The 144,179-nt window shown below is 33.5% G+C and overlaps 8 protein-coding genes across 12 annotated transcripts; 4 read left to right on the forward strand and 4 right to left on the reverse strand.

The window, feature by feature from the left end:
- The first annotated feature begins 3,041 nt into the window (after positions 1–3,041).
- LOC129809885 (uridine phosphorylase 1) lies at positions 3,042–20,488 on the forward strand. 3 transcript variants are annotated; one of them, XM_055860028.1, is made up of 6 exons: positions 3,042–3,440; positions 4,001–4,166; positions 9,544–9,667; positions 15,321–15,668; positions 19,279–19,611; positions 19,675–20,488. In XM_055860028.1, exons 2-6 carry the CDS (start codon positions 4,120–4,122, stop codon positions 19,855–19,857), a joined length of 1,035 nt encoding a protein of 344 aa, XP_055716003.1. In that variant the 5' UTR covers positions 3,042–3,440; positions 4,001–4,119; the 3' UTR covers positions 19,858–20,488. The 3 variants fall into 3 exon arrangements, with proteins under 3 accessions (XP_055716003.1, XP_055716004.1, XP_055716002.1); XM_055860029.1 differs by having other exon boundaries at positions 3,283–3,344; XM_055860027.1 differs by lacking the exons at positions 3,042–3,440; positions 4,001–4,166 and adding an exon at positions 8,936–9,403.
- Positions 20,489–24,871: 4,383 nt separating this feature from the next.
- Positions 24,872–34,461, reverse strand: LOC129809886 (alkaline phosphatase 4). Its single transcript, XM_055860030.1, has 4 exons — positions 33,606–34,461; positions 32,981–33,210; positions 30,255–31,118; positions 24,872–26,014 (listed from the first exon to the last, which is right to left on the reverse strand). The coding sequence occupies exons 1-4, from the start codon at positions 33,709–33,711 to the stop codon at positions 25,517–25,519; spliced, it is 1,698 nt and encodes a 565-aa protein (XP_055716005.1). The 5' UTR covers positions 33,712–34,461; the 3' UTR covers positions 24,872–25,516.
- A 3,952-nt stretch (positions 34,462–38,413) lies between these two features.
- On the reverse strand, positions 38,414–39,953 carry LOC129809887 (sperm-associated antigen 1). Its single transcript, XM_055860031.1, has 2 exons — positions 39,212–39,953; positions 38,414–39,147 (listed from the first exon to the last, which is right to left on the reverse strand). The coding sequence occupies exons 1-2, from the start codon at positions 39,951–39,953 to the stop codon at positions 38,654–38,656; spliced, it is 1,236 nt and encodes a 411-aa protein (XP_055716006.1). The 3' UTR covers positions 38,414–38,653.
- Positions 39,954–41,397: 1,444 nt separating this feature from the next.
- LOC129809889 (aminopeptidase N) lies at positions 41,398–95,243 on the reverse strand. Of its 2 annotated transcripts, XM_055860032.1 has the most exons (13): positions 94,921–95,207; positions 91,043–91,266; positions 90,483–90,512; positions 72,348–72,504; positions 71,500–71,715; positions 62,366–62,713; positions 62,124–62,276; positions 61,737–62,054; positions 47,808–48,873; positions 46,311–46,501; positions 42,584–42,751; positions 42,350–42,493; positions 41,398–42,288 (listed from the first exon to the last, which is right to left on the reverse strand). In XM_055860032.1, the coding sequence occupies exons 2-13, from the start codon at positions 91,080–91,082 to the stop codon at positions 42,036–42,038; spliced, it is 3,084 nt and encodes a 1,027-aa protein (XP_055716007.1). In that variant the 5' UTR covers positions 91,083–91,266; positions 94,921–95,207; the 3' UTR covers positions 41,398–42,035. The 2 variants fall into 2 exon arrangements, with proteins under 2 accessions (XP_055716007.1, XP_055716008.1); XM_055860033.1 differs by lacking the exon at positions 90,483–90,512 and having other exon boundaries at positions 94,921–95,243.
- Positions 95,244–116,224: 20,981 nt separating this feature from the next.
- On the forward strand, positions 116,225–117,524 carry LOC129809890 (uncharacterized). Of its 2 annotated transcripts, none has more exons than XM_055860036.1 (2): positions 116,225–116,510; positions 116,549–117,524. In XM_055860036.1, the coding sequence occupies exon 2, from the start codon at positions 116,680–116,682 to the stop codon at positions 117,286–117,288; it is 609 nt and encodes a 202-aa protein (XP_055716011.1). In that variant the 5' UTR covers positions 116,225–116,510; positions 116,549–116,679; the 3' UTR covers positions 117,289–117,524. The 2 variants fall into 2 exon arrangements, with proteins under 2 accessions (XP_055716011.1, XP_055716009.1); XM_055860034.1 differs by having other exon boundaries at positions 116,570–117,524.
- Positions 117,525–121,744: 4,220 nt separating this feature from the next.
- LOC129809891 (homeobox protein Hox-A6-like) lies at positions 121,745–127,497 on the forward strand. Its single transcript, XM_055860037.1, has 3 exons — positions 121,745–122,808; positions 123,091–123,242; positions 127,307–127,497. The coding sequence occupies exons 1-3, from the start codon at positions 122,208–122,210 to the stop codon at positions 127,415–127,417; spliced, it is 864 nt and encodes a 287-aa protein (XP_055716012.1). The 5' UTR covers positions 121,745–122,207; the 3' UTR covers positions 127,418–127,497.
- Positions 127,415–130,336, reverse strand: LOC129809570 (meiosis-specific nuclear structural protein 1-like). The gene is made up of 4 exons (XM_055859505.1): positions 129,899–130,336; positions 128,829–129,838; positions 128,474–128,672; positions 127,415–128,406 (listed from the first exon to the last, which is right to left on the reverse strand). Exons 1-4 carry the CDS (start codon positions 130,301–130,303, stop codon positions 127,468–127,470), a joined length of 2,553 nt encoding a protein of 850 aa, XP_055715480.1. The 5' UTR covers positions 130,304–130,336; the 3' UTR covers positions 127,415–127,467.
- Positions 130,337–130,620: 284 nt separating this feature from the next.
- Positions 130,621–144,166, forward strand: LOC129809892 (inositol polyphosphate 1-phosphatase). The gene is made up of 3 exons (XM_055860038.1): positions 130,621–131,034; positions 131,304–131,426; positions 143,058–144,166. The coding sequence occupies exons 1-3, from the start codon at positions 130,822–130,824 to the stop codon at positions 143,814–143,816; spliced, it is 1,095 nt and encodes a 364-aa protein (XP_055716013.1). The 5' UTR covers positions 130,621–130,821; the 3' UTR covers positions 143,817–144,166.
- Positions 144,167–144,179: the final 13 nt, after the last annotated feature.

The following is a 144,179-nucleotide window of genomic DNA, read 5'->3' on the forward strand; positions in this document are numbered from 1 at the left end:
TATAGGAAAAATTGCCTAATATGGACATAAATTTCTCTAGTGTAGACAATTAGATAACATCCAAAACTTTTATTAATTTACCTAAAAAAATCTCAAAAATACGTTTTTGTACATGCACAGCACATGTGCAAAAACATTGATGGTACAATGCTAGTGGTTTACTTAAAAATGCTCTATTATGTACTCCACATACTAGAGAAATTTATGTCCATATTGAAACAAATTTCCTATACATGTATAGAGAAAACTCGTCAATATGGACATAAATTTCTCTAAAGTGTAGATGCCAGCAATTTGCTTCAATATACCAAATATTGATGAAAGCATTTTTAGTATGTAGCAGCCATAAATCGCGTCAAAATTCATCAAATACATTTGACAAAAATTCATCACAGTGTGTACAGGATCATAATGAAATACTTAATTCAATTTACTTCTCATGGGGCCTCTAAATCGCCAATTTCATGCAATTCATCCTTGGTTGACGGTGCATGGGGCCCTTATGGGTCTCCTGGAAACAAAAGACATTTAATGTATATTTTACACAAACATCACAAAGAAGCTTTTCTTTACTCATCGACATGCCCTCAATATTCATTCAAATAATACAGAGACCTCGTTCTGAAAAGCAGGTTTTTGTGTTGAGTGTGGCCATTACCGCGAGATAGAATATGCGGGTTTGATGTGTTTGCATGTTTTTTCGACACTCAATTAAAGCCTCAGAGAAGGAAAATAAGGATCAGTCCGATCAGTCAACTCCCGGAGATTGTCTAGGAGTATCGTTTTAGTTCCGATAAAAGCCCTAAATACACGTGGAGGTTCCTTCCTTACTCCTGTAAGTTGATACGTACATATCGCTCCTTGGAAATTACAAGGGGCCAACTCAATCTGAGCCATTTTTCAGGAGACAGCATGAAAGATTCAACTTTGTATAAATAATAATTATCTCAATTAAGTATGTTAATAAAAACAATTTAATTCTTTTCTAAATGTATGAGCATTATTATAAACATCGAAACATACATATTTTTACCTTTCAAAATATGTTTTGTAATGAGTTAGCTCTTTGGCATTCTAAATGATACGCAAGTTTTCATGAAATTAGAATGACACGGGATCAACTGGCTTGAGTTAGTTCCTTGTTTCACAAAAATTTGAGGGATAAATCTATTTTGTACCCCTTGACCTGAAACAAAACCGCGCAAGCAATCTTAAAGAGTAAAATTTTGAAAAACTTTTCTACACTGAGAAAAAAAGGGGGTGCGATTAACTTTTTTCCTCATAACTTTAACAGTTTTTGGGTGTAAAAATATATCAACATTTTTTAATGTTAATTTTACACCTTTTTAAGGGTAAAAATAACATGAAGAAGGATAACTTTAATCCCTAATACACCCAAAAAGCATAATTACACCGATTTCAGATCAATACTGTAGGGTAAAATAAACATTTCCGGAATGTTATTTTAACTTTTTTCGGATTTCTCTCAGTGATTTTCGATAGATGCGTATTTGAGGCGATTTTCCAAGCACATAGTTATTTTTTGGAAAATCTTTCTTAGCTCATGTTTTACCCATAGGTATAGGCAATACATCGAGGGTAATGCGGATATTGGAAAACAATTGAATTTTCCATAAAAATAAAATTTGTGTCACTGTGCATTTTTGTCTTTTCACAAAATACCTGGGGTAGAAATAAACACTTTCTGGGGAGGATGTAAACACCCTTTTTTCCACCCTTGAAATTAACTTTGCACCACTTTCAATTATTTTAATTACTTCAGAGATATATAAAGACTGTATATTTTCAAAAAATCACTACACTTTTTACAAAGAATATTTAAAATAGCAAAAAAAACTAAAACCATGCAAATCAAAGACATTTTTTAATGGATTTTCCCTATATTTTGACATCATGTGACTTTTTATTGAACACAGAGCCACCAATTTTTTCGTAGTCAATTAATTAGAAATTTCGCATGAAAACAAAAAATAATAACGAAATTTATTGACTCATATCATCTGAAATTTACTTAAATTCTCTGCCTGAGTGCATTAAAACCTCAAAATCGCCAAAAAGTGAGTTGGCCCCTTGTAATTTCCAAGGAGCGATATGCTCTTGCTCTATCAGTTTCCGTAGCAGGAAGGATACGTAGCTCAAGTATGGCGAGAGATCCGCGAAGCATGTTGACGTCGTTTGAAATAAGAATATATCTGTCTTTGCGTTGTCGAAGGGCAATAAGCGTATACCTGTAGTTCAATCCTAAACCATTTGGATACAAAACTTTTCTAGAATCGGCGTAATGTTACTAAGAAATACGGAAACGCTTTTAGAAATGTGAACAGCTAATAGGCTGGATATATCAGTCATCTTGAAAATAATCAATTCTTATTGGCTCAATTTTTCTTTTTGCAAAATTGTACTTCATTTTCACCTAAGTCGAATAAATCTTACGTTTTCCTTTCCAAAAGTCAATTTTTCAAAATTTTCAAAAATTGATAAACAAAAGGATTGCGGCGATATTTCTTGCACTCACCTGTGTCATATGTTTTGTAGCACAGTCACTTTTTTTTCTGTGGTAAATTGTATGTTTAAAATAGTAGGCTTAAAGTAGTAAATGAAAATCGATAAAGTGATGTTTAATTGATATGATTCTCGTAGATTTATTTCAACAATTTTATGTGTATTGTAGAAAATACCTTTTAAGATTACAATCCAATATAGCATTTATGTCAAAGTAATATTTTTGTAAATGGTCAAAAAGTAATGCTTCTCTGTATATTTTTGACGATGAATAAAGCGTTAATGTATTTCTTGTGGAAGGCTTCTCTACAGAATAAAGGGCATTTTATTTATTTCTGCTTTGGTCAGCATATTTTTCAAAAATATACTGATACTTTGGGGTGAATTTTTTTTTAGGGTCGTTTACCTTCAGCATGTCAAAATGTGAATGCCACGGTGGAGTGTTTCTGACCACCATCCTTGGGACGATATTTCCGCGTATATGAAATTGAGGGTTGTGCGCAGAGAGGGAGATTTTTAGGCCATGGTACCAGCTGCTAGAGTGTGAATAGTTTCATCATTTGGAAAATCATTTAGAATGGAGATTTTTTTTTGATCGGAAGACACCCTTGAGATTACTCGAAGAATTTTGGGATGATGGCAGGAAATTAAGGAAATGGATGATTTTTGGAAGTGTAATGTGTGAGAAAATTGCTCGATTGGCTCATCTATAGCACTTTGCATGTCCTGCTGAAGACACGCATGGCATTTGGGTTGCAAAGGGTGTGTTTTCTCTCGGCAGTCGGTCGAAAGGTCTCAGTCTCTTGTGTACAGTGAGAATGGTGAGAATTATATAATTCCTTTGTTGGTTTTCTTATCAATACAAGAGTTCTAGTGTACCAAGTTTTTTGGTTCTTCTTCAACACTCTACATCTTTGGTAAATCCTTGTCTTCTGATTGGATATAATTTTTTATGACTCCCCAGTCAATCAATTGTGTTTAGTGAATTTAAAAAAAAAATCATTCGAAATTCAATTTCACGATAGATTGTGTGGATTTTTTATATAGTACATAGATAAAGCGATTCTTCCAATATTTATGTACTCAATTGGCTATCATATCCTATGTACACATTGTTGGATTAAGGGCTCTAACTTCCAATAAGCAACAAGAAGTTTAAGCCAATCAATATAACAATTCTAATATAGGTTTGATTGCAAAAGAAATTAATTGGCTTCAGCTGTACCAAAAAAAAAGTTTTCGCAAAAAGACCCATCTTCACAAGTTTCTTCAGACTCAGATATATATCTCAATTTCCTACCAGACATCCTTAATATTTATGGGACGAAAATAAAACAATGAGAAGTTATATCTTTGACCTTGTATTGCACCTCAAACATTCGTGATTAATAAATTAACAGAAAGTGTGGGAGGGAACTTTTTCCGTTGGCAGTTTTTTTTGTTCCTAACAATTCACAAGGGTACTTTTCGTTCGCAGAACATTCTGCAGAAGACAGAGGCGAAGGATAGAATAATTCATTTTTCTTGATCATCAAAACTCGGGACAAGCTGGCTGAATTTGTGTGGGGAAGTGACGTGAAATTGGATACATACAGAATGTCATCCCTACAGAGTCCTTCGTTATCAGATGAAGAGAGAGACGAGTAAGTGAAAATTACGTAAAATTCTCCAAATTCATGTAGCAAAAATGTCTGAAGAGGATTACTCTCATTATCCTTTGCAAAGTCGTTATCCCTCAACTAATTAGCAAATATTCACACCAAAAGGACACTAAAAAAAAAAAAATTTAAAGCAAAAAATTATTATAAATATTATTGGAGGAAAAATTGCAAGTTAAAGAAATAGACTTTTAGAAGAAGAAAAATGATGGCCGTATTTTTTTTAATTAAAAATATTAATAACAGTGAGGTTATATTGGACTTAACCTAAAAGTTTGTCGTTCAATATATAAAGAAAATAATTAATACAATTAATTGAGTTCGTAAAATTATTCGAGTGCTGAAAATGAAATTTTGAATGGAATTATCTTGCTTTATTTAAAGTTATTCAGAAATAAGGCGACCGTTACATTAAATCTAACCTACAAAATCGTTCACCTTGTAATTTTGAAGTCTCTTGATAAAAAAAACAACAAAAAATGAACATCAAAATAATGGTCTGTGAATTACTTCAAATTTAAGAGTTTACTTGAAATAGGAAAAAATATTTTTGATAAGTAAATTAACAGATTGGTCAGTAACTAAATCAATTTTAGTCAGTAGCAAATGAAAATGTAATTACAAGCCTATTTACATCAATATAAAAATGTCAAAATAGTTCACAATTTCTTAATTTTTCTTTCACCAAAAATATATTATTATTTTTGCATTATTTTTATGAAATTTTTCTAATCTAAAAGGTCTGCCAGAGCCAATACCGACAAAATTTCATTTTTACTGCTCATTTTTATCAAAATTTCTGAGCAATTTCCTGCAGCCTTATTATATAAATAATATATATAAAGGATTAATATATAATTAATATATAAAGGATGAAAGCTAAAGTTGAAAATTATTAAACGTTTTACATGATTTGAACGATTTAGACCTTGAAGGACGAATGGGACAACAGTTGTCCTAAAAATAAAAACTGTTTTTTTCGCACTATTCAGAGAATTCAGAGGACAAAATAACTTTCTATAGTCAAAAAATGTTTTTGGTTTTGTGTCACCAGCGTCACATTCATCTTTAACGGGTTAAAGTGATTTCTATCAATTCCACAACAATGGAATATTCTTCGATGGTTATATTTTTTCATTAACAAAAATGATTTTACCGAACAAAATATCAATTTACTGCTTACAAAATTATAAAATACCCTTTTAACCAAATTTGAGCATTACACGCTTCGTATAAAATTTTTGAGGTAAGAATTTTATACGTTTTTGAAATTAAACTAATCTTTTAAATAAAATAGAAATATCAATAATCATCACAATCTGATTTATTGTCTTTAAAATAGTCAAATAAAAAATAAATTGAAACTATTAGTAGAATTTTAGTGTTTTAGATGACTTAACATAACTTACTGTGAGGTTAGGGCTACTATAACCTCACAATATAAATTTATAGGTTATAGAAATGAGAGAAATAATTTTGCTTATTTTTTTGTAATTTACAGATTTCCGTAAATTCACGACTAATCCCACTGTTCCTAAAATCTGTAAAAAGAGTTACTTAAAATTTTAATAATGTTATTTTGAGAATTTGATCTTGCATTTAAAAAAGAAAAACCTTAGAAATGTGCCAAGATTTCATTTGCTAATATTAGACTTAAATATAAATTTATTGAGGCACACTATTATTAGTCAGACAAATTTTCTTAGAAATCTTATCACCACATTAACACATGATTTAAAAACACTATTCCATTAAATCCCATAAATATTATATGACAAAAAGAACCAGCTGAGAATGCATATTTATTCTTTATGCGATTGCTCACTCTGTTATCACGGGTATATTTAATACACTCCTCTCGAGTTTTATTCATTTTGTTTGTGTTTTAGTTCCAATTAATTAACTTCGTAGAATTCATCTTATCAATGTTTTAAATCAAAATTCTGCTTTACTCTTAGCATTGAGAGTAATTATTACGATGCGACGTTGTGTTCAAAAAATTAGAAAAATGAATAGAATACATGATAAATAGGATCCACAGGGTCTCATTCAAAATGAAAAATAAGCGCTAAATTTTAAAAATTCAAAATTGAAAGAATCATTCCTAAAAATATACTATTTTGATATCGACCTCAATTGAGACACAAAAATGAAGATCAAATTATTAGGAAATATACAATACATATAAATTTTTTAGATTTTTGCATTATAAATTTGTCAAATTAAATTTTTTGTATCATTACCACAATAAATATTATATATTTAAAGATTTTAAATAATTAGAAGAAAAAAATAATATTTCAATTCAATTTTTTTTTTTTAATTTGACAAACAATGTTCTTAAATTTTCTTGCTAGATCATTGTTTAAGTTTTGCTGATCCAAAGTATCTTCAAACATTGCAAAGTTTTTTTTTTTAAGCTGAAAGTCTTTAATAATTCTGAAAGGTATCTACTTTTTGAATATTTTCTATACAATTTACACATTATGTTTTATATTTTTGTTCGACAAATAGTATAATTAGTCCAGTAAATCAACAAGTAAAAAATGCTAATTTTCAAAGGTATTTTCGTGTATTCTTCTAATTTTAGTATTTCAAAAATAGGTGAAAAAAGCTTCAGCAGAGATAGGAAGTATTTGTTAAAAATGAAGAGTAGTGGCTTCGGCACACCTTTTAGATCAGGAAAATTTCCAAAATTTCATAAAATTCCTTTCTTTCACAAAAGTTCTGCATATATGCAGTAGGATAGACATATATGTTTACCCTATTCTATCGCACTCTTCTTCTTAAATTAAAATTTGTTCAGTCCAAATTTGATACCGAAAGAGTGAGATAGACTTATGCAAATCTTTTGAGAAAGAAAAGGAAGCGAATTTTGATTTCATGAAATTATGCCCAGCTAAAAGGTGTATCGAAAGCATTATTACAAAATTTAAATCTGAATTAAGAAATTATAGTGGAAAATACTTACCCTTCGAACGTTCATGCCTTCAAATAATGTGAATTTTCTTCAATTTTTCGTAAGAGACTTACACATTTCTATTAAATATTAGTTAGATTATCATCAATTATTGATAAATTATGTAAAAATGATGTGTAAGTCTCTAAGAAAAATAAGAGAAATTCACATTATTCAAAGGCATTGACGTCGAAGGGAGAGTACTTTCCCCTAACAGACCTGAGGATGAACCAAGACGCGTTTTTAGAGTTATTTAATCGGAATAATGATTAACACTTTAAAGACCGTAACATATCCAGCGAGCCAATTTAACAGGTTTTTTTTTGATAAGAAGAGATGACAAAGCGTCCCAGCTTTGCAGAGTGCTCGAACTCACGACAAAGAGCTCTCTGTAAAATCTTTCCCATGGTTTTTGGGTGTATATAGGTTTACTACCGATTAAATTGGTTGATAAATTAAAAAAATAATGTCGGCACTTAACCGATTCAGTACCGACGAAGACCGATGCAGCCGGATTCGAAATTTCAATACCTTTCTAAAAACAGTAAAATAAAGTTTAACCAAAATCAAAGTTTCTTTACTTTTTTGTAGGCTTTGTATTGGGACCTCAGACTTGCACAAAATGTAATATACACTTTTTTATTTAATAAATCTAAATCTGAATTTAACCAAATCTGTTAAAAATGAGCCCTCCAAAGTAACTGACTACTGACATTCAATAAACTGGCGATTTTTCCGGTCATATGTATGTCTGGAGATTTTCGCCTAGGCTACCTCAAAAACATGTCCAAAAGTACCAGAAATCTATAGTGCCAAATTTTTGAAATACACAAAAAATATGGTTTTAGAGGGGATGGACGAGGGTTAGGAGAAAAATGGAAAACGTCTGGAGCTTATTTTTTTTACTGAAGGTCATCGTAAACCGGAAGTTGGTATCTGTTACGATTTAAGATCCAGAGCGGTGATAATTTGGAAAAAAGCGGATTATATATAGCTACTCTCTCTTTGAGTTCGAGCAGTAAAAATATCTTAGTTTAGGAATTACTTAAGCTCTTGCAAGGAGTATCCTAGCTTATGACATCTTTTAAGTTAGTAATCATCCTCAAGAATTGGATTTTTATCGACTTTAAAAAATCCAAAAAATTGTTTTTTCCAGAATACCCATATTTTCCTTTGGGTAAGAGTTTTAAAAGATACGAAAAAGTTAAAACTTTATCAATTTTTCACTCGTAAATATCAGTCGTGGATCTGTCTCTGGTTTTAAGCAATTTTTAGAGTAGAATTTTATACGAGTTTGAGAAAGTTTCACATAAAAACAATAAATATAGGAAAATAGATTGCTTTTAATATGAACATAATCCTAAAAACTACTCCATACGGATAAGAATAAATTTGAAATCTGAAGCAAGGTCCTTGCATATTACTTAAAAAGTTTATGCAATTAGTTGAAGTTTTATAAAATTTTTGATTTCTTTGAAATTCAAATCGATTTTAGTAAGCGAATTTTCTTGTTTTGTTTTTGAGAAAGAAAATCGATAGGATTGATGAAAAGTTCATGGTCAAAGTTAAAACTAACCGAATATTTGGAAAAATGTTTATCATTGGTTGAATATGGCCCTTTAATGAAGAAAAACAAGAAAAATGAAGGAATTTGGGAAAAGAAAAGGAGGTGTCAAAGTAAAAATTCAATAAATCTTAACAATATGATATGAAATGTAATGCTCTGGAGAAGCCTTATCGGGCGGGAAACAACACCACGGAAATCTATATTAATGGGGAAAGGGAAAAGGAGAGAGACTATGAGAATGTTTGTTATATCGCCAAATATAAAACCCTCGGTCGAATGTGTGATTATTTTAGTCTTTCGTCGAATGTCGCTGAATTAACTCTATTTTTCCTTTGAGAACGGAGGCGCAATTTAAACTTGGCGTTACTCAAACTGATTAGCACTTTGATTGATTAGTGTGGTGTTGCATTTTCCACCCGAGAGTGAGAGATTAAACTTTGGAACAGTTTCAGCGGAAAACTTTACTAGAAAAGTTCAATTGAAATTGTATTTTGTGGACAATCGATAAGTGGTATTGTGTGTGTCTTTTTTTTTGTATAGCCTAAATTTTCAAGGAGAAAATTAATCAATTCGAAGAATGGAGCGAAAAGATTTGGTCAAAAATGTCAATGAATACAAAAATGGGAGTGATTTTTGCAAAAATGGTACAAATAGGGACGAAAAGTGTGATGAAGAAGGAGATTCTGAGACTTTTAGGTAAAATAAATTGGCTCTTCTTTCTTGCAATTTTTCCCCCATTCCTCAGTAATAGGGCCTCTCTAATGTATAAGAATGTTTCTGTGGTATAGAGAATTTCATTAATGAATAATGTGAATGCCTGAAATTCCACCATATAGATACTCCGATGGATCTGTTCGCCTACGAAACCCTAATATTGAATTAATGGACCAAGACATCCTTTATCATTTGGCCCTGGGGAGTGGTAGTCATGATCTTCAGGAAATGTTTGGTGATGTCAAGGTGAGTGTTATATTTAAAAAAAAGAAGTGTTTTGTGTATTTTTCCGTATCAACTTCTCATTCCAATTGAATTTCCATAATCACGAACTTTTTGCGACTATAATTTGCATAATTGATTTCGCTTTTATCGCTAATCCAGTCATAATCGAATGCAATACCTCATTAATTGGAAAATAATTTGTAAATTCCTAGAAATGGTTATGTAAAAGGTGCTGGCTTATTGCAAAAAAAGAGCTTTATCAGAATTATTTGCTTTATTTACGAAACTGATGGGCAAAGCAGAAAAAAAATTACCAGTGTAATTAAATCATCACTTAATTAACAGATCTCTCACAATATTGTCGATTTTTTTTTTAATTCTAATCACTCCAATCCGTGTACATCACAATTTTCCATATCATTAGCAGAACACAGAAACACATAATAAAATTAATAAATAACATGGCAGAGTTTTGTTAATCTGTTGATTTATGTCACCAATAAGCTGCTCAATGTCGAGAAAAAGTATCAATGAAATTGCAGAGCAAATTGGATCGATAATTTCTGTTCTTTGATTAAACATTGTGGAAATCAACGTGGGTGTTTTGAGTACTTAATGGAATTATTTTGGAAGTTGTGAAAAAATAATGAACTTGATGTTTATTTTTAAAATTTCAGAAGATTAAACACTTTAATGTCCTTGATTCCCTTTTCAAACCAATATTCTTGTTTTTTAAATTAAAAGTTTTTAAACAGCTTAAATTCTTTAAGAATAATTTATAATATTTTGCCACAAATTTGTGTTTTCTGTTTTTAGTTTGCATATTCTTTGATTGCTGCTAAATGATCAAGATTTTATTGAATTTGGTCAGTAAAAAGTCCAGCTCGAACATTAGGAGAAGGTCGGGCAGATTCAAGCAGTTAAAGTTTTTGTCAAGACTAATTTGCCGAGCACTTGTGAATTATACCATCTAACTAAATTCATCTAGTTTGTCTTGAATATTCTCTATTTTGAAATACAGGAGAAGTCTTTCAGGTATCGCACACACTCTGGCTTCACTGAGAGAAATCCGAAAAAGTTAAAATAACATTCCGGAAATGTTTATTTTACCCTGAAGTATTGATCCAAAATCGGTGTAAATATTACCCTTTTTATGCGTATTGGGGGTTAAAGTTACCGTTTTTCATGTTAATTTTACCCTCAAAAAGGCGTAAAATTAACATTAAAAAATGTTGATATATTTTTACACCTAAAAAGTGTAAAAGTTATCAGGAAAAAAAGTTAATCGCACCCTCTTTTTTTTTCTCAGTGTTCAAACACTTCCTTTAATAAATCTGACCTGATTTTTCCCAGGAAATATGCGACTTAAGATTAGCTGATATATTGCCACTAGGTCATATTCATTTAAGGAATATGAGAAAAATATGAAGTGTTTGAAGCCAGAGTATGTGCGAATACCGAAAGACTTCCCCTACAGCAAATTTATCATTAATTTATTATTCCAAAATTGTATATTTATTTTGAAAATGCATACATGCGTGAAACTGCCCCATGCTTCATTATCCACAAGTAATTAAATATTCAGCCCCATAAAAAATTTTAAACCCCATTGCGTTCTCTGATTTATTGAAAATTATAGCGCTTTTAAATGCTTTTTAAAGCTCTAAAGCTCTAGCCAATCAAATAACACAGTGGCACTAAATTATTTTATGGGAATCAATATTTAGTAATAGTATGATGTTGTCTATTATTTAAAGAGTTTATAGACCGTCCATGTTCTTTTTATGAAGACTTAAATCGGTTCCGTTGAAACCCAATTATAATTATTTAAGTACCAATAAGCTATAAGGATATTTTGTCTATATTGCGGGGACAGAAGCAGATTTGTGGCCAATAAGAATTTAATTTCATCGTGTTTATTAATAGGTTAGATTTTAGTTAATGAGTAAATTATTTTATGGGATTAAAAAAAGTAATTACACGAGAATAATGGTACTATCAGGGGCCTCTAGACATTCCGTTTTTCCATACATTTCTGCACAAAGTCACTGAAGACTAATGGCAATTTTTGTTCTAAAGAGAATTGACTTATCAATATGATATATTTCGAAATTGTGCATTAAAAGCTATTTAGAAATACATATTTCATAATGCTCGCTGAAATAATACAAGAACTACAGGCAAATTTGTTTAAGTCGCGGTGCAATATCTGCAAAATTTTTACAAGAAAAAGTGAAAAATAGCTTCACTTTTTATAAAGCTCGATAGGCCCCTGGGTACTATTCTAATGAAAAGTGAAAAGGGAAAATCTCCCTCCTGAACATTTTTTAATACGTGACTGTTCTCAAGTGCTTCTGTATCATCGACTTTTCTTCGTGTTAATTTCCAGAGTTGTGGCAGGAACCAACACAAAAAGTCGAGAATGCAGAAGCACCTGAGAACAGTTAAGTTGTAAAAAGATGCGGATTTTTCAAAAAATAAAGAAAATCAAGTCAATTTAATTTTTTACTTATTAAAATATATTTACGGGCCAAAATTCATACTTTACTGACTGATATACTGCTGTCTCTTTTGAGTTCGAGCAGTAAAATACTTACTAAAGAATTTTACTGCCTGTCTGTTTAGTTTCAATAATTTTCAAATACTTTTATTTATTTGTTAATAATTTAATTTGTGCGTGTAGTATTAAGTAAAGTCATTTTCATTTAACTGCTAATACAGTGAGCAAAATTCAAATAGGGACGGACCTATATGTGGGTGGTCTGTAAGTCGGATCAAGCTTATATTTTTTTTGTATAATATAGGCCTATCCAACAATACTTTTTGTAGTAGTGACCCACGTGCACTTGCGTTCGTGAGTGCACGCCAGCCAAAATATGATTTTTTTTAGTGATTTAAAGCGAAATTCAAATTAGGGACGGTAATTATTTTACGTTGATGATGCTCGAGGTGGCACCACTGAATAAGGAAATTTAGTTAGTGAGTTTTGTGGCCTATGCTGGCAAAGTGTAATCATAGTAGTGAAGTTAAAAAACAAAGATCTTAGATATGGGAAGAGGCTGCAAACTCACGGAGAACGAAAAAGACCAAATTAGGGCCTACAAAGATCTTGGGCAATCTTTTGCTGCAATTGGGAAGAAGTTGGGACGATCTAAAAACTGTATTTGGCAATACCTAAAAGGTGAGAATACCTGCGGTTTGAATTATGGCCATTCGAAAGGCAATACGAAACTCACAAGAAAATTTACTCACAAGCGATTTTACTCAAATGACGAATTATTTGATGGGCAATTTTAGAATCTCTTCCAGAGACTTCTCTTTTTAAAAGTGATAAAAAAGTTGCATAATCGTTGATAACGCTACATCGACTTTTATCGGTGTTCTATTGATAAATAAAATTTAATTTGACTAAAGATATTTTTTATGACTTATTCTTCACACTTATTGAATGACTTGTTATTTACATATACTGAAATTTATTAAACCAATAAAAACGCTGAAATTTTAATTGGTAGAAATTAAGATAAATGTATCATGGGTATTATGTATTACTTAAATTATTTTGATACTATAAGCAATTGAAAGGAAAATCCAGCATTCAATTTTTATAGCAAACATATCGCTTGTTCGATATCACAGGTGCATAATTCTGGCTACAAGTTCAGTTTATGAGAAATAAATTTAAAGTTTATACCTTTCTTTAATGTAAAGAAAGAGACAGGAAAAATTAAAAGGAAAACATTGAAGGTGTACTGCTGAGGCAGGAGTTGATTCCTTATTTCAACTGTCCTCATATTATTAAATCACCGATGTGATATATTAGTTCTTGAGGTCTCGCTACATATAACAAAAACATTTATATTATTACTTGAAGAAATTTTTGTACAACATGTGTAATATATATTTAAAGCTTCAAGAAAATAAGTTCAGGGTTAAATTCGTCTGTTAATAGATGTAGAGGCCAAATAATAATGAAATTGTTATCTAGGACCATTCAGGGAGCCCCATAAATCAGTTATTATTCTTTTTTGCAAGGTAAATTCAATGGGTCAAATGGTAGAGGACTCGTTCTATTATGCAAGTGTTCCGGGTTCGAATCCTCTTTAGGTAACCAGGAATTTCTCTGGCGTTAAAGGTGTTCGAATTGCATCCAGTGAGTTTCACTGCGCTTGATTCCAATCTCAATCTTGATGACAATCTCATCCCGTATAAAAAAATAATAATGGATGTTCCGAACTCTCCTTGCGGGAAAACCTAAGTTCCTCTAGGGAACGTTGTGCCAACATTATTATTATTATTATTATATTATCTATATATATTTTATTTTATTCTTTTTTAATATTTACATTGGATTGAGGCACAAATCTCTTGAAAGTAGAGTGTAGTAGCATTCGGAAATAAAGAAAAGCCAATGGTGTCCACCGCCGTCTTACCATTGGTGACCCATATTAAGAGTCACAACGGCAGGAAAGCTTATTTGCAAGTTATATATACTAGGAGCAACACCTTAGTTGTGCAGTGTACGCGTTACAATTACGTCGTATTGAAAGTTAATGTTATGAAAAGAGTGAATAAAATAAATTAATACAAATGGTAATAAATCTTTTATTCATAACCTTTATGTAACGGGTATCAATAAAAATAAAATTAATTGCGATGTATTCTTTAGTTTATTAGACTTTATTGCATTCAAGAATTCCTACCTTTATTTAATTGTTTAAGGCTATTTTAAAGCTTTAATAGGTGCTCAGTTGCCTGAATATGGTGCCTTAGTATCTTGACATTAATAGTTTGAATATGCATTTAAAATAGTCAATAACTTTCCAGAATTATATGCTTAAAACATAGGAGTAAAATTGGGAAATTAGGTATACACTTATTACTGTATTCAGGAATACGTTATTAAATGTGTCAAGGATTTTGGAGTATACCTTATTTGTTCGCTTTGATTGACTGACAGTGGTATGATTTATAAATTAAATTTTGAGATAAGGCAATTGTTTATACTAATCAATGACGTATTTTCATTGAGCATTGCAATCAAATCAGTAAAATCCAACCAAACAAAGAAAACAAATGTTATTTTAAAATTTTGAAGAATCATACAGGATGTTTGGTTTGCAAAGTAGAAGAATGTTTGTGTTTGTTAAATAAAAGGAAACAATAATTTTTATTTTGAATTTTTAGTAGAAAAGAAATTTGTTTTTTTTTATTAAAATTAACGTGAAACGATAGGGGGGCATTTTTTACGAAAATAATTGTACTATCTAAAAAATTGTGTAAATTGTTTTTTTTTTAATTAAACCACGTTTTCTACCTTTGCTTCCTCAGAGCTTGCAGAACTTATCATTTGCCTGTGACGTAATAGTTCTTTCATTAACCCGGAGATTATCCTACCTTACGCAAAAGCTTTCAGTTTCTAATAAATTGAATTCTTTAGTGTGATGCATCAATAAATAATAATTATTTAATAAATACAGATGAAATAAATTGAAAATTATTAGTGAATGAAATTCTGATTGGCTGTCGTACACAGCAATTTCCGCTTTCAAACCACTTTTTTTTCTTTTTAAAAGTCTACAACACATTCTATTTCCGATGTTTTCCAATAAGATTCTGCAAATTGGATTCTTTAATACCTTGCTAACAAGTAATTTGCATTTTCTACTTGCAGTTTGTCTGCATGGGTGGTACACCGAAGCGAATGGAGAATTTTGCTCATTACATCATGTCTGAAATTGGTTACAAATTGCCACCGGGAACTCAATTGCAGGACATTAGTGCATTCTCTTATCGGTATTCCATGTACAAAGTGGGTCCTGTGCTGTCTGTGAGCCATGGAATGGGAGTACCATCGATTGGGATCCTGCTTCATGAGATTATCAAGCTCATGTACCATGCCAAGTGCAAGGATCCAATCTTTATCCGTATCGGAACTTGTGGTGGAATTGGAGTTGAGGGTGGAACTGTTGTAATCACCGATGATGCTGTTGATGGTTTGCTGAGGAGTACATATGAGATGGTAAGATATTTTGAAGGATGTTTGAATATAGTTGAACCTAAGTTATTGAGCTTTCTGGGGCCACGCCACGGCTCATTTTACGCCCTAAAAGATTTATGCAAAGCCATAACAGTATTACTATTGTTTTTTTATCGTATGTGTTTTTAGAATCAACATTTATTAATATTACTCAAATTAATATGATATCAAACCTCTTTACTCAGTTTATATAATATTCGTTCAATTAAATGAAAATTAGTGTAATGGTAGAAAAGCGAACTGGCGTTTCAAAAGCGTAATATCAAATGTCGGTTTCGGCAAAAAAGTTTTTTAAGCACTTCTATCCGTTTTATGATTTTTTTAGGTAAAAATTTATTGATCTTATTTTTTGCATTTTCTCTATTTTTTTTTTTTAATTAAGCTTTCTATTCTTTTCATACATTTTTTGATTGGATTTGTTTTTTATGAGATATAGTAACTAATTTAATATTTGAAAAGTAAATATTAAAGTTAATATTTATATTTGTGACCAGTTTTAAAAAAAGAAAAATTTTCTATTAATTTTAATAATTTATATTAGAACTATTTAATTTAATTTTGAGTCCTTTGTTATAGTATGATTTTGCTTTTAAAAATAACATCTCAAAATCTTTTAAACGAATAATATGTAATGAAAGGATAGAATGACGAGTTTATAAGACCGATTTAAGACACTTTGGCCTCTACACACTAGTAGAAATTCCTTTAAAAAATGCCTTTTTAAAGAAAATTTCCCTTATCCTTGTAGGCAGAAACGTCATAATTTTTTAAAAAAAGGCAATTTTTTACGAAAATTGCTTCTAGTGTGTAGACACCAATGACAACATCGTATTAATGTGCGACGAAAAGATTTTTCTTAAAGGAAAAACAATATAGAGATTTGATAGATCCGGGATTCGACATCAAACCTTTGGAATAGGACTATGATTCTCTACCTCTATTTCGTTCTTTAAATCTTGGAAGATTATTATTATTAATATTATTAGAGTATTATTTTTATTAGATTATTATCTCCTATACACAGTCAAGATACAAAAAAACAAAAAAAAAATAAAATTTCGTTGTGGAATAACCTTCTTAGTCCTCTCTCTCTAAATAAATGATTAAAGTCATAACCATAACTTATTTTATTTCAAGTCTTAAGATATGACCTTTCCAAGATAATTAGAATCGGTCAATAGTAGATCGTAATAAATTAAGGTTTTTGTATTTCTAACTCGACCATTTGTAGATTCATTTTCTTAAGGGATTGCGTGGGCCAAAAAGACTGGACAACACCATGTTCTCTCTAACTTATTTCAACATAATAAATTTTAATTTTAATTTAAGCTCTTAAACATATAAAATTACATTTAAACTATATTTTCTGAAATTTTCATTTAAAAATTTTAAAAGGTCTGCCGTTGGGACCTGATTTTTGGAGACCTTTTTAAAGATTTCGGAAAATATAGTAAAAATGTTATACTTTTATATGCCCTAAGAGCTTGAATTAATTTTTTTTTGCATTATGTTGAAAAAATATGTAAAGAAAATATGTTGCTTTTTTTTAGTCTGCATGACCCTCGCAACCCATTAAGAAGGTCAATAGAGTCTTAAAAAGATATTTTAAAATATTTTATGAAGAGTTGACTCTCGAGTTGATCTTCTTTGATTCTTTCTCTTAAACGGTCTTTAGACGTAAGGTTTTACCACTCAGATTATATTAGATTATAAAGGGAACATGGTACGATCTGTCAGCTTGCAGACACCTAGGCTCTATTTGAGCCTCTTATATCTACTCAACAAACCTTACTCCAATTCTTTTAAAAACTGGCTGAACTGCAGAACATCGTGAGTTACCGCTCTTTTGACATTTTCCAGTGTCAGCACTTCTCAAAGATTTGTGTTCTCTGACATGAGCATTTAGAACAATAACATAAAATGTGTTCTACTGTTTTCAGCCTCTCCACTCCACAACCCCTACAAGTTGAGGTGACGCCCACACCCAACTGTGCAAGATGTGAATTTAGCCAGTCTCCTGTGTAAATTTCTTTAATTACCCTTTAATTCCCCCTGTTAAGGAATTGAGATCTATTTAAATATAATCCATCTATTACGGATTTCACGATTTTTTTTCACGATATTTTTCTTTATTCCAAAGTGCTGTATGCTCTATTCCTGTCTTATATCCGAAGTAATCTTTCCGTAATTCTTTTTCAACTCTAAAGAAAAGTTAGGGCCTATAAAATCCTGATGTGTACCAATATTCGCGACCTTATCTGCCTAACCTATAATTTTATCTCTTTAATTAACTATAATTTATTAAAAGCGAAATTTTTAGGCGTCATACTTTTGTTTAAATTTTTTTATTAAGGACCTATTATTCTTTTTTTTAACTCGCGACAATGAGTCTTTAATAGAAATTCAGGACCTTTTGGAGACGGACTAAATTTCTAATTTGACGATTTTATTTTAGATCAAATAAAGGTTCAAGCTAAAGTTTAATCCCATTCTTTATGTTTCATATTTGTTTAACAGCATGGAGTTGTTCTGAATTTTAAGAGTTTTGAGGATTAATTGCTTTTAATTTAAGGGAAGGATTTGAACCTTCGGAAGAATGAAGAATGAAGCTTCGTATCACTCGATTTTTCCTTATGTTCTTTTGCTCTTTCTTAAAATTTTGCTATCGGTCAGGATCATTAGGAAAAAATTGCGTGGATTTAAAGCTTTTATTTATTATCATCATTATCATTTTTATCCGCGCTTATCCCTATTCGGGTCGCGGCCCATGACATCAAGGTGAACAGCCCACCCCTGTCGATCCTCCGCCACTTCAGAAAGATGTTCAGGTTCGATCCCAAGGCGCTCCCACTCAAGATCCTGAATTTGATTGAGCCACCTTTTCCTAGGTCTGCTCTGAGGTCGAGGTCTCCTAAAAATGGCTTGCATAGCTGTTCTGGGGAATCTTTCCTTCTCCTTTTATCTTTTGTCAAAATTTCTTCTAGATTATTGTCAGTTGTTAAATTATAAAGCAAAATAATGTGGCTGAACCTCAGGTCTGAGACTTTACTTGAATTTTTTGTTTGCCGCTTAATTTTTCCCATTTGATCTTTGTGCTTAATGCGAGCAGTGTCCCCTTATAGGGGAAGTGCCCATGCTTGATACCATTGGAAGCTTCGTAATGACTAAATTTTCTATGTTTCCACAATATATATGTGGAGCTCAGAATGAAAAATGAACATATCCTATAGTTAAAGCTTAGGATATGTTCATTTTTCATTTTGTGCTCCATATATGTGACTCATTGCAACCATTTCTTAAAAGTATATGAAAGTGGCCAGTTTTTAAAATATATTGCGGAGTCACGTTTATTGAGAAACATAGGAAAAATTTAGTCATTATAAAGCTTCCAATGGTATCAAGCATGGGCACTTTCCCCTACTTATCGCCGCTTGAATTAGAAATTGTCGTGACATCCTAATAAACAGTGTAAGGGAAAACCGTTGATTTAGATGAAGAGTAAATTTTGATAAATGTTGATCCAAGCGACACTATCTTTTGGGTTTGTAAAGATGCGTTTGCAATTAATGGGGGATGGTGTTGCTCTTTGCAGACAATTCTGGGAAAGATTGTGCAGCGACCAGCAAAATTAGATAAGAAATTGGTGCGCGACTTCAAGACTCTGGCTGATGTTGAGGATCCCTATGACACAGTCGTGGGCAAGACAATGTGCACAAATGACTTTTATGAGGGTCAGGGACGTCTCGATGGTGCATTCTGTGATTTTACCGAGAATGAGAAGATGGAGTATTTGGAGAAGTTGCGTGACTTTGGTGTGGTAAATATAGAAATGGAGTGCACAACATTTGCAGCATTGACTCACTACGCGGGCATTCGAGCGGCAATTGTCTGTGTCACACTGTTGGATAGGCTCAAGGGAGATCAAGTGAGTGCCCCTTTTTTCGTGCCATTGTCCGTCAGTTTGTGCTTCAATGGAATTTATTTTTAGGTGAATACGCCGAAGGAAGTGATGAACGAGTGGCAGGTCAGACCACAAATTCTCGTATCGCGTTTCATACGAAAACACTTGGCACAGCAGGGAAAATTGAAGTCCCTCATGCAGCAGCACGGATCAATACGGTCTCCGCGACGCTTTAAGCTGGTCCAGCAGGAGTCTGAGGCCCATGAGTAAAGAGAAATAGAACATACAACAATACCCGAAAGATCAGGGCCAACGTGAACCCAGCACAGGACGGAGAAAGTATGAAGAAAAGAATGTAGGTGAAGGGAATTGGAGCATTTTCATAATATTGATTTTCCTCCATGAAGCCTCCCCTCACATTTTGTATGGCGTCACGTAACGATTTTTTGGGGGGTAAGTTGCTGAAGGAATTTTTTGAATTTCATTTTCTCTACATCCCAACTCGCATCATTCCAAGAATATTGTTATATAATTTTATTGCCAAACAACAACCCTCTCAGCTGAAACGGGTTATTTGCTAACTGCCTAAGAATTTTCAAAGTTGCGAGAAAGTGGTGTGATTGATAGAGAGAAAGGATAATATGTTATTTAATATATACACCACAAACTATATTGGCCATAATATTCTGACAATATTTTCACACAATCTGTGGAATATATTTAAAAAAAAAATGAACAATCACGATGTGAAATGGCTCTAAAAAAAAGTATCTTAATATGCATTTTATATATTAATTTATTGAAAAGAATCCACTTGAAGATTGGCAAAGTATAAAAAGAGACAGTTAAAACACTCTAACAAACAACGATAAAGATGCTTTTACATAAAAAAAAAGAAAAAGAATATACTGATCGTAAATTTTTAACATACTGTTTAAATGTTGTTTGTTGTTGTCGTTATTAACTCGATTGAAAATATTGATTATTCTCTATGATAGTTGCATGATGTGTGCAAATGGTAACTATTATGCCCAACACGAGACAGAGAAACAATTGAATCGTGGTAGACACGTTAAATTATTGAAATGATGTTACAATGTTACAACCAAAACACTTAGTTAGAATTGACAACCGTTGGATCAAATATTTATTATGATAAAAGAACAAAACATAGATTAAAGTAATATTCAAGCCTTGGATATTGATTAAATAAAAGGAAACAAGGAAATGTTGATACAATTGCCTCAATTTTGAAACCAAGATTAGGATCTAGATTAGAAAATATCAAGTTCTTGATATTTGGAAGTCTAGAAATTTTTTAAAATGAATTATAATTTATTTAAAGTTTATAGAGCCTTTGTATAGCTTAGTGTTCCAGCTATTATTGAAATTTCTAATATTCGTTCTTAAATTTCAGGCTTATAAATATCGAATATCGATCCTAAAACAATTTTTTTATTTGGTTTTCTTGATTTTTAATTTGTATTCAACATGATTTTTTGTTTTTTGGAATTAGAATCAATACCTTCGATTCTAAGATCAAGATTAAAAGGATTTTAAGATTTCTTGAAGGAGCTACTGACGTAGGGGAAAGTGCTCTCCTTTTGAACGTTCATGCCTTCGAGTAATGTGAATTTCTTTTATTTTTCGTAAGAAGAAATGCGTAAGTCTATTAGGAAAACTAAAAGAAAATTCACATTATTCGGAGGCATGAACGTTCGAAGGGAGAGTACTTTCCCCTATAGCAATATATGGAATATAAAGATATATCTGGGATATTCTCCGAATGGCCCAGGTTCCGAGCAGAAATAATTTTGGAAATACACGACAGATTTAAAAAAAAAACCAATTTTCTTTGAAAAAAAATATTTCTTCGCGTTTTGAGAAGTAAAATTCATCTTTTTGACATATTATTTTTAAATTTTATATGCATAAAACTTTCAATTTTAAAAAATATTGTTTGCTTAACTGTGATTTTTGCATTCCTACTTTATTATACTTTAATACTTTATTATTTCATTATTCTAAAATAAACTATAAATATTTTGGATTTCAATCTTGAAAACTTTAAAAATTTACGTTCTTGTTTATTTTAGAAATTGAATAATAATAAAATTTGCTAGATTTATATAAATATAATATTATTTATGAATTCAGTCCAAATCAATAATGTTTTTTTTTCAATTTTGCATTAAGATTTTGTTTTAGAAAAAGTTCTTTCGAAATTTAAAAGTTTAAGAATTTTGGAATTATTAAATTTTTTTCCTAATATTTTAATTTTATTCAAGAAATTTAGACTATTTCAAAGTCTTGATATTCTAAAATTACAGAAAAATCACAAAAAGGTTTAATCTTTTAATTTTATAAAAAATACTCCCTCCGTTCCGAAATAAGTCGTACGTTTGGCGAAAAATTAGGGATTAAGGAATGGTTTCAGATAATGTTTTTGTTATTTGCAAATATCTTGTGTATGAACTATCCTCCATGTTCAGGGATAATATGGGGATCCTATCATGATGGTAAGTTAAGGAATCGATACGTTGAAGTTGTCCATTTTTCGCGTTTTTTTCAAAGAGCTCCGGTAGATAGTTAATTACTAAAAAATGGACTGTGATTACCATTACAGGATAGAATTTGTTCTAAATTTTTAGTATGCACAAGCAGAAATCAACAGTTATTACCGATATGACATTTTTTATATCTCAAATTTTGCAGAATGAGCAATAAAAAGAACATCATTTTTTATGTCTTCGAATATCTGGATACAAAATGGTGAGAGATAGGCACTTGGGACCTTCAGCGGACCCCCATAAGTTGACCCTGGGACCATTTATATGTTTTTTCTAAAACATATCCAGAATTGAAAAAAAAATCGAACGACGTGTTTTCGAGCAATCCTAAAAGAGATGATTTTGGAGGGGAAGGGGAGGGGTGGGGGCAAAATAAAGGACATATTAATGGTCGCAGGGTCAACTTATGGGGGGGTCCCCCGAAGGTCCCAAGTCTGTATCTCTCACCATTCTGCACCTATTTTAGATTGAAAATGAAATGCCAAAAATAAGACATTTTTAAGACATTCGTTCCTCAACATACCATCAAGACTGGACTCCAATTTTAGTACTGGACATTAGCAATAGTTCTGTACAAGAGATATTTGTTGATACACAAAACATTTACCAACAAACTTTCCCTTAATCCCAATTTTTCCCAAACGTATGACTTATTTCGGAACAAGAATTTTTCCCAAACGTACGACTTATTTCGGAACGGAGGGAGTATGAATTATATTGAATTTTTAACATTAAAAAATTAAGATTATTTTACTTCAAAATTTAAAAATATTAGATTTTTCTTGACAATTCTCATAACTGTAAACATAATAATTCAGCCTATTCAAAATTTTGATATTGTGAGATCGAAAAACTACGAAATTTAAGTCTAGTATCGTGATTCTAAAAACGTAATTCTATTCCAAATATTACACAATTTCTATACTTTTGAATATCAAAATTCGACAGTTTTCTATCTAGATCTTGACCTTGGTTTCAGACTTGAAGAATAAATTTTACACAAATTGTGTGTTATTTTTCGGGGGTAAATAAATTAGCAAAAAAAGACAGTGCTGCACTTTTGGTTTTCAGATACTCAGGACTCATTTTATTTGAGTTGATGAATGATGAATCATTTCGTGTACATATCAAAATTGACTTTATATTCAACATATTTATATCTATAAATTATTCTGAGACTTTTTGGAATAGTATATTTTGAAAACTGGATCATTAATTGTTAGTTAATTATACTACTTAACAATAAATTATTAATATTTTACATAGCCAAGCTTGTAAAATTATTGTCTTTTAGTATGACTATAATATGATTAATATTTTAGACTTTTCATTTATTTTTAATCAAAAAATAAATAAAATTTTCTATTAATTGCTTCTAAAAGATAATATTACAGCCAATAAGATGTAAAGTGACAGCCATATTAAAAATAAACGTTTCCTATTGGCATTGTTGATGTTTTTCTTTTGGGAAAAATTGCTTTCTTGCTCTATGTGAATGAGGCTTTAAAATATACCAAAAAGATGTTTGAAAATTTTATTTGAAGCATTCATATTACACTTGAGGTTTAACTTTATTTGCGAATGCTTTAATTTTTAAAAATTAAATAAATCTAATCGGTTTCAGGAGTTAAAAAAGTAAAAATAAGGAATTTTGGATGGTAGATTGACTCTATGAATAAATTTTAAAATAAGCATTTTTGCTGGATCTAATTAGCTATGCTGGATCTAGTTAGTAAAAACTTGTGATCCGATTTAGACAAATTATGGGACATTTTAAGATCGTTCTTTTTTACATTCAAAGCGTTAATTTACTAGTCTTTGTATTGCTTAAAAGGTGAGATTTTTTGTTTGAGTTTTTTTGATCCTGATCCTTATAAAATCCGCGCGTACTTTTCAAATATTTTTTGCATTTGCAAATCATTTCTTGAGCAATTACTAAGGTATTTTCCGTATCAAGATTTAAGATTTGTCTTTAGGTCGGCTCAAAACAATATCGGTTCCGCTGCATTCAGGCTATTTATTTAGGCCCACTATGCATTCCCTACTCCACTCCCTCCACTCTATCTTAAGGCAGTCCTCTAGCTCTAGAGTCTTAGAGACTCTCGAGACACTACTTTACCAACTGATCCACTGCTGAAGCTCTATATTTTCCGTATTGGTCAGCTCTTGGTTCATTTCACTTAGTTTCCAAGATCAAGTTCAAGTTATATATTTTACCCCATATAACATGCCTACCGTCGACTTAGCGTTGATGCCCAGTCTCCGAAGAAATCCACGAAAATGCTTTTTTTTTACCAAATTTTGTTTTTTTTTTACTTGGAACCTGAAAACGATAATAGTTACGAACACAAAATTTATGAAAATAATTGTGGTAACTTTGTAAAATTTTACTTTGAATAAAATAAAAAAAGGATGGAAAATATTATTTATATTTCAGTAATTAGAACTAGCAATTTTATTATTTTGTATATTTGTTCATTGGACTGGGCATTTAAAATATAAAAAAACTATAAAACATTAATAAATTTGAGATTCAACATGATTATTTGACATGCAAAATCTTGAACTTTATTAAATTAGAGACATTCGCAAATGTTGTTAAACCACACTAAGAGCCTACAACCATCTAGTTCAAACACTGTGTCAAATCGAAAGCAAATTCCCTGAAATAACAAATTATTAAATTGACTCAAAATGAATCAAACACAATCAACTTTTAATGAGTTTCAGTTTAATTTGCATTTTTTTATTCTACAAAGAAATATATAATTTTTACAAGCTTGTTGTTGATTGAAAAATTATTTTTGAATTTATTTTTGTGCTTTTTTTTCTTCCCAAATAAATACAATTGATAACGATTTATTGTCGAAATAATACTTGAGGGTAATAAATACTTAAAAAAAAGATATATTTAGGTAAGAGACATGAAGGCGATAGGTAAAACCTATAATATTGTAGGTAAATATATGCTAAATCCTATATAAATAGAGGAGACATTAAATTGAATTATGTAACTTATTTGATATTTGTAAGGCTTATATATAAATTTTCCCAAATTCTCGTGTCAATATTTAAACACTTTAAAGACGTTACATATATAGTTAAATTTGCAAAGAAAATAAACCTCTAATAGTAAATATACAAATTTAAATTTTGAGGTTCATAAATTAGGAATAATGGTTAATTTTATTGTTGGTATAACTTCTACATAACAACATTAAATTATAATATGTGTAAAAGGCATTATTGTAAACATTTTAATTTTTCATAAAAGGAATGGTTTTTTTTCGAAGAGAAAATCACCCATTTTCACTCACTGTTTGCTTCAATGGTTTTAGCAATTACCAGAACTGTTTATGTTACAACCAACGATAACTCAGCATTATGGCTAGAGATGTGAGACTCAGACTTAAGAACGTCGTGGTGGAAAAGCTCGGAGCTTTGCTGGGCTGGAAGAATAATTTGAATTTATGGCAATCCTCATTGAGATGTTTAGTTGGTCCCATGCATGTGGCAAATCCCACAACGTGGGCGATGTAATTTTGCTCAAAAACACCGTAGATTAGGTGACTTCCTGGACCTGTGGCATAGACAGGAACATCCTCGCCACCATGGGTGGCATCACCAAGTGGAAATGTAGACAAATGTCTGTAGAAAGCATCCTCCCTTTCAGTGCTCGAGATTGTTTCAACGCGCATCCAAGTGCTCGACTTCCCCTGGTCCTCTTCCGACTTGTTGAGCCGATGATAGAGAAAACCCGGACCATTGGCATAGGTCAGGGTTTCGTATGGCTCCACCTGAGCTTTATTGCCGAATTCCAGAATATCATTACCTCTTGTTGCGTAACCGTTGAAGACCTTCAAAGTGTAATTGAAAATTATGCTGAATATGCTGTGAATACTTAGGAAATTCTATGCTTTATTAAAATTAACTACACTTCTATTTTGGGAAACTTTTAATTACTAAAACGGCCAAGTTGAGGGGAACCTCTATTAATTTAATTTTCTGATGCTGATGAAACCCCAAAAGCGGATGTTGTAATTAGTTTTAGGAACTGTGCAATGCATGCATTTTAAATATTCTGTTCTATTCATTTTGTTGAATTATTGGGCATAATAACTAGTGACGAGTAGAGGATCAATATGAGCCCTTTTTGTTAGAGATAAAAATATTTTAAAAGAAAAACTGTTTTACATTTAATTATATTTCTTCAATTTAAGTAAATATATCATTAGATGAGTTGAATAAAATGAAAGGGAATCGATGAAGAATTTATTTTTAATCGATTTTTTTCATTCGCTTTCGAAAGCCAGTGATAAGCTTAGATCAGCTTATAGAGGCGCGATTCCTTCATTGCTAATTTCGATTGTGGCAAACTCGAACGATATTTATACACAAATAATGCAAATTTCGTTTTATAATTCTTAAACTGTATGTAACATATTATCGTTATTAATAAGGAAAATTTGATGAGAAACGCATAAAAGTATCTGGAAAACTTTAAAGTCAATTATCTCGGAAACTATGAGAGATAGAGCAGAGGGCCTTAACTTTACATCCGTTTAGAGCCTCTTTCAGCGACCCGTGAGAATCCGCGAAGATATTCATTGCCCACGAAAAATACGCGCCCCGCCAAATTCCGCAAAAAATCGCGCCCCGCGAAAATCGCGGGGCTATTTACAAATGTTCTTAAAATTGAAATCTTTAAAGTAAAATATCTCGAGAACTGCTCGACGAATGTCTGAGATTTTTTTTATTGGTCTAAATTTTCTGGGCTACAACATAAACATAAAATTTTCAAAATCGCATGCTCAGTTTTCTAGATAAACTACAAAACGTGATTTTTAAATGGTTTAGAACCGGTTTTTCAAAAATCTAATAGCACAGAAATCGTCGTAAAAAATTATGAAAATATCTCTTTTCAAACCAGAGATATTGCGTACTATGGACAGCCGGACCCGAAATTGCCGGCTTATGATTTTCGGCATCAGGGATGTTCAAAACATATACCCTGTGAATTTCAGCTCGATCTGAGTACTTTGAGAAAATCCGAGGATTACAATAGGTGTGATTATAAGGAATCACACATAAAAAATAGTGGTATTCTTGAAATCAGTTTGATGTTTCTTAATTCTTTTAGGACAAATAGATCATATCACATACATCAACAAGTTTCTTTTTTGTATTTCTAAAGTATAAAAATAATTCCATAAGCAGTGAAAAAAATCTATTAAAAAATTTGTCTAATTAGTCTAATCTAGTAAAAAATTTAAAGATTTCAAATTGAAAAATCTAATATTCAATCCATCGAATGAGTTCCTTATGTTCTGTCACATAAAAAGTAAAGATTTAGTTCCAACTTGAAGCTTCTACTTTACACCAGGCTACCAAGGGACGGCAGCATCGCCGGAGGAACTCAGCCATATCAAAGAGAGCATAATAGAAAAACTTCGAGGATTGGAAAATGCGTTGGCATAAGTACATTATATCTAAAGGTGTCTACACATTGGAGCTGATTTCATCAAGAATTATTTCAAGAATTTTTTAAAGAAAAATTCATATTTATGAAGGAATTCTTGAAGAAAAATGCCTCCACACTGGGTTTTTTATTTTTCATCAAAAATTTTTTGACAGATTGCCATCATTTCCAAGTCTCTTGCTCTTCTGTCTGTTTTTCACGAAAATTTGTTATTTTCTGCTGGAAAAAGTGAGAAAAACGTTTGGTGAAGTTCCTTGGGATAGTATTTAGTGAATTTCTGAAGAAAATCTTCTAAATATGCAAGGGAATAGTGTTTTTCTGGAGATGTCGTTCCTGGTGGAATCCAACCCAGCCTTTGAAGGAACATTTCCTGTGATTTTCCTCCAGAAATTGCCGGAAGTTAATCCATCTGTGTATTCTTGAGGTGTTCCACAGTACAGTAGCCTCGTACTCCATGGATTGCAAGATGGATGGAAAGGAGAAAATTTACGGGCACTTTCCACAATCTCTATATGCCTTGGTTACCAATTAAAACAAAAGCTAACCAGAGCCACCGAGGAGATCTCAATGCAAATGAGAGCTGTCCGGAGCTACCAGAAGCCATCACTTGAACCCCCAGAAGAACATCAGAATGATCTTTTATATCATTCACTTTCTCAACCATTAGGAATTATGTGAGATTGCTTCCTTTCGAGAACACCAGAACTGGATAGCCACAGGCCTTCGATTCCTCCGTGGGACTCCCAGTTTGAGTAGTAGTGCATGAAAAGGTGGTGAGAAATAAAAAAAATCTAAAGTAAAATCCTTAAAACCTTAAAACCTTAAAACCTTGGTAATCAAGGCATAATAGAGATTGGAAAGTGCCCGTAAATTTTCTCCTTTCGATCCGTCTTGCAATCCATGGATTACGAGGCCACTTTAATGTGGAACACCTCAAGAATACACAGATGGATTAACTTCCGGCAATTTCTGGAGGAAAATCACAGGAAATGTTCCTTCAAAGGCTGGGTTCGATTCCACCAGGAACGACATCTCCGGAAAATACTACTCCCTTGCATATTTAGAAGATTTTCTTCAGAAATTCACTAAATACTATCCCAAGGAACTTCAACAAACGTTTTTCTCACTTTTTCCAGCAGAAAATAACAAATTTTCGTGAAAAACAATCTTGAATCGTGATGGTTTCCTTCAAGAATTCTCTCAAGAATGACTTTGATGAATTTTATTCCAATGTGTAGCCGATAATTTCTTTCAAAAATTCTTGATGGAAATTTCCTTCAATTGGATATGATTTTTGAAGAAATTTGTCTACACATTAGACAAATTTTCTTCAAGAATCCATCTTTTTGTCAAAAATTCTCACCAATGTGTAGGCAATTTTCTTGAAGAACACTTCTTGAAGCTCATTTTTGATAGAAATTTCTTATAATGTGTAGACACCTTAAGGGGGATTACTTTAAAGGGGACAAAATAGAAATACCTCGTAAAGTGTAAGTCAACGAAGAGTATTGGCCATGGGCCTAAAAACCCTTAAAAAAGGGTTTATTTTTAAGCCTGTACTCATTTTTTTAATGATGTTTCAAAAACTTGTTTGAAATGGATAACAAAACTTTCGAATAAGTTTTTATGGTAGAGTAGTACTAGGGTGGAAGGAACATCTCTTCGACAGGGAACTCCTAGTAACATTTTTGTCAAAATATTGAAATTTATTTAAAGCATCCAATAAAATCTTAGTAGGGGAGACCGGGGCAGGATTAACCACGTATATAGTATTAGATAGTGGTATCTTATAGTTTGCCTGCGAAGGAATATTGAGGAAACCAGTCTTTATTCTAAATATATACTTCCCTTCCTATTCATTGAAATATTTATCAGCCTTATACAAACATTTTTTGTACAATTTATACTCAATGAAAAATTTCATTTGGTGGCTAATTCTACCCTGGTTTCCCTTAATACAACGTTTTTTCATTAATCTACTTTCTTCAATAAGGAATCATTCGAATTTCGTATTCCAAATGGTACAAAGTAGGATATCAGTAAGTCCCCTGACACGAGTTCTTAAAGTGTCAATAGGTGCTTCTTTTACCCTAAGTATTTTAGAAACTTTTTAACGGATTAGCTATAATTAGGAAATTTTCAACAACAGTGTATTTTTTTATTAATCTTCTTTACTCCGAACTTCAGTACTGGCCATAACTCATGGTACTACCCTAACATGTAATATTTGTATAATATTATCCAACTCTCCCTGCACAGTTATAAATTTAATTAATGCTTTATTTTCCAAAGAGGATTGTCACGTATTATCTCTCAGTTCATCTAATCAAAAACTCTTGAAAATAATTTATGGGAATTTAATCTAGGTTAATCTGACAATATTCAAAATAAATAATAATCATGCAAACAGCTAAAATGCAAAAGCTTTGTTTAATCAGTTGATTTGCAGATTCCATATTGATTAGTAATTGGATTTAATTGCATAAAAACATGCATGTTTATAGCCCTATTAGCACATATTGTAAAAATCATTATCCGCTATTTAAAAAAGTTGGAGAATTTTTTGCAAGCAAAATTATGCACATTATCGTGTTTTAGCACAAAAAATGTGTACTCACCATTGCGTGCGAATGATCTGCAGTCACAATTATAAGAGTATCTTTGGGATTTGTGAGATTTTTAGCTGTTTCAACGGCTTTTTCAAATTCGATAAATTCTTCCAGTGCTATATGGGCGTAGTTCTGATGATGTCCATGATCTATCCTTCCGCCCTCAACCATCAGGACAAATCCCGAATGTGGTCTCTGGAGAACCTTAATGGCTTGAGCAGTCATTTGTGCTAAGGATGGAGGTCCTGCTGCTCCCTTTTCTCGCACTAAATTGTAGGGAATGTGATTTTGGGCAAAGAGTCCCATGAGGTAGTCCACTTTCTCAGTGTCCACAGCGAGCAATTGTCCAGTATTTTGTACAAATTTTTGAGATTTCTTACTGTTATCCTTGAGCCATTCCTCGACTAAATTACGTCCGTCTGTTCTTGGACATAGTTGTTCAAAACTCCCATTCATCTTAATGTGGCTAACATCATACATCTTCTCCTTCATGCCCATCATCTCACGGCCACCACCCAGAATGACATTGAGTCTTCTTCCGGGAGAATCCTCAACGAGTTGCCGTGCAATGTCTTTGAAGGCGGCACTAGTGACTCCATCCGGAATGGCAGAATCACATTCCCAATCCCTGTTGGGGGAGTGGGCATAGAGGGCGGCAGGAGTGGCATGAGTTACTCTTGTGGTAGTCACAAAACCTGTTCTCTTCCCACTCGCCTGTGCCCAATCCATGATGGATGATAGCTTCCCGGAGAAAGGATTTGCATAGCTGGATGAACTATTAACTCCAATGTATCCATAGCGTGTCTTGATACCGGTGAAGAGTGATGTAGCTGTTCCAGCAGAGTCTGGGACTTGCTTATCTGTATTGTAAGTCTGAAATTATTAGATATTTGATGTTTACGTAGTATAATTAATTACTGATAGTTTTGGATTGGAGGTAAGTTTTTAACTGTAAGACGGCGACAGACGCAAGGTGAATTTTATTTTACTATAGGGTTTAAGGAAAACCTATTTGGCAGGTAACATTTATTTGCAATTTCGTCAAAATATTGAAATTAATTTAATATATCTAAAGAAATGCAAGTAATCGTTTCTTCATTAATCTACCTCTTCCCTTTTAACCCTGAATGATTTTATTTTATAGTCACATTTTTAAATACAACTTTTGAGTGTGAAATCACGTGCCCGATATAATTGTATAGTAGGTATAGTATGTCTGAGATTTTTATGACTGTTAAGCAAGTAAAATAATACTAAATCAAGTTTAAAGATTTATTAGTTTCTTTTTCTAAAGGCTATTAAAGCGTGACAACGGATTGTTAGGTATTTAAGAAAATAACTCAGTTAATAATATAATTGTCATAATTGTGCTTTTTTTAGTTGTAAAATGTATAACAATGAGCGGAGACACATAAATAATGCTATAAAAATTTGCACAAGAGTCATCGCGCAGGCAATAGGCATTTTGTGATCTTTTATTCTTGAAAACAAAAACCAAATTTTGCGACGTTTTTTTTTTAATTTACTTTAAGAAAAGTACTCAAGAAACTGCAGCATAAAGAAATTAATTATGAAAGATTCACAAACTAAATTAAAACTTTAAGCGAAGACACATAAAATGTGCTATAAAATTTGATGATAAATTAAATTAAATTTCTTTTAGAATTTTTGATCCTAAAATCTGAAAGGAAACTTTGTATAAAATTTTCCTAGTTTTCTTTAAGGAAAGTTCGGTACTTCTTGCTATAATTTGTATACCTTAAAAATGCTATAAAATATACGAAGCTTATGAATTGTTTTTCATATTTTGTACAATTTCAAGAACAATTCTTGCCTTAATTTTTTCACAAGAACTACAAAATATCTTGTAAGATTTAGCTTTGATTTTGGGGAACAAAAATAAAATATTCAATAGGGTAAAATGAGGTAATTTGGAACCATTTACAATTTGGGACATTTGCGATTTTCTCACTGTTTTAGAGATTCAAAAGGAATAGAAGCTGTTCCTTTTCCTCTTAATCGTCTTTTTCTTCTATTTCGCTGTCTTTGTTTAATTGTAAATGATTCCAAATTACCTCATTTTACCCTACATATTGTTTTTTTATAGCACAAGTTTTGAGTCTCGGCTAATTGTTCTTTTTCTCAATATCGACTTGTCAGAATATAAGTCGAATAAGTCGATTTTTTGCAACATTCGTTATTTTCTGGTGCTCCTTGACGCCTTTTACTTTACTTATTAATATTATACCAGAAATTTCTTGTCATGAAATGACGCAAATTGCTAACATGGGACAGCAAATCTGCAAGATTAGTAAATTTTGTAATTTGCCACCAAGATTGTTTATAAGAAATTTCCGATGTTACATGAGTTTAAACGAACACTAAATTTCATAAGAGTGAACTGGTATTTAAATCTGCCGATCTCATGTCTGTCTGTCGATCTCTGGCCAAATTGTGCCGATCTGTCAATCTCTTAGCAAAATTGTGCCGATCTGCCGATCTCTAGCTCCAGATTGGCACTATTTTGCCGATCGCGGCTCACGGCTCACTCTGTGAGAGCCAGTTATTCACCCCTTGGGAAAATTAATTATTCCCAAAGCTACAGAAATTTTAAATCTTATAAATCCTTTACTCAGCATACAAAATCTCAGCTTGAAATCGCTCTTCTGTAAAGTTTGCCTTTCGCGACTTATTCGTTTTATATTCTGAGTCGTCGATTCTTTCGCAATATTTACCTTTGCCAGTCCAACATTTGGGAACATATCAAATACTAGTTCAGTCTCTTCTCCAGAATACTGTGAGGTCCTCTGCCCCTTGTAAATTCTTCCTGCTGTTATTGTTGGCATTCCCATCCCATCTCCCACGAAGATTATCACATTTTTAGCTAGATTTTCATACTGATTACCACTACTGGACAATTTGCGACGCAAATGATTCTCGGACAGTCTCAACCAGTGATTACTATCTGCAACGACATCACGAAATTTATGCTAATTGTCTTATCTATATCCACGGCAATTGCTCCAAACTATGATATAACGAACATTTTATCAAGTGCTACGAAAAGAGTGGGAAATTGTGATAATTGGACAAGCAATTTTCCAGCCGTGATACGGTGGATTTGCCTTTTGTTAAGCAATTTCCATACGATAAAAAAGCATTGTATGCAGTTTTACTGAGCTAATTTGCATAACAATGATAATGACTTTCTTCATTCTAAAATAAATTTTCTTAAAGAACATCAAAGTATCTTTTGGCTTATCTTTGATTCAGAGTTCTTTGGCATTTTTGGATTACCATTCTTATCAATATAGAGTGAAAAATTGTTTGTGTTTTAATACAAATTGTGAAAGAATGTACCTTCTGTTGTGTCTGACGGTGTTGGGAAAACTCTCGCATCCGTTGTCGTGAACAATACCACAAGTAATAAATTAAAAACAGCACTATTTAACACTTGGGCAAACATTTTTGGGAGCTCCCTTTGCCTCGAGATGATAGAATAAATTTTGGAAAAGTTAAACACACGTTTATTTACCAATTTGGAAAAAATGGGGCACGGGGATTTTTTTTCATACGTTCAAAAAATTAAATAAATTCTTAAGTATTCTTAACACAAAGGTACGCATGATTATCTCAAGTGCTGGGATTCTCAGACCGATCACCCAATCACTCCCACAGCTGAGCACTGAATGAGGAATATTTAATGGAAGTCTGAACAATTGAACACCGTCTATAAAACTTTCTGTCTGATACTGAATAAATTCTCACAAAAACTTGTGTCTTTTAAACGTTCTTACGGCACCCAGTTAATCACTATTATACAGTTTTTAGTGTATGTAAATTTTATGGCTACTTTTCACTCGACAGTACACTACTAAAGTCTGACTTCAGCAACACATTTGATGGTCAAATTTTTATCACTCAGCCAATAGTGTCAGGTTGTGATAACAAATACTATGCGATATTGTTGGAAAAATGAAAAATACCGATAAGAGGTATTAGGTGCAATCAGGTGGAACTTTAGTGAAACTTTGATATGGAAAATCCGCAAAAAAGAAGAATGTCCAACAAAGTGTTTAAGTCTTCGGTGCTTCTGCAATATTGTTGTCATAAAATTAACAACCAGTAATTGCATCAGCAATAACTGAAATCTCGTGCAAAAGCCAAAAGTAATTAGAGACGAACGTGTCTCACCGTTGCACTGGTTAAACTGTACTAGTTGAAAATGGGAATCTTCTCTATTTAAAGGAGAAAAATTGTCGCTCATCTGCCTATATCATTTCATATTTCTTAATTTAGCATTTACCAGTCACGCATATGACAGTGCTTCAGCTCTTTTTATGAGTTGACAAAAGGAAAATTTATTCTAAAGACTGGATTTAAATGATTAGCCTTTGCAACTTACTTTACCACTCTCTGCCACCCAGACAAAAATCTCGTGTTTCTGATACTGGATCAGACTCTTTGACCGTGATTTCCCGGCAACATTGTGACAAAAACGCTGAGATTTTGTGGTGTCTGAAATACACTTTTTTTTACAACACCATAAAGGGTGGCACGAGATTTCGAGATGGTAATCATATGACTCTGGTGATTTCCCTAATTCCCACTTTTGTTAAAATATTTAATTGTACCTTATTTATTGTCCCGCGTAATTAATTTTTTAAATGTCGACAAATACAACATATTACCAAAGAAAATTAATTCGGGTTTAAGTATCGCACTCATTAATATTTTATTGCGGTGACCATAAGTGGTGGAAAAATGGCCAAATGTGGTGCTTTACTTTTATCATTTATTATTTTGATAAGAGTTTATTTAATGTAAATTATAATTCATTTGAATTAAAAAAAATAGTGGTAAAGCGTCCCATGATTTGCAAAATACTTGAACCTATGTAAAAGGGTTATTTTAAATAAATACAAGGACTTAGGGTAAATGTGCCAAATTCCGGCCAGCTTGCAATTCCGGCCACCTTTTTTGTTCCTCGGATTTCCATGATTTTTTTTCTTTTTACATACTCTGGAGATTATACAATACAAAAGAATAACAAAAAATGTAGCTTCGACAAATGAGATGACGTGAAAAAGACATTGGAAGAATTCCCTAAGGGCAAGGAACTATGAGAATGAAGGTGGCCGAAATAGGGCACCAAAGCTATGTCTACATTTTTATTCATTTTAAAATGTATTAAGAATAATTTTAAAGTAAATAAAGACGATAAACTGTCTACATCTACAAGGTTCTAAGTAACACTCGTTAAGTAGAAGGAATGAAAAAAATCAATTTCTATTAAAGATATTACATTTCAAACTTGAGACTTTGGCGCTTGCATGCAACTATGCCGAAATTTGGCACACTTACCCTAAGGTTAATAATATTCATGTTGAAAGTTTATTATATCAAAATTTAAGGTTCATTTTAAATAAATTTAAATACAAGAATTAAATTTATTTTTATAAAATTTCAGAAATGCTGCGTAGGGTTCAGAGGGACATTTAAATATAAATATTTTATATTAATAATTTAATATTAATATTTTTTTAAACCAAAAAATGGAGTGGTATGCATGTAAAATGCTCGAACCTTGCAAAAGGTATATTTTAAATACAGTGCCCGCTTCGTAATCCGGATGATTGGGAGACAATTTGACAGATGTCCGCTTCGTAATCCGGGTGGATTTTTTGAATTTGTTCAACGTCTTGAAAATATAATACAAGGTTTTTTTTTCGAGAATTAGAATAAAAGTTTTAAAGAAGTTTAAAAGGACAAAATTAGAGAATTCTATGCTATTATACTTCATTTATTGAACAAAAACTTCACAGGATAAGTCATTCTCATTGCTGAACACACATGCATACATAACCTCAAAATGATTTTAAAGGTAACCGTCGATAACTTGTCCGGATTACGGCGATCCGGATTAGAGAGCGGGCACTGTACATGAAATGACTTAAGGTTTCTAATATATAGGTTTAAGGTTTATTATTTAAAAAAAGGGTGGCAAAGCGTCCCAGGCTTTGCGAAATTATCGAACTCGTTACTATGAGATGCTATACTTCAAAAGTACTTTCGCATCATTTACCGGTTCTCAACTGATTTGAACCTATTCACAAATCATTCAAAAAGTTCTCTTAAATTGTTTTAAAAGTAATAGAATTGATATTCGGATAAAAGTTAGTTATCGGCTATGAACTGGTTCATTACAGATGCCGAACCGATTGGAACCTGTTCAGTTTTATAGGACATTCGAAGACCTTTCCAACAAGCCCAAATATGACTCCATTCGCTTGATAAATGTGCTCTCTAGTGTCTTTTAACCTTTGACCTTGAAAAACCGTTGTTGTTGAAAATCGACCTCTGTGGAGTTCGAGCAGAAAAATTAAGATTCATTTGTTGGCGACCGTTTTTCCAAAATAATTTTCACGGTTATTTTTTATAGGTTTTGTGTAATTTTTTTTTCCGCGAGAGGACGAGAGGTCAGTCAGTAGGAGTGGAAGTGAAGGTAGTCTAGAGAGAACGATGGAAGGGTAAGCATCAGGCTCCAAGTTGTGGGCCTCAGTGACTGGATTTAGTCGTCCTAGGACTTGGGACTATACATTTTAATAAATTTTAATAAAAATTCAAATACGAAAAATTTGTTTTATTCAAGGTCATTATTTAGGGTTTGAAGGTCTTTTCCAAATTTTTGCATTGTTTTCCGCCATTTCATTCAATTTATTTTCCAAAAGTTCCAGGAGCTCTGCGTTTTTTTTAGAGTACACTGACTGGTAAAAATGGAAGGATCAAATTAGATTATATTCCATCCTTTTCTAAAGGATGGATCATATTTGAATCTTTCAAAGGATCACTAGTGTCTCTTGACATTTTGTATGCAAATTTATCAGGTTAGATTATGTTTCATCACGAACATATTACTGATACCATATTTCTCTCATCTGAGCGAACACCAAAGATGATTTTATCACTATTTTTGTTCGTTTATTCCGGAGGATCAATTTGACCCTATTATTTTTACTAGTGCAGTGTAACTTTCAAGAGCTTGTCGTTTATTTGCTTTTCTTAGTCAAGTTTGGAAGATGATGATCTACTCATAGTTATCTTTCTGATTGTTGAAGCTTGACTAGATCCTGCAGAATTACCTTCTTTTGACCTGCGCAATAATGAAGTAGAAGTATAGATAGTGAAGGTCTTCTGATTTGTTGAGACAAAAGTTCTCTCAAACCATAACTGCAGTTTATGGAACCTTCCCCGCGCAGCATGGACCTCCCACGCGCAGTCATAGGTTTTCCCGGTTTTCCAGCTTTCTGTATTCACATTAGAACTAAAAACGAAACATGTTACTATAAGCTGCAGGATTTTGGAAACGATTAGAAATCGCGACTGGGAAGTTCTCAGTGGGAACCTTCGGGCCACCCCCTCCCGCCCTATAAGTTGAACCTGGGATCATTAACATGCCTCTCGTATATGGACATTTTGTCCATATACGAAAACCCCTACGGGCACTACGGGCCCTCTAAAACACTGAACACTGCACCGGGCCCTCCCTGAAAAATACTACGGGAACTCTGGTTAAAAAAAACGAATTCAAAAATAAATCAATTGAATTATCTCGGCTCCAGGATAACTGATAAGATCGAGTTCTTTGGCAAAATTATAGAGAACTTTTTGGTCTACATTTCACTCATATGTGATTTTTTTAGTCAGTTTATAAAAATGCTAGATTATTTTGATTTAAAAAAAAAATTTGCATTTCCAGAAAAATTGACTTTAAAAAACCGACTATTCCTGTTTCAACGGGATTTTTGTATATGGATGAAATGTCCAGATAGGCAACTTCTAATCTCTAATGGTTCCAGGGTCGACTTATGAGGGGTTCCCCCGAAGGTTCAAAGGCTCTATCTCTAACCGTTTGACCTCTAGGTGTGGTATGGCCGAACAGACAGACGGATGGATGCACAGACGGATAAAAAGCGTGACATCATTTCTCAGAAATTCTCTGAAACGTGGAGATATGTTGAGAACAGTTGTATCAGGGGGTCGAAGGTGGAAAAATTGAAGGAATATGCTGGTCTCTCTGTGAAGTTCGAGTAGTAAAAAATTATTGGAATTTTCCACGAAGAAATTGTATTTGAATATCTTGTGATAACAAGTCTCATATGATTAATTCATTCATTCTTTGAGTGCAATAATCTGAAAATTATCGCTAAATTTTCCATTAAAAACTGTCCAGAACATCTCACTCGACCCAAATACAGACACCATGAGGCGATTATCACGGCAATTACTCGTGCAACATTTTAATTTTTATTGCAATTTCAGAAATTATGCAGGTGAATCAAATAAATCTCCACATTTCAATGTTTAATTAACGGCTGTTTAAATAATATTCCTAATTAGTGTTGCATCTAATCAAAAATTTCTTCAATGAAAGCTTCACGTGATTCACACGCGTTTGCAGCTCGGAGTGGAGTTAGGACGATATCATCAATTTTCTTATCATGAGTTGTTTGACCTTCTTTCCGCTTTTCGGGGGCTCTCCCACAAATCTTTCCGATGTTCTGAGCTACTGTAGATATCTTACTCTTCACGATTTTGTTGGGAACTATCAATTTGGAGAGATCAACTTCAGATTCTTCGGGGATTTGTTCTATTTTCATTCTAAAAGCTCCCTTTGGTGGAAGGGGAATTTCTTGCTTGAGTTTTGCGATGGATTTAAGAGCTGACGAGTTTTCTGGATCAATCTCTAGAATTTCCTGAAGCACTTCATAAGCAGATCTTTTACAATCATCCAATTGCAGGGCTTGAGCTTTTCGCAAAAGTGCTTTAAGATTTTTGGGCTCCAATTTTAAGCATTCGTCGCAGTCTTCAATAGCTTCTTTGAAACGATTGAGTTTGATGTCTGGAAAGGATAAAGTTTTAAATTTATTGATATAACTGAGAAAAGTATAAAGTAATTTATTTACTTGCAATCGCTCTGTTGTTGAATCCAACAGCTGATGGGTTAATCTCAATGCATTTAGTGTATTCCCGATGTGCATCTTCGAAGTCATTTGTCTTAAAGTATTCATTCCCTTTGATTTTGTGTTTTAGAGCAAGTTCTTCTCTCTCCATCTTGGTTAATTTCCCCCAAATCGGACTTACAATTTCCTCAATAATGACCTTCTTCTTTTGAGATTGCTCCCTCTCAATCTGTTCCTTCTGGATCTCTTCCTGAAGGTCCAATTTAAGAACTTCGGCATCTGCATCGTATTTGTCCCACTTTTGATACTCAAAGGATTTAATGCGGTCTTCAGATTTCTTCCTGGAATTTCCTGCATTGGAAGTTTCTCTAGGTTGCCTTACGGGAGGATAGTCAATGTCTAAGCTGTTCCTGGACTTCTTAAGGTCATTTTCCTTCTGTTTAGCACTTTGAGTAAATTCAGCGAGATTTTGACGAATTTCTCGAGAGGTTTCTTGATCCAATTGTCCTTGTCTCAGCACGAGAGTATCGGTACGGAAGATTTTGCTATTCGGTTTTAGACACTTCAAACGGTCTTCTGTGCATTTAGTCAAATCTGGGTAGTATCCTTCCTCACCAGATCGCAAGATCAGACAAATCCTCTCTAATTCTTTAGAATCTGTGCACTGTTTAACGTAATCGAAATCCAGGTGGTTTATGGGAATCTCCCATTTCTCCAACAAAGTCTTTTTTCCTTTTCTTACCATTGTTTTGAGTAAGAATTTATACAAATTGAGAATCGATGAAATAAATTCTTCAGTTATTTCTATGGCAACGTTGACTTGAAATAAAACTGCGACCAAAATCTGCACATGTTGTACGCATAGTTTTGTCGGAATGGGCTAATTAAGTAATTTTTTTTTCAAAATGTTGGTTTTTGGTATTATAATGAATGTAGTTAAATTTTGAGATCTTTAGAAACTTTTTTTTAAAACTTTTTCTTATTGGAAGTATGGTGGAAATATGACCAAACCCAACACCTTGGCCCAAACCTTTCAAAAGGATCATTTATAAGAACAGAATTATTAATACTTAATTTCATAAAATATTTAAGTCAAAACTTTAGCCATAAATCAGAGAACTCAATGGGACTTAATTATTGAGTCAAGTAAAAAGTTCTGAGTTCTTTTAAGCTTTATTTTGGAGATGAAATTAAAATTGGTAGAATTATCCGTTTGAGATCTAATTTTCACCGTTTTGTTTAATAATTTTTGTTTATTTTGAAGGGAATTTCATAATTCCACAATTGAAGTTCTCATCTCTTTTGGTAAAAAACTCGAATTGTTCATTTTAAGAAGCTTCTCTTAGGAACAGTTTTACCTTATCAAGAAAATTTTGAAAATGCTAAAAAAGGTTGTTTTCGGTGGGTGCGCGATAGAACCTCCTATCGAAGCTCTCGGAGCTTTTGACGCGTCGTTAAAGATGTGTGCGGCCTGACATTGTGTTGATGGAACTTAAAATCCTTCTATTGGCCAATTTTGGGTGATTCTGGTCAGTCGCTTGCTTCAATCTGGGTAGGGATTTTTTAACTGTTGTAAATGATCCACCAGGAAAGTGAACGATTCACTACGTTGGCAAAATCAGGATGATGTACTCCTTCTGTTCTGTAAAAAGTCGTGCGTTTGGGGAAAAATTAGGGATTAAGGAACGGCTTCGTTGGGAATGTTTTTGTTATTGGTAAATATCTTATGTAAAAAATATCAATGGGTCAAGTGGTAGAGCTATCGTTCTATGATGCAAGTGTCCCGGGTTCGAATCCCCTTTAGGTCACCAAGATTTTTTCTGGCGTTAAAGGTATTCGGATTGCATCCAGTGAGCGTCACTGCACTAGATTCCACGGGCATGGGACTGATGGAATGTTGTGCTAGCATTATTATTATTATTATTATTAAAATATCCTCCATGTTAAAGGATAATATTTGGAATCCTGTCACGATTGTAAGTCGAGGAACAGATGTATTAAAGTTGCCTTCGTTTGCGTTTTTTTTTCAAAGAGACCCGGTGTATTACTAAAAATCGGATTACAATTAACGTTATTGCTAGCAATTGTTTTAATTTTTTAGTGTGCACAGGGAGAAATCAACAGTTATTACCGTTGTGTGACTAAATATTTCATAAAGATATGTAATGACCAATTAAAACAAAAAAAAAATTCTACAGAAAATTTATTCTTTATAATTTATTATATAGTGAAATACAATTTGTATATTCTATAAGCGTTATGACTTAATTAAAACCTAAGTAGTTATAGAAATTTTATCACTTAGCGTATCATTGACTTTCTCTTTATATTTTTTTATAGCAATCTATCGTTCATTTTAAATTCAAGTCTACATAGAAGTTATAGTTAGCCTTTTAGTTCTTTATAGGCAATGACTAATTTTATATTGATTTTCATCTTTCTCCGTCTTATCAGAAGATTTCACATTTACGCATTCAAATGACTATTTAGCACTTTTTCTTTCTAATTTTATACTTTCGTCTTATCACTAAATAGTGAAATACACATAATTGAGGAAAAATCACAATGACATAGATTTATACATAATTTTTTTTATGATTGACTTATTATCGCGAAAATTATATTTAAAAAAAAATATAAGTGAGTTAGAAAAATAATTTGGTGGCAGAATAAACCATTTTGTCTTGCCAAATGGTTTTGTCTCTTTGATAGAAAAATAAATATACAATTATTACAAATTGTTCGTTACTTTACATCTTACAATTACAGCTATACTAGAGACAGTAAGACTTTTTCTTCAATGAAATGCATCATCATTTCTGCTGAATTAGTAGTTCAAGTGGAAATCTGAAGCTAATTTCTCCAGGTACGATTGCAGTTGATAGTACGAACGTGATCTCCAGTAGATGTTATTTTTAACTTGCTCTATTGACAATTTAACACTGCTCTCAATTGATTTCAAGTTCAGCTTCCTGGCCTTGGCAATGAAACGTTCAAATTGCGCCAAATGATGGTCCTTATTCATGTAGGTGGTGGCAGCATTGACCATCTTGGAAATCACGGAGAATCCATCACCAAAACTGTATAAGAGAAAGACGGTCAAGACCATGTTTGATCACAAAGTTTATTATTAATACTCACTATTTCGATATTTGTTCAATATTGGATTGCAGGAAGTCAAAGGCAATCTCAAATCCAACACTATTGCTCGCGACAGCCGAGAAGGCACGTGCTCCGTCTTGTTTACGAATTCCATATTCAGGGTAGAGCGTCATATTGAGATATCTGAAATGGACAGAGTAAATTGAAACATGTCAGCATCATTCATCTCCAATGATAAACCATTGTGCTATTAATGGATCATTTCTCACGTACTTGGACAATAGTGAGGGATCCCTTGTGCAACCAAGAGCATTCAGCAGAACTTCCTTCTCTGACGCACTTGTTGTCTCTAGATACTGTTTGTAAGCAAATTTCCACTCTGCAACTCCTCCTTCGCGGAGAGCCACGCAGTAGACAGTACTCTTAAGGTTGGGTTTAATACTGAAAAAGAAATGACAACAAAATGATTTTCTTGTTTGAAACTAATTGCATTGTATAATTGCATCGTGGTTGCATTGCAGTTGCGTGAAACCACCCCATAGCAAAATTCCGCAAAAATTCCAATGGAAAACTTGCGTCCAAATGGCTAAATTCGCTGGAATTTGACGCTAAAATTCCACTAAGTTTTCCTATGGAATTTAAAGCCGGAAATTCCATGGAAATCATAGTGCTCCATGGAATTTACTAGTGCGACATGCTGGAATTCCAGCGTTAAATTCCGCGGTATTCCGCGGAAGATTTATATGGAAACTCACACGTGAAACGTCCGCGGGATAAGCTGGAAAAAACATATGGAAATTTCCACTATCTTTCCATAGTGTTTTATATGGATTTTTCCACTGTTTTCTGAAATGTCAAACAAATAAAATGGTGTTGCGACAACTTTTAGAATTTGTTTCCAAACCTTCCGCAAACATTTCTAGTGATTCATGTGGCAATTATAATATAATTAATTATGCGATACTGCGTTTCGTGTGGATAATAGTGAAGTGATTACATTAAATAGGTCGCCAACCTAAAATAATGGTGTTTTTTTGTTAATTAATATATATTTTAGGAAAAAATTTTTTTTTTAATAAAATATTTTTTTATTGCTCAAAGTGTCAATTCGTTATTGCTGGTTTATAAAAACATATTATAATCCTCGTAATCTTTGCCGTTTCTATAAAATTAGGAAGTAAAATCATGAGGTGCATGTGACAGCTTCATTTTTTCTCCATTTTATTTTGGTGGAAAAATCCACATAAATTCCATGAGCATTTCCATGGATGTTTTCTATAGAAAAAATCCAGCATAAATCCATTAAATATTCCTTGGAACCTATTATGGAAAATTCCTATGGAATTTTTTAAGGAAAAACAGTGGAAAATTCCAAGGAATTTTTCGCTTGTTATTCCTATTCCGCTTTCTTTTGCAATAGGGCAATATGCAACCATTAAGATTACTAGACACATTGGCGTCTTTATTAAATCAATATTTATTTAATAAAATTATGAAGAGAAAAAGAATTTGGAATTATGTTTTTTGTATTTTGTTCTTGTACTTTAGGAAAGCTTTTCAGCTTTCCTAAATTATGTACTCCCTCCGTCCCAAAAAAAGTCGTACGTTTGGGGAAAAATTAGGGATTAAGGAATTATTTTACGGAATGTTTTTGTTAATAGTAAATATCTTACGTATGAACTATTCTCCATTTTCAGTAGTAATATTGAGGTCCACCTACCACGGTAAGATAAGGAACTGGTGTCTTAAAGATTTATTTTTTTCGCTTTTTTTCGAAGAGCTCCGGTCGATATGTAACTTTTGAAAATTCTACTGCAATTAACATTTTTAACTAGAATTTCATTTAAAAATTTAGTGTACCAAAGAAGGGATTTATAGTTCTTTTCGTTATGCCATAACAATGGGTCTAAATTTACAAAAATGGCAATAAAACCAATCTTGCTCTTTTTTCTACGTTCTGTGATATAGATGCTGAATGGTTGGAGATAAAGATTTGATGTCTTTGGACGACCCCCACGCCCCGTAGGTCAACTTTTAGATTTTCAATATGTTCCCAGTTTCCCCCCGCCCCTCCTCTTCCTCAGAAAAAAATCGCACTATGTGTTTTTGAGCAATCCCAAAAAAACAATATGGTTTTTGGAGGGCAGGGAGGGGTGGGGGTAAATTAGGGGTAGGGTAATGATCTTAAGGTCGACTTACGGGGGCGCCGCCGAAGGTGCCAAGTTTCTATCTCCAACCTTTTGGTACTTAAATCTTACTAAAAAAAATTCAAAAGAAAGATGTTTTTAAGACATTGTTTTCTTATCTTACAATCGTAGGTCGACCTCCATATTACTCATTGAAGATGGAGGATAGTATGTACATAAGATATTTCCAATACACAGCATTTCTACTTTACACCGTCTCTTCCTAGCGATATTCTTCCAAACGTACGACTTTTTTTGGAACAAGAATTTTTCTCAAACGTACGACTTTTTTTGGGACGGAGGGAGTATTTTTTTAAGCTAGGGTTAATGGAACCTCTTCGACCGACAGGGTTAATTAATTTAACATAACTAAACAAAACAAGTAGGATAGCGTTTTTCTCTATTTGACCTGTTCCTATAAAAAAAGTGTTCAAATTTAGTAAAATAATTTTTAAAATAGTTCGAATATAATATAATTAACAACTAAGATGATAGCAGGAAAAATTGAAAAATCTTCATTTTTCCTTCTTTCTTGATTTCACTGTTTTAAATTCATAAATTGAGTACCAAAACTTGATTTTTTACTGTTCAATATTTTAGTGCTAACAAAATTCATTAATTCCATTATTCATTTTCAACATTTTAAACCGTTTTTCCCTAATGGGATCACGGAGATACAAACAAAGTATAAATAAACACAGAAATTCATAATTAAAAAAACGTAGCACAATGCTTTAGTAAGGTTTTATATAATGAAAAATGCATTTTATTTATTTATTTTTTATTTATCAAAAACTCCTTTTCCAGTTTATATTTCTAAATAATAAATAGGTTAATTTATAAATTAAAAAAAAATCGAACACCTATTTGTGAAACATAATAAGGGAAAAGTACACCGGATCGGAATGTTAAGAGACATGTTCGATTTTTATAGTTGAAAATATAAGCCTCAAAATACTATTTGGTATTTTTGTCTATGCTAATCGGTATATTAGTGATCCATTTAACTATATTTGTGCGTTTGAACTTTAAAATTTTGTGTACTCTGTACCTCGGATCGTTGCGAATTTAATCAGGCGTCTCATGGAAAATTGGTTTTATAAATTAAATCTACCCTAATACACTGTATTCTTGTGAGAATTAAATAGTAAAAAGTAGCCAATAATTTTTAAGTTCATTTTAATTGGTGCAATAATATGATAATAACTTGACGATCCGAGGAACACTGCCAATCGCTGGTGCTCTTCCCTTACATTTTTGCATTATTTTTTTTTATAAATAAAGCTGTGTGTTTTAAATTATTTTATAAAAAAAATATTTTGTATCATTGGCTAGGGGGCAGTTTTATACATGCATACATTTAGATCCTTTAGATCATTTCTTAGGGAAAATCTTAATATCTCGGATTTGTGCAGTATATTTTAAATGGACCACAATAGAATTGAAAAGTAGAACATAGAGAGACACTGGGTCAGTAATAGGTGCGGAACCTGTAAATACTTCATTTTTATGTCTACTTTACTTAGTCTTCTGTCTACAATTTCTTCAGTGGAATAGGATTTCTATAGTAATATTCTATGAATTCATATAATATCCCGTTCTCTAAAGTCTAATATATTTATAATTAAAAAAATCTCAGTGTTTACAACTACCCCATGTTTACCACTGCCCCAGTTGCCCCTAGTTATCTTAAGTAAGTTATTATTACATAAAATCACATACACACATTAGAATTTTTTTGGAAGATAAAGCTCTCAATGTTTTCCCCTTTTCTCAGAGAAAAGATATCAGAAAATGGAAAATGTTCTACTTACTTGTTAACTTTAGGAACTCTAATCCACTCGCGGAAGAGGTACTGGGCACGGTTGGTGCACCTATCGTGGCCAAAAGTACATGCGAGTTTCACGATTCTAGCACGGTGGAGGAGCTGAACATGAGTCTCATTTTCCTGTTCATCAAAGCCTAGGCTATTGTAGGCAGGAAGCACACAGTGTAGCATGGTGGCCTGAAATAGCGTTAAAGACATTTTTATTTCATTAGGCTTTCTCGCAATCGAGATTTCTTATAAGGGATAAGATTGGGGGGATCGGGAATCTTCGTTTTCCATTTTGTTTTTTACACTTTTGTTTTTCTCAGTTTGTCTTTGGAATCTTTGTCTTCGGTAATTTTTGTTTTTTGGAAACTTCGTCTCTGGAAATCTTGTCTTTCATACATTTTGCACAATTTTCATAAATTTTGTCTGTAACACATTTTGCACAAGTATGTCCAAAGGATGAAACTAAAAATTTCCCAAAACAGAGAAAATTTCCCTTTGCCCTGAAGGACGAAACTAAAAACTTCAAAAAACACCATTATTATTATTATTTATTTTATTATTATTTTATTTAATAAAATATACTTATTTAAAATATATGAAGGACAGGATTTCCAGAGACAAAGTTTGCAAAAAAACAAAAATTACCGAAGACAAAGATTTCAAAGACAAACTGGGAAAAACAAAATGGGAAAGACAAAGATTCCGCAAACCAAGATTGGTTGCCCTATACCCTAGTTCCGGCTTTAGACTTGACGTTTAGCCCAGTTCCCGAAAGTCCCAAAAATCTAAAGAACAAGCAATTTTATTGATTTTTTAAAATCTAATGGAACATTTGCCATTAATATCCAATCCTAAACAAAAAGTTCCTAAAAAATCGTGCCTGATAAGGAATTAGAGGATTTAAACCAGATGACTAAGCCTTAGGTCTGAAGCTCGTATAAGGCCGGCTGCAGACTAGAGGTTTAACCCAGTTCCCGAATGTCTCAAAATCTTAAATTGCGTGCAATTTTATTGGTTTTTGAGAGCCTAATAGGTCTTTTGTCCTTATTAATCCAATCCTAAGTTAATTTTTTCCGAAAAATCGTAATTGATAAAAAATTAGAGTAGCTGAGCTATATAGCTAATCCTTAGGTCTGCAGCCCGTATAATGCCGGCTTCAGACTGAAAGTTTAGCCCAGTTCCCGAAGGTCTCAAAAATCTAAATAACAAGCAATTTTATTGATTTTTCGAAATCTAATGGATCATTTGCCCTTAATATCCAATTTTGAACAACAATTTCCTAAAATGTCGCGCCTGATAAGGAATTAGAGGAGTTAAGCTAGATGGCTAAGCCTTAGGTCTGAAGCCCGTATAAGAAATTAAGTGAAGATTCGATCCAAACACCTTTAATGCAAAAAAATTCTGGCAAATAAATTCAAACCCGAAACACTAGCATCACAGAGTGAAGGTTTTTTTAGGTAGGAAGGCATGTCTGAATATTTTATGTATAGCTTACTCTGAATAAGTTGAAGGCAGGTTCTCTGATTAGCATGTCTGTGATGTACTCGAGACCACGAGTAGCCGCTGCCCAGGGCAGGACGTCCGTAAAGTGTTGACTCATCCGGAGAAGGAATGTGAGAGCAATGTCGTAGGTGACGTACTCGGCTCGAGCCAGATTTAGAGCGTCATCGATTAATTGAGCTTTATTAATCTCTGGCAGATCTTGGTAGTTTCGACTGAGCAGGGAGAGGGTGACGTAGTCGTACTGCACGCGATAGTATCCAGTGCGATTGACATTGAGGCACACCCACTCTTCTGGATGGATTTCTGGAATCACAATTTGGTCATCACGGTCTGTCATCCAGTAAGTTGGAGTCTCGTTGATCGCCGGTTTGGACTGGGTGATATACGAGATGGGAATATACCATCGAGATTTATCTTCAGCTTTGGCTTTAGGCAGCATATAGCGTTGCTGTGTAATGACAATTGTGTTATTACGGCGCGTTACATTCAGTATAGGGTAGCCGGCTTGAAGTGTCCAGGTGTCCATGATGTCTTTCACTTGTAAATGCGGTGGCAGAACATTGTGCATATGACCGATATCCGACATTGTTTTCCATAAATCATTTTGTACTGCATTTTTGTACTCAAATTTCTTCAAGTATGATCTCACAGCATAAACAAAAGCCTCCTCACCCAAGAAGCTATTCATCATCCGGATGAGTGCTGCTCCCTTCGAGTAGGAAATGGGATCAAAAATCCTCCGGATATCCGATGGAGTGGACACTTCGAAGGAAATAGGGTGAGAAGTTGTGTCTGCATCCTTGTCCATTGCATGTTGGAGTTCATTCACGGCAAAATTGTCTCGAGATCGCCATGAGGGCTCAACACTGTCCAGCGCAAGGTAGCTCATATAGTTAGCAAATCCCTCTTTCAGCCACAGATCAGACCACCATTTAGGAGTGACTAAATTTCCAAACCACTGATGAGCCAATTCATGTGCCAAGATCCTAGCCACATGCTCTGTATGCTCAGCTGACGAGCGGCGCTCTTTGTCTTCAGGCACAAGCATTGCAGATTCCCTGCGAAAGATCAAAGGCGAACAAGAGAAATATGTTAATTGCGTCGATTCGCTGTATATTTTTGTCGGAGCACTTAAACTTTGTAATTTTCGCATGGCTGAAGAAGGTGGTCCATCCACACTCCGTATTCATAGTTTCAAGTGACTAATAATGTGTTATTTCTCTCGTAATTTCTTATTGTGAAACACATGAATGAGAATTATTGCTCGAACCTTGCTAAGAAGGAAATATGTATTGCCCTGGGTTTTATAATCCCTATATATATATATCTGTGTAAAGTTTTGGGGAAAATTATGAAACAAATGATGATTGTTTGTTATAAATTCAATAAACATATCTCGAGGACAAGGGATAAGAAATTTGTGACTTAGAATTTTCAGGGAACAGGGATATAAGGTCAATAGGGTTATAAGTTGATTAGGAAGTTATTAAGCTCAGCTTAATTTCCTGAAGCCTCATTATCCTTACTATTGATTTAAAATTTTCTGGCCTGCAGTGGCTGCAGTATAGGGGAAAGTGCTTTCCCTTCGAACGTTCATGCCTTCTGTTCCAAATCAGTCATCATTTCTTTCAAACAAACTTTATTAATATTGTAGATGGAACAGAACGATAGAACAATAGATAATGTAGAACAATAGAACGTGCGATAATGATAGGAATCTGAAAATTAAATAATTGAATTGTTAATGGCGTGACATTTTTTTCTTTTAGCTAACCTTACTTTCTGAGAATCTTCTCCTTTCCTTATCTCTTCTAGTTTTCCTGATCAGTTCAATCGAATTTCATAGATCTGTAAATTTACATTAAATCTCAGAAACAAATCTCAAATCTAGAAGTTATTCTCTCACCTATAGATCACTTTTAATCAATAAATTTTAGAGAGCAATATAGAACACGTTTTTCACTAAGTCTGCACGCCATTAAACTGAACTAAAGATTTGCCAGAAGGGCTTACAATAATCATTTGAATTTAAATTCTGTCAGTTGGCAACATCCTCCCCCTCAGTGCGGTCGCTCCGACGTTCAAAACGCATATCTTGCCAACTGGTCGCTTATAAATTCCCTTGGATGTCTTCACAGTTGCCATTCGTATCTTCCCATCGGGTCCTGGGAAAACTTCTTCGACGATTCCCAAAGGCCAATCGTTGCGGGGAAGATTTCTATCCGCTATGAGCACAACAGAATTCTTCTCTAGCGGGGACACTTGATCAAACCACTTTGAGCGTCGCGCAAGCTCTGGCAGGTACTCTTTGATCCATCGACGCCAAAAACAGTCTGCAAGGCGTTGTGACTTTCGCCAAGCTTTGCGCAGATCGAGATCATCATCATCAAATTCTCCAGGTCTTTGCTCAGAAGTTCTTCCAATCAGGAAGTGGTTCGGTGTCAGGGCAGTCAGGTCACTGGGGTCGAGTGATACATGTGTCAACGGTCTGTTATTGATAATAAACTCAACTTCGGCAAATATCGTTAGCAAAACTTCATCGTTCGGTGCGTGAAAGGCGAGTGTAGCTTTCATTGCAGTCTTTACGGATCTCACAAGCCTTTCCCAGCTTCCTCCCATATGAGGGGCAGCAGGTGGGTTAAAATTCCACTCAATGAATTTCGGAGCCAACGTGTCACTGATCTTCTGATGGTCCATCTTCAGTACTGCGTCCCTCATTTCATTATCAGCCCCATGAAAATTGGTACCATTGTCCGAAAACAATTCTCGTACAGGACCCCTTCGGGCAATGAATCTGCGTATGGCCATAATTGCGCTATCTGTGTTCAAGCTATGCGCAATTTCCAAATGAACAGCTCGTGTGGCCATACACGTAAACAGTACACCCCAACGTTTCTCCTGCCTTCTTCCCTTGGTTACCATGATTGGGCCAAAGAAATCGACCCCAGTGCGTGTAAATGGAAACAAGTTTCCTTCAACACGAGCAAGAGGCAGGGGAGCCATCTCTGGTGGAGCAGGTTGAACCATCGAATTGTTGCATCGTTGACAATCTTTCCAAGATGCCTTGACTGCCATACGGATACCCGGAATCCAGAATCTTTCTCGCAAATTGTTAACAATTTGCTCTCGTCCGTAGTGCATATTCCTCTCATGGGCATCTAAAATCATCAGCTTGGTAGCGGGGTGCTTTGGGTCAAGAATGACTGGGAACTTCTCGACAGCTTCGGGACAGTTTTCCAGTCGGCTCCTCATCCTCAGAATTCCCTCGTTATCCACAAAAGGAGAAAGCTTGTAGAGGGAACTCGTTTTATCGATTGCTTGACCCTTTTGCAAACGAGAAATTTCTGGCAAGTACTTCGCTTGCATTTCCCGCCAAAGACATTTCTCAGCTCCTTTCAGATCTGTTACGGTCAGTTCGGATTTGGTTAGGTCACCCTTTGATCGCGCTTTCGAGGTGAACTCATACCAAATCTTGAAGATTTTCCTCACACGAGCTGTGGTACGCAAGAGGCGTGTCCAGGAGGAAAATCGTCTCGCATCTGGAACCAGGGGATCGACATCATGCTCGTAATTTACATTCACGAGCTCAACCACACTCTCAGTCATGTCAATAGGTTCGGAAGGCTCTTTCTCGCGTGGCCAATTCTCCTCAGAGAGTCTCAAAAAATCTGGGCCACGGAACCATCTGGATTCTGGAGTGTAATCTCCGGGTGTCATCCTTGTCGCAAGATCGGCTACATTGTCCTTGGTAGAGACCCATTTCCAAGAACTAATGTCAGTCAGCTGCTCAATCTCACCCACCCGATGAGAAACGAACTGTTTAAATCTCCTAGATCCGTTTCGGAGCCAGCACAATACCGTCATGGAGTCTGTCCAGTGAACGATTCGGTCAATCTTAACATCTAGAGCAGAAATCAGTGTGTGGCTCAGTCTGCTATTCAAAACGGCTGCCTGGAGCTCAAGTCGTGGAATCGTGACAGCCTTTAAAGGAGCAACTCGTGTGCGTGAGCTCACAAAAGAGATCACCACTCCCCCTGCATCTTCGATCCGAAGATACGCAACAGCAGCGAATGCAGAGGAACTTGCATCCCCAAACACGTGGAGTTGGACAGAAACAGCACAGCACAAGTTATTGGAATAAGATCGTGGAATACTCACAGAACTGATGAGCCTCAATTCTTTCAGGAACTTTTGCCAGTATTCCAACGCCTCATCCTTGATTTCATCATCCCATCCAATTTCTTGGCGCCAGATCATTTGGAGTATTATTTTCCCCTTGACGGTGAGCGTGCCCACAAATCCAAGAGGATCGAAAATGGACATCACAAGGCGGAGAACCTCCCTCTTGGTGGGAATCTTCTGTCCACTCAACACTTCAGCAGATACTTTGTGGAAATTCAGACGAAATGTGAAAACATCCTGCTCTGAATCCCACCACAATCCTAGAACTCGATCAAGGTCACTCGAATCACTAAAGTTCTTGACTTTTTCACTTTCATTGAGATTACACAAAATTCTGGAATCACTTGCGGACCAGTTTACAACATCAAATCCCGCATCTTTGTGTATCTCAATTACTTCACTTATTCTTGCACTAGCTTCATCAATCGAATTTGCACAACTGATGTAATCATCACAGTACATGTACTTTTCAATTTCTTTCACTGTATCGGGATACGTGTTGGCGAACCTTTGGGCGTTTTTATCTTTCACATGCCCAGCCAAAGTAGGCGAACACGTAGCACCGAAAGTCATCACTGATAGTTTATATTCTTCCGGAGGATCTGAACGATTCATTCCACGCCAAAGCACTCTTTGATAATTTTGATCCTCTTCGCGCACTTTCACTCTATGAAACATTTCTCTTATGTCGCCGGTAAAACCAAATTTTCCTCTGCGAAAATTTGCCAGGACTGCTGGGAGAGATTGCAAGAGGTCTGGCCCCTTGTACAGCAAAGAGTTCATCGACACTCCCCTTGATACCGCGGCACAATCGAACACTACGCGAATTTTCTTCTTGGCGGGATGAGTCACAGCAAAGTGTGGCAAATACCACGTCTTCTCCGGCGGCACTTCACGATCACTATCACTCAATTTCACTAGATATCCCTTCCGGATGTGATCCATCATCTTCTCGCAATACGAGGCAGCTAACTCGGAATCGCGATCAAGTCGTCGTTCTGTAGAACGGAGCCTTTTCAGAGCTGCTTCTCGTGATTCCGGAACTTTAGGACAAACTCCACCTTTCCACAACAACCCAACTTCATAACGTCCGTCTGGGGTCTGGTGGGTAGTATTTTCCATAATCTGAAGCGCCTTTTTGTCATCTCGAGAATGCACGGGCTCCTGGTGTGGGATAGTTCCAAAAGATTCCGTGGAAAAGGAATCTCTCACCAAATTGTGCAACTCATCAATCGTTTCTACCATGGCACAATTCATCTCGATTTCTCTGTTGTCTTGAGCTGACACTGTGCCCAGAATAACCCATCCAAGCCAAGTTCGTACAAGGTAGGGTGCTCTCCAAGGTCCATGGATTACCTCGCGTGAAACTATCAAAGGGGTATTATCGAGCCCAATCAATATCTCAGGATCAGCTTCACATTGGGGCTCAATATCAACATCGGCGAGGTATTTCCAATCAACACTCAATTTCTGGACATCTACAGATTGGCAAGGAAGTGTCAGGTCTTTCACTGTTCTCACATGGTGCATGGTGTACTCCTTGGCTCGTGGGAAGCTTCCCTTGATCTTAAGATCAACCATGCGAGAATCATTGTCAGTTTTTATATCTGGTGTAGTGCCTCTCCAGCTGAGAGGCTTCACAGGTCCCTCAAGTCCCAATTTATCAGCCAGACTCGCTCGGATCATAGTGATCGTGGATCCTTCATCAAGAAACGCAGATGTTTTTACCATCCCTGCAGGACCAGACACGATCACGGGCAGAATCTTCATCAGAATTCGTCCACTGGAAGTCGTAGCATGAGCTACAGTGCCCGTCATATTCTCATTTCGAACGTCACTGTTCGCGGGACTTTCATCTGGTTTCTGTGGAACTGTAGGATTTTCTGGGGACCTGTCCTTGTGGAGAAGGTTGTGATGCCTACTCCCACAATTGTTCATCGTACATCTCGTCTTTTTGTGGCTATTTGGGGCCATATGTTTTGATTTGAGACAAATAAAACATAACCTCCTCTCTGAAACCGCACCCCATCTGTCATCAGTAGAGAGCGCCTTGAAGTTTGCACAATCTGCTATAAAATGGCGGCCCTCGCCACAGAAAGTGCATTTTGGCTCAGTGTGCTCAGTTTTTGGCGCCTCTTCGGTGTCAGTCTCTTTTGTGGCTGCCACTAACCTCGCTTTTTTCTCGGGCTTCTTGTCGGCCTTCTTGTCTCTCTCATTTCCCCTGTCATCGCTCCCCCTGTAACCAGGAAAATGCACTCTCTCGCCAGCTGCTAATGCGCGAATCTCCATCCAATCTGAGAAAGTTTCCAAGGTGCAGTGAATCTTTGACAAGCTGTACTCAGACCACTGCACACGCATAGAGAGTGGCAACTTCATCAGGAATTCCTCCAGGAGTTGGGGATTATCAATATAATTCCATCTCTGGAACATTTTGAGTGAGGCCACAAGATTCATCACTGAATTAGCCATGTTGATTATCGTCTCCGGTTTCTCTTCTTTCACAGCAGGAATCTCCTTTGCCTTGGCGATCAAAGACTTCACCAAGAAGTCAGGACGACCAAAGCGCCTTTCCAGAGTGTTGATAATCTTCACGACATTCTCGGGAGAGAACAGGAGAATTTGAACACACTCTCTGGCTGCTCCCTTCAGACATTTTCGCAGGCGCTGCAAGTTCTCTTCATCTGAGAAGTGGCATGTTTTTGTGGTGTTCTTGTACCAGGCAATAAACATGGGCCACTCCTCGAACTTTCCGTCAAAGTGGTATAGATCATTTCCAAGCGTTTGACGAGAAAGAAACTTATCCATCGTGCTTACTTGCTCTCTAATGACGTCATGCACCGATAGTCGGCTGCATGTGCTCTTTCCGGACGAGCTGCCGGAGTCACTATCCTGACGATTATCTCGACGGATCTTTTGGGTTTTCTTCACAATCTTCACGCCCCCGACTTGCTCCACAAACCTCGTGTACTCTGTTGCTATTGATTCAGCATCTGGAATCTCGTTGGGCTCTTGGTCAAACTTGTCCATAACCTCCCTTTGAGCATTATTGGGATGATTATGTGAGGCACCATCTTGCCTCCCAAACTGCTGCTGAGAATCTGAAGAGCCTTGGGACTTCTCAAGCAACATCTTGGTTTGTTTTTCCTTGAGTTCCAACAGGGTAATCTGCATCTGAGTACGCTCAATCTGAGTTTGTATTAGCGTCTCTTCCAAAGTCTGAGCCGTGCTTTCAAACCCAAGACGTGCCGGAGGAATGCCTTTATTGGCACGTGAACTCTTCCGGACACCATTCTGCATCTCCATAGGTTGGGAATCATCCCGATGCGAAGGACCACTATGTTCCAAATCAGTCATCATTTCTTTCAAACAAACTTTATTAATATTGTAGATGGAACAGAACGATAGAACAATAGATAATGTAGAACAATAGAACGTGCGATAATGATAGGAATCTGAAAATTAAATAATTGAATTGTTAATGGCGTGACATTTTTTTCTTTTAGCTAACCTTACTTTCTGAGAATCTTCTCCTTTCCTTATCTCTTCTAGTTTTCCTGATCAGTTCAATCGAATTTCATAGATCTGTAAATTTACATTAAATCTCAGAAACAAATCTCAAATCTAGAAGTTATTCTCTCACCTATAGATCACTTTTAATCAATAAATTTTAGAGAGCAATATAGAACACGTTTTTCACTAAGTCTGCACGCCATTAAACTGAACTAAAGATTTGCCAGAAGGGCTTACAATAATCATTTGAATTTAAATTCTGTCAGTTGGCAACACCTTCGAATAATGTGAATTTCTTTTGTTACTGGTAAAAATAAAAGGGTCAAATTGACTCTTTTCCAAAGGATGGATCATATTTGACTCTTTGAAAGGGTCACCAGGTACCCTTCGAAAGGGTCACGGTTTTGACATCTATTTAATTCCGGAATAAACGAATAAAAAAACAATGAAAAAGTGAACTTTGGTGTTCGCTCAGATGAGAGAAATATGATATCAATAATAAGTTTACAATAAAACATGATTATTCGTGATAAATGTGCATACTAAATTTCAAGAGATACAAAAGTGAACCTTTCAAAGGGTCAAATACGATCCATCCTTTTGAAAAGGGTCAATTTGACCCTTTTATTTTTACCAGTGTAAGAGATTTACACTAAATTATTACGGGATTATCAACAATTGATGATAAGCCAACTAATATTTAATAGAAATGTTTAAGTCTCTTAGGAAAACTAAAAGAAAATTCACATTATTCGATGGCATGAACGTTCGAAGGGAGAGTACTTTCCCCTATTGAGCAGTAGATTGGTAAAAAACGGTCAGTAAATACCAATTTTTAAAAACAAAACAATGAACCTTCAGTTCACTAAAATAATAATGAATAATTTTTTCAAGGTTGTGCAAAGAGAAAATTAACAAAATATGAACAATCTTGACATCTTAGATTTGATTTAATGCCATTTTTGACCAATTTACGTTTTATATTGACCAAATTGGAATATTTACTGACCAGAGTACTTCTCTCTCTCTTCTTTTTGTGTTTTGGCTGTCAGACTCAATCAGGTCCATATAGCCATTTCGCTCACTCTTATTAGGTGAGATTCTTAACAATCTCACCTACTATAATCCTAACAAAATTTCATGTCGTCCGATCGACCTCAAACTTGGCCAAAATGTGTTTCGCCACTTCCTGATCACGAATATATATGTGGCTATTTTACGTTCCCGGCCGGCCGGCCGGCCGGCCGGCCGGCCGCTCTTTGGAGCTTAATAGCTCCTAAACTAAAAAAGATATCGACTTGCGGTTTTCGGCAAAGGTTATATATCGGGTGAAAATTGCAACTTGGTGCATTGACCCCCCACCCCCCACCCCTCCTTCCGCCATTTTGAAGACCCCCCTTTTTTTGTTTTCTCAATAGCTCCGCCCCTATGGCATCGAGCGGGCTCAAATTTTAGTATGTTATAGCTGGGCCTTAGAGCTTTCCATCAATACCAAACTTAAGGTCCCCCGACCCCCCCTGACCCGAGCTATAAGGGTCCAAAAAAAATTTCTTAAAATGGCCATAACTCCGGTTCTAATTGTCAGAATTTAAAAAGTGAGGGCTTTCTGGAAAGCTCTCGTGAAATGCCACTTCCCCTTCTAACATCGCAAGTTCATAAAACCACCGCTAGGGGCGCTATTATTAAAAAGAAAATTTTTAAACCTTATAAGTTAAATAACTCAAAAATTCCATTGTGCATCGGGCTGAAATTTTAGTATGTTGTAGCCGTTGATTATACCTATCAAACAAAAAAAACCTTAAGTCGATCTAAAACCCCTGACCCGAGCTATAAGGGGTCAAAGTTTGAATATTGACCGGCCTCTATCTCCGGTTCTAATTAACATAGCGACATAAATTTTACCTTTTTGGTTTCGTCTCGATGAGCACTTTCAGATGGAAGTTCAAAAAGTCACCACAGGTGGCGCTGTGATAGCGCCAAAATTCATCGAAATTCAAAGTCACTTTTCTCAAAAACGGCATTGTGCAAGTTAATGAAATTTTAGTATGTTGTAGTCCAGTCTAGGACGTTTCCAAAATGGTGCGTATGCGCGCTGTGGTTTCAATAGAACCGGAGATATGAGGGGTCAAAGTTCACGAAATTCAAAAAATCATATCTCCGGTTCTATGTGACCGATTTTGATGAATGAGGGCTTAAACGAAAGACCTCACCAAATACTACAACTTTCTAGAACATTTGAACTTCGTGGGACCAACACCAGGGGCGCCACAGTCGAAAAACCAATTTCAATATCACATAACCTCAATTATCTCGACTGTCGCTTAACCGATTTTGATGATTACTTCGACATAATTATAGAGCACGTTTGTCTCTACATTTCGTCCATACATCATTTTCCACTCAGACTATGCTATCACTCCGATTTTGCCGTTTAAGTGTGAAAAAATTGATTTTTCCAATAATAACGCTTTGAAATCACTCAGATGCCAATTTGACTGCCTCTACTCCACCAAGACACTTAAAATAGGGGTTTAAATGGAAAGTCCCGCAAAATACAACAATTTTTTGATATAGTTGAAGTTCAACAAATGACTACTTGGGGCACTCTGGATGAAAAAACGAGTTAAGAAACAAAAAACCTCGCTTATCTTGGCTTCTGAGTAATCGATGAGATCATGTTCTATGGGAAAATTATAGAGAACATTCTGGTCTACATTTCACCCATATATCACTTTTGTGCCAGTTCATCCAAATCCTTGATATTTTGGTTTAAATACAAAATTTGTATAATTTCACGAATTTGATTCAAGATAACTGAATGGCGTCTCCCTACTTCAGCTCTAAATCGAATTTGCATGCACTCCGAGCTAGCTCACGTTAAGAATCTCACCTACATAAGCCGGTTAGGATTATCTGTCCCTTTACATACGAGTTCCATCTGTTTTTCTTTTTTTCCCATATGTTTGTTCCTCTCATCTCTCCTTATCATTTTTTTTTCTTTTTGCTCCATCACAAATCCTTTTTTGCTCCCTTATCTTTTATCATACTTCCCTTCTTGATATTTTTGCGTTCAGTTTGTAGCTTTCAAGGACGGTGAAAAACTGTTTTCCAATTATTCACCGGACGCGCTTCGATCAAGGATCGAACCGAGGGCCTCTGCGTCACAAAGCCAACACTTTGCCTATTGAGCTACCGAGACCCCTCCAGAGTACTTCACTCGCAAAGGTTTTTTCCTGTCAATTATACCGGTGCCACCCAAAATCCCGGATTTTCTGGATTTTGTTTTTTCAGGACATCGGCGTATTAGGTTGGCTTTTGGGATTTTTTCTTTATTCGGGATTTTGGCTTTTCGAGACTTTGGCCCATTCGGGATTTTGGTTTTTTGGGGATTGTGATCCATTTTAGATTTTGACTTTTGGGATTTTTTTTATTAATCTGGGAATTTGGCTTTCAGGATTTTGGCTCTTCTTGGCTTTGATCCATTTGGGATTTTAGCTTTTCGGAATGGTGACCCATTCGGGATTTTGGCTTTTGGGATCTTGACTCGTCGGAACTTTAGCACTTTTAAGATTTTGACGTTCGGTATTTGGGCTTTCTAGATTTTGGCTTCAGGGATTTTTTTCAATTCGGGATTTTAGCGTTCGGGAATTTAGCTTACGAGATTTTGGCTTTTCGAGACATTGTCCCCTTCGGGATGGTGACCAATTCGGGATTTTAGCTTTTCGGGAAATTGTCCCTTTCGGGATGATGACCAATTCGGATTTTTGGCTTTTCGGAACATTGATTGTCTTCTTCCGGATGATGACCAATTCGGGACTTTGGCTTGTCGGAACTTTTGGACTTTCTAGATTTTAACGTTCGGAATTTTATTAGCTTTTGAGATTTTGGCTTTTCTGGGCATTGGTCCATTCGGGATTGTAGCTTTTGGGGGGATTGTAGCTTTTTGTAGCTTTTTTGGGATTGTAGCTTTTTGGTGACTAATTCGGAATTTTGGATTTCTCAGTTTTGGCTTTTCAGAACACTGGCGCTTTTAAGATTTTGGAGTTCAGGAATTTAACTTTTTGGGATGATGACTCATTCAGGATTTTGTCTTCCCGGACTTTGGCCTTTTCAAAATTTTGTCGTTTGGGATTTTAACTTTGTGGGACATTGGCTCATACGAGATTTTATCTCTTTCTAGAATTTGGCACTGGGAATTTTCTCTTTCGAAATTTGGTCTGGGACCTAAAAAATAAAATTTTTGTTTAGAATATCTTTCCAGTTAAACCAGTTAAACACGCTGCTTAATTTTTTTTTTATTTTTCTAATGTAAAATTTTTAAAAGGTTGAAAGGTTTGACTTGCTAAATATTGGTTTCGTATTAAAAATCACTAAGTCATTCATAAATCGGAAACTATCGAAATCGATTGCCCATTGCCAAAAATGATTCGTTTTTCATAAATCATAATATAATATACATAATTACAAAAATATCAACATTAATAACAGACAAAAAACATTTTTTTTGTCATTATGCAAAGGTATTATTATTTTTTAGTGTTAATCTTTATGTTGTGGCAAAATGACTTTTCTGCCTAGATTTTCCTATAGGATTAGTTAAAATATATTATAATAGATAATAAAATATGAATTTTATTCCGGTCTAAATTTAAATTTCATGTTGTTACTATTACATTTTCAATAAATGGAAAACGTTAAAAGACATTTTTGGTTTTTGTTTTTAAAAATTTCCCACGGTGTTTAAGCATTATCTTCCTGTTCTTGTGATATGTTTATTAAAGTTTTCAAATAGTACTTACAGAAGCAGCATAAAGTATAGGAAAGTGAAAAATTTTTATTTGAATGGCTACGGTAAATACTTTGGAAAATTCTATTTTTAAATAATATTGTTGTATGTTAAAGAAAAACCACCTAGACCATATCAATAAGTATGAAATTTGGATGTTTTTGAGCAAACTTCAATTCGAGTATTCTTGTGGTATATAACGTAATAATGATGAAGTTCGCCTTTTGCAAAAAATACCGAAAAGAGGTTGATGCACTTTAAATATTCTTGAAGTTATGCACCAATAAACACAAAAAAGGGATGGCATCGTGCATAATAATGGTCGAAATGGTCGAACTCGAAAGTTACGATGCCATACTCACATTGCGTTAATTTAGCAAAACGACTTTATTCATCCTGTGAAACAATGCGAGGTTGGTTAGTTTTTAAAGAAAACAATTGAACAAATTGACAATTTTGAGCATTTAGCTATGTTTAAAATAATATTCATTGCATAATACCACCGAAGATGCATCATTACTTCACTGATTTATGCTCTTAGTCGTTAAACTTCACTTAAGAGGTGCAATTTTGATCTTCCAAGTGATTTAGATGGGGACTTAAAATAACAGTCTGCGGTAATAAATAGTGCTGTTTTTAGTGTTAATTGATGACCACTCCTCAGACATAAAAGTGAATAGAATTTATTTTTACTATTGCAAGTATTTTAGCAAAAAAAGAAAATTGTACTGCACCAAGAACAGTAAGGAAGGCGTTTAATAAATTGTTAACAATTTTCCAGTTGATTTCTCTTATTTTAAGAGAGAACTGTTGCGCTCCAACTTTATGACTTTAGTATAGCTTTCCATGTTATCTTGCATACATTGAGATCGCAAATGAGTTTTTATTTATGGAGAAATGTTAATAGTGAAGCACGCGCCAAAAATAAAATGAAGAAAATGAGCAAAAGGAATAATGTTCCTAACAAATTTCCACCATAAACGGAAGTCTCAGAGAGCAAGTGTAAAAATATTTAAATGGGAAATATGGAGTAAAGGAGCTCATAAATTTTTATTCCATTTCCACATTGAGCCATATCACATCGTAGAAAATGGAAAAGGCATAGAATTAGCTTGAGCGCGTGAAAAAGAGACCCTTAATTTATTGCATCTTCTTGAATTGAGCAAAATTCTTAATTCTCATCCTACGAGAATTCCTCAAAATATTATCCAATATATTTAATTGTGCTGACAAATTAAATGATGTTGAAAAAGTCTCTTAAACTAGAGTGTCTCCCTGGGTATAATTGCTGTGAAAATAGTTCATGTGTCGCGTTATGAGGGTATTTTGGAATGTGCCTCGCATGTCTCGTATGGCACAATATGTTGTGGCATATAAATAGGAATGCTCTTGGACTTGAACTAGACGAAGGGCGTGCGATTGTGTTTAGATGAAGACACTGACCTGAAAAAGATGAGTCCCCAATTTTCCATGGCGCTGAAACCAAAATCAGGCACTGCAACCAAATCGATTTTCGGCAGCTTGAACTTGATGTTGAAGTAGTCTTCGAAGAAGGGTAGAATTTCCGTTGAAAGTTTATGGACATAACCAGTCATATCGGACATCTCCGGTCGAGACCAGACCCTTATGCGTGGTGCTTCATCGTGATTCAATGTTGTACTGTTGGATTGCACGAGATCTGACACTATAAACGCTACCAAGTAGGTGGACATCTTCGGTGTCACATGGAAATCTTCTTGAACATAGCCAGGACGGTGTTGACTAATAAGAAAAATTATGAGTCAAGGGTCAATGAGAAATAAAAGAAGATATGAAACACTTGCTACTGACTTTGAAAACATGTGCGGCATATTGGATAGGATCATGCTCTTCTCATAAGGTCTGACGATGGATATCTCAAATTCTGCCTTCTTATCGGGTCTATCCATGCAAGGGAATGCCCTTCTCGCCTCAATTGGTGAAAATTGCGTGCTTGCTAGCCATCTGTTCACAGGAGAATAAGGCATTGTAGAGCGCGAAATAGCCTGGTTGACGTAATTAACGAAAGGCAAGATTATAAAAGAATGACTCACTCTGACTCCCCACTGGTGTTGTAGTTGACCCTATAAAAGCCCTGAAGGGTATCTGAAAGTTGACTGATAAACTCCACAAACACCTTCAGTCGAATCGAGGAGGAATGTTTCCGGAAGTCCTTCTTAATGTAAATCCAAAGGGTTGAATTGCTGTCGCTTTTGAACTCAATATCAAGTTGAGAAGTTGTATTGGGTTCTGTATATTCTAAGACACGCACATCTTGAACCTCTATCTGATGAATATCGAGGATAATTGGCTGAATTCCATAGACTTTAGGATCACTAGTCACATCAATCCAGACACTGCCATTGTTGATGGATTTATTAAAGTTCGGTTCTATTATTAATCTGCAAATAGAGAGATGAATCGCCAATTAACAAACCCTCTCTTTCTCAATATTTAACGATTTTTTTTACAAGCACAAATTAAAAACAAATATTTGTCTTAATAATTTATGATTCTCTCCCAAGACACTCATCCAGCAATTTGCTCAGAGTTGATGGTCTGTTGTAAATTACCAGAAAAAGTTAAAAATACAAACTATAAAAATTTCGAAATATAAATTATAAATTATTGACATTATATCTCTTTTACACATATTTAATTGAAAAGATGTAATTCAATCTCTGGCTCTTCCCTTTAACTAAATTCCATCAATGCATCGAGTCAGTGACCTCATAAATCCATTTATTGGATTTTTCTTTAGCATCAATAGCATTGCGCTTCCTCCTTTATTCATGATCTTTTTCCTTTTCCGTGAACATGTGAATGCTAAGAAGATTCTATTTCTAGACACTTTCAATTTTTTTTTACACAAGTGGTGAAAGTTAAAAGTGTGCCAAATTTTCGGCAAGTGATCTGGTTTTATGATGGAGAAAAAAACCGTTTGTATCATTCGCGAATTTGTGAGAAATCTTTTGAATATGCTGACAAGTACTTAAGAATCAATTGCCAGATGCTTTTACAAATTCAACAAATTGCTTTTTGCATAATCCTATGGCTATGTTGTGTATTTATAGAGATGATATAGACAGACACATTCAAAGACCTTCAAATTGATCGCCTTACATATTCACAAGTGCTGCATTTTATGCATTTTGAAAGATTTTGACGCCCACATGACCTCTCTTTTTGCTGTGAAATTTTGTCACTGCAATTTATTATTATTCTGCGATTGTAATATTTGATCCAAAAATAGTTGTGTCAGTTTAAAATGGACTAAGATTGAAGAGCAAATCCTGAGATGAAATGACATAAATTTGCCAAAAGAGATTTTAGCGGTGAAGACGAAGATGTAGCGGGAAGTGGGGCACCTTTGAAAGTGGGGTACCTTTGAAATTGGGATTTTTCACCTATTTTCAAATAAAATTGAGCCTTATCGTGATATAATTTAGCTGTTCAAACAGATTGAGTAGGTAAATTACGTTATGATATGTCTATATTCAATTTAAAAATAGGATAAAAATTCCAATTTCAAAAGTGCCCTACTTTCAAAGGTGCCCCACTTCCCCCTATGGCTCAATTTTATTTAAAAATATAGGTGAAAAATCCCAATTTCATAGGTGCCCTACTTTCCCCTATACGGCAGTTTAAAGTAAAAAAAATCTGTTACAAAATGAATAGGAATTTTATTTAATTAATGTTCTAAGTGATTAATTTTTTAGGTATTTGCAATCAGAAAATATGTGTAAAATAATCAATTTGATATAAAAATAAAATAATTATTCATCTTTGTACGAATATTGCCAGAAGCAACTGAAAGGATTTTCTAGAAATTGATCATATGGGCATAAGGTGCAGTTTTAAGTATCTGCAGATTTTTTGAGACTCATTTTTCAAACGTTTATGAATTATATTTAAATTAACTAAATACAGTTTAATTTCTCTTGAGTATTGTCTATTTGGAAATTTGCAGCATATTTCCGATAGGTGGAATCTTTGAATTGGGGTGCCTTTGAAATTGGACTTTTTCCTCTATTTGCAAAAGGAATTGAAGTTTATCATAGTGCAATTTAGCTTCACATTTGGTTTGTCGAGTTGAATTATATCATGCAGTAACGTCCAGGTCCATTTAAAAATAGGTGAAAAAAGCCCGATTTCAAAGGTACCCCAATTCAAAGGTGCCTCACTTCCCCCTATAGTAATAATAAATTATCCGCAAGATTTTCCCAAATTTTAATATTTTCGAAAGTTTTTAATACATGAACTGTTCCATCTTCCCTTATAAATTCTTATGGCAGTTCTTTTCCAAGAAATTAGGCATGATGTAGCACTGTAAAATATTCTTCGGATAGTAATATTTAACTTTAGCTTGGATTATGCTAAAATACGTAAAATGCATAGAATTTAATTGTTACAATTACTTAAAGATTTGACTGAAGCCCTTAAGAGAATTTTATAGGAATTTTATAGCAAAACCTGGGACAAATAGAAAGTTTCTATACTCAGTATGCTAAATTGAAATTTAAACAGTTTAAGTATGGAGTCAAACTGAGTTGAATTTAAATAAAATTTAGATTCTAACACTTTAAAAATAGCCTCCGATGTTGATAGAATCAGGCATAGTCCGTTTCAGATTAAGCATGAACTTTTAGAATTTCGGAAAATAAATTAGGGCGAGGCGGGGCTACATTAAGCTCTGAGGCTACATTGCATTTTTTCGCATATTTTTAAAGGAAACTTGATTTTAACATAATGTAATTTAGAGAGAGAAAAATATTGTAGAACTAGATAAAAAAAATTGGAAGACCAAGCTACTTTAAGGTATATGAAAAAAATCGTATATCAATGCAGCCCTATAATACAAGTTTGACGTATAATTGCTTGTTTCGTTTATATGTTTTTCAGTATATCATCACCGTTTCTCAGTTTCTGTAGTACGGCACGAGTTGCAAATAAATATAATTAGCTCTTATTCCTTATTATTATTATATAATATTATTTTCTCTTATCCCGTAAGAATAATTCTAGAAATTCCAAAAAATATAAAAAAAATTGTTTTTTTTTTCAAATCTTATATGGACATAAATTGCCCCAACATACGTCATAGGTTTTTTTAGATTTAAGGAATGTGTAGATTAAAGTTCGAAAATGTAATTATTTTTTTTATTTACCAAAAAATCATTTTAGTTCAGATGAAACATAAATGATTAAGAGTTAAGATCGCAATAAATTTTAAGTTATAAAATTGATTTTGTGAAATATATCACACAAAACCAAATACCAAAGCCAAAACCGTTAAAAATTACCAAAAAAAAAAACAAGAGAAATTTGTAAAGTTGTAAAACCATCTCAATCCGTATGCGAGGCTCCTTCCGTATTTCTGAACAATCTTGCTTTTACGGAGAAAGGTAATAGTAATAAGTAAAAGCATTTAATCTTAATACAGGTTTTACCCAGTTCGTAAAGGCCTTGAAATTCTAAACGATGAGCAATTATAATGATTTTTTAAAACCTTATAGATTAGCAATTGGCTTTAATATTCGAATCTAAATTAAAATTTCTCAAAACTTCTCGGATTAAGTAATTAGAGAAATTAAGCCATATTGGCTAAATTTTAGGGTTGAGAATAATTTTAGGGTCGTGAATTATCTCTCAAATAGTTTAGAATCCGAACTCGATTAGAATTTTGGTATCATACATAATCGCTTGATTTTTTTAAGCAGTAATATAAGTATAAAACATTGAAAAACAATATATTTTATCTATTTTTCTATATAAAAAATTAATTCAAGTTCTGAACTTTTTTTTTTCAAAAAAAATCTCCGAATATCAGTTCGCAATGGCTAAATAAAAAAAATAATGAAAATTTCAGAAAATATAGTTGAAATGTTGTACTTTTTATACTTAAGAACTGGAATTAAATAATTTTTTATTATGTTAAAAAAATAATGTAAAAGAAAAAATTGTTTGCTTAACCCCTTAGAGAAAGGTTGTGATACTTCCATTGCCACTTCCCGCTGCAAATTGCAATTCGCTACTCTTTGATGTGCTTATAATTTCGATGTTGCGATGATAATAAATCCTTTGGGCCTTGAGCTATTAAGGGCTGTTCAGTGAAGAAATACAAGACCACTTTATACCCGCTAATAATAATAATATAAATCTCTGATTGCGGTCAATGAGTAACCCTTTAAGTGAATTATATTCCTCAAGAAATGCATATAATTAAATTTTACTGCATAATTCGTCTTCGGTGCTCTTGAACTTAAGATGACTTGTCTCCAAAATCCCATCATTGAGTCAATTTCTGGGTGTGTCACTCCATAAAGTACCAATAATAAGATTATTTAAGATTATATCGCAGCATATGCTACAAAAAGACCAAGATATACATTGTATGCATGTCTCTCAAAGTGAGATTTGAAGTGTTGAAGATGAAACAATAAATTATGGCACTTATTGCTGGTTGCTCAAAATCTTTTACATCTTCAAGACATGATATTGACGTATGCGCTGTTACTTAAATTTATGCATTCTCAGAAATCATACCATCTCACTGAACTTTATGCATCATCACGCACATTCCAATCACAGTATTAATAGATAAATTACAAAGATTCATTTATTGATTCCTATGCCACTGATGACTCTTTTCCCGTAAAATTGTGACGCGTCTGATTAAATTCTACATACAAGTGAGTACATTCACTTTCTTTTTCAATAACCGATTGTCCATCTGGTATCTTAATGATCCTCATCTATTCAATAAGCAGTACTCAAGATCAAGTGACCCCAACTTTTGATCATTAATTTAAACTATGCGGAAGACGACTGAGAATCAGGCACTTCTTCTTCTAAACTGTGCTCTCGCCTATTATACTTTTAGTTTGGACTTCAGCAAAACATTCTACACATTTTCGATGTATGTTTATAAACACACGCAATAAAGTAGCCAATATTTGAACAAGTTCTCGAGTGTTGCTAGAAGCACCATTGAGAACAAGTTGAGAGAAATGAGATGAAAATAAAATAAAAAAAAGAGTCAATCAACTTGGAAGCTATTATATTATAAAAGATGCTCACCCTAGAATTTATTTTATACATTTTATTGTGACAGAAAAGGTCATACATTCCTTTAAATAATTCATACTGCAGTTGGAAAATGTGACAAACATGACATATTCACGCAAATGCGACATAGAAGTAAGATTTGCGAAATTAAATAACTATTTGCACGGGATTGGCAAGAAGGAGTGTCATATTTAGGATGCTCGTTAAAATTTAATTTTGCATTAAAAATCTTCTTTTTAGTTTTATTTTCACGTTAAGAGTGATGTCATATCTTCAAATTGTGTTTTTCCTATTAATTGTATATGCCAATAAATTAATCGTCGATGGAAAAAATAAAATATTATATAGTAATAATTCGATTAATAATTGCGAAATTATAAAATTTTATTGCTAAATGAACACTTTGGTTAAGTAATAACAGTTTATGAGACATTCGATCCTGCTAGCATTTGAGTCACATCTAACTAAATTTGAACATAGAAGTGACTAAAAGATTGATTTAAGTATAATGAAAATTTGAAGGTAATAATAAAGTCACTTTTAAATCTATGAGATAGCTTTTGATATTCAATAAAAGGTCTTACAAAAACCGTCTTCAGACTTAAAGTTTATCCATAAAGTTAAACTGCTTTAATTTATTTATAAATAAATGAAATTTTTGAGAAAATCTTTACTTATGAATCCTTATGTCCTAGATTCCTTTTAGATCAGCAAAATTTCATGAGGTCCAAATTAACATTCCTTTTTCTCAAACGTTTTATATATCTCTGGTCCACTCTTTCGTCCTCTTTTAAAGATCACAATAAATTCAATTTAGTTCAATCTAATTTGGAGTGCGAAAGACAGGCATATCCAAAACTTATATAATTTTTTCTGGTCTAATAGTATCATCATCATCATTTTCAACCGCTTATCCTTTTTGGGGTCGCGGACCCATGACATAAAGGTTAACAGCCCACGCCTGTCGATCCTGGTATACCAAACGTATTAGCAATAACGTAACTTCCTCATCACCTCGTCAGCAGTTCTTCCAACAATATGGAACTAATCGTACTATAAGGTAAAGTGATACAAATTGGACATAGTGTTACAAGTTGGACAATTCAGCGCTACAAGTTGGACAGGGATTTTTTCTTAATAAATACAGTACTATTTTTTTTATAAGCACAAGGAAACAAATTATAAAACTAAACCATTAAAAATATACAAATAAAAATTAAGTACTGAATTTATCAAGAAAAAAAGCCCTGTCCAACTTGTACCATTGTCCAATTTGTACCACTTTACCCTATAAGAAATGCTGATGAAGTGATGAGGCAGTTACAACAATTGCTGATCCCACTGACGAATTATTAAAGGCACTATACAATGAGGAGCTAAATTTATATGTTTTTTCAATATTTTAGAACTATAGCATTAGAAGATTAAAGTATTTAATGATGTACTTCTAAAATCTCGAAATATTGAAAAGAGATGGCAGTGTCCCAGCTTGCGGAGTGCTCGAACTCACGAGAAGGAGCCATCCGTGTATAAGGTTTTCGCATGCTTTGTGGGTACATACCGCTTTACTACCGATTAAAATGGTTGATAAATTTAAAAAGTCATTCCGAAAATAAGAAATTGCTTAACCCTTTAAGGATGATTGGAACACCGGTGTCCCATAAATAAAATATTTTTTTCCTAACTACCTAAAGTTATTTTTTCTTATGTTTGTATGTAATTGCAAAGTAGAAGGTTGAAGGAATCTAGGATATTTTTTGCAAGTCTCTAGCTATTTACTATATAATAAATATTTAAGCTTAAAAGCGCCGAATTTTCAAATTTTAATTTTGAAACTTGATTTTAATTATTTTTTATACTTCTAATTTTTTTTAAGCAAAACATTTTTTGGGAATAAAAACTACAATACTCATACTTAATATTTTTTATTAGAATGAAAATTATTCGTTATTTGTATTGTCAAAAAAATTATTAAAATTTTTGGGCTGTTTTTGTCCCTATCGTTCATAGAAGCAAAAAATTCACCGAATCAGGTATGACCGTCTCAAGACTGTCATTCTATAAATCACATTTATTGCGATAATATTACTTATTCGAAGTTGAAATATCTACAGTGTCCTCAGTTATAGTCTTACTAACACATTTTCTGAAGTTGAACTCATTTTGACCTTTCGTTGCTTACCATTTTCAGTTTTGTGTGACAGGTCAGAGAATAAATAACAAAATTTCGTTTGCAACATTTTTCATTTTCAAGTGCAAAAAAATTGTTTTAAAGTAAATCTTATTGGGGGTCGTCGAAGACCGGGATTCGATATCTCTTATCTTTTGGTCTCTAGCCGTGTCACAAATTGAAAAAAAAACGTGGATTAATTAACCATAAAATGTAAAAATGGTAAGCTAAGACACATACCAATAAGAGATAAAAGCGAGTAAAAGTTTGGTTTAATACATTTTTGCAAGTCGTTTTTCTTTGGCTACTGGTATCAAATAGTTTTTATTTTACTAATTCTGTTCCTTGTTTTATTTTATCTTTAATCCATATAAAAATTGACAGAAATATCAACTGACTAGCATTAACAAAAATTATAAATTTTGCGGTATGTGTCTCGGGTTACTGCGAGAAATTTGATAGGTATTGAGATTTTTTTTAAAATGTTTTTCTTTCAACTTTTTTTCGATTCATTAAAAAAAGAACTATAATTTTGTTTTTTCGACGATTTCTTTAATAAATAAATAAAAACTAATTTTGTCTTGATAGTTTCAGTGCCAGTAATAATTTTTATAGAGGATAGTGGGGCGGTACATTGAAAACGCTATTTTTGCATATTTCTAAATGAGGCTAAGCTTCTTTTAGAAACCTGCGAAAAAATGGAATTTTCAATGTCGTCCCAGCTTAATTAACCGCACGTCCCCTGTTATTGTATTTTGTCCATCAATCGAATATGCTACAAACTAGACTGAGTCACATCCAGCGTGATCGATATTTAAAAAGTAAAAAAATAAATAAACTTTATTATACATGGAAGTATGGAAGTATTTTCCCATTCTAAATTTAAACGAGCGGAAAAGATAATAAAATATATGTGTTTTCAATATTTCATACACGTATTTAATTTTTATGACTGTTTTGATTTAAAATTTGCTTCGAGTACTAATAACGTAATTAAATGATATTTAAAATTATTGCTTTATTTATTGCAAAATCGATATCAAAAAGTCATGGCGCATTTATTATCACAGATGTACACTTAAAAAATTATACAATTGGAAATAGCCATCACGTCTTCAGATAAATCAGGATGTTTATTTAATTGTCAGTTTTTATCAGGCCACGTTCTCAATAAAAGCTGAAAATTAAAATTCAGCCTATATTTGCATTCAATTGTGAATTTGATCTACCTCTGTCATGGTCTTAATTGTTGTTTTTTGTTTAGCCCTGTTGTGCTTTTAGAATTGCAAATGAAGAAAGTATCTTTTTTTTTGAATTCTAAAATTGTTTATCAATCACTTTGTAGCCCCGAAAAAGTCTTCAAACTCGTTTCTGGGCCTGGAATTCGAGAAGGAATTACATTGATTTGTCTAGATTAATTTGTAAATGGGAGACTAGTTGAGTGAATGGTATTTAAATAGTAACTTATTGGATTTAAATTAACGAAATTCCACTATCACTTGAGTGTCATGGTTTGTTACAGAATGTTACATAAAATGAGTTATGTGCAGACGAAATCAAGTGGCAAGTTCAATAGCAAATGGCAAGTTAATTATAATTCCTTAAATTCTCTATACTCTTCGAACAATCCAATTGAATATTCATTGAAGAAAATAATTCACAAAATTAGACTGGGCGAGACGTTACGTTGTGTGTTGCACACGAAACAAAAAAAAAGCACTTATAATTTTTCAACGAGACAAACAAGATAATTTCACTTGAATCGCATTATTTTATGGTTCACAGAGCAAATATTTGAGCAATATTGCTTGGAAGAGGGATGACACAATCACGATAAGAATTTTGTATATATAAACTTTTTAAGTAATTGTGCATACAATTGCTATCTTCTCTCTTCAAGGAGAAACCGCAAAATGACTTTGGCAAAGAACTGAAAGTTGATCGTCTCACCTGTATCTGGTAGGATTCCATCCCTCGTAGAGGTGAATTTTATCTTCATTTGAATTGAAATTCTCATAATTTTGATCACTGAGAATTTCTTCTTTCTCAATTGGGAAGTCTTCAGTTGCTGGAGGTTTTGGTTTTACCACAGTTCCACGCGATGGACTGTATATACTAGCAGAACTTACTGTTTCATTTGCGGGGGAATCCGTGGAAGCATCACACCTGTGTTATTTTGAAGGAAAATTGCTCTCATTAGTCAAAGTAAAATCAAGGGAGAAGAACAAATAATAAATAAATGTATGTTTATGGTAGACTATTAAAAGGAATATTAAAGTGATTTTCACCGGAGGAGACCTCCATGCTCGAAAACCACAAAAAAAACTTCTGGTATAAACTGAGGTTTTCCCACAGAAATGCACACTTTTGTATACACAAGAAGCCAATATATAATTCCATGATGAAACTTTTTGATTTTTTTATAGTGTACCTTTTTATACATGAATGATAAGCTTTGAGAACTAAGCACATTGAATTTATTGAGACTTTTCACGCAAACGGATATTTATTCAATATTCCAGATTTTCCCCACTGACACAATTTTTTTTTTCTCTTATTCAGAAAGAAAAATCTCAAGTCGAATTTGGTGGAGGAAGAGAAATACCAAGAGAAAAAAAAATTTCAATGTTATCAGAAGCATTTTCAGTTGAGGAGTATTTTTAGAAAATAAGAGCAGAAACTCAGCATGATCAAGACATGAAAATTGAGTAAGAAAAACCATTAAGGATCTGTTTTTCTCTTGCACAACACCAGAAATAGCAATACAATGGCTATTTGGGAGTGTTTTGTAGACTCACCTGGGTACTACGAGGAAGTAGGTCAGTAGGAATACTGCCAAAAGAGCTAGGATAGTAGCACAAGCCATTAGTGCTATGCAGCCCTTTGATACAAAGTATCCTTTGGGCTTGTGATTCACCACGTATTTCTGGCCGTTCTTCGTCTTCAGCTGCCCACCTATGTAGACAAAATAGAAAACATGCAATTAATGGCTAATATTTAATTTTCTTTAGCAAGTGGGGCGGTACATTATTGTCATAATATATGGATCCAGCATGTCGCACCAGACTGTATCGTTTTTAGAGGCTTGCATATTTTATTTATGTGGGAGAGTCTTGAGATTAATATCCATAAGGTGTTCCTATAGTTTTTGGTTTTATTTGATGTAGAAATTTCTATTAAAATGCCATAGGAGTACCCACTTCCGGATAATATTGCTCAAGAATAAGGGGAATGCTCTCAGGCTTCATACAAACCGTGGCTTCGAACATTTAATATTTTTCCCATATTTCTTGATATATTTTAATATCGAGTTTTGAGTCACTTGAAAAAATTAGGTCAGATTCATTAGAGGAACACTGATAAAATAATATGAAATATTCGAAACTAGGGTATGTGCAAAACCTGAAAGCTTTCCCTTAGTAATGTTCTGGACAGACCTAAACCGAGAGACGGCATAATGTAATTATAAATAAAATAAAATAATTAGATTATATTCACATCAGTTTCCTACTAAGTCATCTCTCATCTTAAATTGTAATGTTCTAGACACACTTACGATTTAAGCCGGGAGACAGTTTAAAGTGATTATAATTAAAATAGGGTGGCGGCATTACTTATGGCCTCTGTCTTTACTTATGGTCTCCTCGCAAAAATCTTTACAATGTCAAAAAATGATTTAAAAAAAAACCTCAAAATTAAAAATATTTGATTGTAATGATAACACATCAAATTTTTTTTGGTTTTTGGAATCATTTTCTAACAAAAATTGCAACGAGATCATAAATAAAAACAGGCCACATGTAATGCCATCACCCTAATGATTTGACTAATTATTTAATTAAGAAAAATATAGTTTCTGAAACCCATAAAAGTAAAACGTGTTAAGTAAAATAAAGAACTCAAAAATAGAAAAAAATCGATGATAACGATTTAATAATTTATGTAATAATAATAATAATTTAATTTTTATTAAAAATGTTATCCGACGAGTTGTCTACTACTAATGGGAACCGGTGTAGGGGAAAGTGCTATCCCTTCGTACGTTCATGCCTCCGAATAATGTAAATTTTCTTTTAGTTTTCCTAAGAGACTTACACATTTCTATTAAATGTTAGTTAGCTTATCATCAATTGTTGCTAATTCCGTGATAATTTAGTGTAGGGGAGACCGGAGAGGTTTGGGACACTTTTTCATGTTTTGACTTTGAGACAGTATTCCAAAAAATCACGATAGTGTATTACAATTTTATGAGGTCTATAGGATACTTATGGCATGGGTATTGACTTTATAAAAAGTACTCGATAGAACTTGGAAAACTGCTAAGTTTTCTTGGAGAAGACAAAACATTTAACTTGACGCTTTGTCCCAAACCTCCCCGATGTGGGGCAGTATGGGACGCAAAAGGGGATGTTTGGGACGTGTTTTTTTCTCGCATAATTTGCATTATTGGAGCGCGTTAATTAATTTTAAGTACTAGATTAAAAATATTTCTATTCAAAATAAAAATTTTTAATCTTTTTTTCATACTTAGAAATTAATATCAATTTAATTTGTACAGTAGAATCATTTATTGTCAATCAGTTACTTAAAGTATTTTCTTATTATTTTCCATCTACCTTTCTTTGCTTTTTTAATTCTTAGTATTGCAATCATGATCATCAAATTCCTCACACGAGTAGATTTTCTTGCAACTTTTAGTTTTGAACTCATTGACGGATTCCTGTTTGATTTTACGACAGCTGCATGTTACCTGTTTTTTCCTTATTTCTCTGAAAAAGCTCTCGTCTTGTCCTTTCTGGAGAATTTGTGAGAATTGTAGAGGATATTGCTCGAGAAATTTTTGAGAAAATAGTTTTTAACGGGATTGAGCAAATGTTGAATATTCTCTAGAGAGTAAATTATTGATTCCTAAAACATTGATGGTTTAATTATCCCTGTAGACAACTGCTCAACTGGTAAGGTTTGTACAAGATGAAGATTTCCAGTAGAATCTGGGCATTACTCTCCATCTCGACAATAAAAAATTCCACGCCACCTACAATCTTGTCGAAAATCAATGTCCCATTCATCCCCTTTCAGGTGTCCCAAACATCTCCGCGGGTAGTTTTGGTATTTAAAACCTTTAAGTAAAAAACAAGAGTGTATGATCACGGAAACTTTTACAACAATGTGTTCCCCGATTATACTGCTAGCTAATGAGATAAAAAAAGTTTTGATTATATATCGCTGATATAAAATATAAAGAGCAATACTGAGAAATCAAAAAATACATTTTTTATCAATTTTTAAGAAAGTTTTAATAGAATTAAAACAATAAAACTGAGGATATCCATTCTTTTAGTCAAGATACATCTTAATATCGCTTACGATTGAGTAGTGGTTAAATCCCATTTATTTTAAAACTTAATGAAAAAATCGCTTTGTCCCACACTACCCCTGTCCCAAACCTCCCCGGTCTCCCCTAAATCTCTTACGAAAAACAAAAGACTTTCACATCATTCGAAGGCATGAACGTTCGAAGGGAGAGCACTTTCTCTTACGTCGAGGAAAGAAGGGTCAGCATAGAAAATTTTAGATTCCCAAAACTTTCGGCTCAGACTCCAAGCTTTTCCTCAGTGCAGTGGTCAAAACTTGTCTTTTCTCACAGTAGTTTCACAAAGAAATCTCTTAAGAGAACACTCCGAAATATTAATTAGCCTTAATTTTCTTAAATTACAAATCAAGTGCAATGCCTAAAATTCCATGCCCTGTGAAATCCCTGACTTTATGACAAAGCGAGAAAAGACAAGGTTTGACCACTAAGGAAGGCTTGGAGTCTGAGCCGAAAGCTTTGGGAAGAATCTAAAATTTTCTATGCTGACCCTCCTTTCCCCGTCGTTCACCGGTTCCCAATAGTAATTTATTTTTTAATTCCGTCTTTATATACCAATTAAATATGTTTATTCTTTCTTAGGATTTCAAGGTTTTCGAAGTAAAATGACAAACTAATATAAAGCACAAAAAATTTTGGAATTTTTGGAGTATGACTGCTCGAACTGCGAGAGAGAGCAGTTTTCACAATCTTTTTTATTAATTATTATTTTCACATGAATTTAATATATCTTTATATTTGATCACTCAGAGCAAAAGTATTAAGTATTAAGTATTAAAATAGCCCCCTCATGCTCTGGGCGACTTATATACATATGTGCCTATTGTACAAGTAATATTGGCAATATTAGTTCTTGCAGAAAAGTGTTGAAAAATATTTACAGAAGAAATACACTATTCTAGAGGATTATGGCGATAAGTAATCTACAATATGCTAATATTGTTATGGAAGAGAAAATTGCATTCTGTAGTAAATAAACCACTTTTCAGCATCAAATAATATATAACACATATCCACTTTAAACCTGAGGCTGAAGACAGCCAACCGATGGTTGCCCTATGCGACTTAGACATATGCAACAAACAATCCAATTATGTTTTATTTTGAACATATGAATTTATATACGTGTATTTGAAATTCTACATTTCAACAATAAATTGTTGTAGAACAAATTAAAAAAAAAAACAATAACTTAATTTTAGAATATCGCAAGATATTTACCAAATGCAAGGCAATGACCTCTGAAGAATATAAACGAAATAGCTTACTATTTTGAATATGATCCGTCCAACAATTCTAAAAATGTTTGAAAACACACACTATGTATATTCCAAATATTATGATTGCACTAAGAAGAGCAGCGCAATGCAAAGACTGTTGATTCTTGAGTGCTGGTGAAAATTGAACTAAATCGCTTGGCGAAGTCCACGGGAACGGTAAACGTTTGGTCACCAGATTTCCTGGATCATCCAAAAGAAAACCGGTATTCACCAAGAAAGCTGCGAGGTGTTATTTACTAAAGAAAACCAGAAATCTTCAAGTGTCGCCCGCGTGGGTAGCATAATTATTATAAAAGAGATGATATGATCGCGGCCACTCAATGGCGTTATATACTGAGCGCAAAATCCAGAGTAGAATTTCTCCCTCCTCAGGTAAAATAACTTCAGTTCTATACCGAAAAAAAGAATCTTCAGCATTTTCTTGGGAGTGTTAGCTCGGCTAGCTTCCATAAATTAATTATATAAAGAATATCAAATAAATATTGCGGAGAAGATGTAACATTGACAGATAATTATTTTGAGTAACAATGCTACCACTAGAATAGTCTGGGATCATTGACTCACGACAAACGATAATATCAGTCTCATTCTATTTTCTATTCTAAACCTCACTCGTGCACATTTTCTTTAAATGCAATTTATGTGGGTACGACTTGGGCATATCTAGAGGTCTTTTCTTGCAGAAATTCTCCGCATAGAAGCGTCTTTTGATCCGTATTCACCATTTAAGGCGGATGCACAATGCCGGTAAGTTTTCTGTATAGAAATGCATCCCATGGATTGCAATATATCATGAGAGGTTGGAATATTGAAAATCAACACTTTCAGCTAAACGTTTAATTTTCTTGCCTGGTAGATCAATAACTATTGATCAATCTCACACTTTAAATAAATTGAAGAGGCACAAGACTGTAATCACTTGATCATCTTAAAAATATTATACCCTTCTCAGTCCTGAGGATTACCCAAGAGGCAGGTTTGAACAATAAATAGTTAAACCATAATCTCAGTGTTGTAGTATTAGGCAGTCTCTTGATTTACTCTCAAAGGAAAAATTATACATAAATCTAATGGTAATCCCAAGAACTTAAGCAGCAATTTTAAATAGATTGGAATATTTAGAAATCTAAAAAGCAAGAAAATGTTTCAGATAGTAAATAAAAGATGCTCAAAAATTGTTCTAGGTTTTTGTTATATCTATAAGACCAACAAAATCCGTAAAAGAGGCTAGAAAAATTATCTAATACAAAACTGTCATAGTAAATCTAATTAGAAATAGGAAAGCAGTAGCTCTTTGGTTCTAATTATTGCTAAGGTTTTTAAGAGGATCTTTAATCCTTAAAAAACAAAAAATAAATAAAAGAATCTAATAAATACGAAGCGTGTCGTAGCTCTGTTCATATTAATAAAAAAAATATTTTAACCGATTTGAACAAGTTTTTAGTTCCGGTTTCAGGATTCGATTTAGGATGATTTGGATCGATTTGAGGACCAATTTAGGATCGGTTCATGTCAACCGGTTACGATGTCAATTCAAATACCCATGGGGGTTGAACTGTTGAGAAAATGATTTGTGCTTACATTTTTTTAAGTTAAATATTTAACCTTATACAGTCAAAAGAACTCCTGTTCGGTAGAAAACACTTAGGGAAAGTGATTATAATTTTGGACAGGGTGCTTATAAGTATCAATATCCTAGTTTGAAGTGCAATATTTTCAACACTAATTGATTTTTTTGTTAATCTCTTTTCAGAAGGGTTGTTTAGAAACTTGTCAAGAATTCATTATTCATCAAATATTGGAATAAAAATCCATAATTTTAATCAATTTATATTTAGTGTCCAAATTTAGCCTCAAAGTGTCCATAATTAGAAACTGTCCAAAATTATGAGCTTTTCCCCTATTGGCAATTTCTTCAAAACATTTGAATTCGAATTGCAATATCGAAATATTGCTTGTTTTTTTCCCTTGATCTACCTTTTCATATAAGAATAGGTGTTCAAATTTCACAAGGCAAATATCACAATATAGGGTGCCAATAGGTCCTGACGCGAGTTTTTAAATTACCAAAAAGTGTTCCTTCGACCTTACTTACAGAGAAATATTAAGGTCCATAGGAGAAAGCGGGCTACCTTCGGACGACTGAAGCTTCGGACAAATCGATTTTTTTTGTATGTTCGTTAATGGATGTAATCCGTGGTTCTTTTCAGGAAATTTGATGCATTGGACTAGCTATTAAAATATAATATTATAATGGGTAAAATTATTTAAAAACATATTGAAAAAATGAGTAGGAGGAAGTGGTCTTTAAAATTGGGATTTTTCACCTATTTCTAAATAAATTTGAGCCTTATCGTGATATAATTTAGCTACACAAACAGATTGAAAAGCTGAATTACATTATGATGTGGCTCAGTTCCACTTAGACATAAGAAAAAATCCCAATTCCAAAGGTGCCCCATTTTCAAAGGTGCCCCACTTCCCCCTAGTCCGAAGCTTGAGTCGTCCGAAGGTAGCGTGCTTTCCCCTACAGGATTTCTATTAAAATCTGTAAAAATCATTAAATTAGGACTTTATATTATGATAGGGAAAGTTCTTCATACTTTAATTTCTCTAATTCACTAGGCTAATTCGCAAATCTCTCATAATTAGCAGATAAAAATATTTCCTTTGGTCGGAATGCTTAAGAGATATCGAACACCCAGCAAAGTTTCATGGTGCGATCTTCCTCTTTTGTGATTCTGATGCTCTCAATATGGTCTTCACGCCTAAGTTTCCATTTCGAACAAACGCCCACATATTTTCCCTCCATTTCATTATATAATCAAATACCGGCTTCTCTGAAAAGACCTCTTTTGAAGTATAAATATCGCCATTGTCAACCTGAGACTCAACCTTATATCAGGTAGATCACAATTATTCCGTGATGCGTCACTGATTTCTGACCTAAGCAAAATAAAATCCGCTGATATGCAGACACATACATAAAGTTTCGAATTTTAGTTTTCTCTGGTGACAGAAAACAATGATAAGAGAAAAGCTAGAGGAAGTAGAGTAGAAATATATAAACTTCACAGAAAATAGAAAATTGATTGAGTTACGAGCAATAAATGGTTTTTCAAGATAAAGTTTTGTGATTTTCATGTGACCTTTCAAAAAGGGAGATTTAATTATTTTTTATGGATGGCTTTATCAATTTGTTATTTTCTTCTGGTGACTTTTAATGATTGGGAATTGCTAATGTCAGCAGTTTTTGTAATCAATTACTACCGAAGATTATTTAATCTATACGCGCATTTTTCCTACAGACAAAAATATACAACAATGTGTAAACATTGTGGCAGTTTCCTCAATAATGCAATGGAGAATATGGGAGTTTAGGCGAGACTATCATATTACACATAAATATTTTTTTTAGTTAACCCCTTCATATGACATCGATTCATATCGTTGTAGAGCTTAAATTGTAGTGAGACTTTCCCTTTAGTTTTTTTAATCACGCATGTAAAATCTCGTGTATCGCGGCATCTAATTTGTTCTAGAAAAGAACCACATCAGGAAAAATGGCAGGTGACCTAAAAATACTTATCAGTTAAATAAATATAGTGTGAGACAGTCATCTTTTGTACTGCAGGGATTTCATGAGAGATTTTTTCCGTGCTGTTGAGAGGCGGGAAGGTATTTTAACATAATGAATAGTGCTACATGTACCGCTGCAAAATAAAGTATCTGGAAGATAAGATAACAAAAGCGACACTGGGAGGCAAAAGAGATTCTCGGAGCAAGATCGCGATAGTGCATTAATTGCCTAGAGGAAATTCTTAACGGAGATGACAATGGAAGAGGAGCGACTGAGAGTCGGTCACAATTAACAAATTCATCAATCAAGACAGAAGCAATTTGTTTACATTAATATGTATTACAATATACGATGAGAGCACCAAGATGTGAAGCGTCGTGATCTCATTTACCAACAGCATAATCAATATTAATTCCTATATGATCATTTGACTAGACTTCAAACGGCCTCAACGCCCTGATTTTATCGCAACATCGTGTATTCCAATAGTCATTTGCAGTTTATTATTCACGATATAAATTAGTAAAAAAGAAAGAGCAACAACCACCTCAACTGTTCTCTCATCAGACGTGATCACACTTTTTTCTTCTTTCAATTATATAGTCATTATTCTCAATCTAATACATAGAGACACTTATATTCAATGCTGACACTTTCGTCGTTTCTTATTTAACAACTTGCGATTACAACTGTTATGGCATGATGATACAATGGATGGCAAAAAAACTGTAATCTCACTAAAGCGCCTGACTAAATTTACATTGAATAAAACGCCTAGGTCAATTGAGACATAGAAGAGACAACACAACAGAACAAATCTCAATAATCGTGTTATGTTAAATAGAGGCCCCAATAATAAATCTACAAATTGTCTATTAATGTTAACAAATTACATATTATCGCACCTCATTTATATACTCAATAATATTTTGTTTTCAGTACTTGAAGATTATATTTTTTGAACAAATTTATTCAGTGTTATTTGCCCCGAAGACACAACAATAAATCTTTTACGAGTACTTTTTTTCGCAAATGACCATTGTTACTTTTAGAAAATTTAGCAATGAGAAAGCCGATAGCAATAAGTTATAATTGTGAGATACATTTTGATAACCCCGCACAATATAAACAAATACTTTCATGCATAATGCTCAGCAATAAGGTCCAAGAGAGCATCATTTGCCGTATTATATAATTCAAATGATTTTGATTATTGGAGAAAATTGATATTTCACATTACAATAAAAATTGGTCCTTGAAATGATCAATAAAAAATTAATATCTGCGAGGACTATTTAGAAAATTAAGCTCAAGTTCTCTCGCTAAGAATTCACAATGGACCATAAATATCAATACAATAGAGAAAAAGTTAGAGCGTTGATTTTTGACGCATTGTAAATTTATGGTCAATTAAAAATGTAATAAAAACAATAATGTGAGTTGGTTTTAAGGCCTCTTATACTCAGTCTCTACGCAAGTAATTTGAGAAAGATCGTTTGAAATTTGCAAATATAACGCCCTTTCCAAGCTGGTCATCATTACTAAAATAAAAAAAATAACCCTTTAACGCCGACTGGTCCTTATAAGTAAGATTAACATTTAAATGGGCACAGAAGGATATAAAAATTCTTATAAGTTCATATTTCCTAAATTAAAGAAATATTAAATTGTTTCCAGCTTGTCGGTACTGAAAGTTACCACTACTGCTCAAAATCTAAATTGTAATGTTTAGAATTTTGGTAAATGACGAAAAATTTCTATTATTTGTTAAATGCCTATGTTTCTAAATGCTACACAAGGTCTTAAAATCTGCTCATATTAACAAAATCAAATAATCCTCATTTATTAATGCTTTTGTTTCTGTAAATATTTGTAGGAATTTTCTATTAATTTGTTATGAAGTTTGGAAACAAAGACGGCGATGGCCGCATCATAAAAGAGTAATTCTAAAATATAATATAAAATATATTAAATTAAATAAAAATTATTTTAAATTTTTGAATTTCAGAAATTTAATTAGTGCTTTCAAAATTTATTAAAAAAAGATTTTAGATTTGCTATGACATTTTTACCTTTGAATTGGAACAGATATAAAATTATGTCTTTTCACTTATTTTTAAATGGAATTGAGCCTTATTATGATGAAATTTAGCTTCGCAATTGGTTTTTGACCTAAATCATATTACAATAACGTTCAATTTCATTTCAAAATAGAAGAAAAAATCCTAATTTCAAAGTTGCCCCAATTCGAAGGTGCCTTACTAATCCCACTTTTGAATTGGATCAGCTTTAAAGTAGGGTTTAGGGGGAAATGGAGCACTTTTAAATTGGGACACTTTTGATATAGGGCTTTTTCCTCCAACTTGTAAATTATGCTGTGCTTTATCATGATATCGATCGCTCAGAATAAGAAACGAATAACTCACAGTAGGCAAATTTTACAGGAGAGCGATTTGAAGCTGAGATTTTATATGCATAGCATAGGATTTTTTTGAATTAAAATCTCTATAACTTTGAAAATTAACTTCCAAGTATAATATTCACCGGGAGGGTACAGGGTATAAAGAAGTATCCAAAAAGCGAATAAAACGATTTTTGTAAAAAAAAAAAAACTGAGTTGTTTGACTTATATTCTGAGTTGTCGATATTAGTTTCACAAAAAGCAGTTTTTAAATGTGCCCCACTTTCCTCTATTAGGTTTCCCAATTCAAAGGTGCCCCTCTTCCCCCTATCCAATTTTCCCATAATAATTTTACTGCTCTAACTGAGAGGTAGAGCAGTTATATAATCCGTTTGTATCCAACTTGTCAACTGTGTTTTAGAGCTTAAACGGTAAATGATATCAACTTCCGGTCTTCGGTGACCCCCAATAAGAAAACATCTCCATATGTTTTTTTCTCTTTCTCTTCATTAAGCCAAGCCCTACAAAACGATGTTTTTTCGTTTTTTTTTTCAAAATTGATAAATTTTTAATTACTATTTTAACTATTTCTGAAAAGCGGTTTCTGCAATCACTTCACCGTAAAATATGTAGGAAAAATCATAATTTTCTCCCAAACTCATTGAGGACTAATCCCAAAATAGTATCGGAACTGCGTATTGACGGAATTATGTAAACTTAAAGAAACTTCGTGAAAAAACAGTTTGAGCTGAAGATGGCGCCACAATCTGTGGTCAAAACCTATTCAAAATTTAGAAACCCCGTAACTCTTTAATAATTTCATTGTCATGAAAAGTGATAATGAAGAACGGATGGTTTTTTAAGTTTATTGGACCATTAATTACCTTAGACAAAATTATTTAACTACTTTTTGCATATTAAAGAAAATACTGTTGAAGGGTAAAGTCGATAAATAAAGTGTTTAAAAATATAAAGTAAAGTGCCCTTTAGTCGGCCGATTCCTCAGCTCAGCCAGAGGCGTTATATATTCAATTTACTCAGATTTGCTAGAACATGGTCTAATCTAAACGGCTTAACATTATAAGGTCTGTTTTATAATACATAATGTAAGCCAGTGAAAATTTCATAGAAATTGAATATAAAACGTTAAAAAATTGGTTAAATAATTTCACCGACCCAGTTGAGCAACCGGCCGACTTGAGGGCACTTTACCTCATCATAAAAATTTCAAAAACTAATTCGAAATACTTCCCAAGATACAGGGACGAAAGCAATATTTCAAAAAAAAAAAAATAGTCTTACAAATAATATTTAAAAAAATAGTTATGAAAATGAGAAAACGACAAGTTTGTTTTGTAAAAAAATAATTTTAAAACAATACAGTCAAATGTGCTAATCCGGGCGCTTCGCTATCTGGATCGTTTATGACTAATCCACTTAAAAAATATATTTTTATTTTTATTTCCGTAATATAGTCACTACAGTAATATAATATAACTATTCGAGTTTGAGAAAAAGCAAAAATAATATTTTTATCCTTTAAATAAGTGAGTGTAATCGACTCATTTCAATCTTGTGTCAGCTGAGTTGTTCACTAAAAATTTTCTAGCAGTTATATTTTCGCTAATGATAGATGGGTGATTGAAAATATTTATTGTTTTTTCCTTGTGAAAAAAAGTATTTTAAATCCAAAGGTTTAATTAAAAGTGAATTAGCGAAAGGGCGACCCAGTTAGTGCATGCTGACTTATTTCAGTATTATCATTATTTTTATAAATTTTCTTTAATATTTTTGATATTTTTGTTATATTATATTTCTGAATGAAACGGTGAATAATTCTATGGTTTTAGAAAAAGTAAAAAAGAATTTCATCAGTCCAAAAACACGCGATCCAGTCTTTTATTTCAAGTTACCAGATGCTCCCTACCGGATTAATATGCAATTGCTAATATTATCTTGGATTTGTCTGCAAGTTATATTAAAATCATAACAATTTATTAATTAAATTTCTTTTGGATGCACAAGGGTTAAAGAGCTATAAAACATTTCAAGTAAGCCTCTTCTTGCACAATTGCTAGCAGTATATTTCTAATAATTTAACAGCCATTGCGGTTGTTTTGAGAGTCTCAGAACATGATATCATACGTGGTTCGATGGACTTATTAAAAAGTGAATGTTCTAGTACCAAGATTCCGATTTCACTTGTATTTCATGTTGATATTTACACAAAAATGATTGTTATAAGAATATTTTCCACGAAATTAACAAGCAACATCACACCGCATTGTGCCTGAATTACCTCCATATGACTATATGCATAAGCATAAAATTTACAACTCTGCTTTATTTACGTTCAAGCTGTGATTTATGCCTAGAATGTTCCTTATTGCATAATGGGAATATCTCAAAATTCAAATATTTTATAGAATCTCAGCATGATTTTGCTACATACAGTTTCCGCGAAGAGACCTCCATGTCAAATTTCATTTTAGTCTGAATTGAAAACCGAAAAGCAAATTCTTTCGACATTTTAACGTCTCATGTAATTTTGTTGTTGTAGGTGTTAAATGAGAAACAAATCCATCCCGTGCAATAATTAAAATCTCTGCCACTATGTTAACTAAAAATATTTCTCACATGTACATTTTAATAATATTTATTCAAGAAATTTTATTTTAATGTACAACATGTGGTTAGAATTTTCCGCCAGTTGTTGGGCTGTTAATATTTTTGTGGGCAATATGATTTTTTCAAATGATCTTAAATGGCAAGAAGATAGAATTACAGAATGTCTGTTTTTGTCCTGTATCATCATAATAAAGCACATATCCCATAATCCCTCACACTTTATTCGTATCATCTGCAAATGAATTAATTTAGGGCATTCAGATGTTTAATAACATGAAATGCTATTTATTGAAGAATTTTACGATAATATTCTCTTGTTTAAGTTTGTGTCCACCCCTTTCTCAATTGTATGAAAATTATTCATGGTTATTTGTGAGGATATTAATCAAAATTATTGTTCAATGGCCTCCATATAGCGATAGAGGGTAAATGCTCACAAACATATCTTGTCAATTTATATAATCAAATTTCTTTTTCGCTCCTTCTCGAGCTCTTAAATTGCCAAGTATGTTAAAATGTAGCTCGTAGATTCCTCCTCTAAATGATTCAGTCGCAATTGCTTAGAGCACAAGTGCAATTTGAGGTTGATCAACAAAATGAAGAAATTTTCCTTTGGCCCCAAGAAAAATGCTGAATGTTGCAAATGTGGTATGTGTGGCTTCCTGAAGGAATTATGCAATTAAATATCTTGAGGTGAATCATTCTCCTTCGGATTTTTGCAATGCTGCAAGCTCCAAAGGTACATTTTAGCACACTAAACACCCACGTGATGGTTTCGAGACATAATCGGGAGCAATCACTACGGCAAATCGTCTATTATTCAAATTGATTTGCTGACTCTCCTCATCTTATCATGTGCCAAGTAGCGCGAAATGAATAATTTCCTTAGTGCATTTCTGAGCACGGGCCATGTTAACACTTTGCCAACCCTTCATGATACACTTCCGACCCAATTTCTCTGCCTCGTTCTCTATTCCAATCTCTGAATATTCTTAGCCCCGAAGTGGAACGCCTCATGATTTTTATTTTTATGGAAATCACCAATATTGTATTTTCAGGGAGTGACCCTTTTTTCCCCCCATTCAACCACAATTACGACATTGTACATAAAAATGCACATTTATCATTTCCATTTCACTGTCCAGATAAAAATCAAGCAATTACAGCGCACCGAAGGACTTTAAAATTATTGATTGTCCCATTTAGAGAGGGTAAGCATATGTTCGAGTGTTTGTACAGATGATTCTCAGAGTTTAGATATTCTCTCACTTGTTAAGAACAAATAAAGTTCTAGAAGAGACTTAAATAGGTTTATGGTCACTTGTGGCTCTCTCACTAGGTTATTGATTGTCGCCCAAGGGAATGTGTATTAAAACAGAAGAGTACACCACACGCACTATATTCTTTGTTCCGATTTCTGATTGCTTTACGAAAGAGGGAGTGGCTGGCCGAACATTAACATTTCAAACGACTGTTTTGCAAGTCGATAATAAATCATATTAAGGTAAAGTGCCCTCGGGTCGACCGGTTCCTCGAATCGACCGGTAGTCAATATTTAAATGTTTTAATGGTGGATTTCTATAAAATTGTCACTGATTCGTATTTATTTATGGAATAATTGACCTATTAATGTTAGATTATACGCCAAATATTAGTGCAGATATAAATAAGTTGAATAAATAACTCTACCGATCGAATTGAGGAACTGGTAGACTTGAGGACTGGGTCGACTTATTTACTTATCTATTTATTATATTTTTCTTACCGAAAGGACAATCTTTCTTTATTTTTTTTATCATAGATTTTCAGATCTTAATAAAAGTGAAAGATTAATGTACTGGCTAAATTTGTAATAATACTTGAATCAATTATACCACTAAGTCAAAAAATCTTACACTTATTAGGTTCGTCATCCCACCTCACAAATTTTTGGAAATCCCTAGATTTATTTAGATTTATTTAATGAAATAAAAGAAAATTGACTTTTATAAAGATCTAACTGCACGCAGTTGTAAAGATTTCTCCTAATTCTATTCTAAATTTTATATAAGACATAAATCATAAATGACATAAATTAACCCTTGACAATGTATTTTAAGCTTAAATAATTATTTTTAGTTAACAATTTATTAATGGACAAATTCATACTCTTTAAAGTTTGTCCATGGTTCATTTTGGATTTTATAATATAAGTTGGAATATGCTCCGTATCAATTAATTAGAACATGCAAGAAATAAAAAAAATAAAAAGGTTGATAAGACTTATATTTTGGATAATCTTTCTATTTTTTTCAATATCCGAATTTTTAAAAGTATTAAATTGAAATCTTAAAGAAAATTTCTATTTTTAGAGTTCAAGACTCATTGAAAATTTTTGTCTAAATTTGAAAAAAAAATCTATAAAGACCAAAAGTTTGTTATTGAGACATTCTAAAATTAGTTTAAACTTTTTTTTCATATTTTCTATGGAACAGTGGGAGAAATTAATACCATTGGGTCAAAAAATAAAGAACTTCAAGATTGTTTCAAATTTGACAAAACTCTGAACTTTTGACAAAGTTTTAACAAATTATTGACAAACCTTTTTTGTCCGTATAGATAGTAATTTCTTATACGGGCTTCAGACCTAAGGCTTAGCTATCTGGCTTAACTCCTCTAATTCCTTATCAGGCATGATTTTTTAGGGAATTGTTATTTAGGATTAAATATTAAGGGCAAAAGTTCCATTAGATTTTGAAAAATCAATAAAATTGCTTGTTATTTAGATTTTTGAGACTTTTCGGAATTGGGATAAACCTCCAGTCTGAATCCGGCATTAGGCAAACCAAGGTTTGTAGTTTCATTAAAATTCATAAAAATTTTAATGCGATTAATATTAATTGTCGCTAATAAACGTTCAAATTGTGACTAATATTTTTAGGTCGTTTAATATTTAGAATTCGATCTATTTGTTCATAATACGGGAGACTTAATACTACGGTGTCTTTAGTATGCTTTTTACAATTATTTTTTATCATATGTAAATTTTATGTCTATTTTATGATCCAGATAGCTTATACAAACTGAGAAAGAGTTTTATACCGTTTTAGTCTGGAGGTTAGTTACCCAAGAAATTATTTTTTCTTAATATAGTCTTGTAGAATTCCCTATGTAAGGCATTATAGAACCAAAAATCTTTTTATTTGCTTATAACGCTATTAATTCCATCACTGAGCTTCTTAAGAGCTTCTATAGGAATTGCAACAGAAAATTCTGACTTTAAGTATTTTAAAAGTGCACTAAAAGACTTGTCTAATACTTGGTTCTATAAGGCAGCTATTTTGCTTCTTGGGTAGCAACGCTAAGACGGCGGTAGCCGCTATCATGCAAATATTGAATTTCTTGAAAACCTCTAAGGGAAAGTACTCTAAGGGAAGTTTTCCTCTAAGGGTGAGTACCTCTAAGGAAAAGTACTCGGCACTTTTTTGCTAAGAAATCGACAAATCAGCACAATTTGGTCATAAATCGGAAGATCGGAATGAGATCGGCAGATTGACATGAGATCGACAGATCAGCGCCATATTTGGAAGAAATCGACATATCGACAATTGAGTAAACCGTGAGCGGCACAGTTTTCTACCCATTGACTTTCTTTCCATTTAAATTTAAACCTAAATATTTTTGCAGGCCAAGTCTATCTTTTTGACAATAAATAGTCCCAATTAATTTTCAGCAGTAATTCAGAAACATAATGACCAACGCACAATAACTTTTGTTTGTAAACATGTTTTCAAAATTTTCCATAAGAATGAACGAGATGACTAGATCTAGATCTCACTCACTCTCATTGAAATGTCAAAAACATGTTTACTAAACAAAAGTTATCGTGCGTTGGCAAGATGAATAAAAACAAATAACAAAGTAATAAGGTGGGCCAGATCGGACTGGTGATGACGTAGATACTTTTTGGAGGCTATGTCAAAAGTCATCGGTTCTTGCCTCGCGCCAAAATCTCATGCGAAAACATTTCAGTAAAATGTTGGGAATGTATCAAAATTTCTAATTTAATTGTTAACATTAATAATTGTTCTTATCAATTAAACGGATATTCAATGTTTTTTCTCCTTTTCTTATACTATTTTTCCACAAAATTCTACTTGACAAAAATTATTTGCACGAAACCCGGTGGACCATACATCATATGAGCATATCACAAATATGTCAGAACATTCAATACTCATATATGTTTTTTGGAGAAACTCAAAAATAAATTAAATAAAGAAAAATGTAAAGTACAATCTTATGGCGCTGGCACACCTTTTCAATTGAGTGAAATTCAATCGTTAGAAATTTTACCTCTTACTCTTTCAAACTTTAATCAGATATAGTTGTCTCTTTCTGCCAAATGAAATTTAAAATTAAAATTGAAAATGACATTGAAATTTAATATCCATTTGACAGAAAGAGATGGCTATATCTGATTTTAGTTTGAAAGAGTAAGAGAGGTAAAATTTCAATCGTTTGAAATTCACTCAATTGAAAAGGTGTGCCAGCACCATTAAAAATTAAATAAAATTTAACCTTTTTCGAAATATTTAAGTTTTGATAAAACGAAGGACACTACTACAAAGAGTCTCTCCCAATTTTACAGTATGCTAAAACTCACGAGATGTAGCTCTCCGTGAATTAAAATGTTACACAGTTTTTGGGTACGTAAGCGTACTAAATTTAATAACAATTTAAAATATATTTCATAAAAATTATCAGAAAATTATAGAATCAGAAAATTATTATTATAAATTGAGAAATAACGAGAATAATATTTTCAAAATTATTCAATTCTTATTTTTCTATTACAAATATTTCATAAATCTGAGTTGTCAACACTGTACTAGTCGGGTAAAAGTATCTACGTCACTGGCAGTTCGATTTGGCCCACCTTATACTTGAAACTCCTTGGTGCGTTGGGCATAAGTCACGCATTTGAATGTGTACTAACAGCATTTAATGCGAATCACATTAAAAATTTAATGTGCAAGTGTGATTCCACAATATTCTTGTTCTATTCTAAAGTAGCTGTAGCTTATATTATTCAATAATTAATAATTATTCATGTGAAGAACAATACCGCATGATGCATTGATATGGTTTACGTGAATTGTAATTATTTGCTCAATAAACCAAGATGTATTAATGAGAAGAGTACACCTCGTCATGCTAAATGCCTTAACCTTGTGGTCCTTGTGGTCATAAAACATTCATGTGCACAATTGAATGTGATGTAATGGGACATTACAGCAACTTACTAAAATACGCACAATGTGTGGGGCTTTTGGCGATTTTCTATCAAATTAACGCAGAAATGCTAATTGATTGTACCACTTGCTGTGAGTACATAAAAGTGCCTCAAAGGTCTCATGACCAACATATTTTTGCTCTAATTTGCAGTAGCACTCAATTGTGGCAGATGATGAAAATGGAATACATAAATTGTGATTGCACTAAATAATGAAATCAAAACTGTCATACGTTCCAATGAACTCATTGATGACATCATTTAGGTTTTCATTAAAGTGATTGTTTTTTTCTCTGGGGAATCTTAGTAAAGAGCATAGATAAATTTATGGATGGTGACGTAGGTTTCAGTGACAGAATAAACTAAATTTGTGGACAAAAGATCATATTAATTATTACCTTCATCAGAATCAACATCGGGATCCAAATCTTTGTGTGCAGAATACACAGAAAGCAATAATATAAGATAAACACATTAATATTGTACAACATGTTATGTATATGATATATAATATAGTGTGATAAAATGGGACGAATATGTCACAAAAGTTAGCATCATATATTTATACGACTGAATAAGTTACAACGTGTTTGTATTTTTTTTTGTAGGTGTAATTTTATTAAATAAATTTTAGCAATATGTATAAAGTATGAAAAATGATTCTACCATCGTGCACAGTTGTATATCTTTACTCATGAGTGCATTCTTGATGACGAAATTGTTAACAAAACCTTCAACTTTATTGAGGAAGCAATTAGAATTTTTTTTCGCACTCGTATCGCATTAAATTAAATGAATTTTTATGAGACATCTTTTTTTGTGAGTGCCCAAAGTTTTTTTTTCTTTTGCAAAAATTTAACACTTGATTCGGTTCAATTGTGTTGAGCAGTAAACTAAATTTCATATGTAAATTCTTCCACAATGCGCTTCATGAGAAATGGTTAAGAATAAAATTTACCTTCATTAATATATCCGCCTTCCATTTTTCTTGCTGGCATAATTTTATTTCTTCTGTAAAATGTTGTTTGTGGATTAAAAAAAAAGTGTCACACGGCAGTAATTAATGCACTTTTCGTTGAAGTTCTGGGCTGTAATTGCTTCTTCGTTGTTCGTAGGGGTTCTTTAGACCGGCCTAATTGGCCTCAGTTCTTGTTGAAAATTCTAATTACAAATGCACATCATCTAGAACGGTCAGAAAAAAAATCACTGAATGAACTCTTGCTGTCACGAATCCGCTCTTTATACACATTTGTGAATGAACATAATGATTTAATGCCGTGGTTTTTTTATGTGGCTTCACTGAACTTGGGGAACATGTGTTTACGAGGAATTAAAGCATTTTCAGTTTATCACCACACTGACTGCAGAAAAGTCGCAATGTACCATCCTAAATATTCAGCAATTTTGTCACAGAATTTCTCAAAACGAAAAAGAAACATACTATTCACTCTTGTCTTCTATGAAAATATAAAAATTTTGGCACAATTTCTTGGTATTTAGAGCACGTATTTTATTTCAAAATGAGGACCAATATTCTTGGTAAAGAAAAAGAAGTCAAAATGAATTGATTCTTAAGCGTTGCTCATAAAACTTATTTGTATATGATATAAATATTTTATCCAGGTTAACAGGGGCGTATGCTCATGAGATGACTATAAAAATTTTAATTATATTAAAAGTTGCTTAACCACAGAAATTAAATGTAATATTTAGAATTAAGCAGATGTAAGAAATATTGAATGCGTCTCCATAACACGACAAAATCTTTAAAATATTCCATCTCATTTAGAGGAAATTTAAAAGTTTTTGTACAAATAAGTTTCGCATGCAATACATTACTCAAAAACTTTAAGCAAATTATTATAGTGTTGAGGAAGGCTTTCAGGCTTCGTACACCCTCTAGCTTCGGATATTTCATATTTTACCCATATGACTTTAATGAATTTCACTTATTTTTTCAGTAAATGTGTAACTTAAGGCTAGATAATTGCCGTAAGGCAAGGTTCATTGAAGGTATATCAGAAAAATATAAAGTGTTCAAAGCCTAAAAGCATTGCCCTACATGTTTAAAACTGATTGATAATTTCTTAGTCAGCACAAAAACGAGTTTAATAAAAAAAAAACGTTTTGTTAATTTAAATAATTTATTATCGTCAGACAGAAAAAAAGTTTTTTTATGCAAATTTTTGAGGAGCAGAGAAATTGATTTTGTAAAATGAGAATTTTGGTTATAACTATTTTTTTTTCTAAAAGTATTCAACCACTAATAACTAATATAAATAATAATAACTAATTTCGAAATCGTGTACATAGAAAAAAAAACATTTCGTAAAATTATTCGTAAATGTTTGTAGTGGGGACCAACGAACCACTCGTAAATCGTATAACCCACTAAAAAGTTCGTGAAAAGTTTTTACTTTTTCACAAACTTTGTTCGTAACATCATCACCTGACGGACATTTTTGTTCTTTAAAAACATTACGTAAGTATTTGCAAATGCACAAAAATATGTTCGTAAAATTTTGTGATTTGTTCGTAACTTTTTGCCTGAAAATTAAAAATGTGCGAACAAATGTTTGTGAAACTACAAAACATGCTCGTCAAGTGATTATCTTATGAATAATGTTTGTGAAAAAAGTACCAATCTTTACGAACTTATTTGTGGATTGGATTATGATTATACGATTTACGAGAAATTCGTAAATCTCCAGTAGAAATTTGCAAACATTTACGAACTATTTCACAAATTTTTTTTTGCTGTGTAGAAAATATTTGATTGAATTATTTAAATGTTAGTAAATTACTCTTGGTTGTCAAGGCTTAAAGCTCAATTACAAAATAAATCATAAATAAACATTATTGATTAAAAAAAAATCTAAAATTCAAATTTCAAATTTTTTTTCGTAAACTTCCTTTTTACTGACTCCTTTTTAATTTTTTCATTGGTTAAATATCCAAAATTATCTTATAAATTCATGTTTATAATTTTAATTGATTAATATTTAACCTTTTAAATACCAGTAAATCACCGCTATTGACTGGGTTGATCAAAGTAATTTTTTCTGTCTATTTAGAAGGAACAATTCTTTAAATTTTAGACGGAAATTTGCCTATAAATCGCCAATAATTCACTAGTCCTCAAAGAGTTAATTTTTAACCAATATATTTATTTCAAACTTTTTACTGATCAAATTTTACAGAAAAGAACTAACCAAAAAATATTCTTACTAATTTTATTATTAAAAATGAGAGGTTTTAGTTAGAAAAAACTAAAACTGTAAATTTTTTTTTAAAAATAATTAATTGATACAAACTTTTGCAAATCACTTTATAAATAGAATTCATAATAGAACCTAGATCATCTTGCAAAATTTACAATTTTATATTTATTTTAAGAATAAAAACTAATTCGAAAAACAAGCGAATTACTTAAAAGAACAAGGGTAAGATGGGGTAATTCGGAATCACGTCTATTTTGGAATTTAGAGATTTTCTCATTGGTTCAGGTGATTAAAGAAAACCACAAATAAGTAGGGGGAGGTAAGGCTAATTTGAGCTGTGGGACTACGTTGATATACGATTTTTTCGCATAAAGAAAGCTGGACCTTACAATAATTTAATTTAGATCGACAATTATTTTGTTTCTCTAAATTACATTACGTTAAAGCCCAGTTTCTTTTAGAAATATGCGAAAAATCGTATATCAATGTAACCCCAGTGCTTAAAGTAGCCCCACCTTCTCATACAGGACTTTACATTCGAGAGTATTTCTTCGTTGTTTTTTTACTCTTTCCATCTAAAACTGCCAAGAAATCTCAAAGGTCCAAATTAGACATGATTCCAAATTACCCCATCTTACCCTATTTGACATTTTTATAGTCCTTTCATTTTATTAAATCTGGACAATTAAATCCTTTATTAAAATGTCCTTCAAAGTCAAATAATACATTACGTTAAATACATAAAGTTGCAATTTTGCAGTGCTAAAAGGTGTCACAGTCCTATATTTTTCATTTTTCTTAAAAATTATAAAATTATAAATACCATAAATTCCTTAATCTTGTATCATCGCAGAAACATTTCAATAAATCAGACATTCTGCCGTAATATTTATATCATAATAATGTAGGAGAATTCAGTATTCTGGAACTTGATATTTATGCTGATCATCTAACTTTTGAATATCACTTTCAATTTGCATAAACGAGTTTGAGGAAAGCATGTGGAAGCGACCAAAATGCGCGAATTAAAAATAACTGCTGTCTCAGATTTATTTTTATTTACAAATTTTTCATGAAATTGTCGAGACGGAAGAATACTAACAGAGTGGTATCAATTGGTTTGACATGGTGCTAAGGAACCACTTGAGGACAATACAGCAAGTTTATTGATTCTTTGTTACCACATATCGAAAAAAAAAAGAAAATTGAATTGAATTATATTGATGACTAGAGTGAAACTATAGAAATTGAGTCAATGAACTCGCAATATTATTATTCTTGTGAACACTTTTATTTGAGATCCTATTCTACAAAGTATCTTCTCGACTGACTTTCGGCACACAGTGTGGTGTCTAAAATTCATTTATATTTTAGCACTTAATTGAAAACGAATGTAGGTAAAACGCCTGCGAAATTCACCATCTACAGCCAGCAAATGAATTTCAGTCATGCAAGACTTTTCCCATATTTTCCCTCAATTTATAGTTCCCCCAAAAACGTGGTTAAAAAAATGAACAAGGTGATTAAATAAATTGAAAATTTAATGTCTAAGCCACTGCCCACTTCAGTGAATATGGATGCGATATGGAAAGTGATAGAAAAACCGTAAATTTACATGGTGAGGTAGACGAATTTAAATTAACCACTGGCACGTTAAACTTGTAGAGGTTGTTTCTGTTGCACTTTTTGTGCATAAAGAACACACAGAACTTTAAAATAAAAGTGGGATAAAAAGAAACTGGAGGAACACAGAATATCTTCTTCCCTTCCTTTGCAAACAGGAATCACTTGGGAAGAAGAAAATAATGGCAAAAGGTCAGAGTTAAACACACTTTGCCGCAAACTAAGCGGCGAACGCGCGACCGCGACCGTATCTATCGTACAACTGATTCCAACGAGGAGCACGATTCAACTGAGCACAGTTGATTTCAGAACCTCGAAACCCGATGCCAACCAACACAAATTATTTTATAGCTCACCAGACATACTCGTACAGTCACTATATACATTTGAAGCAAAATGGGAGTTATATTCTTCGGCTACACGCGTTTCATGTAAAACTGAATTAAAATATTGCTCTCTGGGTGGATTATTTAGAAAGGTACAGAGAGAGAGAAACATGCGAATGAGTGCCAGACTTTGTGAAAGTTTTTTTTTTAATTCTTATTCCCAGATGGGGATTCTATATATATATAATTCCTGATCCACATGTGAAAATTTTCATTCCCAGTTGGAGAAAGATAGTACATGATATCATTTGGAAAAATTCATTATTGGCTGGTGATACTGCTGAATATGAAATTCTAACTAGAACCGAACTAGTAATCACTGGTTTTATATTCATAAGATACTGAATTCTCAATAATGAGAATTCGTAGGATTAAAATTTAATTCGCGTTTCTCGAAAGCCACTCCAGAATGTTAATTTTGTGATAACAATTTTTAGTTATTTTATTAATACTTCCATTTAAAACCCGTACAAGAGTATTTCGAAACACACCCTTGTTATGTCTCATTGTGTCTGATCTTAGTGGTTCGTTGCTGAGATAAAATCCTGCGGCCGTGTGCTATAATCCCTTCAAAAGTGTCTCAGCTAAATCAGGATGTCACGCAGAATTTTAATTATATTATTTCAAAACATTTTAAAGATCTTAGTAAAAACTATTTCATTAAAAGAGCCATTTTATAGTCAAGACTTTGGAAAAGGCTTCAAAAATGAATCGGTGCGAAATTTAATGAGAATTTTTTTATCTACATTGGGAAAAAATGAGGGTGCGATTAACTTTTTTCCTCATAACTTTAACACTTTTTAGGTGTAAAAATATATCAACATTTTTAATGTTAATGTTAATTTTAAGGGTAAAATTAACACGAAAAAGGGTAACTTTAACCTCTAATACACATAAATAGCGTAATATTTACACCGATTTCGGATTAATACTGCAGTGTAAAATAAACATTTCCGGAATATTATTTTAACTTTTTCGGATTTCTCTCAGTGTAGAAAGGAAGGTTTTGAACCCTATCCAAAATTGAATTTTAACCTTTTAAAAACAATTGAGATACCGGTGTCCGAAAAATGAAAACATTTTTTTCTTAACAATTTAAAGGACAAAATAATTTTCTATATTCAAAATGACTGTCTTTGGTTTTCGGTACCCCACTCGTCTTTAAAGGGTTTAAGGATGAATAGAACTACAGTGTCCCCTATAGGGAAAATATTTTTTTTTGAAATATTTAAAGTTATTCTTTCTAGAGTTTGTAGAGTAGAAGATTGTAGGGATGTATAGGAAATTTTTGCAAATCTCCAGCAATTTGCTATAAACTTATTTAATATTTAAACTCAAATGTTTGGAGTTTTAAATTATGCACTGCATTAATACTCTTGGCATTAGTAAATACAATAACGCTTTTTTTTGGATTTTACAAGGATCGAGGATCGACATTATACGTTCCCTGATTTTGTTTATCGGTTTCTTTTTAATTGTTTATATTCGGTAAGCATCTGATCCTTAAAAGGTAAACCCTTTCAGGACGATCAAGGAATCTATCGGATCATTAACTTCTTAGTTTTCTGTTAGAATTTGGATTACATATTTTCATAGGATTTATTACTATACACCTGTAGAACAGAATCTTCTCTTTCTGAACAAGAAAAGTGCTTTTCAAGTTATTTTTCAAATGCTTTTAGAAAATGCTGAAACGGATAGCAGATTCGTATTCTAAGAATCCATATCATTTAGGAAATCTACCAATGCATCAAGGAAAATATTTCAGAAAAGGGCTAAAAATTTCAATATTTGTTGTTTTCTAAATTCCTTGTTCGAATTCTAAGAAATCTATATGGAAAATAATTTAAGCCGCTATCTTTTTTAGGCCTTTTCTTTCTCTGCAGTTTAATTGCATTTTTGACAGAATTTCGACGTTTCCACATTAAGTAGTGCAGGTGCTTTCATTAAAAAAAAAACATTTTTTAACGAAAATTGCTCTTAGTGTGTAAAGGCCTTATCGAAACGTAGTGAGTTTGAATATGGTTCATATTCGTTTAGCAAGTGAATCTTAAAAAAGGTTCAACTGTGTGAAACTGGCCCAGCCTCCCCTACGGGGCATTACTGAAAATTTTAACGTTTGCCATGACGATATCGCAAAAGTTCTGTGTTAATTCCACAGTCACCACATAATATGCATTTAAATTTCTTTTAAGTTAAAAGCCGGTTTAAACCGGATTATAATATGATTCTCTACTCTACATAAAATATGCTAGTGGACTATAAAATATTTTTTTATTATAAGCACGTAAAGCTGTCTCATCAAAAATTATTAGGCAACATTGCTAAATTGTCAAGGATCATTTTTATAGATTGTCTCAACAGGTAATAAACCACAGATCCAGCTACTGAACTATAAATTTAATAACGTAATACTTAATTCCTTTCACAGCTGTAGGTACGGGCCCTTAACTACAATGAGCATTTAAATGATTTAAATTCATCCCAAAAGAAATTCCAGACAACTCAATAGTTAGTTACCGAATGCGGGTGATTCAATTACTTTCCAATTGTTCAAAATTAAATCTGGCGCCCCCGAAAATCTTTCCTGATTTATGAGATTATCCCAAAGAGTCACAAGGTTAACAATTACTTTGATCAATTGATGTGAATGATTTAGTCGGACCACAAATTTATCCATACTCTTCCATTAACAATTAATATCAAACAATGTGACGCACAAATTTGACAATGAAGCTGAAGAATTGTGATTGTGCTGGGCATGTGGAGCAGCTGCTATATCTCCTTGCACCTCAATCCTGATGGATGGTCTAGTGTTAAATTTTGTGTGGGAAGATTTTATGCTTTAGAAGCGATATTGAAAGGCGCGTGTGATTTTCAAATGGCTCTGTGTGTAATCGCGTGATGTTAGAAGAAGCGAATAATTTGGAAGCAGACAGATGAGCAAAAAAAAAAAAGATTTTAACACACTTGGGTCCAAAGCACCGTGATATTCGTGAATGCAGAGTGTCTGTCCTTGAGAACAGCTCACCAAATCCCATAAATCTTCCAGTTTCATGCTCCACAGAGTCTCTCTTTCTGGATAGTTTTATACAGAAAATGAAAAGAATGCTGGCGGTATCGATGGCGGTAGTCTTTAGACTATCTACGATAGGCACTATTACTTGGTCAATATTGCTGTTAAATTTTAAATGAATTTAATTTAATTAGAATGTGTTCGAAGAGAGTATTCCAAACATCTCACTCCTCACTTTTGTGCTGAGAAAGATGAAATTACTCTTACTTATAGCATCATGAAAAATACCCATAGCATTCCACTCAATCTTCTATCGGTAATTCCACTGTTATTGTTTATGTGGCGTTCTTCTTAAAATTAAAATAATTTTCTAATTTTAAAACACATTTACACATATTCAATCGTGAAGGATATATCACGCTTTCTCTTTTCAAATACTCCACATTGTTGTTTCAATAGATTTTCCAAGGCTTTCCAATTTATTTAAATAGAAGGGGGAACGATTAATTTTGCCTTTGAAATCTTTGGAACATGTTAAGAGAATTTAAGAGAGTCCCCTATACCGGTCTCCAATCTTATGGCTTTCGAGAGCATTCCTGATAATTTAGCTGTCTTAAGCAATCATTACCCAATACAATATGCACTTCAATGGGTTGCAGAAGAACAAACTCGTTCCGATATCTCAAGTCACAGCAAATAATTCTGAAGTATCGTCACTCGTCAGCCGCAGTTATTTTAATTCCTCTGCATTTTCACATTCATTCATTGAGCCACATTGAGCTGTTCCCGGAGTATTTCCCCTTTGGCATCAAAAGGGCGCCAAGGAAGTCGTCCCATGTCACCGATAAATATTTCTAACGACTAATGCGAAAAAAAAACTTTCATTGTAAACAAATTGTCTTGCATGCCTAATAGGCAATGGTCAAATATACAGGAAGACAGGGCAGTTTCAATTTTTGTCTTTATCAAAAAATTTGGATAAATCCTTCTTAGATTCATTTATGGTTATATTTAAGAGGATTATGAAAAACTAAATAGGGTAAAGTGGTACAAGTTGGACAGGGCTTTTTTTCTTGATAAATTCAGTACTTCATTTTTATTTGTATATTTTTAATGGTTTAGTTTTATAATTTGGTTCCTTGTGCTTATAAAAAATTAGTACTGTATTTATCAAGAAAAAATCCCTGTCCATCCTGTACCGGTGAATTGTCCTACTTATAACACTATGTCCAACTTGTATCACTTTACCCTACATAATAATAAATATTATATATTTTTAATCATTCATAAGATAAGAGATTTTCAAGTACAAAGGCTAACCTTTTAAGCACGAGAGCGTCAAAAAATGGAAGTTAGAAAAAATAACTTTTCTGACTTCTTAGAGCAAAACATAACTTTAAAAGGCCATAAGAAAGTATTGTTTTTTTTTTCTTTTTGAGACAGATGTATCTCTATCGCCCTTAAAGGGTTAAACATATTTAGAGAGTATATTTCTCAACTGAATGGGACAAGTATAACCTCATTAGAAAGGCCTTAGAATTCTCTAAAAGTCCGAATTAGTTTCAACTGTTTAAGAAGACGTTAAGAACCGATAATTTACTGTTTTAATTTTAATCAACATTTAATTCTATTGCAGATTGTATATCTTGATCCTAGGATTTGAATTTAATTGCATTTGACATCTACATAAAAATATACATATAAATAATATTTAAAATTTCAAAATAATATTTAAACGTGTTTGTTTCAAAACCATTTTTCAGATATGATCCTGTAATTAAAAAAGGAACTACTTGATAGATCGAGTTACTTCCGAGTTTGAGAGATTATAAAATTTTCTTCTATATGAACTTAAAACATTAAAAATTAAAAATACACAAAAATTTTAGAAGAAAATGAGTTTTTGGATCCATTAAAAATTGTAAAGGTTTTAACGAATATAACATTGAGTATTAGAATCATGAAAAACTATTTTGGTCTTCTAAACTACAATTAAGCACAAAATTAATAGAAATAGTTTAAATTTTTTTTAAAAGATTTTTCAATATTTAAAATGAAATAAGAAATATTTAAAATAAAATAATATTTTTTGTAATGAATTTAGTACATTGAGTATTTTGAGATGTATAACATTTTAAATATTTTATTAGTAATAGATAAATTAATACAATAAAGTGGTTTTCGTTTGGAAATGCCTTTCATTAGCCTTTGAAATTCTCAAAATCGCAGAATTCAATCGTGAAACTATCCCATCATCCCCTAATCAATAACTTATTCATTTTATTACTCTCATAATCAAGTCATGGCTTATATGGCATTGTTCCATAGCCTCAAGTTGCCCACTTTTGCACACATTTTGCAGATAATTGGGTTTTTGACTCGTTCGGAAGGAAATTTATCACTGTTGAAAAACTTGGCGCATGATGACAAAGTAAAAGAGGATGTGACTATTTATTAAATTAGCTCACCATAAAGTGAAAGATATATTTTCATATAGTACTGCATAGTCTTTAACTCCTGGTTAACAATAACCGGCGTGAAACAATCAATATGTGATATAAATAACATTTCCGGATGATGTCACCAATGTTTTGAAAAAGAAATCGTGAATTGAGAGATAAAGAGTCACATACTGGTTGTATACAATTTCTTTTGGGTGGAATAATACAATTCCTTCGGCAGTTATTTCGCGACGGAAAAAATACATGATAAATTGATATATTTAGTAAGAATAGGACGGGACTGAAGGTCTTGGTATATCTTCATCTTAAAAGAAAGTAAACAGCTTTTTTGCACTCTGATTCTTGGAAAATTTCATGAAGCAATTATTTGACTCAGAAGTTAAATAGATTTTATTCCAGCGAATACTGATATCAAAAGGTATGATATCACTGAAAGTGAAAACTTTTGTTGTAGAGATAATAGTTCCATAAGCTTGTGTTACCCCAGAACTATTTTCCGAACAATGCTCCCTCGGTTTTATGGTGTTGAAAAAGACGTTGTTTATTATGAATTACTGGAAGATTTTAGAAATGCTCGTTAAACAAATACTACCGTGAGGATAAATGTAAACAATGCGGTGAAGAAATAATGTCATCAACACGGAAGAAAAATCCACAAATAGTAAATCTTAATTTAAGATATGAGCTATGGGTTGGCTAGAAGAAACCCCTATAAATGAACCAACTATAAATGAATTTTACGGACCATTTCGTGCAGGAAAATTGATTAAAATCCCCATACAGCACGTGGGAAAACCCCAAAGGAGTCACAAACTAAATTAAATTACACAGAATCAGGACCTTAGATAACACAATCTTTGGCTTTTTTATGGATTTTCTCAACACTACACTTCATCCATATCAATTTTTGTGACAATGTTGTCGTAGGAATTTTGATGTAGGTCACAAGTTCACTATCTCCTTGACTATTTTCTTTGACGTCGCATAGGAATAGGAAAATTGTGATTGGGGATGGTTTCGTCTCTTCGCAGGCGCCACAAGACTCCAATATCGCAATAAAAACCATTTCCATTGCTTTTCACCACCGTAATGGGGTCATTGTAGAAATACCCCAGCAGGATCAATCGATTTGTTCCATATAGCAGGAGAGAAGAATGGAATGTTTACACCAAAAACTTTCATTAGCGCCTTGTGTAGCATTCGAAAGGGAAATTTTGCTCTTGTGCCAAAAGAAATATTAAAGCGGGGCACGATTTCGCAGTAAAAATCTTTCGCAATAGGAAATTGTAGAGAATATTTGGATGATACATTTTGTGGTGAGGGACATTTACGGCATAATATTTTGGTTGAAGGATTGTGTCATAGACTGACATCATTCTAATTCTTTTGAGTCACAGCAAATATTCATATTATTCAATCAGAATCGGATTTGTTCATTTACCATTTTTAGATCTTTTTACAAAAAAGAAAGAAATTTATTTATCTAATTCTAAATATTTCAGTTTTCGGTTTTGTTTCTTTGTGGACGGCAATTGAATTAAAATTATATTTTACAAGAACGTATTAACTTTATGGAATTAGGGTAAATGTCCTAATTTAAAACCATTTTCAGACACTTTAACTTTGACAGAAGATTCAACACATTCACAGCGAACAGACTGGACTTTTCTACATGGTCATTGTTTTTTTAAGCCTTCATTGCTTTTTACATGTGGAAAAAATAATCAAAAAATTGCTGCACCAAACCAATTTTTGGACTAATTTGAAATTTATTACGCCTTATGAGACAAATATTCTTTAAAAAGAAAATAATATATAATATTAGTTTAATTTTCCGATTATAAGTACCTTGAGAAAAGAGCAAAGAGCAATTGACCGGTAAGTTGCTTTTTGTTCTTAGTTCGAGGTCTTTAGATTTGACAAATTTTACTAATAAATCATTTTCTTTTTAAAGAATAATACCTCACAAAACGGATAAACATCAAATTAGTCCAAAAATTGGTTTGGTGTAGCAATTTTTGAATATTTTTTCCACGTGTAAAAAAGCACTGAAGACGTAAAAAAGCAATGACCATGTTAAAAAGCCCAGTCTGCTCGCTGTGATTAAGTTCATATTTTTTCTGAAGAGAATTACATAAATTTGCTCCTTGTCTCTTCTAGAGTGCTATTGTTTAGTGAAAATTCTTTAGATATAATTTGAAAACTTCTTAAATACAAGAAAAATACGCGAGTGTAAAATGCTTCTATTGGAAACAAATTAATCCAAATGGAGACAAGGTAAACTTTCTAATTGGAGATAAACAGTGTAAGTGAAACCACGACGAAAGGCTTAAAAAAAAACCTTGTTGAGTTGCTCTTGAGTGCAGGATTTGTTCTTATTTCTGGTCGTTTGTCCTTTCCCATCTAATACAATAAGAAAATCTCTATTCAAAAAAACCATATTTCCGGGGTTTCCTATTGAAGCATTTGCAAACACTTAAGAAAACCTCTTTTTTGTTCACGAAATAGGTAATTATTTCATTTGAAAACTTCACGTACCGTTAACAATAAAGATTAGCATTTAATTTAAAGAAAATTAGCCAGAAATATGACATAAATATTAAACAAAACGAATAAACAACAGTCACCTTATTGTGTTTTTCATTGGAAAACATGGTCGATCGATAAAAAATTCGATGGTGAAAAGGTACACTTGTACGCTTTTAATTTTTCTGAGAAATTAACAAATTAAAATTTATGAAAATGAATGGATTTTCGCTTTATTTGGAGAAAAATTAACTAAATAATGAAACTGTGGTATAGAAAATATTAGATGAGTTCATATATTCTGTCAGTAGAAGAGGTCGAAAGTTTGGAGTGGTATATCTCAGCTCCTGATGAACATAATTGGATGGGTGAACTATTGTTGGAAAGCTTGGTTCATTAGCTTTTAGAATCTGGTATACTTAATCTGCTATGGATAAACCATGGTCATCCAGAACCATTTATGTCGAAGAAGACACTTTTTGCAACGTCTTTTTTGATCATCCACTGCTGGGACCAGGAGTGACCCACTTTTCTCGCACAAGGACTATTTGTTAGAGGAACTCAAATGGTATAATTTGTAGAAGAAACTTTTTTTTTGGACATCTTAATTTTTTTTATTCATCGACTTTTTCAAGAATTTTGAAGTGTTTGACGCAAGGAAAAAGTTACTGAAATCCTAAAAGAGTGGTTTCTGGAGGGGAAGGATAGACGTGGGGATGAAATTGATGTGATATTTGGATTCCTTGGATCAACTTATGGGGGAGTACTTAGAACATTCCAAGTCGATATCTTCATTAGTTTGTCCAGAAAATGAAATAGAAGGATTTCTGTCATTTTTTTCTATGTGTGTAAAATGTTAAAATTCTTGCAAAAGTCGATGAATAAAAAAAAGTAAGATGTCCAAAAAAAAGTTTCTTCTACAAATTATACCCTTTGAGTTCCTCTAACGAACAGTCCAAGTGCGAGAATTGTGGGTCACTCCTGGTCCCAGCAGTGGATGATCAAAAAAGACGTTGCAAAAAGTGTCTTCTTCGACATAAATGGTTCTGGATGACCATGGTTTATCCATAGCAGATTAAGTATACCAGATTCTAAAAGCTAATGAACCAAGCTTTCCAACAATAGTTCACTCATCCAATTATACTCATCAGGATCTGTGATATACCACTCCAAACTTTCAACCTCTTCTACTGACAGAATATATGAACTCATCCAATATATAAATATAAAAATGTAGTACTATATTTATCATGAAACCAGTGATGATTCCATTTGGAGTAGCGAGAAATGTCAAATTGGAGCAGGTTTTGAATTAGCTTAGTTTACCCTATCGCTTTAGAAAATAAATTAAAAAAAATATACTGAACATATGAGTAGTAAAAATCTAAATTCGAGCAATAAATAATAAATTAATAACAATGTTTCATGAAAGTTTCCGGTAAGCAAATGTAAAGAATTTTTCATTTTGCCTGTAATCAGATGTTAATCACGTAAATTAGTAGTACTACATTGTAAATGTTTATCTTTTTCACTGATCAAACCCTTGGGAATTTTCTACAAATATAATATTTGATTAAAAAAACGAAAAAAAAATCAACAGAAAATATCACAGAGCAATACCAGAATACAACACGAAAATTTTGAAAATATTTATAAAATAATTGAAAGAATGGTTCAATATTGGAATAAAAAAATTACTATGTTAATGCTAAAAAAAGACTGAAAAATTGCTGTAGAAAAATGAATAATAATTCACAGTAATTAACACATAAAAAGAAATCGGACTATGCTTTTTCAATTGAGCATTATACGTGCTCACTAAATCTTTGGAAAAAATCATTGATTAGAATATTTTTGTAAAAAGCAAACTTAATTTATTGTGGGTATAAGCCAACGTTAATTGCAATCAACAATAGGGAAAACCGGAAGTCGTCGGGAAGAGATAATCACTCAGGGAAACACATCAACTATCATTAGAGCTTTCGGCTCGGTCTCCAAGCCTTCATCCGTGGTCAAGTCTTGCAATCTTTCTCTGAGACTCGTTCAGGGTTTTGGTCAGGATTACACCAGGGCATAAAAGGGAATAGGGGCACTCTTATTACACTGTATTTTACCAATTTTTGTATTATTTGGCACAATTTTGGAACAAGGAGACGAATAACAAGATCCAAAATTGTGCCAAATAATACAAAAAATTGTATATAATCATTGTATTTTAAATAGCTTTTAATGCACGATTTTGAAATATATTATCAGACTGATGAGTCAATTCTCTTTAGGAAAAATTTTGCTATTAAATGAATCCAAAAATAATAAATTAAAACAATAAAATTAATAAAAACGTAAATACGACAATAAATAATGTAAATGGCACCTGTATATCGCCGTTTATATCAACTATTATAATTTCTACATTTTTGTGATTTATTTGATTTATTGTTGTGTTTTTTTTTTCAATACGATCTATTTATTTGAGGTTAAAAAACTATTGTTTTTCTTCTTATTGAAAAAAAAAGAAAACAATTAAAATCCAAAAATCGAAAAATGCTGACATTGGGTAAAAAAACGACGATATAGGGTTGAAGGAATATCTGTCGGCATTTTAAGAAATCGTATCGTGATCTATTGGCACATATTTTGTACCATTTGGGATATAAAATTTGAACAACTATCCTTATAACGGCGTTATCACACTTGCACATTAAAATTTTAATGTGATTTACATTAATTGCCGCTTGAGACCGTCCAAATATGTTATTTGTGTCTGTGAGTCACTTAATATTTGGGTTTTTTTTTATATATTGATAAAGAAGTGGACTTGGCCTGCAAAAATAAATTTAAATTTACCTAAAGCATAAATATTTTTCACATTGAAAAATTAAAGAGAAAATCGCATTAATTTTTCGAATTAATGCTATAAATCAATTTATATCAAATTTTGCGGGCCAAGTCTACCTTTTTATCAACAAATAGATCAAATTTTGAATATAAAATGATTCAAACACACAAATTAAACATTTGGACTCTCACCAGCGACAATTAATGTGAATCATATTAAAATTTTAATGCACCGAGAAAAATTTGGATGGTATTTTCTACAAATCGTGTCTTTAAATTCTACTGTCTCAAAAGATAGTAGAAAATACCATCCTCCATAGAAACTTTCCTTTAGAATCTACCATCTTGACATTTTAAATTTTACTATTCTATGGATAGTAAATTCTAATAGCCGGATGGTAAAATCTACTATCCTCCTTTAGATTTTACCTTGACCTCTCTTAGATTCTAATATCTGGATAGTAAATTTTACTGGCCGCATATTAGATGTTAGAATTTAACTGGAAGACAGTAAATTTTAACGGAGGATAGTAATTTGGATTGAAATTACTATCCAAGCCAGTAAAATTTGCCATCCTGCTGTTAGAATGTCATTTTGGAATATCGTGTGTGCCGATGCAACGGTTCCCGATATGCTTTGAATACATTATAGGAGTTCGTGGCGCAGCTGGAAGATGCTCGACTGTCATCACAAAGGTCGCGTGTTCAAATCTCGGCGTAGTCATCAATGTTGGAAAAAGATTTTCGCGCATCAAAATGGCTTGAAATACAGAGATTGTCATCCAAGAAGGGCCCAAGCTCTCAAATAATGGCTAAAAATTAATGGAAATATGGAAAAATAAATTTTTCCGACATTTTTCGTTCTAATATCCGGCTAGTAAAATTTACTATCCTGCCAGTAAAATTTACCATCCGGCTAGTAAAATCTAATATCCGGGATATTAGAATTTACCATCCGGCTATTAGAATTTACTATCCATGCAATAGATACTACAATTTTTGACAGTCCGATTTAATATCGCGTTTGCTGGGTGACTTTTTTACTATCCGGCCATTAGAATTTTGTATGGAGGATGGTAAATTTTACCATCCACATTTTTCTCGGTGTGTGCAAGTGTGATAATACAGTAAGAAAAGGTATATTAATGAAAGAAAAAGTCATATTACTTGGGTTTTATTGGATAAATTTATTAAAATTTCAATATTTTGACGAAATTGCGAATAGGTGTTCCCTACCGAACAGATGTTCCTTCGACCCTATATGAAGGAACCAAACTCATAAGAATGCAGAAGATCAATCAGATTTTTAATTTCAGGAGATCTAAAGATTTAATTTCCTAGTACATTTTTACAGAAGTTACGTAACCGTATCACATGATTTTATGTTTTAAGCCGAGGAATGAGCCTCATGGTCGAGGAGCCATCAATGTCTGCACTAGAAATGGTAATCTGTCAATTACAACAAGATTGAAATCTCCAACAGCGAAGATCATGCTTTTCAGCCAGTAAAACCTTTTGCCTAAATTATAAGTCAAACATTTAGCCACAAGTAGTGGAAGAAACCGAGTGTCTGAATAGTAAAATAAATAGATTACCGAGTGATCTTTTTATGATTATTTTTACTGGTGATTGGCATTTATAACCAAAAAGAATTACATTGTACGCATTTAAAGCAATTGGACATCATTGTGTCAATATTAACTCAAGCATCGAAAGTGTTTATTAATAAATTCAGAAGTAACATTTTGTCCAGAATGCTCTCACCATGACGTGATTGTGAGTAACCCATCTCGCTGTTGGTAGCTCAGAAGGTAAGTTTACATTGGTTTTTTTTTCGAAAAAAAAGCCACATGATGAGCAATTGTGTAAATCTTGTGGACTAATCTGAATTCTGTGGGTGGCGCCTTGACAAAAGGCTTCTTTTTCATCGGAAATCTGAAGATGGTTCATCGAGTCATTCTGTAAATACTAGAAATTGTGCTCCTTATGATTTTCGTTTTAAATCTTATATCTTAACATTTTGCCCTTGACATTATGCCTAATCTCACGACAATAGACTCTTTTGAGTTTGATTCGCAATAAAACATTTAATACGCTTGTATTTTTTAAAAATAATACGTTTTATCTAAATGTTCTTTTAATCTTACCCGGATTATGCAAATGAAGCATTAAAATAATAGATTGCTACACATTTATCACGAATCCAATGTTCTTTTTCCCAAATTCAATTTTGGAGAAGCAATTTTGAAATATTTGTTTCTTCTTTCGAATGGACTCAATAAAAAGAAGCATCTAAATGATGCTATATGTATGCACTTTTTAACAGCCTCCGTCTTTTTTCTGTATATCATCGTCTTCTCTTTTTCCGTCGTCCTCTTTGATGAACGTTAAACCAACATTTCCGAGCGCAAAAACAGTGAATAAATAAAGCCATCATCAACTTCATGTATACCACACGCAATGTTTGGAAAAGAAGCCTTGCATATGAATATCCAATGCAAGAGGCTCAAAAGCGATTTTTGATTATAAATCATGGCATTTATCTTGCAATTTGCTGCAAGAAGGGGGCAATTTTCATATTAAATCACATTTAGGGCTGAGAAAGACAACACCATGCACCAAGAATTTCTACCACTCAGGTTAATTCTAATAATTCTGCGTAAATTTATGTGTGCATTAATGTTTTATTTTCAAATTTAAGACAGTTAAAATAAATTACATACTCTCGTATTTGAACAGGTAGTTGGCAAATAGAAAACAAGTAGTGTTATATTCTCATCTACAAGTCCCACATGAGTAATTAATTGCATAAATGCAAATAACACATACTAGACATAAAAGTGCCAACTTGCACAGTTCAACACATTTGCTAAATATTTGCAATTATGAGTCACCAAGACGCGGAAAGAGCCCTCGGATTTTGTCTCTCAAATAGCACTATATTGATCCAATTTCGCAAACATTAAATATAGAAAGCAATAAAATAGTGTCTCAATGGCAATCTGTTGATTTTCTCTCAGGCTATTTCTCACAGCATTTTGTATTTTTAGCTGAACTTGATACAATATCTTCGGTTTGTGTTCAGGAAGGGCAACAGGTGGAGTCATCTGAGTTATTTAACAAGATGCCACACTGATCCTGCTCCAACTTTTACAAATATTTCTACTATTAATAAATGGAGATGGTATATTTTGTGTCACGTATTAACGTTGTCAAGATCGAATTAACAAACGTTAAAAATTTAAATTGAGATATAGGAATGATCTATTAGGTGAGATTTTCTCTAATGCCTAGAAAAATCGGACAGTAAATCACAGAACAATCTACTGGATGAATGAATACATCTGCTTTTGATAAAATATAGTACATAGAAACATACTAGCATAGATTTTTAGCACAGAAGCAATTCAGAAAAGCATCTGTAAGTACTTTTGAACGGGAAAAATAGGACTTACTTCATTTAAATAATTTTTGATATTGTACTTTTACAATTTTAGTTTAAAAATTGGAAACTATTTTTTAAAAGTTAATATAAAATACACAGGGAACACAGGGGAAAGAGTAAACACTACAATTTTTTTTAATAAATTATTAGGTTTCAGAAGACAAGACCTATGTATTCACAGATACCACAAGGATTCTTTTTCACTGAAAAAATGGACGATTTAAGTCCAAGTAATGTATACTACTGCCCCAGTCTCCCCTAAATATTAGAAATTATTTACAAAAAAAATATAAGTGATGTTATTCTTCATTAATGAAATGTTTAATGTAAATCATTAATAAAAATTACAAAAAACGGGTTAAAACATTTTTGTTTAAAAATAACGCATTGATAACATGTTAAGGAATGACAAACATTTTCTCTCGTTTCGCTCTTGGGAAATGACAGGGGACTAATTCAATAGAATTCAATAGGAAATGGAAATAGATCGGGAGCTGGACATTACACACATCGACAATTGAACGGAAACATTGATAAATAACTTTCCAAAGCAATATGAAATTCATGCATAATTTTTTTTTAATTTTAAATCAAAATAAGGTCGACTAAAAATAATTACAATGATCGAATTGAGTATTTAGACATTTATTCAATTGTTAATTCATTCTTTTTGAATTGCTTATCCCTATCGGAACCATGAGCTTAGGCACCCAGGTTAGCAATCCACGCCTATTGCTCCTCCGTCACTTCAGGAAGGTGTTCAGACCAGTTCAGACTGAAAGTCAAGGCGATTTAAGGCAATATCCTGAATTTAATTGATAGGCATTCAAGTCCGGTTAATCTTCCTCTTCATACTTTCACTTTAAACGCTCTTTAATTTTTTTAATATGCTTTATAGTATAATCGTGTCTTTTTTATTTATGTTATTTTAGTTATTTTTATCAAATGATTTTATATGATTTATTTATAGGGAATTATTAAATATCTCTTGAACGTACGATCTTCACCTCATTTGGTATCTTTAAGTCCTTCAACATTTGTAATGAAAACTCCCATGTTACAGCTTGCTAGCTTTAAAATTGTGCGAGAAAATAGAAATTGAATTTTTGGGTGACTGAAAAATGGGCAAAAATTTTTATTTCTTCATAAAAAGGGACAGATAATCCTAACCGGCTTATGTAGGTGAGATTCTTAACGTAAGCTAAATCGGAGTGCATGCAAATTCGATTTGGAGCTGAAGTTGGGAGACGCCATTCAGTTATCTTGAATCAAATTCGTGAAATTATACAAATTTTGTATTTAAACCAAAATATCAAGGATTTGGATGAACTGACAGAAAAGTGTTATATGGGTGAAATGTAGACCAGAATGTTCTCTATAATTTTGCCGTAGAACATGATCTCATCGATTACTCATAAGTCAAGATAAGCGAGGTTTTTTGTTTCTTAACTCGTTTTTTCATCCAGAGTTCCCCAAGTAGTCATTTGTTGAACTTCAACTATATCAAAGAATTGTTGTATTTTGCGGGACTTTCCATTTAAAACCATATTTTAAGTGTCTTGGTGGAGTAGAGGCAGTCAAATTGGCATCTGAGTGATTTCAAAGCGTTATTATTGGAAAAATCAATTTTTTCACACTTAAACGGCAAAATCGGAGTGATAGCGTAGTCTGAGTGGAAAATGATGTATAGACGAAATGTAGAGACAAATGTGCTCTACAATTATGTTGAAGTAATCATCAAAATCGGTTCAGCGACAGTCGAGATAATTCAGGTTATGTGATATTGAAATTGGTTTTTCGACTGTGGCGCCCCTGGTGTTGGTCCCACGAAGTTCAAATATTGTAGAAAGTTGTAGCATTTGGTGAGATCTTTCGTTTAAGCCCTCATTCATCAAAATCGGTCACATAGAACCAGAGATATGATTTTTTGAATTTCGTGAATTTTGACCCCTCATATCTCCGGTTCTATTGAAACCACAGCGCACATACGCACCATTTTGGAAACGTCCTAGACTGGACTACAACATACTAAAATTTCATTAACTTGCACAATGCCGTTTTTGAGAAAAGTGACTTTGAATTTCGATGAATTTTGACGCTATCACAGCGCCACCTGTGGTGACTTTTTGAACTTCCATCTGAAAGTGCTCATCGAGACGAAACCAAAAAGGTAAAATTTAGGTCGCTATGTTAATTAGAACCGGAGATAGAGGCCGGTCAATGTTCGAACTTTGACCCCTTATAGCTCGGGTCAGGGGTTATGGATCGACTTAAGGTTTTTTTTGTTTGATAGGTATAATCAACGGCTACAACATACTAAATTTTCAGCCCGATGCACAATGGAATTTTTGAGTTATTTAACTTATAAGATTTAAAAATTTTCTTTTAAAAAAAAGCGCCCCTAGCGGTGGTTTTATGAACTTGCGATGTTAGAAGGAGAAGTGGCATTTCATGAGAGCTTTCCAAAAAGCCCTCACTTTTTAAATTCTGACAATTAGAACCGGAGTTATGGCCATTTTAAGAAATTTTTTTTGGACCCTTATAGCTCGGGTCAGGGGGGTCGGGGGACCTTAAGTTTAGTATTGATGGAAAGCTCTAAGGCCCAGCTGTAACATACTAAAATTTGAGTCCGCTGAATGCCATAGGGGCGGAGCTATTGAGAAAACAAAAAAAGGGGGTCTTCAAAATGGCGGAAGGAGGGGTGGGGGGTGGGGGGTCAATGCACCAAGTTGCAATTTTCATACGATATTTAACCTTTGCCGAAAACCGCAAGTCGATATATTTTTTAGTTTAGGAGCTATTAAGCTCCAAAGAGCGGCTGGACGGCCGGACGGCCGGCCGGCCGACCGGGAACGTAACTTAGCCCCCCATGTATTCGTGATCAGGAAGTGGCGAAACACATTTTGGCCAAGTTTGAGCGCGATCGGAGGACATGAAATTTTGTTAGGATTATAGTAGGTGAGATTGTTAAGAATCTCACCTAATATTTCTATTTCAAAAGTGCCCCATATTCAAAGATGCCCCAACTTCCCCCTAAGAGAACTTTCATGCTATTGCAGAGATTCTATGTTAATATGTTTAACCGATAGATTTATCTTTTCATTCTTCACAGTGTTAGAATAGAACATAATACTGTCAATGAATGACTATTTGGCTTAGAGGGGATTTTAAACCAAAATAGCCCACAAAAGCACAAAATCAGAGACAATAAAGCAAAAATATTACAATGATCTTTAGCATGAGATGATTTATTCTTCTGCTCTTCCCAAGCATTGAATTGCAGTCTCTTTTATGCCACTTTTTGTTTCCTTTTGCGCATATGCTTCGTTGAAAAGATACAAGAGCATATTTTTTTCTTTAAAATACATAGAAAAACCATAAAAAGGGACATGAAGCTCCAGATAATCCAATCGATATGCAATTGTGATGTTTGATGGAGCGGAAAGCATATAAAAGTGTGGCAGTGGAATAACGAGAAAATTAAAGCCAGAGACGTAAATTGAAGATTAACATCTGCATGGGATAGCAAAGGATTTTACAGCAATGAAGAAAAACATTTACAATTCCGGGGGATATTGCAGTACGTCATTTTTATTGACGCCACATCTGAAAATCAGTGGGTAGATTTAGATATCGTTCATCTCTAATTTCGTAGAGAAAACATGTTGTTTTCTTTCTTTTTCTTTTTTTGGGAAAAGCCTTAGAGAAACCTAAAACCTTTGGCTATTTGAATGCAATCTTCTTTTTTTTAGGTCTTCTTTTGGTGCCAAACAGTCTGAGACAGAAGCATTTATTTCTGACATACATAGCTCAATGTACATAAATCAATCTCCACTTTCATTTCTACGAGAAGGCAGTCTAAATAAAATGCAGAAAAAAACATACCTCACAAGGACATCATCTCAAATTTCAGGATGTCGTAAAATATTTTATAAATATGAGATTCAGGAAAATTTGGACATTTTTATGCCTCAAAAAAACTGGTGCAACGTGACCAAGAGACACAGAATAGCATTAGAAAAGATCTATTCTCTCTCTTCAATCTGCCGGCATTTGGCTTTTATCGTATTCATAAATGAATGAATTAATAGTGAGAGTATGATGTTAATTGAATTGAGATCATTCATTCATATCCAGACGTTCATTAATCGCGCGCCAATAGCCGAAATAGCCAAAAAGTAGGCAAAATAAGAATTAAAATTCCTATTTGAAGAATATTCCAACAGACAACCCATCAATCATCTACGAAATAAACTCGAAATGATATGGAACAAATTGACTTTTAGTGATTCAAAGTGGATAATTGGCTGAAGAAAAATACGCTAATTAAAGAGATTTCTTTTCAATTGCCAAGACATTTTTGACGAAATAGACGAGAAAAATATGAGGAATTTGTCGCAGAAACTGTGATAACTTATTTATGGCCAGCAACTGTGGATCGTTGCACGTGTCGTTCCCATTTTTTTTCTCAATGGTGTTTTCTTGCTCAAAAAAGGATATTTCAAAAGGATGAAATGACATCAATAAATTAGTTCTATTGCACAGAGAATTCCCTCTCAACAAAATGAGCCACTGCTGCTGGGAACAGAGCAAAGCATTGCACAATGCAGCGAAATTATCTTGATCCTCCTTGTGATGTTGCCACCAATAAATCACAAAGTCGGATCACAAAGTGATTGAAGATAGAATGTGCTCAATTGGGAGACACTCAACTGATATAGACCGACTGTTTCCGATTCCTTCTCTGCAAGGTGTTTCATTTTAAAACTTGAAAAAGTATCTCAACGTCACATTTTTCTAGCATGAAAAAGAATTGTGAAAATATCTTTGAAATAATAAAGGGATCGGTTTTTGTTACAAAGTCGTCGCGTAAAAATATGCAATTGGAATTTAGGGAGACATTAGGGATATGGGAGTTCGTTACCAGTGAGAATTTTGTTTGGTAGCCAAAAGAAGAAGACTGAACAAAAAACTGTAATAAAAGTTTTACAAATTGATGCTTATTACTCCTATAGGGGAAAGCACGCTACCTTCGGACAACTCAAGCTTCGGATAATTCAATTTTTTTCTCCACGTTCCTTATGGATTTCACCCATAGTTCTTTTCTGAAAATTTGAGGCATTGGACTACCTATTAATATACAGTATTATAATGGGCCAAATTCATTTATAACACATTGAAAAAAATAATTTGTGCGAAGCATAAATCGTCCGAAGGTAGGCCGCTTTCCCCTATATTTAATAGTTATACTTTCAATAAATTTAAAACTTAATTAAAACTAATTCTTGTATTAATTAATTAATACAAGAATTAATTAAGTAATTAATTCATGTATTATTAGTTAAATCCGTTAAATCGTGTACATTCAATATTTTAATTACACTCGACTCTTCGTTATCCGGCACTTCGTTATCCGGGTGACAGCTGCCAAACACTGGCGGTTGATGTATTCAAAATTATTTTTACTAAACATAAAGCTTCTCCAGAGTAAATTAAAGTATTATTATCATCGTATCGAGGTTTTTAATACATAATTGTGATAAAAAATGAAACATAAGCACACCATGAAAAAATTCTCTTGTTCTTTGTCAGACAGAAAATAAATTCACACTGCACAAAATATAAAAACCGTTGATCAATCAAAAAACCTAAATGCCATTTTGTCCCCCAATCAGCCGGATAACGAAGAGTCGAGTGTAAATACAAAAAAAAGTCATAGAACGTCCGAGCTGTGTAAATATATCGCTAGTTGGCGCTGTTACCCATAGGGGAAACTAGGACTAATGAACTAGTAGAGGTTCAATTAGATATTGGGATATCACAGTTCACCCTAGAAGGATCATTAAGCAAACTAAGGGAAAGCGCCCTACTTTCGGAACACTCAACCTTCGGACAAATAATTTTTTTCCTGTTTCTAAACGAATTTGACCCATGGATTTTTCAGGAAAGTTTAGGCATTAGCTAAAAAAATATTATAATAGATCAAACTCATTAAAAACATATTGAAAAAAAATCGATTGTTCGAAGCTTAAGTCGTCCGATTCGGACAGTCCGAAGGCAGCGCGCTTTCTCCTACTTATTTATTAAAAGTAAACACCTTCCTTTTTGTTTATTGAAATATTATTGGCCTAATACAAACGTTTTTATGCAAATTACAAATAAATCATAAAATACAAATTATTATCGTAATAATCCCTTTAAATGTAGGGGAAAGCGCGCTGCTTTCGGACGACTCAGGCTTTAAAGAACTAATTTTTTCTATGTGCTTAATGGATTTCATCAGTATATAGTTTAGCTATTTTCTGGAAATTTGAGGCTTTAAACTAACTATTAATATATAAATAATATTATAATGGGCCAAATTAATGAAAAACAGATTGAAAAAAAATAATTGTACGAAGCTAGAGTCGTTCGATGATAGCGAACTTTCCCCTAAATGGAGATTCTGGAAATTTACGAGAAACACAATTCACTCAGGGCAACCTCGTCAACTTTTACGAAAGCTTTTGGCCCAACTTCCAAGCCTTCATTAGTGGTCAAGTTCTTGAGTGAATTGTGTTTCCTGATAATTTTTGGAATCCCCATTTAATAAATCAAAAATATAAAATGGCCTCAATTCTGAGACCAAGATCAAGATCAAAATATCAAGCTGTCAAAAATTTTTAAAATCAAGATTTGATATTCTGGCGCTCTGCGAATGTGGAACATAATGTGTCTCTGCTAAGAATCAAGAAATCAAGATTATCCACACTTAACGAAACGTCATCTGTGTCAAATCATTTGGTTGTTTTTGTGATTTTGACAATTGTATAACCAAAAAGAAAGCAACTAAATTGATTATTCTGAGGATTTTCTAAAGTGAAATTAACTAATGGTCAGTGATGGAAAGTCGTGGTGAGAAAAGAAAAGGTAGGAAAGGTGGAATATTGAAAAAAATCGGTCCAAAGAGCTCTAACCCCGCATTTCAGAATTCATTCCAAGTTCAACCGGAGAAGCCAGAAAGAAAATACGTGGCCCCAATGTAAATTTAAAACAGAGGACTATTTATGTCGATTTTTGCACTAACCAGAGATCGGTAATGGAGCCTAGTGCTTTTGACTTCGAGACTAAATGGGCAGAACTTGGAAATTTGCTCAATAAAGCAGGTCCCCCTCAGAAATCTGTTGACGATTGGAAAAAGAATTTCCAGGCATGGATGTACCAAATTCGCCATAAAATGCGGCTGGATGATGAGTACCAGAGCAACCCAGCAAGAGGGCCAGATAGGAATAAGTATACATTAAACAATTTGGAGACTAGAGCAATCTCTCTTCAAGGTATAAAAAGTGTTGTTGGAGATGATGATCTCAGTGCTAGAGGAGTACCAGAAGACGCACAAAATCTTCCAGAAACTGATAATGAGAATGGGGTTGAAATTGTTCCTGGACATTCTACAGCAAATACTTCGATTTCCATGTATTCTGACAATTCCCCGCCACCAGTGCTGCCAGTTCAGGAAACCTTCTCACGAATCCGTAAAACATCTTCTGTGGATGTTCTTTCGGAGAATCTGAAGACTTATATGGAAATGAAGAAGCAAAGGGACGCAGAAAAAAAGCAACGAGAAGAACGTTACTTGAGTGCATTCGAGAAACTCAGTGAGGGAATTCTTCTCATTGCTAGACGCCAAGACTCTAATAATGAATAGAGCTTATCAGAATTGATTATTAATCTATCATTTGATAATTTCTGGCGAAAATGTAAAATTTGTGATGTTATTAGTGATATGCTGTACCAAATTTATGAAATTGAAGTATTAAAATTTTGATTTTTTTTCTAAATATTTGTGAATTTCTAAGAAAGATTATATTTTTGAGAGCTTAATGAATGTATTTTTCTAATAAATTTACAGTGCACTTATATAGGTTTCTCTTCTTTCTAATCCAATTCTATAAAGTTCTCCGTCATTCAGCGCAATGTCATTTTCAAATTCTTCGTTTACACCTTCAATTTGATCAAAATTATATCCGTTTCGACGCATATAATTATAAAGTGTAAAACACGCATTTGTAATTTTTCCTGCAATTACTGGTTTGTAGTGTAACACTCGATGTTTGAGAAGACAGCGAAATACTGCTTTAAGCACCCCAAAACTTCGCTCAATGGTATTTCTTGCCTGTTCATGAAGTCTATTAAATCGTTCTTGATTGTCAGTTTCGGGAGTTGGATATGGAGTGAAGATGAACGGTTCCAGAGGGTATCCTTTATCACCCAAAACAATGTGCTGTTCACGGTTTCGGAGAAATTCTTTTTTCATATGATTGCGGACAGGAGATTTCATCCAAATACCACTATCATGTGTGGCACCAGGAAATTTAGGATTTACAGAGGTGAATATTAAGTCTGAATCGACTGTAGCTTCAACATTCAGACTGTAAAATTTTTTCCGGTTTATATATAGGCGAGGTGGTCGCTCAGTATCATGCATCAAAGGACGTATGATGGATATATGTGTACAGTCTACGCATCCAATTACATTAGGCATATTAAATTTTTCCATAAATCCCCTTGCAATCTGCTCTTTCTCTCGTGATGTAACCGGAAAACGAATATACTTTTCAGCCAGGTTGTCGTCGATAAGTGTGCTAATATAGTGAATACTACGGGATATAGTTGACTGTCCTACATTACATAGGTTATTTCGAGCAACGGAGATCTGGTACGAGCCCTTTGCAAAAAAATTAAGTGTGCTTAATACCTTGTAGTGAAAAGGTATACGTGAGAATCCTTGAGTATCCCAAGGTTCTAGTTCTCTAATTAATTCCAATGCTAAAGCTTGTGGAATTGCAAAATTTCTGCGGAAGGCAGATTCTGACACCGCAAAGGGATCAGAAATGTCCCTAAGTTGGCGATATTGTAAAGTCATTAAAATTCTAAAACAGAAACCAAAAATTAAAATTCTGTGAAAAATTTTAAAATTTATATTAATCCACCTATCCTCCTGCTGTTGCTTGTGAAGAGATAACTCGTGCTGAAGCCAAATGAAGAATAAATTTTCCATTTTCAATCAATTTTGCAGCAGAAGTATCCTCTCTTTACACGAACTTTTACTAAATTTCACTATCTTGATAATTCAAAGGACCTCTGAGAGGTGCTTGGAATTATTTCAAGAAAACAAGAAATTTGACGTTTTGGAATCTTGAAATATTGATTTCAGAATTGGAAATCTTGAAATCCACACGGTCTGTGTCTTGGATTTCAAGATTTCAAGACATTTGACAGATTTGACATCTTGATCTTGATTTTTTGATTTCAGAATACCAAAATCTTGAAATTTTCTTGATTTTGATCTTGATCTTGGTCTCAGAATTGAGGCCAATGTCTATTAAAAGTTTCCGAGTGGGTGTTAGGGGAATCCAGGGAAAATTGTGACAATTTTAAAGTTATTAAATTCGATTAATTTTAAGAATAAAGAGACTTCCAATTTTACCAGGATTTTTTTTATAATCTGAATGTTTTACTTCGAGAAAGAATTATTAAATACAGCGATATCTATTTTAATCAATTTATATTCCAAATTCTCGTGTTCCTAGAACAATCTGGGCCTAGATTTGTAAAATATTAATCTATTATTTGTTTTGGTTCTTACCGAAGAGTTTTCTTTCCAAAAATTTATATTTAAAAAAAAAAATAAGATTTAGACTTTTCGGTGAATTTTATACAAAAACGATCATTTTTGATTTTACATGATGTTACATGACGTTTTCTGTTCAAAAAGAGTATATTTTAAAAAATCATTAATATTTTAATTAATTTAATTTGACCAAATCGGTTGAAAATTAGGCCCTTTGACCTTAAATAATTCAAGATGGAGATTGGACATTATGCCCAATGCACAATAACTTTTGTTACTAAACATGTTTTTAAATTTGCCTATGAGAGTGAGTGAGATGGCTAGATCTCGGTCTTATTCACTCTCACAGAAAAATCAAAAACATGTTTACAAAACAAAAGTCACTGTACGCTGGTCATTATACCCAGGGCACAATAATTTTTGTTTAGTAAACATGTTTTTGACATTTCAAGGAGAGTGAGTGCGATCTAGATAGTCATCTCGCTTATTCTCATGGGAAATTTTGAAAACATATTTACAAACAAAAGTCACTGTGCGCCTGGTCATTATTCACAGGGCACATTAATTTTTGTTTGTAAAATTTTTTTAAAGTTTTCTATGACAGAGAGCGGAATGACTAGATCTACATCTCATTCACCTTCATTGGGAATTTTGAAAACATGTTTACAAACAAAAGTTATTGTGCACTGGGAATAATGCCCAGCGCACAATAACTTTTGCTTTGTAAACATGTTATCGAAACCGCCTATGAGAGTGAGCGAGAAAACTAGATCTAGATCTCACTCCCTCTCACAGAAGTTCCGAAAACATATTACGGATTACGCTGAGCTTTATGCCACATTATGCCCAATTCACAATAACTCTTGTTTTTAAACATGTTTTAAAAATTTCCAATGAAAGTGAACGAAATGTAGATCTAGTCATCTCGCTCTCTCTCATAGAAAAGTTTGAAAACATGTTTACAAACAAAAATTATTGTGCGTAGAGCATTAGTCCCAATATTTTTGCCATTTGAATGAATGTGAGTGAGATCTAAATCTAGTCATCTCGCTCACTCACATAGGCAGTTTTGAAAACATGTTTACAAAATAAAAGTTACAGTAGAGTCCCGCTATAGGCCATCGCTCTATAGTCCACAATTTATCGATCGTTGATTTCGAAACATTGATTTTAAGTTAGGCTATGGTTTTTTAGTACGCGACATGAAATGTTGTCATAATTATTTTAATGTTTTTGGAAAACTTTATTGAGTAGTTGTGATAATTGTGATCCATAATGAAGAAAGCGTGGACAAGTACCACAATCGCAAAGAAAGTGGAATCCGTCGAGCAATTTCAATACTAAAAGTCGTTGATAATTTTAAAAAAATGACATGGACTATAGTGTGACTCAAGTGTCAAATCTGGAACCAAATATGGACTATAGCGAGACTCTATTGTATTGTGCGTTGAGTGACAATTATTTTTTTAATATGTTTTCAAAATTGTCTATAAGAGTGAGCGAGATGATTAGACCTAGATCTCATTCACTCTCATTGAAATAAAAAAAAAAAGTTTACAAAACCAAAGTTGTAAACTGGGCATAAGCGGCATAAGCATTGAGGGTATTGAGTATGATGCCCAACACACAATGACTTTTGTTTTGTAAACATGTTTTTGACATTTCAATGAGAGTGAGTGAGATCTAGATCTATCATGTCGCTCTCGCTCATTGAAAGTTTCGAGTACATATTAACAAAACTTAAATTATTGTGCGCTGGGCATAATGATGTAATTAAATATTGAGAATATTCCGCTTACAAGGTTTTACTTAATTAAATAATTATTTTTACTTATTATCACCACAGATTTTAATTTGAATTAGTTCTTGTTACAACTAAATTTTTAATTTACTTAAAGATTATCCATTGTTTACAGAAATTCGATTCTTGACTGTTCATTGAAAAGCTGCCTAATGCTTATTTTATTTAAGAAATATTTCAAAAGTGTCTTTTAATCAAAATGTACAAACGTAAAAATATTTTTTGCGCTAATAATGGTGGTTAAATATGTCTTTGGATATTCGAAAAAAAAAATTCTCGTTACATAATTTTTCTATTTTAAGAACTTTATTGATTTAAGTATTTACAGAATATTACAATAAGTTTAAAGAGAATAAATTTAATAAGATTTTAATCAGAAAAAATATTCTTTTTGATCTCCGCAAGCGTTGAAAGACCGTGCGATATAAACGTTTATCATTGCTACAAGATTTATCCAACAACAATAATTCTGGAGGCTTGAGATAGGAAAAAATATAATAAATGTATTTTATTTTCAATTTGACGGTTTCCACTTCTTAAAAAGCACATCGAATCGTGTCTGGAAAAACGATTAGCCATCCTCAACCGAGATTGCCTTTTAATAAAATAATAGCGCAATTGAAATTTTTATGAGATGAAAAATATTGTCTTGATTTAGGATTTATCGCTATGGTCTTACTCAACATTGCCAGTGATCTTTGGGACTATATTTTGTCAAGCATTGGAGCCACCCTTTTTGAAGCCCTATACGGGGTTTATTCTTTTTGTAAATTTTAACTTTTATTTTTTGTTTTTACTTATGCTTCCGATTGTTATTTTCCCACAAGTTACCGCCTCGCTGCATGAGATGCAATAAATTTCTTCATAAAATACGTTCATCTTCCCATGGACGTTTCTTCATACAAAATCCCCAATTAATCTTTCAGTGAAATAATTACCAGTAAAGTCAACATCAAACCAATGGGATTCATTGAGAGTTTGTACAGCAAACGCCTACCAAAAAATCTTTCACATCCAATTGGACATCATCTCTTTCGATGCTGACAGATTTTTTCTTCAGAGAGGGCTCATAAGACACATAAAGAGACGTCTTTGTCGGGATGTTTAGCATTTGCATAGAATCAGTGATCATGTGAGGATCGGTGATCTTCTCAGTGGATTTCGTGTCTCGAGTGATCTTCTGTGAGGAACTATGTTTCCGCCAAATTCCCTTTTATCCCACAAATCTGAATCAAGTGAAAATTTTGTGTCATCTTCGAGTTCTGGGAATTTTATCCAATCTACCGATAGGAATTTGAGATTTTTCTACCCGTCTTGTGGCCAGAATTCTGATAAGATCAACCTTCTGAACTACTATAGTGTCTTCAATACTTTGAACTACAACTGGAGCAATTTAGCTGATCGGAATTATCTGCTATCAGCATTCAATGGAAGTTCTCAGTATGATAAAAATTCTGTGGATTGTGAAAGAAGTGCATTTCCTGGTGAAAGTGTCCAGAACAGTGAAGATATCTTGAAATATATCCCAAACTCTGAACCAATGTTCAATTACGAATTTGAAGTGCCAGAAATCAACTACCAAAGATCATCAAATCCTTTGTACAACGAATCCATAAAATCCTTCAGTCAACCTGCGAATGAACGAGCTCCAACTCCAGAATTCTGGATCACTGAAGATCAATCCATAAACGAGGAGAATTTATCAAACGATGATGCTAACATCGAGGAAACCACAAACAACTCAATTACAGAAAAACTCGATTCAAAGATCGACAGTTGCAGAAAGACCAAAGGTAAGGCGCAAAATTTTCTGGACAAAAAAAAAAGAATTTAAATAAAATGAACAACAATTACTCTTCATTGAGTTATTGCTCACAAATAGTTCATTTTAGTCGCTTTTCTTGTTTACTCAAGATCACATAATTATGTGCCATCATTAAAAAGTATCACTCCATTGGGATGATTACAATCAGATGCGATTTGAGTTAAATGATTCAACACTTGTCGGTGCCTTTTTGTTGCCGAACAAAGTTTTATTAATGCGTGCTTACGATTTTTACTACCATGTATCGCAGAAATTAGCAGACCTCCAGCAAATCGGAAGGAGAGGACAGCATTTACCAAATCCCAAGTCAGAGAATTGGAGGCAGAATTCAACTATTCCAACTATTTGACTAGATTGAGACGATACGAAATTGCTGTGGCTCTTGATCTCACCGAAAGACAGGTAATTCAGAATTTAGGCAATTAATATTGTTAAATATAGATCTAGAATCTAGATCTAGAGATTATAGGCACGTAAAAAAAGCTTGAGGTAAAACCGGTAATACAATGATCTTCAAAAACGGTTAATGAAAAGTAATACGTAAAGAAAACGATTTAGTCCTTCAATGTCGAGGGAAAAATAGCTAGACAAACACGCATTTTGATATACTTTTGTACCTTTGCGATAAGTCATACAAGGTTTGTGAACGAAGTTATGCAAGGAAAGTTCGACATCGCTTCATTTTTGGTAATATTTTTCTTCAATCTCTTTCTTAATTTGAATTCTGGATGGAAAATTCTTTTCTTAAACAGTTACACTATAAAAATAAATGGTATTTGAAATTGTTAAATGTAGAATTTAAATTCAATAACTGTTCAGAAGCGTGTTTGGTATCACTCTCGCGTGTTTGATAAAAAACGAGTAACACTTATTGGAATTGATGTACAATTAACTCTTTTTGGTGTGATTTTTACTTCATTTTTTTTGGTATAACATTCAGAAGAGCACTTGTTTTAACTTTTTTTCAGAGTAGAGGAAAGTATACTCTCCCTTCGAACTTTCATGCCTTCGAATAATGTGAATTTTCTTTTAGTTTTCCTAAGAGACTTACACATGACTATTAAATAGTTGGCTTATCATCATTTATTGATAATTCCGTGATAATTTAGTGTAAATATTTTACGAAAAACAAAAGAAATTCACATCATTCGAAGGCATGAACGTTCGAAGGGAGAGCACTTTCCCCTAATGTTTGCAAGAAATAATATCTCAAGTTATGCACTATTTTTCATTATTTAAAATAAAATATTTAAATAAATAAGAATATGTTTTTGAATGACATTTTTATGATGACAATATTAAGTTTGTTAGAAAGACTATCATATAAATTATTTCATAATGTTAAATAAATAATTCTGTTGGCAAAGCATTTGCGTGAGATAAAACAAAGTATTTTATGGTACATATAAAGGGAATAACAGCATCAACTGTAACAAGAATTAATCAAAGGAGATTTAACGAGAGCATAAAATTATCATATTATTACATATAAACATAATTTAGTTATTTTTTTTTAATTGCTTTATACCCAATATCAGCTTATATGCAAATCTTACTTGTTTAGTGCTGCCCATTCTTCAAATTCCTCGTGGCGAGTCCTTTTTGTTATGATTGTTCGTTTTGTCTTTTTCACGGTAACCGTCTTACTACAATTTACTTATTGATTTGTATTTTTTTAATAAATTATCATTTTAATTCTAGAATCTTGATTGATCTTTAGTAAAAGTAGTATAAAACGTCCAATTTTGTTAAGCAAATAATATTTTAACTATTTTTGGAACTATTAACACTTTTAAATATTCTTCACAATTTCCTAATGTTAATGATATTTATTAATAATGCAAAGGTAAATTTGTCTCATAAATGTTGTAAATATTTATAAGATCAATATCTGAAATTCAAAAACCAGAAAAATTACATTTTATGTGTAGGTCATATCATCTAAATTTATTTCAGAAATTTTAAATAAAATGTAATGAGGATGAAGCAGTTGCTTCACAATTTTTGGAAATTAGGAAAAATGCGAAAACATTCAAAACCGTCTTAAGTCTTATCAGAAATTCCAAGACCTTTTTAACTTTTGACCTTGCAAAACCGTTATTAAGAATGATTCAATGGTATTTTCGTGTAAGGACGAATATCCGGCTATAGGTAATCTCTAAACATTATCCAAAAATAAAAAGCGCACGGCGCGTTTTCGAGCAATCCCAATAAAATATGATTTTGGAGGGGAAGAGGAGGGGTGGGAGAAAATGAGGGTTATGTCAATGTTCTCAGGGTTGTCTTATAGATAGGGGGTGCCCCGAAGGTCTCAAGTCTCTATCTTTAACTTTTTGGCCTCTAGCCGGACGAACAGACGGACGACATTAAACAGCGTGACATCATTTTTCAGAAAACGTATGAAACGCGACAATTTGTTGATAAAAGTAAAGTGGCCCCCGAGGGGTGGAGGGTGGAAATTTTGGAGGGCGAAAAAATCGAGGAAAAAATCGAAGGATTATTAGATACTGCTCTCTCTGTGGAGTTCAGGCAGTAAAATTTAATACTGTGCTTGTTAAGAAAAGAGTCTGTATTCCTATTAGGAGTTGTGAAAAATTACTATTTGGAGCAGGTCCTGAATATCTTTTCTATTTTTTGAATTACCTATTCTATACTATATATATAAAGATTTTTAATTTTAAAGCTCTTCATAAGAAAGTTGTGAAAATTTATATTAAGCACCCGAGATGATTATAAAAATATGATACAATTTATTTGCTCTGAACATACACGACGATTTTACTATGGTTAGAAAGTTTTTTTTTTTAATATACCAATGATCAAATGTGAGGCTCAGAGGCAAAATTGAACATATCCTATGGCTAAAGCATAAGATATGCGAAATTTTGCCTCTGAGCTCCACAAATTTACTTTTCTGGTGACCAAAATACATTCTTTTACAGAATAAAATCAATTTATTAAGCCTCTGGCACACCTTTTAACTCGGTATAATTTCATGAAATCAAAATTCGTGCCCCTTACTTTACTACCCTTTCTTTAATGTCACAACAAATTAAATTTAGTTCAATCCAATTTTGAGTGCGAAAGAGAGAATTGGACATATGCAAAACTTTGAGTAAGAGAGAGATGTAAATTTTGATTTTGCAAAATTTTCCTGATTGGCTTTGGCACACCTTTTAGATCAGGAAAATTTCATGAAATCTAAATTCGTATCCCTTTCTTTCTCATGCTCTTTGTTTATCTCACTCTGTCGCACTCTTCTTCTTTTAAATAACACTCCAAATTCAATTTATCTCAATTGAATTTAGAGTGCGAAAAATACGATGGACATATGAAAATCATGTGAGAAATATAGGGATGTGAATTATGATTTCATGAACTATTCCTAACCTAAAAGGTGTGCCGAAGCATAAAGGTATGCAGGAAGCATTACTGACCAAAATTGTTTTTTTTTTGCTGACTAAAATTGATTTTTCCCTGACGAATTTTGCTATATTACGGACGAAACCTAAATCTTCGCTTCCAAATTCGTTTTTTAATGAGTCGAGCACAACTTTTAGATCAGAAAAATTTCATGATATTAAATTTCACATCCTTTTCTCTCTCAAACGTTTTGCATATCTCTATCACACTTTTTCTCACTTAAAATTAGATTGAACTAAATTAAATTTGCTATAATGTTCAAAAGGAGAAGAATATGAAAGAGTAGGATGAACTGGACTTATCCCAACAATTTGAGAAGAAAAGTATGTGAATTTCGATTTCATGAAATTTTCCTGATCTGCAAGGTGTGGTGTAAAAAGCATTAGTGACCAAAATTTACTTGATTATTTTTGAAAATTGATTTCAAAAGACAAAATTAGCAATTTTACGGACAAACCCTAAATCTTTACTCTCTAGTTTTTTTTATTGACCAAATTTGAATTTATACTGACGTTTTTACCAAAATACTGCCATACTGCCTATTCTGCTTTAGCCTTTAAAAATCATTGTAAGTTATTGCAAATTAGTCCAGATTTGTTTAGAGTCAGTTTAACATTTTCAAGCATTTGACAATAACGGAACGGTAATGGGACTAAAATATTTAAGGAAATTAATCATGTGGATTACTCGATTCCACCTGCTTCCAGAACGTCTGAACTCTCTCTGCGGTCTTTTTACTTGGGTCGGGAAGTCTAAGATTTTTTTTTATCTCTTCTAATCTTGTTGTAACTTTTCTTTCTCTTTTGTTTTTTTCTCTTTTTGTTCTTGTTTGTAACTGTACGTGAGGGACTTAGAAGTCTATTGTATGGTTTCTTTAATAAATAAAATAAATAAATAAATAAAATTATGAGAACAGTTAGAAACATTTTTTTCTTCAAATTAATAAGTTGAGTAGAAGATTAATAATTCGATAAAAACTCTTGAGGATTAAGATAAATCCAGATAAACCTCAAATCTGATATCCGCATTATTTTTTTTTTCAGGTCAAAGTTTGGTTCCAGAATCGTCGCATGAAATGGAAGAGAGTCAAAAATGCATCGAAAGACGCCCCAAATCCTTGCAGGACAACAGAAAAGGATGAACAAGCAAAGTAGAGCAGCATAAAATCATTTATTGTAAAAATATATCTTACACCTATTTATTTTTAAACATTTTTCTTATTCTTTTTTGCCACTTTACTCGCCACCTTCTGCCCCACTTTTATTTTCAGACCCTTCTTGGTATCCTTGAGAGGGGAAGAATTCATATTTTTGGGCTTCACCGGGCCGAGCTTTATTGATATTTTCTTCTTTTTTATTGGATTTTTCTTGGGTTTCTCTGGCTTTTCCGGCTTCTCTTTCAGCTTTTTTACTTTGGGAACCTTTTTACTGAGAATTGCTTTTGGGGATTTTATTTTCGGAGCTTCGTCGGTTGTCTTCTCGGGAGACTTCTCAGGTTTCTTGTTTTCTTCCTTGGCATTTTTTTCTTCTTTCTTGACTTTTTTCTTGGGCTTTGTTGCGTCAGAGGATTCAGCTTTTCGTTTCTTCACGACACTGTCTACGTTGAAGTCAATCCCAGCTTCCAGGAGCTTTTTCTTCTTCGCTTCCAGTTTCTTTATCATTTTTTCCTGTCGTTTCTGGATTGTCTGCTGAGTAGGCCGGGCATTGTGTTCCTCAATTGCCTTCCTCCGGCGAGCAGTGACCGATGAGTGAACGACTTCCTTCCCATTCATTAGCCTCACCTTCACCCGATTCCTCATTATCTTGGGCGTTACCTTCTCCGGAGGGATGTACGTGGTCTTGAGGATATTCTTCATCAACAGGTAGTTATTCATTGTCTGAGCTGCAATTTCTGCAACTTCTGGCACCCGGAATTCCACATAACCCACCCCTGTGCTTTTTCCTGTCTTCAGGGATCGAGCCACTCTGACCCGATGGACATCCCCGAACTGCTGGAAAAATCCCTGGAGCTCTTCTTCGTAAAATCCATGGGGAAGGCATTTTATCTGGACCACGCCGAATTTATATGCCTTGGGTTTCCGGCCTTTGACAGCCGGCTGTTCTGCTGGTTTTTCAGCACTTTCTTCAGCTTTCACCTCTTCTTTCTGCAAGGACAAAAACCAGGTAAGTCTCCTTTGTCTTATCAGTGGATTTCCGGAAGCAATTACTTACAATTTTGGGCTTTTTCGGGGTCTTTTCCACATTGAAGCGCTTCGAGATGCCCTTCAACTTCTTGGGCTTTTCTTCAGGCTCCTTCTTAATCTCAGGCACTTTTTCAACGGCTTTTGGTTTCTTCCCCAATTTCTTTTCCAATTTCTTGGGTTTCTTTTCCCTAGGAACGGGGGTTTTCTTAATTTTTGCAATCATTTCACTAAAAATTTACAAACACGAGGTGATGCTTAGAAAACTATTCAACAGTACTCAGCTGTTTACGTTGAAGTGCTTCCTACATGGCTGCGTATATATTTATTACGTGTAGAAAATGCGTAAGAATTGGTAAAAATTGTTCAAGTTATCCGTTTTCATTCAATTCTTCGAGCCGGATGTACTTCCAGGGGGAAGAGGAATGTGCTGCCGATCACTCTCTCGCAGAATTCCTGGTGGCAGAAATCCCAGAAGTTCAGTAGCGTGCTCTTTCAGCATTTTAATCCTCTCTTCTTCGATTAGCTGCTGAATTCTTTCATCTTCTTTGAGACTGTGCTGTTTCTCCTGGACAGCAGCGGAGATCTCTTCTTCTCGACGTCTCCTTCTTTCAGCTAGACCCTCTTCAATGGCTTTTCTATGCTCCATCTGCTTCCTACGCTTTGCTTCCTTTGTCAGCTGTTCGAGTTTGTCCTGTTCAGCGAGGATCTGCATCTGTTCCTCTCTGAAACGTATTTCCTCTTCTTTAGACTCCTGCACACGCAACCAGCGCTCTCTACGCTGCTCATCGAGGATTAGTCGCTCATGTATTCGTCTCCGGAGCTGTCTTTCCATCTGCTCCCTCAGATTTTGCTCCTCCCGCTCAGCCATTTCCTTCATTCTCAGCTCAATGATGACTTCCTCACGTTTCTGGGCATTTTCCTCTATCTCTATCAAGGTTTTTGCCAGCTTCTCCGTGATTTTCTCCTTCTCACATCTCTCCTGGACCTTCTTCTCTTCCTCCATCTTCAGCAGCTGATTCTTCATCTCGATGTACTCTAAAATCCTCTTATTCTCATCCTCATTGACTTTCCTCTGTTGCTCCTGGAAGATTTCCTGATTCTTCCTGAATTGTTCCAGTTCAGACAGTGCTCTACGTTTTCTTATCATTTTGAGCCTCATGTCTTCCATCTGCTCCTCATAAATCTGCCTGACAATCTCATCCAAGTATTGCTTTTCCTTCAGGAATTCCACGTAGAGGATCTTGGATCTCTGATGGGAGTTTTCCATTTGATTTCTCAGTTCATCCCTCAGAGTTGCTTTCTTCCTACTCTCCCGTTCTCTTTCTTCTTCAAAGGATTTCTGAACTTTCTCAAGTTCCTGGTCCATAAACTCTTGCTCCTTCTTCACTTCCAACTGAAAAAAAATTGGATTTTTATTTATTCAAGAAATCCCTGCACATCGGAGAAATTTTACCTGCTTCTGAAGTTTCTGAACTTCTTTCTCTGCAATCTGAGCTGCAAGTTCCTTTGCCACATAGGCTCTTCTCAGCTGACCTTCCAATTCCCTGAGCTCCTGGCTGGTTTCTCGCAATTGCTGTCTCATTTTGGCTTCACAGATTCTCTGTCGCTCCAGCTCATGCATCTTTTCAGCTTTCCTGCGAGATTCTTCGTTAAATTCTCGTTCCTTCTTCTGCTGGATTTCCTCCTGGAGTCGCTGTTGTTCCAGGAAATCCTTCTCTTCTTGGTACTGTCGCTGAAGACGCCTTTCCCTGGCATTGAGATCGATCCTGCACCAGTCACTTGTGTTATTTTCAACATTTCTTTGGGAATTCACTTCATTTACCAATTTATTTCTATGCAATTCCCGGAAACGAGACATTTTCCCTGGCCAGGGACAAAAAAAATCGGTTTGTTTGTAAACAACGCGGCTGCGTATCTCGGCGTGATACGGGGTATCTCTGCGGGGAGTATCAAAATTTAAAAAGTAACGGAAGCAAAAATGTGGTCATGATCAAGAAAATTTAGAATAATCAAGAATAAATGAAAGAACTTAATAATCAGTTATGTATAATTATTCTCAGGTTCTGTTAATTTTTAAAATATGTTGGGATTAAAAATGACTTTTGATTAACGTAATAAGATTTGAATGGGCATGCGCATCCCAAAATCCGGGGGGTCTGCGAATGCTGGCGAGGAATGGATGTCTTCAGTCGTTCACAGAGCACGAAGAGAGATGGTCGCGTGAGTGTCGCGTGCGCGGGTGTCAAGGCCACTGGAGCAATCAACGATCCGTGAGACAAAAACACAGCGAAATTCAAGACATATCATCAATCAACAAGTTCATTAATCCGTTAGCTGATAGATTTCTCTCTCCTTGAGTGGGTGGCAGTGGTAAGGATGTGTTCGGTGGAGTCACTGGTGCGGGCACTTGTGAATGTGTCGGAGAAAGCGGGAAATATAGCCCGATTGTGTCGTGAAAATGAGGATATCTTTGGGCTGTTGGTGGCTGAGAAAACGCGGGATGAGGCAAATCCGCGATTCGTGCGAGATTTCAAGACACTGGCTGACGTCCTCATCCAGGAGATGGTCCGGCACGATGTTGGCAAAGCGGTGAGTTTTCCACACGCACTAATTTGATTTAACTCTGGGCCCCCGATCGATTCGCATCAGGCGTGCTCCAGCTGGTGAGGAATTACGTAATGAGACTACCACCCTTTTGGAATTCTTCTGGAGGGATGTGGGTGGTCGAAATTCTGGGCTGGAGAATGAGGGGCTTAGGTTTGACGGTGGAATTATGTGTATATGAGATATGTCGCAATATTGATATGTATTTGCTTTCTCTCCATTTTCCCCGCCTTTTTTTGCCTCAACCTCTCTAGTTTCCGGATCTGAAGGAGAACATCCGCGGTGAGGAGAGTTCCACATTCACCAATTCACTGGGAGAGACAATTACCGTAGAAGTGTGTGACAGCCTCGAGGAGACAGCAAATCTATTAGAAAAGGTATTCATCTATGCGCTCTCCATCCTTTTTTTATATTGCTCTACTCCTTCCCATTGGGTTGAAAATGGTGTCTATAATTAACTGAATATTTAATTCATTTTCTCTTGTCAAAAATCCTTATGAAATGATCTGACGAAAAGCTATTTTCCAATTATTTTCTATCTAATGAATTCCGTAGAGATTTTTTTATTCTTTATCAAATCTACAAAAAATAGGGTAAGTGTGCCAAATTCCGACCAGCTTGCAATTTCGGCCACCTTTTTTGTTCCTCGAATTTCCATGAACTTTTAGATTTTACGTACTCTAGAGATTATACAATGCAAAAGAATAAAAAAAAAATGTAGCTTCGACAAACGAAAAACGTGAAAAAGATATTGGAAGAATTACCGAAGGGCAAGGAACTATGAGAATGAATGTGGCCGAAATAGGGCATCAAAGCTATGTCTATATTTTTATTCATTTTAAAATGTATTAAGAATGATTTTAGAGTAAATAAAGACGGTAAACTCTTTACAAGGTTCCAAGCAACACTCTTTAAGAAGAAAGAATAAAAAAAATCAATTTGAATTTAAAATATTACATTTCAAACTTGACACGTTGACGCTTGCATGCAACTATGCCGAAATTTGGCACACTTACCCTACTTATTTTATGCAGATTATCGTAAGTACCAATGACATTTCAAATGTTTAAATTTGTGACGTTAAAGTGTTTCGATTTTCCATTCAGTAAACCAGTTTTATAAAATGTTAAATCTTCTGAAAAAGTTTTATGGAAGATTAAGTTTCAAGATTTTCCCTTAGTTTTTGACAATGTTGTTAATTAATAACCTTCAAAACTGGATAGGAATTCTTCTGTCTTTATTCTTGATCTATCAATCCTTCTGAAAGCTATTTTGCAGGATAAGAGCGGTAGGAGCATGAGAAATAATTTAGGAGGAAAAATTTTGTGCAAGTATCCAAAAAGTTCTATTTTGAGAAAGCACATCAAAACGAGATAAAAATCCAATTCTTAACTCCCAATGCTTCAACGAAAAGTTTTTATTTGATTATCTTTCATAAGAAAGAAACTCCATAAACATTTGATACACATTGAAAGCACTGAAAGATAAACTAATCTTGTGTTGTTGTCTTTTTGCTTAATTTCAGAGTAAATAAAAATGTCTGATTTTTTTTGTTTATTTTGTAAATTAATTTGTAGATTTTGGAATTCATGTATTTGTTTTTGTTTGGATGACCTTGCGCTTTTCTGCATTAATGGCATTAATTACTTGTGAAATTTGTAATTGTGAAAGCTTTGGAAGTAATTAAAAAGAGGCCATTTACATGACCGCCGCATTGAATTGAAATTGAATTATCCAAAAATCGGATTTTGGAACAATTCAATCTCAATTATCTGTATAAATAGCCTGATTGGGTCATTTACACCGATTTTAGCCAATTATGTCTTCGCTACACCTTTTAGATCAGAAAAATATCGAAAATCAAAATTCACATCCCTTTCTTTCTCAAACATTTTAAATATTACTATCACGGTCTATCACACCAAATTCAAATTGGATTGAAATTGAATTTGGTGTGATGTTCAAGAAGAAGAAGAGTACGAAAAATGGGAGAGACTTATGCAAAAGGATTGAGAAAGAAAGGAACATGAATTTCGACTTTTTGAATTTTTTTTTTGATCTAAAAGGTTTGCTGAAGCCATTCCAATTGAATTTGGTCAATTATGTACTCAGCACACCTGTTTTAGATCGGTAAAATTTCATGAAATCAAAGCGTCCCTCTCTATTTTACAAGATTTGCATAAGTCTATCTCACTCTTTCGGGCTCAAAATTGACTTAAACTAAATGTAATATGGTATGATGTCCAAAAGGAGAATAAGAGTGCGAGTTTGTACTCTGGACAGGACGTCCATGAAAATCAATTTTCAGTACATATTATATTCGTGACGTAAGCTATGAGTGTCAAAAGTGTAAATCCAAAATTTGGGTCCGATTTGACGAGGTCAGATTTCACCTTGGATCACAAAAGCTTAGATTGTAAAGAATCTCAGCTAAAAACTGAAGAAAATCGTAAAATTGGAACTTTTTTTAATGGTTTTTTTTAAATGCATATTTTTAAATAAATTATTCATTTTAATATGCTGTAAAAAATATATTAAAGAAAATTCAGAGACTTTTTAACTTTTTAAGTTCAACTAGAATATGAGTCTTTATTTGTTTCATTCGGTTCATGAATACCTTTTTGCTATATTTCCCGCCAATTTAACTAAATCGTAAAAGTGAGAAGTCAAAATATCGCACTTTAATGTTTTGCATATTTGAGTTGAAAATTGAAAAAGCATATTCGACTGAGTGTCCCTTTGCTTCCGCCTTTGTATATTTGGAAATACTTCGAATTGGATTTTGTTTTTTTTTATTACTTTTCGATAGTTTATACATCGATTTCAGGAACAATAAAAAATCAGTTTTCCGACCTTATAATTAAGCCCTCTCCCCATATTAAGGCATTTACACATATTGGAGGTAATTCTCATCAAAAATGATTTTTTGAATGAAGTGACCTATACTATAGTATAGCGGTGGCAGCCCAAATCTCGAAAGCCAAAATCCTGAACGACAAAATCCCGAAAAGGCCAAAATCCCGAAAACCAAAATCCTGAATTTTCAAAATCCTGAAAGGGATAAAATTATGTGGAGGAAAATGTTTAGAATAATTTCCCAAGACACAGAAGATTTCCCTTTGCAAGCGATGAAAAAGACACGGGAAAAAGACATCGCTTGCAATCCAAAGTGACCGAATTTAAATTTTTCCCAATTTCCCTTTGCCTCCAGCAAGCGCGGGTACAATCGTGGGAGTAGCTATGACACTTTTAAGAATTCGCGATTTTGGCCCATTCGGGATTTTGGTTTTCGGAATTTTGGCGTTCGGGATTTTGGCTTTCGGGATTTTGGCTTTCCGGATTTTGATCGGGACCCATACAGTGTAGGGAAGTGAGGCATCCTTAAGCTGTGGGGCTAAATTGAGCTTAAACGTAATGTAAATTAGCTCTAAAAAAGAATTATGAAATTAAAAAAGAAACTATTGTAAGGTCCAGTTTCGTTTAGAAATATTTTCAACTCAATTCAATTTATTTTCATCTCCTTTCGTCTACATGCGTCCATCGCCGTCTTAGCGTTCATGACAGCCTCCAGGATTAATCGATGGAAATGTCTCTTCGCAGGCTCTATGTTATTTGTTACAATATCATTGTTACATTTGCTTTGGGAATAGGCCAGATGAGAGAGGAAGAAATATCACTTCCGAGACAAAGCTGTTTGGAAAAGTGGGTATTTTTTGACATAAAAAAACAACCTCAAAAAATACAATGCACAAGAATTAGGGGAGAACGGGGCAGACTTAGCCAGCAAATGAAATTTTTCATTGCGTATAATTTGTAAGAAAAATGTTTGTAATAGGCTGATAAATATTTCAATGAATAGGAAGGTTTCTTCGAATAAGTATGGTTTCTTCAATATTCTTTCTTCGGCAGGCTATAACATTTATTTTTTATTTTATTTATTTATAAATTCATGTGCCTGCACCATACAGAATGGGGCTATATATATTCATAGTCAAGAAATGACAATATTAGATGGGAAATTCGTGGGTTAATGCTCTGATGATGCAATTAAAAGAAAGTCTGCCTACTGTCTAATACAACTGACTCCACACAACTGACTCAAAAAAATAGTCGGAAGTGAGATAACACAAATGTTTAGAAAGTATATAGAATGTTTATGCGAAAAAAATCGTATATCAATGTAGCCCCACAGCTCAAAATAGCCCAACTTCCCTCTATAATACTGTAAGTGATATGTGAAAATTATGTCAAAAATATGATTTTTGATGAAAATTGCCCCCAAATATAGGCTAATAAACATAATATTAATTTTGAGTGATTATCGCCATGTTAACGAATCTCGCTTAAAATTTAGCAGAAATAAGCAAAATTTTTAGTTTATTTTATTTCAAATTTATATGGCTTACTCTTTTGTGTTTCTTTTTGTTTTGTATTTGGATACGATACAACCAATAATTCATCTACAATGACGAAGATAAATTCGGAAGAATTCGAGCACACTGCGAATTATTTTCAATTATCGTTCTGGAACGACATTTTTCTTCAATAGCGTCCGAAAGTTTTATAATGCTGTTGAGAACTTTTCAATGTTTTAAGCTCCATTATTTGATTTTAAACATTTTAAGACAATGGCTTTCTATCATGGAGATTCCTATTTTATTTTAAGCTCACGATTTAATTCATAACGCTCCTTTCTTCACTTTCTTGTACTATTTTTCAACTAGATAAGAATAGAACGTGCAGTTGAATCTGCTTGCCTTTGATATTCAATTTTTTCTGCTCTTGAACGTTATGTGCTTTTTAATATCCGGAAACCCGAGAGGCTCAAGGCTATTTGCACACAGAGACCTATATTTAGGCATAAATGTAAGATGGGGACGTTTTGTGTTATCTCCTAGCAAAACCAGACCGTTCCTCTTCAATCGCGGAAAGGACACAAAAAGCGTGACTTGGTATATGGGGGATGGGGGGGGGCTTGGAGTTTACGGCAAGAAAGTCGGAAGGAATTTGTCTAAAGTTCTCACACCCTTACCCTCTATTTAGTCACGCTAATTCAATTGGAGTTCTCTTGTAGAAAATGTACTTCCTTTGATGAACATTTATTATTATATAACTCAACAGCTAGTATGGTTACCAATATTGCGCCAATCTATTTTGAGAAATATTTTAAATTGTTTACAAAATTGCTTCATGAAAATTTCTTATTGAACTTGGGAGCATCTTCCAATTCCCACGTGGTTTTACCCGAGAATAAATTTATTGCGAGATTGTGCACCATAAGTTGGACAGAAAGTGTCATACTTTTGCAATTTTCTTTAACAAGGGTGATTTTCATGGCATTAAAAATTCATTTGAACAACAAGAAGATTGTTTAGTGAAGGTGTTTCCATTTTACATCTCAAACGATTTTAATATTCATAAGAAAGAAGTTGCAAAATGCTGTGGAAATTGATGGAAAAGTTTGTTATTTGTCAAAATGATTTATTTTGATTTGGTCTCAAACAATCCAGTTTTATTAAATTTTCCTTTGAGTTGTTCTAGTAATGGAAAATATCGAGTCCATTAACCAGAGATATTTGCATATAATTTATTGTCCACAAAAGGTTATCCAGGGGAGTTGATTAAGCTTGTGTAAAATACCCGTAATTACTCATTGATGAAATTTTAATCTCACTCTCTGATATACCTTTTGTAGCCACTGATTGTATATAATTGCATAGGCGTAATTTTCCTGTCCTGCATGCGCACCTGGTACTCTTGTTACCCTTTGTCATATCGATGGTGGGGGAATCCCACATGTAATCTAGATATGAAAGTTATCGGAAGATTTGAGGGAAGATGTCTGAGACGTTTGGGAAGATCGTCAGGGGAGAATTTGAGATATAAATCTTAGCTTTGTTTCCTAATTTGCCCAGCTATTCAAAGTTTTGATGAGTTTGTTGAAAATTATTCTAACTTTGTTGCTCAAAATGGTTACAGGAAGAGCAATAGTAATATAATAATCAATATAGTCCATTTATTTTAGGATAATTCATTTTGATTCCCTCATACCGCAAATAAAACTGTAAATAATATGTTTTACGTGTGTTAAATGAATCCCGTAGATTTAGAAAATATCCACCCATTTTGGAAAGCCTAAACTTGAAACGTTAAAATGTTTAAAAAATTTTCACCTTTGAGAAAAATAAGGGATGACCCCGGATGACTCATTCTCATATTCCACACTGATAAGGCTCTTTCTGATTTCTTGGATTCCGCGAAATATTTCACCGGCAGCTTCTATGGGATTTTCCATATGAGTCACCCCTTGGAGAAAACATAGGGAACTCTCTTTTTACAAATTGTTGACTTTAACCCTCCGAAGAGTTTTTGAGTTACTTCCTTTCACTATGCTCAAATTTGTTTAGGTACTTTGGTTATTTGCATTTATCTAATACCTGGTCAAGTTTATTTATTTAATTTTATTTTCAATTTGTGCTCTTCCTTAATTTTGCTCGTTTCGTTAATTTTTTTAATGTTGTTTTCATACTAATTTTAAGTGACTTTGCTTCATCACTGACCTCTCTCACTAATTGGACTTCACACGTTTGCTCTTTTTGTGCAATTTATTTATTGGATTTTTTAAAAACTTTTCTTGCTTCTTTTATTATTTTCAATAAAACAAGTTTACGAAGTTTTCTAATTCACTTAATTCACGTATTAAATCATTATATCACAATTTTTTATTTTGCTGAACTCATTTTTCTCTAGTAAGGTAAAGTGATACAAGTTGGACATAGTGTTACAAGTTGGACAATTCGTCGGTACAAGTTGGACATGGCTGTTTTCTTGATAAATACAGTCCAAAATTTGTTTTTAAGCACAAGGAACCAAATTTATAAAACTAAAGCATGAAAAATATACCAATAAAAATGAAGTACTAAATTTATCAAGAAAAAAGGCCCTGTCCAACTTGTACCATTGTCCAACTTCTACCACTTTACCCTACACCTTCTTCTACGACAAATTTGCTACTAGCAAATTCTCTTCATTTTTATCTATGTCTCTTCCAGTGCCGGCCAAAATCCCGAAAAGCCTAAATCCGAAAAGTCAAAATCCCGAAAAGCCAAAATCTCTAAAAGCCAAAATCTCGAGAAACCAAAATCTCGAGTGGTCAAAATCCTGAAAGAGATGAAATTATACGAAGGATAAATGTGTAGAATAATTTTCCAAAACACAAAAAAAAATTCCTTTGTCTTCAGCAAGTATAATAATTTGGAAGTTTTAATAATTCGGAATTTTGGTTTTCGGGACTTTGGCATATAAGATTTTGGCTTTCTGGTTTTTGACTTTTTTTTGGATTATGGCGTTCGAAATTTTGGCATTCGGAATTCTTGCTTACTGAATTTTGGCTTTTCGGGATTTTCGGGAATTTAAATTTTTGGGATTTTGGCGCGGAAACGGATTACGGATTTGAAACGGATACCCGACAGCAGTGGTGGAACTGAGCTATGTTTTTTTTAAAGAATATTTGTCCTTCAGTTGAGCGTCGTAATCTGTTGATCAATTCTATAAATCAAACACACAATTTTACACCTATTGTTCCGCCAGTAGTTTTTGGTGAGTCTTTTCTTTCTAGTTGGTCCCTTCGCGGTGCAAATGCAAAGAAAAAAAAAGAAGAAAATTCACTTCTAACTAAATTCAAAAATTGATGCATATACAATTGTAAAGGAATTAGTGACAAAGATCCTAAAGAAAAAACCAACCAAGAACTTTGAGGAAGACACGATAAGTTTCGAAAGCTCTGGAAAAATAATGTGGTTGATTCAGAATTTCTACAACAGATTTCGACACTCACCAGAAGAACAAATTGTCCTAAAAAAATTGAATTCATTCGGGATTTTGAGTATTCTGGATTTCGACCCATTCGGGAATTTTGCTTTTGGCTTTTTGGTATCCTCGCTTCAGATGAACGACTTTATTAACCATGTGTAAATACAAAGAGTCAATTGGGAGCCTCTGCAATGCGACCGTATTCAACTTCCGCTCTTATGCATATCCTGGGAACGTATGTATTTTTCATGACCAATACCTTCTCCTAACTCGGAGTTTCTCAGTTGCTTCTCCTAATCTTTCTCGTTATTTAGGAGTATTTCATTGTCTCTGGATGTTTTCACTCTCCCTTCTTCGGGGGCTAAATGGGCCATTTTAGAGGCCAGACTACCCTTCTGTCTGAGAGCCAGATGGGTTACTTTAAAATCCGGTGAACAGGGGTTTTCCCTTTAAGATCGCTCTTGGAGAAACTGGGGCGGATTTCCAAAATTCCAAAATGAAATGATAAATTATCTTTGTGACTGAATGAAAATATGAGCTCAATCTCAAGCTGCTGAGTGAAACATTTCACTCACCCTAGGTTCAATGGCAAATGTGTGGCTCACAAGAATTATAGTCTTATAAGGCGAAAAGTAATTTTATCGTAGCAAGTCACATCGCAATAAGATTTGCTTTGCTTTTAAAAGCACTTAAACTAACTTTAGCTTATTTAGGATAAAATTTCTAATAAATTATTGTGAACTAAAAATTTCATTAAATGATAAACCCTCGAAGTAAAATTAAGCTTGAACAAAGCTTGAGAACAAGCTTAAGAATTTGCAGTTTCACGGAAGCATTTCTACTTTTATCTCTTTTATTTCTTTTTTTTTATGATTATAAAAGATTTTGTTATGCTATCAAGTTCAGTAGGTGTTCTAGCTAAAATGTACAAACAAAATTTAGATTGTGATACATAAATGTCCTGAATTCGATTTCCATAAACGCACATCTTGTAAAAATTATATTTCAATCATTTCAACATTTTGACGAAATTGCTAATAGAGGTGTACCCTGACGAACAGATATTCTTTCGATCCTATTCCCTACTAAAAAACACGGCGTATGAATCATGGAATCATCCCTTGTGCAGAATTATTCTGCCTTCCATTTAGTAGTTCATAACATACACCATCATGCTTCCTAAAGAATTCATTGGAGTTTTATACATTTCATTGTTCGGAGGCCTTACAGGCTAAACGGTTAGAGATAGCAGCTTTAAGCTTTCGGTAGATATTTTTTTAAGTCGATTTTCATTTTTTCCTATTTCTTATCTCTTTTTTTATTTTCTTATAATGTTTTAGAATTTGTCTAGATCTAGATACATATTTTGTCAATTAAGTTTCTCAATTATGGACGACTCGGACAGTTGAATTCAAAATGTAAAATTTGAGGTTATATAAAGAAAGCTTTGCATTTGGGATCTCAATATAATATTATAATAATTTTCTCGACAAAATCCATTTATTTGACAAGAAATAATAATGATAAATTCTCTATAGGGGAAAGTGCCCATGCTTGATATCATTGGAAGCTTCTTAATGACTAAATTTTTCCTATGTTTCTCAGTAAACGTGACTCCGCAATATATTTTAAAAACTTGTCACTTTCCCATAGATTCTAAAATTGCGTTGTGATGAGTCACATATAAGATGCTCAGAGCAGAAGTGGACTGCTTTAATAGGGAAATGCATACAAAGGAGACCACTTCTGTTTTCAGCGTCTCATATATATTGTGAAACATAGAAAATTTAGTCATTACGAAGCTTCCAATGGTATCAAGCATGGGCAATTTCCCTTACTTATTTTTCCCAATTAAGGGTATAAGTGCATTTCCCACGAATTTCGTTATGTTTGTTGAAAATATTATTCATATTTTAGAATTGAAAAATGTCAATAAAACTTCCATGTTTGAGAAATTTGACTGTATATGAAAATAATTTTTATTTTTGTTCCCAATAAGCTTTTTTCAAGATCATTTATTAACCAATTGGGTAAAGTATGGGGTCATTTGAAAGGTCATGGAACCTGGAATCTCGGATAAGTTTAAACGTGTTGTTATCAATTTGAAAAAGCGTGATATGCGGCAACTTATAAAGTGAATAAATGAATCGATTGCAAATAAGTAAATGGAAAAGAACTCTGTAAATGTTTTCGTTATTCCAGATTCTTTTTCAAAACAAGAACAAACTCTTCAGAGCAATCAATGCTCAATTAATTTTTAGTGCATAACATTAAAGTCACGTGTTCTAACATTCCGCAAAGCTGTAACGTTTTATAGTTACAGTTGCAGGTCGTTAAATTAATCGTCTGCTTATGACTTTTATGGTTTATTTTTTTTCCTGACAGATTCGAATGAATAGATAAACTTTCATTTTTTTAATCTTGATGATAATGGGACGTAAGAGAATATGAGATTATATAACTCAAGCAATCTCCAACAAGAGAAAAAAAATTACCATTTATTTTAGCAACTTTGTATTATGCCCTGGACACACTTACGACTAAAGTCTAGAGATGACTGAGCTCGTTTATAGCCAAGACAGTTCCTAACACAATACAAAGCAGACTTAGCATTCATTGGTATCCACAAAACATAATTTTCGTGGATTTTTATGGAGATATCTGTACTGAAATGCACTAGGGTAAATTAAGCTAATTCAAAACCTACTCCAAATGGAAACTTTTCGCTACTCCAAATGAAAACGTCATTTTTTCCATGATAAATACAGTACTAAATTATTATATTTATATATTTTCTATACCACAGTTTCATTATTTAGTTAATTTTGCTCCAAATAAAGCAAAAATCCATTCATATTCACAAATTTGAATTTGTTAATTTCTCAGAAAAATTAATAGTGTACTTTTTCACCATCGAATTTTTCATCGATTGACCATGTTTTCCAATGAAAAACACAATAAGGTGACTGTTGTTTATTCGTTTTGCTTAACATTTATGTAATATTTCTGGTTAAATTTTATTAAATTAAGTGCTAATCTTTATTGTTAACGGTACGTGAAGTTTTCAAATGAAATATAATAACTTATTTCATGAACAATAAGGGTTTTTCTGAAGTGTCTGCAAATGCTTCAATAGGAAACCCTGAAAATATGATTTTTTTGGAGAGTTTTTCCTATTGTTTTAGATGGGAAAGGAGAAAAGACTAGGAATAAGAACAAATCCTGCACTCAAGAGCAACTCAACAAGGTTTTGGATTGGAAGCCTTTCGTCGCAGTTTCACTTACTTACACTGTTTGTCTCCAATTAGAAACTTTCCCTTGTCTCCATTTGGATTAATTTGTTTCCAATAGAATCATTTTACACTCGCGTATTTTTCTTGTGTTTAAGAAGTTTTCAAAATATATCTAAAGAATTTTTACTAAACAGTAACATTCTAGAAGAGAAAAGGAGCAAAATTATGTGATTCTCTTCAGAAAAATATGAACTTAGTGTGTTGAATCATCTGTCAAAGTTAAAGCATCTGGAAATGGTTTTGAATTACAACATTTTTGTAAATTTACTTCACAATTCACGCATAACAACAAAAATTATTTACTTGAATCGCCTAATTGGCTTAAGTCGCAAGATAGCTTCCACCTCACAAATAATTGTAATCAACAATAATAAATGCACGTGAAGTGAAATAAATATTTACAAATAGTTTCATTTTAAATAGAGTACATGTACATTGCAATAAAAATATCTGCATAAAAACCCACAAAAGCTATGTTTTGTGGATGCCAATGATATGCTAAGCCTCGTTTGTAGTGTGTCACGAACTGACTTGGCTATGAACGGGCTTAGTCGTTTCTGGACTTTAGCCATAAGTGTGTTCAGGGCATTAGACTAATTATTAGATATAGTCCTATAATATAAATCAATTTAAACTTTTAATGGCATTTGAAGTTCTCTATCACTGCTAATGGCTCGAAAATTGCCCTTATGTGAAATTTACATCAAGTATATGCTTTACGTGGTCTCGGGATGACCCAAAAAGCAATTAAAGGATAATAGCTTTGATATAAGTAGTTTTTATGGGCTGCAAAACCCGCAAATGAATCAACAATATCCTGAGCTTATCAAGTCTTATTGCTCGACTTTATTTCCGCCTTCTAAAAAAAAATTATCTTATGAATTTTTTATGATTTTGCTCCAGGTGTTGAATGGGAACAAATTGGTGGCAGATTTACTGGCTGCTGAAGTTCATCGGGACATCTGCACGGAGGATGCACAGTGCATTGAGGGCTTGAGTGCTGAGATCACGGCAAGTGATGTGGGCATTTGGGTGGATCCCATTGATGCCACAGCTGAATACGTACAGGGAAAGGCTCGGGGTACAGCAGTGCCGAATATTCCGGCTTCTGGACTTCAATGTGTCACTGTGCTTCTGGGTGTCTATGAAATTGAGTCTGGACGGGCAATTGTTGGGGTAATCAATCAGCCGTTCTGCGTGGAGAGGGATGATGGTGGATACAGTGGGAAAATCTACTGGGGTGTGGCACTGGATGGGGTGAAACGCACCAATATACCACAGCAGGATGTTGGGGCGGATGGGCGCAAGAAAGTGGCTATTCTGTCTAGTGCGGAGAATAAGAAGTATATCTACTATCTGAGAGATACACTGGGGTATAGTATTGTGTTCTCAGCGGGAGCCGGTCACAAGATACTCAAATTAATTCTGGGTGATGCTGATCTCTATCTCGTGAGCACTGGTTCCACGTACAAATGGGATACTTGTGGACCTCAAGCTATTCTCCGGGCACTCGGTGGTGGACTAATCAATTTGCAGGAGACCATCGATACTAAGTCAGTCATAGAGTTATCCTACGTCAAAAGCTCAGGGAAGTGCAATATTGGAGGTGTTCTCGGATTCCGGACACATACTCAACTGATGGAATTCAGTAAATTGCTGTAAATTCACTCTCCCACTGTGGTATACGAAATAATAAGAAAAAAAATTTATTCTTGTAGAAAAAAAAGGATGTCTAATCTTTGGCATTAAATGCCACAAGAAAAAGACACTTTTGTGGACACACATCTCTCTTTTTTTGGTGTGGGTAGAAAATTGAAAAATTGTAAATTAGCCAGATCAATCATTTTTTCTGATGTATTTTAGACGTCCATGGAACAGGCTAAAAGGGATAATAATTCATAGAGATGAGCATAAAAATAAAACTCTGTAATGTTGTGTATATTGTGTTGTGTGTTCAATGGAAGCAAATGCAATTATGTAAAATAGACAATAGAGTTTATGTGAGGCACAAATTTGCCTTTTACT

The sequence above is a fragment of the Phlebotomus papatasi genome, chromosome 1 (genome assembly GCF_024763615.1).
Source record: "Phlebotomus papatasi isolate M1 chromosome 1, Ppap_2.1, whole genome shotgun sequence".
NCBI classification, from domain to species: Eukaryota; Metazoa; Arthropoda; class Insecta; order Diptera; family Psychodidae; genus Phlebotomus; species Phlebotomus papatasi.

Bases quoted from the DNA above. Each gene is read 5' to 3' on its own strand.
- LOC129809885 (XM_055860027.1), top strand. From the start codon at position 9,285: ATGGAGCGAAAAGATTTGGTCAAAAATGTCAATGAATACAAAAATGGG. The intron at 9,668-15,320 runs GTGAGTGTTATA...TTCTACTTGCAG, and splicing joins AAATGTTTGGTGATGTCAAG to TTTGTCTGCATGGGTGGTAC. The intron at 15,669-19,278 runs GTAAGATATTTT...TGCTCTTTGCAG, and splicing joins TGAGGAGTACATATGAGATG to ACAATTCTGGGAAAGATTGT.
- LOC129809886 (XM_055860030.1), bottom strand. From the start codon at position 33,711: ATGTTTGCCCAAGTGTTAAATAGTGCTGTTTTTAATTTATTACTTGTG. The intron at 31,119-32,980 runs GTAAATATTGCG...TAATAATTTCAG, and splicing joins CAAATGTTGGACTGGCAAAG to ACTTACAATACAGATAAGCA. The intron at 26,015-30,254 runs GTGAGTACACAT...TACACTTTGAAG, and splicing joins CAGATCATTCGCACGCAATG to GTCTTCAACGGTTACGCAAC.
- LOC129809887 (XM_055860031.1), bottom strand. From the start codon at position 39,953: ATGGTAAGAAAAGGAAAAAAGACTTTGTTGGAGAAATGGGAGATTCCC. The intron at 39,148-39,211 runs GTAAATAAATTA...TATCCTTTCCAG, and splicing joins CAACAACAGAGCGATTGCAA to ACATCAAACTCAATCGTTTC.
- LOC129809889 (XM_055860032.1), bottom strand. From the start codon at position 91,082: ATGCCAGCAAGAAAAATGGAAGGCGGATATATTAATGAAG. The intron at 62,714-71,499 runs GTGAGACGATCA...CTCTATTTGCAG, and splicing joins TGGAATCCTACCAGATACAG to ATTAATAATAGAACCGAACT. The intron at 48,874-61,736 runs GTCAGTGTCTTC...GATCTTTCGCAG, and splicing joins TGGGGACTCATCTTTTTCAG to GGAATCTGCAATGCTTGTGC.
- LOC129809890 (XM_055860034.1), top strand. From the start codon at position 116,483: ATGGAAAGTCGTGGTGAGAAAAGAAAAG. The intron at 116,511-116,569 runs GTAGGAAAGGTG...CCCGCATTTCAG, and splicing joins TCGTGGTGAGAAAAGAAAAG to AATTCATTCCAAGTTCAACC.
- LOC129809891 (XM_055860037.1), top strand. From the start codon at position 122,208: ATGTTTCCGCCAAATTCCCTTTTATCCCACAAATCTGAATCAAGTGAA. The intron at 122,809-123,090 runs GTAAGGCGCAAA...CATGTATCGCAG, and splicing joins CAGTTGCAGAAAGACCAAAG to AAATTAGCAGACCTCCAGCA. The intron at 123,243-127,306 runs GTAATTCAGAAT...TTTTTTTTTCAG, and splicing joins TTGATCTCACCGAAAGACAG to GTCAAAGTTTGGTTCCAGAA.
- LOC129809570 (XM_055859505.1), bottom strand. From the start codon at position 130,303: ATGTCTCGTTTCCGGGAATTGCATAGAAATAAATTGGTAAATGAAGTG. The intron at 128,673-128,828 runs AATGAAAACGGA...GTAAATTTTTAG, and splicing joins ACATCCGGCTCGAAGAATTG to TGAAATGATTGCAAAAATTA. The intron at 128,407-128,473 runs GTAAGTAATTGC...TTGTCCTTGCAG, and splicing joins CCCCGAAAAAGCCCAAAATT to AAAGAAGAGGTGAAAGCTGA.
- LOC129809892 (XM_055860038.1), top strand. From the start codon at position 130,822: ATGTGTTCGGTGGAGTCACTGGTGCGGGCACTTGTGAATGTGTCGGAG. The intron at 131,035-131,303 runs GTGAGTTTTCCA...CAACCTCTCTAG, and splicing joins GGCACGATGTTGGCAAAGCG to TTTCCGGATCTGAAGGAGAA. The intron at 131,427-143,057 runs GTATTCATCTAT...ATTTTGCTCCAG, and splicing joins CAGCAAATCTATTAGAAAAG to GTGTTGAATGGGAACAAATT.